Here is a 125,470-nt window from a genome sequence, read left to right on the forward strand (position 1 = left end):
GATAGGTAGATGGATGGATGGATGTCACCCATGTTTTAAAGAAACAATGGTTGGTAGTGAAATTACGTATTAAATATAAATCAGGCTCTAAAAACGTTATTCTAGATCTCCACTCTGACTCCTGATCCGGATGGTGGCCGTAAATCTGCCATCACATGTATCTCATGAGGCACAAGACAAACAAAGGACCTTGGTTTTCTGCTGCTGGTGTTTGTCCTTTCTCTTCTGCTGTCTGTCATTGTGGCGGTGCATCCTTCCTGGAGGGGACGGGGTCAGATTGTGTTCCAGGATCAGGACTGGTCTTCCTGGAGGTGGCTGTTTGGGAGGGGATCGTGACTCCTGACGAAGCCCAGACTCCCTCGTGGGCCGAGATAACTCTGAGGAAAAGGAGGGATCTGAGCTCTCTTTGATGAGGCTGTGAAAGCGTGACAACAAGTTTGAAGCAGCCGAACACCTGGACACATCTGTTAGCAGCATATGCACAAGCACTTTCTGAAACCAAGTTCACAGATTTCTTGTTGTCTTCCAAGAATTTAAGTAAAAATTCTGAGTAAAAAACTAAAAACATAATTTATTTTCATAGCTTTTCATGACTATTTGTGTATATTTCTTTAAAAATAACATTTAAAACCAGCTTTAGGTTTATTCTTTATTTTTCCTTTATTAGGCAAAGAAAATTGAAAAAAATAGATTTCTTTTAAACTTTGCATTTTGAAAACAAAGTCAAAATGTCCTGGCCAAAGTCAATCTTTGAGAAAAAAAGTCAATTAATATCTCTCCTTCTTTTTTATGTCAAAAATCCTTGGCCCTTATAATGTTCAGTAAAATTCATTTTTTAAGCAAGTCAAGTTTTCCTTCATACATCACAGATGCAAAAAAATGTCACCCAAGAGGAAAAAGACGCTTCAACCTCTGAGGAACATGATTGTCTGTACAAAGTGTGAATGCATTTGTTGTTTCTAGAAACATTTTTATTTTCTGTAATATTCCATTCTACAATTTTGAAACATGTGAGAAGAAGAGCGAGCCATAGGCAGAGAGTACCTCACGCTGTAATGTTAATGTTTGGTGTGCAGTTTGTGATAAACCAACAATTTGATTAGATGGAAAAAATGAATGTACTGTAGCGCTGTTTCATTTATGCTCCATTAAAGCCAGTTCCTGAAAGGCCTTTTCTCAATGGATAGATGGATAGATATCTATCTTCAAGTGGGAAGAAAAAGCCTGGCCTGCAGAGTTAAAATGTGGATGTTGGGACATGATTAGGCAGATGTTTAACTCTGCCGTTACCAGCCGGGAAACTCCTACCTCAGAGCCTGAGTGGAGGTCTCCTCTGCTCTCTCATTCCCACTCATTTCTCCCATGCTGGATTTTTCACTGGTCAAAGAGAGTACTTGTGGAGGAGTTGGAGCTTTGAGGGCGAAACAGAGGGTGCAGGTCAACGTCTAATCTCTATGAACAGAGGGCACTACCACCACACACTGACCCCCCACTCCCCCTCCTTTCACCTCATCTAACCCTTGCATTAACTCTGTGACAGGGTTAGAAAACACCCTCACACCATGGCAAAACACACATTCCTGAAATGAGAGGATGCAAAGAGAAGATCAGATAATTTTTTTGTTGATGGATAAAATAAGAAAATGGATTTAAATAGCAATGAATGCCTTGTGTTAAAACGACAAAAGTGCAGATCATTCTTTTGTTATACATCCTAACACCACCAGGAGGGGCTCACTGCTTTTTGTCTGCTATCTGGTTTTCTTCTGAAGTCTTAAATGATCTCTTTTGGGAACTGTATAACAAAAAAAACTAAATTACAGTAACTACAAAAGCTACTACAACTGTGGTAACGAACATTACCAGGGAAAAATATAGAAATAACGCTAGAGATGGGAGAACCAAATCATGTAGTTAAGTGTGTAGGAATACTCTGATACAAGTAAAAATAACTGCATTCAACATTTCACTCAAGTAAAAGTACAAAAGTCTTGGCATCAAAATATAATTAAAGTACCAAAATTAAAAGTACTCATTCTGCAGATTGGTCCATTTCAGAATAATATATATGATATGTTTTATAATTATTGATATATTAAAGTGTTCTGCAGCTAGTTTGAATGACTTTGTATACTGCAGGGTAGCTTGTGAATTTACTCCAGGTGGAACTAAAGTCTGATATAAGACTTAATTATATTTCACATCATTCATCCAAATCTGTAAAGTAACTAAAGGTATTCAATAAATGTAGTGGAGTAGAAGTGCAAATTAGCCAACAATTCAAAAGTGCAAAAGTCTCTCAAATGTTTAAGTACACTACATGAGTTAGAGATTTTTAGAGATTGTTTCTTGTTTTCTAAGCTTCATGTAGGGTTTTCCCCTGGTGCGCAGGTTTTCCCACGATCTGTTCAACACTCTAAAAAAATAGGGTATTCATCTTTAAGGAAAAGGATATAATCTTAACCGTCAAACCGTTCAAAGTGTAGCCGCATCTGCAGCTTGTCCTCATCTGTTGGCAAACCATCTCCAACATGGATGCAGGCAGGTATGTAGATGAGGCATTTTCTTCTGTTTCATAAAGGGTTTCCTCCAGATGCGCTGGTTTTCCCCCCAAAAAAACCCACCACCGTATTCATCTTTAATGAAACGTTGGGTTACGTATTGTAACCCTTGTTATATTAGCACAGGCGGAGCCCTCTACTGGACTCTATGGGTACTACCCTCTATGCAAGCATTCTCCCACTGAGACTTCTGTAGACGTAGCCGGCCTTGGGCGGGCCTACCTGAATGTGCGCGCATCACACCGTATAAAAGGAGGCCTCGCCTCCTGACTATCATCCTACACCTCAACTATCAAAACAACAGATAAAGCCAGAAATCTAGGTGTAGTCATGGACTCTGACCTGAGTTTCAACAGTTACATTAAAACAGTTACTAAATCAGCCTACTATCACCTAAAGAATATATCTAGGATTAAAAGACTAATGTCACAGCAGGATTTGGAAACACTTGTCCATGCTTTTATCTTCAGTAGACTCGACTACTGTAATGGTGTCTTCACAGGTCTCACTAAAAAATCTATTAGGAAGCTGCAGCTAATTCAGAACGCTGCTGCTCGAGTCCTCACTAACACTAAGAAAGTGGATCACATCACTCCTGTTCTGAAGTCTTTACACTGGCTTCCTGTGTGTCAAAAAATATATTTCAAAATACTGCTGCTGGTTTATAAAGCACTGAATGGTTTAGGCCCAAAATACATTTCTGACCTCCTGCTAAATTATGAACCATCCAGATCTTTCAGGTCTTCAGGGACTGGTCAGCTTTCTGTCCCCAGAGTCAGAACTAAACATGGTAAAGCAGCATTCAGTTATTATGCTCCAAATTTCTGGAACAAACTCCCAGAAAACCTGCAGGTCCGCTGCAACTCTGACTACTTTTAAATCCAGGCTGAAGACTTTTCTTTTTGTCGCTGCTTTTAATTGAACTATTCATATCTTAGACTGCACTGTAACTTTTATCCATGTATTTTTTCTTTTAATGTTTAGTTGAACAATTCATATCTTAGACTGCACTGTAACTTTTATCCATGTACTTTTTCTTTTAATGTTTAGTTGAACAATTCATATCTTAGACTGCACTGTAACTTTTATCCATGTATTTTTTCTTTTAATGTTTATTTTATTAGCTTTTCTTTTTAATGACTGATTTTAAATGCCATTTTCTTAATGTCTTTCATTTTTTGTAAAGCACTTTGAATTGCCTTGTGTTGAAAAGTGCTATATAAATAAACTTGCCTTGCCTTGCCTTGCCTTACCTCTCTTCAGCGAGCGGAATAGGACAGACAGTGCCCTGAGTAGAGGGCTCCGCCTGTGCTAATATAACAAGGGTTACAATACGTAACCCAACGTTATATCTCTCACAGGCTCCGCCCTCTACTGGACTCTATGGGTACAGTGGGTGACAGAGCACACCCTGCTGCGCTTACCTCGCAGAAAGTGTGCTCAAAAAACAGTGCCGGGGACCCCCCCCCCCCCCCCCGCCCACAGACGGATGGGGAGAGCCCCCTCGGCCCATGCCCCACACTCAAACACTGACCCCGTGCAGAGTGTTTGGACTAAAGTGTGGAGGGCTACCCCCTCCTCTCGGCAGGAGGAGAGCAGCCCAGCGCGCCCCTCGCCCATCCCGGGACCCTCAGAGGGCCCGAGAACAGCGAAGGCGCATTACGTCCGGGGAGGGGGTCAGATGCCAACTGACCCACAACCCCCACCCCCACCCCCCTACCAGTCCTGTGTTGCCCCCGCAAGCACAGACGAGGAGAAAGAGCCCGACATGTCCAAGAGATAAAACCTTATGAAGGGGCCTGGCGTCGACCAAGACGCCGCTGTGCATATATCCTCCACACTCGTTGAATAAGGCTGTCGACGCAGCCACAGCCCGTGTGGAGTGCGCAGGAACCCCCGTAGGGCAGGCTCTCCCTGCCTGTCCGTAGGCATGTGCAATGCACTCGCAGAGCCAGCCTGCCAGGCGTTTCTTGGACAGAGCTTTCCCGATCACACCGCCCCCCCACACGAACAGCTGTTCGGTGCGTCTCAGGGCAGCCGTGCGCTCCACATAACATGCTAGCGCACGCACCGGGCAGAGGAGGTGCAGTTTAGCTTCCCTGGCCCCACCATGGGGGGAAGACTAAAACCCCCTAACTGCATAGCCTCGACCTGAACGCACTCCTTAGGTTTTTGGGCACAAAGGAGGGGTTCGGTCTGAGTGTCGCGCCGCTCCGGTCACCCCCGAATCAGTAAACAGCTCGGGTTGCACCGACAGAGCAGTTAACTCGGACACCCTTTTGGCTGACGTTAAGGCAAGAAGCAAAGCTGTTTTCCACGACAATGCTTTCAGAGAGGAGAGCTCCAGAGGCTCAAACGGCCCCGAGGCCAGAGCCTCGAGCACTAGGGCAGGTCCCACTGCGGGGTGGAGGCGTGCACTACTGGGCGCAGCCACCTGACCCCCCTGTAAAAACCGCGACATCAGTGGTTGGACTAAAGGCTGACCTGCCACCAAATCCTTCATAGCAGGACGAGATGGCTGCTGTATACACTTTTATAGTAGAATGAGCTAGTCCTCTGTCCACCAGTAACTGTAAGAAGGAAAAAATAGAGCCTAACTCACAAGATAGGGGCTCTATTCTCTGCTCCTCACACCATCGCTGGAATCCTAGCCACCTTGGCCTGTAACAGGCTGTGGTGGATCCAGCTCTAGCTGCCTGGATAGACTGAATAACACTGTCAGACAATCCACCCTGTCTCAGCCTGTCCCTCTCAGGAGCCAAGCCTGGAGAGGACGGCCCAGAGTGGGTAACGCCCCGATTGCACCTGCCTCTTGAGACCTCGCCCCCCAGAACTGGGGAACCGCCCAGGGCTGGCCCACCTTAATCTGTGTCATCTCTGAGTACCATGCCACCACGGCGCCCTGACGCGGTCCGGAGCCACTAGGATGACTGACATACGTTCTCGCCTCACTCTCCCCAGGAGAGGGAGAATGAGAAGCAGCGGTGGAAAGGCGTATAGCAGCTTCCTTGGCCATGGCTCGTGTGCAAATGCGTCCACCCCAAGGGCGGGTCGTCGCCCAGGGCCATGGAGAACCACAGGGCACAGTGGTTGTTGCGCCAGCTGGCGAACAGATCCACTTCCGCTCTCCTGAACTGGGCCCAGATCTGCTTCACCACCTCCGGGTGAAGCGTCCATTCGCCTGGCAGGGGGCCGCCCCTCGACATGAGGTGGGCCCCCCCTGTTCTCCAGTCCCGGGATATGGAGGGCTCTCAGGGCTAACACCCCCTCTGAAGCCTCTCGGCTGTGGTCAACAAGGCGGCGGAGCGGACTCCGCTCTGCCTGTTGATATAAGCCACTGTGGTGCTGTTGTCGCTCCTGACCATTACATGTCTCCCTTGAATTAGGGGCATGAAATGCTGGAGGACTAACACTACCGGCCCGTAGCCTAGGAGGTTGCTGTGTCGAAACTCTGTTAGAGCCAGCAGAGCCCACCTATAGCCCTCTTCAGGCAGGTCCCTCCCCATCCTGTTCTGGATGCGTCCGTGAACACTGTGATGTAGGAGGTCACCCGTCCCAGTGGAGACCCCCTCCGGAGGTGATCCGGGGACCCCCAAAACCGGAGGTTGCCCTCCACTGAGGGGGGGGGATGGTCATCAGCTGCTGTTTGTGCCTCTTGGGATCCAAACGCAGGCTGGAGAACCACCTCTGCAGGCGGCGCATATGCAGTAACCCCAGCGGGACCACAATGTGAGTAGCCGCCATGAGACCCAGAGTCTGCATGACAGTTAAAGCTGTCACTGTCGCCCCCTGTCGCAGCCTGTGAACCGCCCGGAGAAAGGACGCACTTCTGCTCTCTGACAGGGTGGCGCGTAGCACGCCTGCATCGAGCACCACTCCCAACTACAACGCCTGTTGGTGAGGTATGGGGGTGCTCTTTTTTTCAATTGATCGCAAAGCCTAATTTGGTTAGGTGTGTGATCAATTGTGCTGTGCAAAACATTGCCTGTTCCCGGGACCCAGCCATGACTATGAGGTCGTCTAGTAAAATAAAACTCTCATGCCGTGGGCGCGCAGCGGTTGAAGCGCTGTGGCCACACATTTGCTGAATGTGCATGGGATAGGGAATAGCCGAACGGCAACCTGTTGTACTACCGTATGGCTATTCCCTGGAAGGCAAAACGCAGACACTTCTGTGCTCTGGAACAATTTCTACATGAAAGTACGCGTCTTTCAGGTCGATGGTGGTGAACCAATCGCCTGGCTGCACAAGGCCCCAGTAACTGTTCATAGTTAACATGCGGAATTTCCTGCAGGAAATGTGGCGATTCAGGCCGCGGGGAGATCTAGAATAGGTCTGAATTCCCCTGTCCTCCTGAGAACCAGGAAGTACATGGAATAGAAGACCCTTTTCTCTGTGCTGAGGGTGCACAACAGACACAGCCTGTTTCTGCACCAGGAGCCTGAATCTCTGCTGAGAGGAAACACAATTCCTCTGGGAGAACAGATTTTACCTCTCGCATGCCCATAAAAAGAGGTGAGTGTGGGACAGATGAGCTCTGCCTCACCTCAAAATGCATCACCTCACAGAAACTGTCTGGAAAGCGGGCACTAAGCGCATGCCTGTTACCATCTCACTGTAGGTCACCAATGTAATGTTTTGTAGATCCCTTTATTACATTTATCCTCGCCATCCATAGTCTCTAAATAACTTATTTCACGTATATGATATTTAGGCTCGCCGTACAACGGCAATGAAAAAAAGCACCAGGGGAGGCAGCCATAACCCTGCTGCCGCACTGAAGGGGGCGCAGTGAGCCCACCAGGTCCTTGTTGCTACTGTTATTCTACGCAGAGGCGGTATACCAGACGCAAACAACAAACTAGACTTTTGAAACTAGAGGAAGATAAGGAGGACTTTTACAAAAAAGTATAGAGATTGTTGTCCTTGTCCAGAAGGATAGCATGGACTTCATCTTCAAAGTCAAGGTAAGACCACATTGGTAATGACAATTGGATCTTACTAAGAAAGAACAATCCAATATTTTAGATTGTGGGTATCCTTTTGTTGAACGGTCTGTTTAAAATGAATCGAAACATCAGACCAAAAAGCTTTGAAAATAACAGAATATTTTGATTAAGGTCAGAATATAATATTTGTAAATCTGACTCTGAAAGAGTCCGTGCCTCACCAGCCATGAACCTCACCGCACGTCACTGTGTGCAGCCCATATATTGATTCCATCCGATAGCTGCTACAATACAAAACAACACTTCTCCCTCTCTCCACAATGACCAATAACAGTGAACGGATGGTCAAAGTAAGGTACAAATAAACAGAATCACACGAAGCCTGCAGTTGCCTGACTTATAAAGTGTGTTTATAAGCACCACTGCTTGTAGGCAGGCATGACAGTCGACCCATGTTCAGGGGAGGTGGGTTTAGTTTCCTGCACGCCTCGATGTAAGCGACGCCACCTCTTAGCTCCGAAGCTCTTGCCTCTAGACCGACCATTTTTTGGAGCTGGAAGTGAACCGGATTCCGGAGCTAAGAGGCGGCGCCGCTGCGGTGTGAACAGGAAAAACCGGTACTTTTCAGGCTCCAGCTCCGAACCGGAGCTGAAAACGCGTTGTGCCCCTTTCACACCAGCGCTTTTTCAGCTCCGGCTCGGAGCTGGAGCCTGAAAAGCGCCGGTTTTTCCTGTTCACACCGCGGCGGCGCCGGCTCTTAGCTCCGGAATCCGGTTCACTTCCAGCTCCAAAAAAATTTCGGTCTCGAGGCAAGAGCTTCGGAGCTAAGAGGTGGCGTCGCTTACGTCTCTCTTACGTCGAGGCGTGCAGGAAACTAAACCCACCTCCCCTGAACATGGGTCGACTGTCATGCCTGCCTACAAGCAGTAGTGCTTATAAACACACTTTATAAAGTCAGGCAACACTAACCAGGCTTCGTGTGATTCTGTTTATTTGTACCTTACTTTGACCATCCGTTCACTGTTATTGATCATTGTGGAGAGAGGCAGACGTTTTGTTTTGCATTATAGCAGCTATCGGATGGAATCAATACATGGGCTGCACAGGTTTTCGTGTCCGACTATCACAAGTAGAATCATAATAAAAATGTGCCTGTAGAAAACGGTTTATGCCACAATAGGATAGCAATAGCAAGTAGTCAGTTTAGCTTCGGTTGCTATGCTAACATCACCCATTTTATACCAGAGAAACTTTCATAACAGCGTTGTGATACCAAACAGCGTCAATTCAGACTGACACACATTCACTTAGGCTAAGGGGAACTGGGGATATGTATCAGCTGCTTGTGTGAGTCGGACAGTGAATACTTTAGAGCGGCCGCTGCAGTGTGAGCTAACCGGGAGCTAACGGAGGAGAATAAACTCCCGTGGAAGAGCAGCCAACACTGCAGCGGTCGGTAAATGCTGCAGAAACACATTAATAAACAATGAACCACGGCACTCTGGAGAAAAGCATAAGGTTGGAGAAGTCGTTATTCAATTTATTCTGGCTTCGTGTGATTAAAAGCAACACGATCATCGACCCGACGCAGTTCCCAGTTGTTGTTGTTGTTGTGAGCGCCGTAATGCCGTTGGGGAGCAAATCAGCGATGTAAACGGTGACGTCATGACGCAGCAGCGGCAGCACCAGCCGGGTGCTGGGCGGTGTGAACAGAGCGGGAGCAGAAAAGGGAAACCGCAGCTGAACCAGAAAAGCTCTAGCTCGGAGCTAGAAAGGGAAAAGTGCTGGTGTGAAAGCCGCATTGGTGTGAAAGGGGCAAAAGTGTGGTCCGCGAACCACTGGTGGCCCGTGAGCGCCCCCTAGTGGTCCGTGAGTATATTGGTAACATTTCACATTTGAAATTAATTAATCAATTTAAGTTTTCCGCACTCTCGCGGGAATATCTCCACAATGGAGCAAGCTTAAGTTTCACTTTCGATTGCATGATATAGCCCAGCGCAACACCTTCAACACATGTTGCCACTTGTTTGTACCATTTTCAGGCGATTTGTAATCTGTTCTAGAAAAACGATGTGATATTTGTGGAGTTAGGTGGTCCGCGAGTGTTTTTTTATTGGTTAAGTGGTCCTTGGTATGAAAAAGTTTGAGAAACACTGGCATAGAGGGTAGTATCCATAGAGTCCAGTAGAGGGCGGAGCCTGTGAGAGATATAACTGAAATATATATAATCTTAACTGTGAAATAGCCGCATCTCCAGGGTGCTTTTCCCACTTTAAGTTGTTATACAAAATGAAAATGGGGTATTAATCATCCCAAAATAATTGATGTTTTTTTCCTTCAAAACTATACGATTTAGAGCTCGAGTCCACCTGAAGTCCATAAAGGGACAGAGAATGATGGAAGTGGTGTCAGGGTTTACTCTTATTATCAACTCATTGTCGATCAATACAATAACATTAAGACAAAAAAACATCTATTTGTACCTAATATTTGTTGTAAGGGTTGAAAATATTCAACTCAGGCTATTCTACTGATTCAGTTTCACCTTAATTGAAAGTACAATGAACATTAGATTAGATTATTTTTATGTTTGCATTTATTTCACCCAATACATTTACACATGACTAAATTCAACTTTGAGAGCTCCCAATTGCTCCAATATGGCATCCATGTCAGAAGGTCTCCTTATAGACACATGCATTTTCAAGCATTAGGACTGTTAATGTATTATCTTTTCAATTTATACACGGCATCTATTGCACGTCTGTCCGTCCTGGGAGAGGAATCCTCCTCTGTTGCTCTCATCGAGGTTTCTTCCATTTTTCCCTTTAAACTGTGGGTTTTCTTTGGAAGTTTTTCCTTGTCCGATGTGAGGGTCCAAGGACAGAGGGTGGTGTATTCATATTCTGTACAAACTGTTAACTGAGACAAATGTAACATTTGTGATATTGGGCTATATAAATAAACATTGATTGATTGATTGATAAAATAATATTAATCAGTTTCACACACCATTTACAATCTCCATATATGTCTTAATATCAATATGCACCAATTCACCAAGTCTCCTGCTTACAGTGAGCACCTTAAAGTAACATTAAACTTACAGTATATATGTTTCAACAAAGAGAATTTATTTTCAGTCCATCCAGTTTACACACTTATTGGTATATAAAAACAAATCTCAAGAACCAATTCATGAACACTTGTATTGAGTCACAATACCAGATTATGTAGAAACAATTACAGTATGCCTGAATAGCAATACTTGCTCGAGAGAATTTGCATATTTAAAATGAGAGAATTTTATTTGAAAGATCAGTATAACTCATTTTGATTGCCATGTCTTGAACATCAGTGGTTTAATTCAAGATAAACACACATTTACATATTATTTCTGTGTGAAAGCAACAAGAAATATACAGTCATATACAGAACACTCATATATTGTATAGCCTATACTGTGAAAAGTCAATGTATAAAAGCATAAATATCTGTTTCAGTGATAACATATCGCTCTACCAGAACAAATAAATCAGTTGATGCAGGTTTAAGAAGTTGTGTGAAGTGTTTTATGTTAGGTCAGGGGGACTGAATATAGCAGGGAGGTTAAGCTGTCGTCTGAAATGGATGGTGGTCACTGAAGGGTCTTGTTTTGCTTACCAAGGGGTCCTCACCACTGGGTAGACCCGTTAACCCTTTTAAAATATGACACACATTATATTATAAGAGTTGTCTTTAGCATAGAATGTATGAAACAATGGATGACATAGTGCCTCTCTAAAAGTAAGGCCAACACATCTGACAGTAATGTAAACAGCGCTGTCAGCAGATGACGTGTATTAAAACATGCCTAAATAAATATACAATATAGAGATATATAATGGTTATTTTTCTTTTCACAACAGCTACCGTTGTGTTAACAGCAGTTTAGTAGCAGCTACATGGCTTGTGCTGTGTTCACACAATGAGCAACACAAGTCATTTTTAATGGTGTCAATCTGTTAAAACATTGTAATGCGTTAATCACAATTATAATCTGTGAATAATAGTTTGTACTGCTATGTCTGGGGAGAACACGTTAAAGGATGTAAACTGGTAAGATAAATCAGAGGGTAGATTTACTATGTTATAACATGATCTCTAAATTATTGGCTTGAAATCTGCCAATTTTCAGACACTTAGATAAAGCATTGACAAAGCCACTGTCATGCAGAGCCACTATGACCCCCCTCTGTTTAATGTGCGCTACAGTACCCAATGTAAATGAAGTGCCAGTGTATACCCAGAATTATTTGTTGTCCCGGGTTGGGAGGGTTCCTTTAACAATGGAATCGATACAATTCCACTTTTTTTTAACTAGTTATAGTTACCTGTAAAAAAAAAAGTAATCAGTAACCTAATCTGGGTATCAAAATAAGTAACTGTTTTCTTTCAGTTACTTTTGGATTACGTCAATACCAAATGCAATGCAAATAAATACAAAAGAAAAATAATAACAATAAGATGTGTAGTGTATTATGTAAGACAATGTGACCTAAGGAAAGAAGAAACCAAGATGTTTAGTACGTCCTCTTTTATTTATAGGAAAAGCGTCCTTTCATGAAGCATATTCAGGCAGTAGCCTACACAGAAACACATGAGCACATACTACAGTTAAGCTCACACACACTATTTTATGAACATATAAGTTCACCTACTGAATTGAAAACAGAAGAAAAGAACCAAAGAAAGTGAAAACCATGAAGCAGATTCAGGCAGTAGGCGTATAGTTTCATTATATCAGTATAAGCCTTCAGAACAGTATAGCTTACATAGAAGAACTGCTAGTAATCCCCATTGTTTTAATAAATGTAACAGTAATCTAATTACATCTTTTTTAATGTAACTGTAGGGGAATTACAGTTACCTTCTTGTTGTACCCTGATTATGTATTCCTCATCTGTTACTCCCCAAGCCTGAAGTTGTTGTATGGGCGTTGTCACAGCTATTGGGTCTATATCCTGACCTATACACACACAATCCAAGAAAGAGAATCCGGACCAACTCCAGCAGTGTTCTGGCCTCAGGTTTTGGTATATCGACTCATACAGAGTGGATAGCAGAGACATTTTGATTGAACAGTCGCCCAAAAGAGTGGAGGAGTTCCTCGAAGAGGCCAAGACACGGCTCAGAGAGGAAGGAAGAGTCGATTTGACACTGGAAAACCTGCTCTCAGATCTGAGGGCTTTAACTGTCAGAATGGAACAGAGTGAGTGAGATGTGTTTTCAGCTGGCTGCCATATAAATGTCAGGACGTTACTCTTCCTATTGAGTTGTTTCTTCCCCTTGCCTTGCAGAAAGCTGAAAGTTCCCCAGCAGATATCCCAGCATGCAACAAGACAACACACAGCAACAAAGGAGCTCTATTTGAAAACAATTGAACATTACAATGCCTGCCGTCATCCAACAAACATGCGTCTATTGTGTCAGGAGCCCCCGCAGCCGCTATGTAAACATCCCCTCTGCATCCAATCAGGACTATATTCAGACTGCAGCAGGAAGTGATTTCATTTCCAACATCCGCTGCAGCCTTCCTCTCTCAGGTGGGGAACGTTCCTCCCAGACGACCACCCCACCCCCCACCATGGGAGGGGGGTTGAGGGGGAACGGCCGTGGGGGCTGGTTGGACTTTGATTTGAATGGTACCTCATTAAGTTGTTATTCACAGTGCTTTTCCTCCAGGTTTATTCTTCATATCCTGAAAACATGACTTTGTATGACCTGTGACACAATCGTGAGCTAAAGCACGTTACAACAGGGACATTAGTCTTGGTTTCCCACTTTAATATTGAACATTTACACATTCAAATGTCTAAAAATGACTTAAACTGTCATGTATTTCGTTGAGTTGTGTACTTCCCAAACATTTACATTTTCAAACCTATAGAAATCCACATTTAAGTACAAATTGAACATACTTGTACTTTGAATATTTAGATGTTATGCTACTTTATACTTCTAACAAACAACAATTTGGAAAGAAATATTTGACTTCTCTATATTTATTTGACAAAATGAGTTATCTTGCAGGTTCATATATACAACATATGAAATAACTACTGAATTATGATGTTCTAATATGGATTAAAATACCTGGCAGTATACAACATTATTAAATTAGATCCTCCTTAAGTAGCTGCCAATCAATGTTAATTAATCACCAATTATATTTGCTTGATATAGTATATATTTTTCCAAATAGCCATTCTGCACAATTATAATTTTTTGTTTTGGTACTTAAGCTAATACTTTTATACATTTGTAAAAAAGTTAAAAACCAAAGACTCCTCTGGCTTTAGTTATCCGGCATTATTTATCATATATGTTGTAACCAAGGCCGCCCCTCCCTGCACGCAGATCACGCAGACTGCGTGGGGCCTCGCCTTGCTGAGGGGGCCTCATCTTGCGGACCATCTATGCGCAAATGCGGCGCAATTATGCGCTCCATAGTTTCAGTTTCCCCGCTGCGAGGCTCCAGCGCTAACAGTTCTAACGGTACGTCCACACGGTTCCGTCGTGTGCTTCAACAGAGACGCTTTCCATTCACTTTGAATGGGGTGACGTCAAGCTTTGCCAAACTGCATTGTGGTTCCCTCGCGTCGGTTTGCCTCCGTTGCTCACGCTGAAAGTTGAGAAAAGTTCAACTGTTCAAGCGTCGACGGAAGCGCCAGCCAATCAAATCATATGCCAGTACAAGCAAGCGCTAGCGAATCAAACCGCGTGCTTGTGTGTCCGGGGCGGGAGATGAATGTGATTGGTTGTTGGTCGCGCGCCAGACACGCCCAACGGCAAGCTTCAACGCGACGGAACCGTGAACGATACGAAACAGCTCCGGCGATCGACTAGTGCACCCCCCCCATCAACGTTCGCGACACATGTGTGACCCGGAGGGCCTCATGAAACACCCTTGCGTGGGGCCACAAGTTGGCCAGGGGCGGCCATGGTTGTAACAGTATGAATAACCTAAATGCCTCTTGGTGTTACAGACATTTGTGATTATTAAACTTGAACCAACATGCATAATATCCACTGTGGACCTGTCCCGTTTGCAAACACATTTACCTTCCCTGATTACAAGAGAAGTATGATGTTGAGCAGAGGAACCTGCAGGGAGCTGATAACCTGACCGAAAATAAAGAGCGACATGCTTGGCTGAGAGCCGTGAAACCTTATGAGAGCTATACGTTTCAACCTGGAGCAAAGCCAGAAAACATTATTAAATTGTAAGGTAAAACATACTCACTGGATACATGTGTAACACTCAGGGTCTGCTAATCAATCCAGTACGTTTGCTGTTTTAAGAAAATGCCTGAAAACATGACAAATTCCTCTTTAAATCAACGAGCTGTGACCGCAATAAAGAGAAACACTATGGAAATGCATTACAAGCATATAAAACATAATTGATAGCTGGTTTTATGGCTACATTGCAAAGGAGATGTAAAAAAATGTGTTTGATTTCTTCAGATGACTCTAGTCTGCGAGGCGCCGTGAGGTCACAAGAGCACATTTGACAAACCAAACAAAGACTGCAAAAAGGGTTTCAAGGTGGCAGCTGAGACAAAAAGGTTATTTTTATTAGGAGCAGTGAAAGGACAGGGACAGGCAAACACACCTGTGGGGACCCTCAAGGTTCAGTCTGTGTGTATAGTGTCCTTCTGCTCTAAAAGCTACACAAACACAGGGAGTGGGGTCACAGATCAAACAAGTGTTTCAAGGGGCAATTTAGGCAGAGACACAACTACGCTGTTAGTTGGCAAATTGGCACAATAATAAACAGAGATGACTTGCATTTTAAACTAAGAGTGTAGAATGTGCGATTATATTAAGTAATGTGAATAAATATGACGTGATCAGATTCTCTATTTGCCATCTGGAGTCCCTGCTGGGAGCGGGGCTTGGGAACAACCTGCCGCAGACAGAAAAGTGAGGGATGAAATGAGGGGAACCCAAAATAAATGAGAGGAGGAAGTGACAGCAGCTGGGGGGTTAGAAAACAAAAAACAAAGGGCTTGCTCCACCGGCTGTCTTTTATCAGCGACTGACAGAACAATCTAGGGATGGCATTGACAGAAATATCCTAAATGAAGTGAGTGCTGCAGGGATTAAGTATTGTTCAGGTCAATTTGGGAGTAATATGCCCCGCCCATGGCATTAAGCTAATGGAATATTGGGTTATTGCACAACATAAATAAAGCTAATGATACTTGAAGGTTGTTTACCAAGTAATCGTCACTTTTAAGTTGTTCACTTTTTTATTTGAGTGTTTTTTGTAGTTTATATATTAATATTTTCTTCGTTTTTATCCATGTATTGTATTTACTGAAATTATTTTTAATGAAATGTTACTAAAGCCTTAATTTTTTTACTCATTATGTGTACATTTATTTTTCTTTTAACTTTGAAAGCAAAAGGTTGTTTTTTCATAATCTAGATTTTATGCCATTTGATGTCTGAAAATGAAGTCACCCTCCCACTAAAAGCTGCAGAGTGACATGAGGGATTTGAAAGTCACACCAAAGTCTCAGCTCTGAGATCAGCGTTCATTTCTTCAAGTTTTCTGACAAAGATGGAGAGGGGTAGGTAGTTATAGCCAAATGCAGCCTTTACACCTCGCAACTCTGGGAATCATTTCCATTTACTCTCCCATATCGCTCTTTGACCCCCTCTTCACACACACACACACACAGATAATACATTCTGTTACAGAGAGGAGTCACACACACCGAGTGCTGATTGAACTGAGAAAGTGACAGAGATGCTGATAAGAGCTGATACCAAGGCTGGTGATCAGTGGTCACACACCATCTGTACAAGTGTGTGTGTGTGTGTGTGTGTGTGTGTGTGTGTGTGTGTGTGTGTGTGTGTGTGTGTGTGTGTGTGTGTGTGTGTGTGTGTGTGTGTGTGTGTGTGTGTGTGCTCCTGTTTAAACTCACCATCCCCCTACTGATATGATTTACTGCCACACACACACAGTGAAAAGTAAGAAAGTGGTGAACTAACCTGCAAAGGACATACTTGTACTTTATGTGAGTATTTCCTTGTATGCCACTCTACATCTCACAGTCAAATATTGTACTCTACATTTTTTCCTAACTTTACTTTTCAAATGTTCTACTCTTAGACACATTTTTTTTACTAAGACAAAAGAGGCAATACCATTATCTAATAATAAATGCCAACACAATCCTTATATTAGGGTAAAATGATTTGCTATAGATGTAGTTGGTTAATGTACTTTTTATAATGCTGTTTAATAATCTACATCAATACTTAACCTTTTAAGTTGATTATATTTTGTATTATTAACCTGAATCTGTAAAGTAACTTAAATCATCAAATAAATGTAGTTGATACAAAAAGAGAATCCTTTCATTTATGATGAATTGGAAATGGGGGACCCTGATGTAAACAAGACGAAAGCCTTTCTCTGGTCTGCATCCCCTTAACAATTGTATGTTTTGAGCTGTACTGTACTGTACCCAATATACAAGCTGTTAATAAACTTTTCAATCAATCAATCAATCCCTTTGGAGATGGAGTTAAGTCAAATATAAAAACTAAAAAGTACAACTAGGATTACCTTTAAATGTACTTAAGTTGAGGTTAATATATTAAGTGACTTCCCACCCTGTTAGTTTGATGAAGGTAATGATTTAGTGAGTTAGCCGACAGCTGAGCCTGAGCAGCAGCTTTGTGACGGCGACATCCAAAATCATGTCGTCGTCCCCCCCCCCTTTGTGCCGCCGTTAGCCTTTTCATCTGAGCGCCTGTTCATTTATCAAGCTGATAAAGCCCTGAGTACAGACTGACAGGCTCTCTCTCTCTGCCAAGACGGATGGGCCTGCAGAGAACTTGTTAAAGGGGGAACCTCACCGCACTCCTCTGGCCAGCAGCAGCATGAGGGGGAGGTCATCGTCCCACACATTAGCAGCCTTTAAATCTTAACCACCAGTCACAAAGCACAACATGCACTCATACCGTTTCTGAGAGGGGAGACTTATGTGACTCAACAGAGGGGGTTTCCCTGTAAGCAATGTCAGCACCTTTTGGAGGGTTTCTGTTTGGGAGATGTGTTTTTAGGTGTATACATTACATGCTGGGAAATGGTGCAGATGGTGCCAGTGACAAAGACCCAAGATGAAGATAGAAATACTAATATCTGCATCATCGTAGCAGGAAATCCGGTCATCGTCAGGCTTTGTTTTGTGTCCTTGAATGCAACCTCATCCAGAATCTAATTCATTTTTCTTGTTTTCAAAAATAAATTTGAGGCAGGGTGGACCAGCATGTCCATGCACCTCCTGTGGGGGAATATACACCAGAGTGATGTGCATGTCATCTCTATTTTACTACACATACACAATCCTATGCACAAAGGTTCCCCCTGCAGATATCACAACAGAAGGAGTCTATTTTACACCTTTTCACTGTTAGTAAAACAGCTACAGATCACAGGGCAGTGTTACTGCACAAACAGACCGCCCGTTCCGCCTATCTGCATAAAATGTGGAGAAAATCTTTTTGCACTCTCTTCTTCTGCAAAGTTTTCTGACTGGACAAACAGTGCAAGATACAACAATGTGCAAAATGGTGGCTGGAAACATGGTTATAGATTTCCCATCCCACTGCAGCACAGAGTGGTTTCGAAAAAGGGTTTAACAAGTATTTTACATTTAGTCGACATGTTGTTGATATGTCCTATACAGTCATTTTTGCAGTTGCAGAAGAGGAACTATTTGTTAAGAAGTGCGTCATGTTTCAAATGTGTGTCAAATAAATATCATCATGCTGCAGAGATGTCCTGGCTTTATAATAATAATAATAATAATAATAATAACAATTCATTGCATTTATTTTAGCGCTTTTACAAGTGCTCAAAGCACTTTACATTACATATTACATATTTCAGACATGTATCAATACTGTGGACTATCCCCACAGGAGCCATTTATGGTGAAGTGTCTTGCCCAAGGACACAACGGCATGGTGACTGCAGTGGCGGTCAAGGTGGGATTGAACTGCTCACTGCGCCACAGCGGCCCATTCATCTATTCAACAGACTTCAAAAAACATCTTGGTACAGATTCCTGCAAAACTCACACCATTATCAATATATACCTGACTAAGTGCAATTCATGTGAATGCCAAACCAATTTGATTCAGCAAATCAGATATAAACACATTAAAAAAACAACCTCTGGGCAAACAGAACAGTAATGAAACGCATCACTAGCCTTGTTGAAGGTGTGCCCTCTCTGAGTGCCATTCTAATATCCTTCTTAATGAAAGTTAATATAATGAAGTAAAAATCCGTCATAATAACAATTCTTTTTTGTAAATTGTTCAGCTCTATTTTGTCCCACACTAATCACTGCCCCCCCCCCCCCGTTCATCTCCTCATCTATCAGCTCCACTCAGATATTATTATAGCGTTAACACAGGGAAGCACCCGTCCACCGGAAGATCTGCTTCTGGAGATTGAGCCGGTAGCTAAATGGTGCTTCCTGTCTCCCACCCCTTATTCCACTTCTAATGTTGCCATGACATCAACATTAAATGTCTCACCCTCCTCAATTATTTTCTGTCCATTGAAACTGTAGATTAGAGCAGTACTTAATAACCTGCACTGAGAAAACAAGCATGTCATTCATGCGGTAGCAAATGTATTATACAGTCAACCAACTGTACAGTAGCTGGGTGGAAGGAATACAGATATGTTCCATTATGGTTTGCATATTTGACTAACAGAAGTCATTTGCACGGTGAACATTTGTCACATTGAAATGAATCGTGACAAAATAAACAGTTGAAGGGAGAGCGCAGACTAAACGTACGACAGCTCTGAGAGAAATACATTTAGCTTACTACTAATACTGCCTTTGCCCGCAAAAGTCCCTGCAGCAGAAAGCCGTATGAATGAAAGGTCAAAGGTCACAGCAGGTTTGCATTGAAATAAGCACAAAATACACCCTGACACATGTTACAGATGTATCGTCCACTTCTCACCACTAATACGTCTACATGTACGTCAAGGGATGGAGGAGAAATTCAAGTTTGGACCAAACAGGGCGGATAATCACAAGCAGGCTGCTGCGGGCTGAGTGAAGCTCGGACAGTGAGGATCAGAGGAGGGGGACAATGGGAGATGTTCTCACTCGATGCTGAATGGCGGGGCGGGACACTACAGGGAATAACATCCTTTTCTATCATGCAGCACAATTTAAAGTTTGGGCTTCTTTGCTTCTATCAGTGGTGGAAAAAAAACAACTTTGTCTATTGTTTGTCACTCTCTCTTCAAAATTCACCAAAACTGATATTAGGGTATATATATCATTCAATGTATTTTTACCCTACTCATCTGTGGTGTCATTTATTGAACTTTACAATCTTTAAAGGCTGTTTTCTAAAGTTTTGACTCATATTCTGAGCCAGAAATCTCCACTTCAATCAAACTTTCCAATTTCACTTGTTTCTATGGTGTTGATATATTATTCATCGCGTTTTTACATCATTTTGATCCTCAAAACAAATCCAAATAGATTTTTGTTGTGGCATTTTATTGCCCGTGTATTCTGATCGATGGAGTAATACTAAGAAATCTCAAACTCTCTCTATAAAAACATTGTTCAAAATGATCTTTATGCAGGTTATGAGTTGGGGTGTTTCGTTGTGTTACCCATTAGCAAACATTGTGATTGTGTCTCCTCTCAAACAAACTGCAGTGCATGGATTAAAGCTTGGAGCCACAAATCTGCCGCCTTTCTATGCGCTGGTCAGGGTGGGCCGGGCGGGGGGGGAGGGGGGAGGGGTGAGCGAGTCTGCAGGAGCGAGATAAATTCAGAGGGGAGTCGAGAGGAAGTGCTCTCACATCACTTCCTCTCTTTGTTTTCAAGGCTTGGAATGTAGATCCTGTCAAGAAGTGAAGGAATTCAAAACAAGTTCATTAACCTCTGCATGGGAGGGGGGGGGCAGTGAGGTGGGAAAGGACTCTGGGTGTGTGTGTGGAGGATATCACAGGAATGCACAGGTTAACCTCTCTGTGGCAAATAGATACATGTCATTTAGTCAACTATCAGATGAAACAGGTTTCAACAACTGTGCAGGGAGAAGAAGCCCTTACCTTCAATTGGACATTAAAATAGTTTTGTATTCAAATCATCACAAATGTTCCATATTGAAATCCTAGAGATACGTCTAATTTTCATTAAGGTAAAAATCTGTTTTTGGCTTATGTAGTTGCGTCGTATCCCCTATGTGCATGCAACAGCGTTGTGGTAATCTGTCAGAAGCTGTGATCAATTGACAAAGATTTAAGCAACAATTTTAGGATACATGTATTATTTCGGTTGCTTAACTTCATACAATTACCAAATTAAGCATTTGAGTCATTAGACTTCTGAATCTGAAGTTAAAAACATGCTGAAAGAAATGTGTGACACCCGAACACAGTCAGAAAAACTCACCTCCTGGCAAAAACCTCCTGAACCAATGACAAAGAAATACTCCTATTTGGGAACATATAACCAAATGAAGGCGATGGATGCTACTAAAAAAACTTAAATCTATAACAATTCATCTTTAAAGAGAGACATTTTATAAACTGGGCATATCTTTCCTGTAAAACCACAATCTTCAAAGTGACTCAAGTTATCAAATAAATGAAGTGAACCAAAGAGTAAAGAATTGGCCCCTGAGCTCCAGTGGAGTATAAGTATAAAGTAGCATGAAATGGAAACACTAGAGTGAAGTAGGGTTCGTCAAAATTCCAGCACTTAGTAAATGTAGCTAGTTTATTTCCACCACTTCAACCGTGTGTCCCGTGTGTCCCGTGGTCTGTGGCAGAATGAGAACCGTCACCACACCCTCCTCACATCCTGTCCTGGTGTCTCAGCACACCGACATAAACACTGACCCTTAAAAGGAAATCTGTGTGTCTGTGTATTTGTGTGTGGATGCTATGTCCGTGCAGTCCAATAAACTACTATCAACGTCATGTGTTTCATGTACAAGTCACACATTTGCTTAATTTGAACGCAAATGTGGCTCTACGGGTATGTTTCCACGGCCCACAACTGTTGGCTTTTCCAGTGTGTTGCCGTGGTGAAGACAGGATGTCAGTCATGCACAAACAATATGTCTACAGGCCTTTATTAGTAAGTGGGTGCATCTCCCCGGGGAGATCTTAACGGTGCCCAGTTCTCTGCACTCAGACAACCGGAAATCTACCATTTTTCTCCAGAAAGAACCCTCAGTCCCACTAATGACTCTCTAGGAAACTGCAGCAGAGGGATTTCAAGAGGAATACAGAAAACTCTGTCCAAGTCCAGACCATTTCTCACAAATGGGCTGCAAAAATGTCACGCCCCAATCAATAAATAGAGATATGTACTCATATGTTGCTTTCACTTACTGTACGGCGGCTAAATCACTGGTATCTTTTTATTTATAAAGCCATGTTAGGGAAACTTCCGTCTTACATCTGTTCCCTGATCTCACAGCGTACTGTAAATGGCTACTGCCTGAGATCTAAAGCTGTGGTTGTATTACATGTGCCAACTGCTAGGACTGTATTAGGAAATACAGCTTTTAGATGCGCAGCGCCGCTAGCATGGAACAGTCTACAAAAGGAATGGAAGCTAAGCAGTTTGATTCCATTTCATGTTTTTAAAGCTAGGATAGACGCTATACAATCAGAAAATATTGGTGTCTGTAAATGCTACTAGTATACAAACTGTAGTATCATATAATGTCCTTTGTTTTCTGTCATGTTTGTATTAATGTTTGGAACTAATTGAAGCAGGTCACCATTGTAAAAGAGGTCTATGATCTCAATGGGTTTTATCTGTATAAATAAAGGTTTTGAATTGAATTGAATTGAATAACAGCTGGCAGGAGATGTTAGCTTAGATTTTGCATTAATAAAAGGATATAAAATGCTATTGGATTTCATCAAGGCAAATATATCCTTTGGAAAGAGTTAAGTGTTTCCCTGTGCTTTGAGTCTTTGTGCTAAGCTAACTGACTGCTGGCAAAAGTTGACATGAGAGTGATATACATCCTTTAATCTAAGACCTACTCCACAGTCACAGGTATTTTTAAAACATCGCTTTTTCTGTGGGTGATCCAGCATTGAAAGATGAAGCTAACGCAATGCCAAAAACTGCAGCTCCTCAAGTGACGCATCCAAAACCCAATTCCCACAAAGACCTTTGTTACAATGGCTAACGTTACAGCAACAAATACACGTGTTAACAGCCTGGGAAGAAAAAACGCCTCTGATATCTATAGTCGATACGGGTGATTTTTTCTATATAACTTGCCTTTTAACTTATATTATGGTTTTACGTTATGCATAACTAAGGGAATGGTCACTTTGAGGGACAGCTAGGTGTCCTCACAGGTTGCTAACCACTTTGCGTCACACACTAACCAGTCTCTGCTTATTTTTGCATTTCCCTGAAGTTAGGGGGAGTTTGCATAACCAAGGAGTCAGCAGCCAGACAACAACATTGAGCTTCACAACGGCTCTTCAGAAACAAAACATCACAGACACATATTTTACACAGTCAATAGTTTTGGCCTTTAGTCCACACTCAAATGACATTTTTGGTAAGAGAAATCTGAGCTTTTGCCAAAGTTCCTTGGTGGTTAATATTTTCAGAAACTCCCTTATTATCAGTGTTGAAATGTAGTCAGGGAAAACTAAGATTTGGGGCTTGTAACATCAGAGTGTTCGATGATATCTCCATTGTGAGGCGCTACAAATAGCTCAACATTTGTTACGGTAGACTTGGCCATAATTGCAGGTAAAACATCTGCAGTTCCTGCCTTCATCCTTTTTACATATTAGCACATCATTGTGCAGTTACTCTCCCACGTCATTGAGAAACGACTCAAAGATGAACGCTGAATGATCGCACCCACATGACTACCACAAACAACACCAGTATGTGTTTCTGAAAAGCTGCCCACTGGTCTTGGTCGTGCTCCAAATGTGTTTTCATCTGGCAAGAAAACTAAAAGAGTATTCCGCAAAATATTAAGCTATTCCTTTATGACACAAATTGGACAGTAAAGAATAAAGGAGGTCTGCATGGTTGCTTTGAGTCTGCCAGCATTATATGCATCAGGTGTTTGTACCAACATCTTTTTAAAAGAACCCAGAGGAATACACATCACGTTGAACCTTGTTTTGCTGATGGCTTGTTTATCTTGCACGCACGTTCAGCCTGGGTCTTCCCTTGTTTTATGACCCTCTCTCGCTCTTCTTACTTTTTCACAATCTATATGAAGGTTTTCAACTTCTGGATACAGCCTGGAAGCATCTTATGTTTTACTTTATACATTATTTGTTATGCTTTAAAACTGTGATATCATGTGAGTTTTTAAATAGCGTGTTGGTTCAATAACATGCTCACTTCAACCAACTCGTATAGCTCTTTTCTGTAGCATAGAAATGTGATTGTTGGTATGCATTTCCCTAAAGCTCCAGTGTGTGTGGTTGATCTGTAGACAAAACCACTCACACTTTGTGGGCACATTCGGGCCCCGCTGCTAATGCGTTGACATGGTTGAGCGCACAGCTCCTACAGCCTGTGTGCAGCAGCTATAAATGCCACCAGAGAGAGGCCCATTCGTCAGGCTGGTTTATTGAGCATTTTACCGCAGTGCATGCTGAGCTCATCGAAGGTCAAGAGGTCAAGAGTTCTATGTTCATGCTTTCTCATTAGAATGATTGACACCATTATAGGGAAGAAGCAAAAACCTGAGGTATATTATGCCATCTGTGGAGATGCAGTATCTGCTGCCCCCTGTGTTACCCCTCCCTTCAACAGGCACACGTATAGAAAAGCTGAACAAATGTGTCACTTTAGATTTGCCCTGATTGGCTCTCCGTAGCTACACAAATTTACATTTACACTAAGTGGACGTCAAGGACAGTGAGCCTTTGGATCTCGTGTAAAACCGGAGACAGACAGGAGATCAAATAACTGTAATGTTGAGACTGTTGCACAAGGTTCCTGGGGTTCAGCTGCGGTTTGACATACATCTCCTCCAGAGTCTCCGTCTGATAGACCATAACTGCTGCGAGGCCATCTGTGCTTGGTTACGAGCTAGATACCTTTTTAATGAACCCATCATTAAGACTTTAGGAGAAAGTAACGGCACTGTGCTGCTGTTCCCTCTCTGTGGTGCACTCATGGTTCCTCTAAAACAGCCATTCAAACAATACTGTCCATTATTAAAGAGCTGCACTGCAACACTGCGCTCTCCATGCAAGCTGCGTTAGTCCACTAAGGAAAATAAAATCAATTTACAACGTCACTGAGAATCAAATGATTACCTGAGAGGAGGAGCAGCACCTGCATGGAAACTACACATTACATTATTACATTACATTGCATTTAGCTGACCCTTTTATCCAAAGCGACTTACAATAAGTACATTCGACCAGGAAGACACAACCTTGAAGAAAACAGAATCATATAAGTACATCAGGTTTCATAGAGCCAAACATTTCAAGTGCTGCTCAACTGGCTTTAGGTAAGTCAACTGGCTTTAGGTAAGAACCAGAACCAGAGAGGAAACAGAAACAGATCTGCTGCAGGGAAGATTGTTAAAGTGGAGAACAGGAAAAATACTCCTTTTTAACATTACACTTAAAATATCTATATAAATGCAATCATTTTTCAATGTACAATACTAAAAGTCACTGCAATGACAGAGCTAAAAAGCTAGACGTTTTGCACTTCTTTAAACATATTTGATCTGGAGAATAGATTTCTCTGGGACTGAGAATTGTTGGAAACATTTGTGATACTATCCACAACCCAACTAATTATTAGACATTTTAATGCAAAATACACAAAAACACACATATATATTTATATCTATATATCTTTAATTTGCAAGTCAAATATGTTTGAAATGATTATTTAGGCTTAATTTTATGATTTTTACCTTTTTATATTATATCATCATATTTGAGTATTTTTGCTGGATGTGCAGTTTAGTTGTCTTGAATGTGACACTTTCGTAAAAAGGCAAAAGCTAAATATGATTGAACCATGCTTGTGAAAAGCAGTCTGGTTGACAGGTTGGGGAGAAGACGAGTGTTACTTCTTGGCAGGAGGATGTAGATGTGTTGGGTGGTCCTGGTTGTAATGGACCGGTACTCTCCCAGAGGACCCCTGGAGCAGATGGCAGCCCAAACAGAATCCTTCCTGCCCTCTGCTCCCCCCTCAGGTCTCTCTTCTGATGTAGTGTCCCAGTACCCAACCCAGGACAGCCTGTCATCAGAGCTGCACCAGATTGGGATGCATCCACAATCGATAACATTGACTGGTTGGGCTTCTTAAGTTGCTGCAGGAAGAGAGGTACTTATGTTGGGCCTTTTGGTGAAAGCAGTGTTTCTGCAACAAAGACAGACATGTTTACAGGTCAGTTTACAAAGAACACGATGTTGAGGATGGAGGGACAAGGTCATATGAATCAGTGGTTAGAAAGGTCCTGTAAGAAAAGCCGTACAGTAAAGAGTATGATAAAGGGTCCAGGCATGCCAAACAGAATTCAAAGAACAATTTGCGAAGATGATTGTTTAGCGGTCGTCTGTTTACGTGGTAAACGGTGCAAAATGGTTGCGGTTAGGTTATGCCAACAAAACATATTGATTACGGTAAGAAAAAGGATCATGGTTTGGTTTAAAATACGTTTGTGCATGTTCCCTAAGCTACCAATCTAACATCATGTGATTCAGTTACCTAGCATTACGTGACATATCGTCAGAGGTAAACAAATAACTCAAGTTTTGGTATCATGCGGGACAACGAGAGCCGGTGGATGTCCTAAGGGTTGTTTGGCTGCCTTTTAATATACGTCTCTTGTTCAGAGCGGCTAATAATAGCTCAGATGGGTTAACATTGTGTTAGGAACCTTGACTCAATAGCTTGGAGGACTCAAATGCACGACCCAGAGACAAAAAGGTTTTGAAGAAAAAATAGTCTTTACTTGCAAAAAACAAAATCACTCTTTTAGAGGAATGAACAAACTGACAAACGTAAAGCGCTCTCGTGGAGGGTAAAAGGCAAAACACTGACTTTCATTAAACAATGGCTTAGATCTTACTTCTTGGAGCAATGAACAAGACGAACCGACAACTAACAAGGGGAGACAGGACAATATATACATGAGGTAAGTGGGCACAGGTGGAAACAATCAGGGGCGGGGCAGACACTGATGATGGCGGGAAAAGGAACCAGAGCAGGAAGTAAAGGGACCTGGAATGAGACAAGGTGAGTACAAAATAAAACATAAACTAAACTAACATGACAAAACTTAACATAATTGATGGGACACAACACATTGGAGTTCATTGAAAGGTGCCTTGTTTATCTGTGTCAGATGTGAAGGACATCCACTTAAACATCTTCAACTGGCACAACATTTTGCCTCAACAGTCATTATTCCAAAACGATGTAGCCTAAAGACTTATATAATCTCTAACTTTGTGTGACCAGCGGGTTGAACCCTTTTAAAATGTGAATCAGCACAGCATTTTCATTATGAAAGAGTTAATATGCATGAAACATCCTTTTGTGTCATGCCTTTCTAACCATTCTTGAAATGAGTTATTTTCTCATGGTAGTATCACTTCCCTGTTTAGTCTATGTCTGCAGAATAATTGTATAATAATACATAAAGAAGATTGAAGAATACTTCTCATGGAAACAACACACAAAACAGTACAGTATACCGCTGCTGACAAGCCATCATAAAATGTGCCAATCCCTGCATTTTATAGCTAAGAAATAGGATATTACTCTTAATACAACAGCAGTCCTTACTGTGACACCTCAGTGTGCAGGCAATACATATCGTGCAGTAACAGAACATTATATGATTATGGAACAGGCGGGATGAAATATTTCAGGATTAGTGTGGCACCGTGGTGAGTGTTCACATTTAACACAGCCTCAAAAGAAAGAAAGTCTTGGGAGACGTTGGACAAAAAGTCGACACGGCCACTGTTCCAAACAAAACCTCAGAGCAGGAGAATTTGATTACTATGGTAAATAAGCCAATCAGACTCACATGTGTTTCTAAACGCAGAGTTTGGTGGAATGTGTATAAACTCCCTAATCTCTACGCATGTGTTGATGACAGACTGACAAGGAGAGCTGGCAACAGGAGGATGGAAACACTGTATGAAGCAGAGGCCATTAAAGGGGACATTGCAACACTGATAAAAGGGATAGTTCCACAATCACACAAACAAACAAAATGTTCAATGATTCCTGGTTCCTGCTATAGGTAAAATGACTGTTTTTATGATTGAAGTCTGGAGGCATAGATAATGGCTTCATTCCCTCATGGAGCGCTGTCTACTGTGATAAAGCGGTGAAACGGTCTTAAAAAGGGTCCTTATTCTGCTTTTTGTTTTTTCTTTGGGGGGGGGGGGGTGTTATATAGGTTGTGCATGATTCGTCTGCAAAGGCTAAAATCCAAAAGTTCCCCCAGAGGGAGGTTCTCCGCCCCTGACTGAAACGCCTCCATTAGACTCCTTTGTTTATTTCCGTACCATAATGACATCACTACAACACTTGCGCTTCTATTGGCTACTGTAGCTCTCCAACACATTGTAAGTAACAGAGCCGGCCAGCTAACCAATCAGAGCCGACTGGGCTCTGGTTTCAGACAGAGGGTGAAAAGAGGTGCTGCAGCACAGGCAGTATGAGAAAAATAAAGAGCTTTTTGAACATTAAAGCATGGAGACATGTCACAGTAGTAGTGCACAAAAGGCCCTGTAAACATAAGTACATTGTTCAGCCTCAACTTTTGTCTTGGGCGTACCAACTGAAGTGCAGATAAGACACTGACTACACAACCTAACACAAACACAATTCAAACAAACTACCTCTTTAAATAACCCTAGGAAAAAACTAAAGGATATATTTTGGTTTGGTTGGGAATTCCACAGCATCAGTTTTAAAATATGTATTGTTTAACTACCTGTTGCCATTGAAGTGGCTCACAGGAAGTGCCAGCACAAGGTATTTTCATCTCCAGGAGAGCTTTAGATGATTCCAGGCCTGGCTTTGTGCGATGCTGAGGGTGACAGGGGAGTGATGTGTTGGTAGCAGGCCTTGGACGACAGGATGTCCTGTTTGGCGGCTCAGCAGGGGCATCCTGCAGAGCCAAGACACATGCTACACTGCTAGTCCTTGAGAATACGCAGAGTTGATCAAATCTGACACTATGCTAGTTTAGTATTTCAACTTAATATGAATATGAAACGAGAGAAATGTGGGAATGTTTCTGTATAGTCTGCCTCTTTTACAGTAAACCACAAACACAATCCCACAACAATAAACCCGGATTTCCTTTTCTGGGCGGCTACAAACACATGCTATAACTATATTAAAGTATCAGATCTAAAAGCTTCTGTTATGCAAAACATTGTTCATTCTGCTGACGTCCCCCCCCCCCACAACTATTTAGCGTGACGATTTACAAGAATAACTGGAAGTGTGAAAACATAAAACAATGCAGATGTTTCCTCTCACTGAGGGCGTCAGGATTTGAGGAGTACTACAGGGACGTGAAGCCATATGAAGCTATTTTATATTATTGTTTCCATTCTACACATTTTAGGACCTACTGCCACCGGAACAGACTAGAGTCTCTTATCAGCAAGACGTTATCTCTGTAAGCTGAAGTGACAAAACAAAGCTAATAACAATCTCAGACCTAAATGTACGCAGAAACGTATTAACTGACTGAAACAAACAACAAAAGCCTCCTTCATGGACACCGACTATTGTTCTTAGAGACATAAAAAAAAACATTACATTTGAATTACGTCCTTAAATCTTTCCCTTTCCAATGTATTGTAAAGGTTTGACCGTAACTGAACTTCTTTGCATTCGTACGATATTCACTTGGAATCTATATGATCAAATGCATGGCTTGGACTGAATACTTTGTTGGAGTTATTGTTGGGCACAGCTGCCATCTTGTCCATGCCCCATCCAGGGTCACCGCTACTGCCCTTTAGCAAAATCTGTCAGGCCCTCTTTGACGCAGATCCGTTTCCTGTCAAAGTGATATTTGTATTGTTCCAAGGGTGCAGCTTCCAGAATCTCATCCCCCAGCCTTTTCCTGTTTCCTCTAAAAGAGGAAGTTCTGCTACGCTTCAGTTTTTTTTTGTGAGTGATTTTCCCCCTCCCGCATCTTTTCTGGGACAAATCTGGAACACAGACTGCATAACTTTGCTTGTGTCGGCCAAGTCTTGATTTCAAAGAATGAAAAGAGTTCCTTAAAAAGAGATACCCTCCCACTTCGGTCTCTCTTACACAAGCTTACAAACACACACACACACTGATCTTGCATCCTATATTCTAATGCGCCCCCTCTGAGCGATCAGCCTTGATGTTGAGCGGTCACCTGCGACCCCAAAGTGAAATGTTCCCATGGTGCCTCAGCACGTAGCCTCTTTGTTATCGGAGTGAAAATACTTCTTTGTATGCAGGGAGGGTCAGATCACACATTCACCCTCCATAGGCACTCAAATGAACACATACTCTTCAGCAGCAAGTGTATAAAAAGATTGAGTCATTTCTCATCATACATTTAAGGAGAGGAGCAGTCTTAGCTCTTTTCCATTTGAGTAAAGTTCTGGTTCATGGCCTCCAAAGCCCAGCCACCAAACCACACACAGAACACTGTGTCTTCGTGCAAGGGCATGCACTTAACTGTGTAAGTATGTGGTTGGATTCTGCACATGCTTAGAATGACAAATGAGTCCTTGCTGATCTCAGTTAAGCTGGGATTCAAGGCAGAGGAGGAGCGGCCCCACTGTCTTTAATACATGATGTCAGATACTGTGTCACTACTTCAAGCTTTTTTAAGGTTCACATCAGTTACCCCATCAAATGCAGGCACAACCCCCTCCAAACAAACTCAAGCACCCTTAAGAGTGGAACATGTAAAACAAACAAAAAAAGGACTCAATTTGACAGTTCAAAATTATTTGTAGCAGTTTGTAAACTCCTTCAAGAAATCTAGCACACAGTGAGGGTCTGAGGGTCATAATGTTGTTAGAGCAAGCAAGTTATTTTAAACTTCTGAATCATGAAAATGTTCCAATTCTGCAGTCTTGCCTGGCCAACACATTTTGGTGATGTCAATACATTTGAAATGTGAGGTTCAAAGTGATTTTCGTTAACTTGGAAACAGCAGTTGAGAAACAATTTTAAAAAAGGTGCAATTAGCAGCTTTTTATGTTTGAAAGAACATCACCAAATGGACCTTATTGTAAGATTGTTTGCTTGATCCTAAAACTGATTTTGGAGATTGCAAAAAATGCATGATCATGTTTTTTGGAGAACTGTTCAGACCTCATTATGAAATAAAAACATGTATTATGTTCAGGATGAACGCATTTCAAAGCTTGAACATGAAGTGCTGTTGTTTTCAGCCTCAAACAGGGAGATATATTGCTTTTCACTGCTGTGTACCACATTTAACATCTTGGCCTGTTGTTCTGACATTGCTCTTAAAAGTGCAGCTGTATTCTCTTCAAACTGGTTTAAAGCCATAGCGTGGATGAGAGTGACCAAATGTAATAGAAACGCACCATTCCCCTCATAGAGCAAGACACACAGATGTAGGAAAGGAAAAGCATGGTCTACTTCTTATCATGCAACAGTTTGGCTTTAACAAGCTGCAATTTGACAGATTTGATCTCCAAAGCTAAACATGAGCCTATATGAGCTCCAGCTAACATATCTGAAGTGGTGTTAAATCAAGCTAGGTGGAAACTGCAAAATGACCCTCCAGTTTTTATGATTGTTTCTTGTTTGCTAAGGCAGCAGAAGGCCATGGGGTTAAGAGGCCCCCCTCAAGATGCCTGCACTACAATGGGGACAGAAAAATGCTTCAAAATCAGATTCGTGAAGCGGTTTGAGCAGGATGGAGAGTGTTTGTGCAGGAGAGGGCTTTTATCAGCGGCAAACACTCACAGGAAGTCCGGTTTGGGATTGTCCATCCAATTCCTGCGTTCCACAGGAAGTTCTGCATAAAAAGCAACTGAAAAACGCCCGAAGACATTTCAGTTCTGTCCGCTGGACTCACAGGGAGCACCGGGACTCAAACCGCAAAGAGTTTTATTTGAAACCCACCACCGAGCCCGAGCTTTAAAAGAACTGGCAGCATGGAAGAGTCCAAAGATCCAGGACGGCGGCTCGTGCCCGTGGCCGCCGCTCAGCCTGCGCGCGCAAACTCACCTGATGACCCTCGACTACGAGGGTAAGATTTCTTTATTTAACCATTTTAAAGGCCGTGTTCCGGAGGTTTATACCAGACTGTCAAAATACTCTTTTAAAAGTCATGCATTAGTGGTTAAGTTGCATCTCGTAAAGTTAGAGCAAATGTCATGCTACTGCTTGGTAGCATCATTTAAAAAAGAAAAGAAAAAAAAAGTTAGTACAATTATTACAATTATTAGTAGATTCATATTTTTGCCTGTAAATAAACTAGGAGCCTGACTACCAAAAAGTACAATATTTCACTCTAAAACGACGAATAAACTAACAGGCTACAATGGAAATAATGAAGTAGGCCTACCTCAAAGTTGCACTTAAGTATATAGAATGACTTTTTTCTACTGAATTGAACTTGTAATGTGGATTCAAGAGCAGGAAAACAAAGTGTCTTTATAGAACAGGTCACACTGCCACTGTACTGTAGGAATACTGATGTACTGTTATACTACAGAGTTGGTTCTATGTGTTTATTATGTAGGCGCTATTGCAGTGTGTTGCACTATCAAGAGAACCATAACATGTATTGCAGATCCTTTCACTTTTGCTAAAAATCATACACATTAATATTTTCATAATTCCTAAAATATTAGGTTCATGGCCCGTAATGAGTTCATAATGCAAGTAATGGCCATGTAATCTAATCTAGAGTGTACAAGACATACAATATATGTTCTCTTTTTGGATTCATATTTATTTGTTAATCAGTCTAATATTTACTAAATGTATTTAAAAATGAGCTTCAAAGGAATCTTAATATTCTTTAAGATATTTCTTTCTTCACACATATAGGAAGGAATAACATTTAAAAGTAATTGTAATTATTTAATATCATATATATTCCCCATTCTTTAGGTACAGAAACAGTGCAGAAATAGTGATACTATTTTTTACCTTCAATAATAATTGCCTGTTGTTTGGCACAATATACAGTTCTCATTTATTTTCAAAATCAAAATGTAATACAATTATTGGCAACAATGAAACAGATGAATCATACTTTCTTTTTCAGTCATGCAACAAGTCCATTTTTAATAAAATAAATAAATATAGGATACGTTGTTATTTTTGGAAAGTAGTTTATGAATGAAAAGACTAATGTAGCCCATAATAACCATAGTGCAGTGACGTCACTTAACGGGTCCCCGCATTGCATGCAGTGAGCAGCGGGACCCCCAGCTGGAGGAGGGGAGGAGGGGCTACCATCACCCCCCACACGCTGCCTGACAGACAGTCTGAGCTCCGGGACTAACCTGACGGTAGTTCCATCCCCGCTCCCGTAGCTCCGCAGCGGAATACACCGGGAGTAACTTTGTTAAGAAGCGCGTCTCCACTTCCTGCTGTGGACTGAGCTCTGTGAGGGGTTCTGTTAGGGAAGCTTCACGGTGGGTGATTATTTGTATCCATGCTACTGTGCTTTATATTGGCTAGTATTGTGTTGTCAGTGCAGGGTTTACTTTGCGTTTATTTCTTTATAGGTGGAGTCACGCGTTTAATGCGTGTCACTGCGCGCGCGTGTGTGCGTGTGCGCGCGCGTGATTGTGTGTGAGAGAGAGTTACAGAGATGGAGATCTGAGAGGATGTAGCACACACAGATCTGTACAGCTGTAAACAGCGCCCTCTCATGGCGAGTGTAGGGAATGTGTCTGCTCAGTTTCTCCTAAAGCGTCAGAACAGTGGGCAGTTATTTTTCGAAATACATTTACTCTAACACTGTACACAAGTAAAACTGTGAGGTCATTCTACTCCTTTTCTTCTCAGAGGGAACTATTGATCGTTTTACTCCACTACATTTATTTTGGGATTTCAGTTACTTTACAGATTCAGATTATGAGCACAACATATTATTACTGATGCTGTATGAACATAGTTAACTACGCAGCACTATATTTATATAGTTATTCAAATGACCTCCACCTTTAACAGCTGCAACATGATCATCCACATATTCTGCATAGTGACTTGGTTTAATTATGCAACATAATAATAATATATTTAATTTCTATAGCGCTTTTCTTGAACCCAAAGACGCTTTACATTTGGGAGGGAGGGTAGACAAACAAAACTAAAACAAAGCCAAAACAAAACAGAAAAGCAGTCAGGAGGAAGTTGGTTGAGAGGGGGTGTAACATGAAGTACACTTTAATGTTGGATCTTTTAGCTTTTATTACCTAACAATTTGAATGCATGATTTGAACTTGTATCATAGTATTTCTGCACTGTAGTGGTTTATTATTTTGTACTTAAGCAACAGATCAGAGCATTTCTTCCATCAATGCCATTTGAAGATAGCATGACACAGATGCAAACATGTACTAAGCCTTGATCTCACACAGGTCCATCTGGATTACAAGCATTTGTTCTGTATGAAATCAAATTCCAGTACTAGGAATATGTCATGTGTTTAATGTAAGACTTCCTTCCATCTCCACCACTTCATCTTTGCAGAGTGGTTTTCATTATCCCTTGTGTAGGAACATTGGTAACATACTGTATGCACCCCATAAAGCACAAAGCATTTAAAATATTTAATATCCTTCCATGATTTCACAATAAAAGCTAATCGTATCTCTTATACCCGTAACCCTGGAGCAGCTTTCTCATCGTCAACATAATACTGATGCTTTTATTGCCACACGTGCTCGTGTTGTCTTCAAAGTGGCCTCCTGAGAGTCCCCCCCGCTGCTCTGATTTGTGAATGAACGCAGCCTGGGATCACAGAGACATGCAAGCAGTCAACCAAAGCTTAACATCGCCCCCAGGACAACTGAGGGTCCTCCTGCCGGCTGCGGCCCCCGATAACCTGCCATCCCACCCGGCTGGCTTCAGTGCCCTGTTAGAGATTTCCCATGAGTTTTTCAAATCTGGCGTGTTAATGTGTGCCTGTAGGAGGGCGTTGGTTCTAGCTGTCTCTGGAAGCGTTCCCTTTCTTTAATCCTGTACAGTATGTAGCCAATTCATTTGAAAAAGGTGTGAAGGGATAAGTGAGCGTTTGTGTGAAGGGAGAGTTCTCTGTCCTTGTGTTGTAATCCAAGAATCCATGCAGATCAGAGAGTTTTACCCGCTCTATCCACAACAAATCCGGACTGTATCTACTATATGTGGGACCAAGTCATTGATTATTAAGTCCCCAAGTCCTAAACATTGATATTAGAGAAAAAAGTAACTGCAGTGTGCACTTTGTGTGGTTTTTAGGACTTGGGGTTTGACTTAGGTCTTGAGTGCAATGACTTGTGACTGTGACTGGCACACAATGACAATAATGGTCCCGCCTCGGCAAGGATCTATCGAGACATCTACAAGTTAGTTGGAGTCCAATAAGTCACAACAAAGCTTCCTGTGCTGTAGGGAGCGTTGGATAGTCGAAGGTCTATGCACATCAAAATGTACAGAGATGGCAAACGAGCCCTTAACTTCAAAATGATATATTTTTTCTTTAAACAGCTCTAAAGATGTCCAATTCGAAACAAGTGCATCTGGCATATTCGGCAGTTACATTAAATTAAGTTTCGCAATGTTACCAAACTTTACAGACCTAATCAAAAATGCAGTCAGGCAATCGTGGACAATTTAAGAACAAAACTTCTTAAAAAATGTATCTGGGTTGATGAAAGTAACTTATTTTTTAAATCCCGATAACATAATATGTGTTGAGTTGGTGTATGATTATCTCCATTTCCCTCTCTTTGCAGATAGCTGGAGTCGCCGTGGAGGAAAACGTACACAATCACAGTGAGGAGACTTTGGCTAGGACCCTCCTCCTCCCTTCCTCTCCCCTCCGCCTGGCACAGAGAAGAGTGTGAGAGACGGAGCGAGGGAACGTGGGAAAGAGGAAGACGATGTACCAAACGCTGCTCCTCTCCTCCTCCCTCTTCATCCTCCATGTGATGGGCACTCCACAGTACTACGCTCACCACGGGTAACAGCACTTAATACTCTTCCTGTGTTTATTATGGGCTGTCATCTGACCGGCGTGCCTGTTACAGAGCAGATCTCCACTTCAGACCTGTTTGTTTTAGCAACATTCTCACCCAACGCCAATATATACAGATTGGTGAAATGACATTTAAACGTTTTCAGAGCGAACTCTCTCAGGAGCAGAGCTATTAGACGCACGGCATTATGGGGGAGTCTCCAGGCTCATCTTGTCATTTTCACTTGATTTGCACAAAGACCAAAATAAACCAAAAGGTCAAGAGGAGCCAAAGAGGTCGAAGGTCAACTCTTTTCTCTGACACATTGAGTGAGTGATTACACGGGTCAGTCAGAAGCAATTAGGCGCCACGCCAACTTCTGGTGACAAACTGAGGAGTTTCACAGCTTTCTGAATCAGACAGAAACTTCTCATCTAAAACCAGCTCTTTGGAGCCTGAAGTCTCCCTTTCAAGTTTTACAAATATTTCATCTTTCCCTTTTTCTCAGGAGGAGGGCATGCGGGCGAGACCTCCATCACAGCGCTGCCATGGCAACAGAGTCGTACATCGCGGCGGTGCATAATCCCTACATCACCCTGTGTCAGGGGCATCGCCTCTGCAGCACCTACAAGTGAGACAACCTTTATTACAATCTGACATTTTCATCCTTTCCTGGGGAGAGTTTCACTTTGTCACTTATTTAGTTTGAATGTGTAGTCCTTTGTCAAATCACCTAATAAGTTATTCTCAAATGTAGTCATTCTGTTTCTTAGTTGATTGAGTCCGGGCATTTTTAGTCTTATCTTAAATTAAACAGCAAGTGTAGTTTTAGTCAATACAACTGTTGGCATTTTAAACATTTGTAGTCAGATAATTATATAAAACAGTAAATAAAATTAGCCCAAATAATAATTGATCATTTTTGAGTCTACTCATTACTCAAGAAAACTGTTGCACTGAGAAAAAGTCTATGATATTTCTTCTCTTATTTCAAAGAAAATAAAGAGCGATTATAGTCAAGTGTATATGTATTAAAGTACACTTTAGTCTAGTACTTCTTTGTGTGTTGATATAGTCAGTGATCTTTTCATTACATTGGAAACCAGTCAGTAGACAGGACCTGAGTCCAAACAGCGTTGTAATGAAGCCTTCTCAGGATGTATCTAATAGAGACGTAAACAATGCTTGACATGTTGAGGAAGAGGAAGGGTTAGACATGCAGTCATAAATAGATGCAGACTTTCTCCCACAAACACAAATACATGTTTTCCACAGAACTGGGTCATGGTGGCACATATTTGGGTGGAATCTAAATATCGAGTGCTTTGTGTAACTACGGGAAATGAACTGCCTGCCGGACCGCAGAGACCGCGGCCGTGTTTATTTTGGACTCCCTCCATTCCTACACACTCTCAATCTCTCTCTAGCTTTCTCCCCCTTACATACCCTACATTTGAATAATTTCTTTTTAACTCTTCTCTCATCATGAAAGCATTCTTTTAGTCATTCTTTTTGCAAATAATGTTGGCTTGTCTCAGACAGTTACAGGATTACTTATCTTAAAGTGATTCTCCCTACAAAATCAAAACCTCGAGTCTGTCAGACATGAGTAAGGGATAAAGAAAAGATGGAATACCGGATCTAATTTCCTAGATGTTTTGGGTTGGATTGCAAGGGAATATACTAGGTGGTGAATTGAGGGAAGAGCTAAAAAACACACAAAGTAAAAATGACAAGAGAAGATCAAACTTAAAAATGTAAAGCAGCGTGCGTGAGGTGCCTCTTGTTGGAGACATTTGCTCTAGAGATGTCTCTTGTCTCCTTCTATTGAATACAATAAACTAGATGGCACTCAACTCATGTTGCAAAAAGTGGCAAGAAATCCAGAACTGAAGAACTGGTTACTCAAGATAATCCGTACACAAAACTGAGCTAAAGGAAGAAGCATTGATCTACATTCACAAAAAGACAAGAAGCTCTTGATAAGGCCCAAGATGTAAACATTATTGTCAACCTTCGTTTACAAATGTTTTTTTGGGCGAGCCAGGGGCCATTTTGTTCCATTATATTGTGAACAATGAAGACACACCAAACCAAGGTTAAAAGGAAAATCTGTCTTGTTGATTTTAGGGGGAACTGTCCCTTTCTAAACAGTCTCTTGTTTATAACTTTGTACCTCAGAGTCTCAAGGATTTGACTCTGCATCTTGTCTCCTGCTTCCTCCCCCCTCCCTCCCTATCTCCTTTCTGACACACTCCTGGAAGTCAGTGGTCCGTGGTTTCAGTGTGCCACCAAATTCCCGCTCTCTCCTCAGCATTTTTTCAGTCTGACAGAGGATGGAAAAGGCCACCCACACGATGACCACAGCAGCATTATGAATATCCAGTAAATCCCTAACTGTGTTTTGTCTCCACAGGACGGTGTACTCGGTGGCGTACCGGCAGGTGAGCAGAGCAGCCCCTTCCTCAGGTTTCTACTCAGAGTGCTGCCCGGGCTGGAGGAGGTTTCACTCTCACGACTGCAACCAAGGTAACAGGGAGCGACGTGTGATTGGTTCATCTGTCAGTCTGTACCTGCATCACCTGCTGCATCTGTGGAGTGGAACAGCTTTTAACATGTTACAGGAAGCATGCATATTCACTATCTTGCCAAAATGTACTCACATGCTTGTACTCTAAATATGAAGCTACAGCTAAGTGGTGTTTAGCCTAGCTTAGCATACATTCTAGAAGCAGGGGGAAACAGCTGGCCTAATTCTGTTTAAAAGGTTAAAGAAAGAATACAAAAGTCTATTAAGATTACTTTTTGTGTTTTTAAAGGAACACTTCACTCCCAAAATGATCATTTACAGATTCAATCATTCTTAATTAACCCGGCTTACATAAGTCAATATCTTAAAAGAGTTGAGAGACCCACAAACTAAAAGAGATACTTAGGGGTGTATTATAACTTCAAGGGGGGGCTTCTGTACTTGCATGGTTATTATTTGTCCAGGTACAACGATGCAACCAGATGAAACTGCCTCTAGCCAAGAAATATTACAGCATGTAACTAAAGATAAATGTCTCCTGGCTGTGGCTTCATGTCTAGCATCTTCATATTCGATTTTCTCTCAGAAATGAAATAAGCCTATTTCCTCGAATCCTGAATCACTGTAAATGTATTTTGCAGCTGTGTGTGGAACCCCCTGTGAGAACGGAGGTACCTGCTTAAGACCCAACCAGTGTGCCTGTCCGCTCGGCTGGACGGGACACCAATGCCAAACAGGTACGTACGTACACACACACACACACACACACACACACACACACACACACATATACACACACACACACACACACACACACACACACACACACACACACACACACACACACACACACACACACACACACACACACACACACACACACACACACACACACACACACACACACACACACACACACACACACACACACACACACCTGGCCGACCACACAAGTCACCCATATCTCTGTGTTTCTTGTCAGATGTGGACGAGTGTAGCGAGCAGCATCCTTGCACTCAGGAGTGTGTGAACACAGCTGGCAGCTATCGGTGTGTGTGCAGAGACGGCTTCAGACTTACAGGAGATGGCCATTTCTGTCAAAGCCTTCCTCCCCCCCCTCCTCCACCTCCTCCTCCCACCACCCAGGCAACAGTGGGTGGTCACACCGATGCGGGTAAATGAGCATCACAGGAGTGTGTGCGTTCACTCACACATGGTGCCATTTTTTTTCACAGGAGCACAGAAGAAGAGAAACATAGCCAGCCTCGCGGTCCATTATTACTTTTGGTACGCGCTATGCCACTCTCAACTCGTACCGTGAGTAATAATGCACTGCGACTGGTGCCGACTGCAGACAGATGTCTTGTGGGGGGGCCCTGTGGGGGGCCCCGTGAGGCCACACCGGGACCACTTCTTTGATAATGACTCAGTTGTACTCCTAATAGTCCTGCGAGTACAGCACACATCTGACTCTAATAGAGCTCCCATGCTAATACAGACATATTTCCATCCCCACACACTACATTAGTTTTCTTAAAATGTTGCAATGTTGCCTTTAACCACGGTTTTAGTTTGTGTGTGCTTCCTGTTTCTTAGCAACCAAGTCTTTAAAAGTAGTAGTTGACCCCATGACATTCCTTTTCATTCCTGTTCTGTGTCAGCGTTATTGCTCCAATGCCTTTATTGGGAAGATTTATGCAACATGAAACCTTAAAGAAGACTTTCCTTTTCCCCGAAATCTCCCCAATCTTTATCCCCCTTTAGGGATTATTTACGAGTCACTAAACTGTAAATCCAAAGGGGAAACTGTCTCATGTGTTACAGGATGAAATGTTTCTCGTGTTAATGTGAGATAGGCAAACTTTCTTTGGCTTTGCTCCAAACTCCCTCCGATCTATCAGCGTTTCTGTTGAGAGAATTGTCACTCAAAGTGGGATTCCTCAGCTAACACGAGACTGTTAATCCCAGGACAAAAAATCCTGTGAGTATCGGCAGGTCAGCAAAATAAAAAGAGCTGGTGTTGAAAAGCCAAATATGACAGATCTTTATAGTCTTTGAAAGTGACGAATGGGTTATTTGTCTCAGTTTCACAGCTAATCTTCTGGGATGCAATAAGGCGAGGAAAGATGTTCTGGAGACTGCATCCCAATATATTTGTTCACGCAGGGATGTTTATGGAGATCACAAACATCAACACAGTTTGAAATGCTCAAAAAGTACTCCATAGCTCTGACTCTGCCAAGCCGCTGTGGAGGAGTGTTGGACTGCGATTGTGTCTCTCCATCTTCCTCCTTTCTCTTGGCCAACACTTCTATTCTCATTCCAGCTCCATCAGCCCTGTCTGCTGGGGGTCACCGCCGACTCCCCCCCTTTCCCTCCTCCTCCTCCTCACCCTGTTTCTGAACTCATTCCTGTCTCGGTAATGGACTACATCTGGGAGAGATTGAGCCGCTCGAGCTCCGTCTGCTAAAGCCCAGCTCAGAAAGCAGGGGGCCCCTAATGTTGCCTCCCGATCTGCATCCCACCTTCTCCAGGGACAGTCCCCTCGAGTCCAGCCGGGCAGACACTCTCCCAATGCATGTTCACACGGGGGATGATTGACCGCTCTTTCGGCTTGTGTATCGGCTTTTTTTCAGCCGTTCCCATGTCCGTGATTCCCTGCTGTGCCCTAAAATCTGTGGCCCTCAGCCTGGTTTCTAGGTCAGAGACGTTGCAGTGGTATATCATTCGAGGAGAGGGATTGATGGGGGCAGGATTCTCTGAGACACTTTTCTTAGATATAAACTTTTGGTACGAAAATTCAAACTCGGCTGTCAGCCTCCCCTGATGCAGAACTGCAACGATTTTCATGACTGATTCATCTGCCGATTAATCCTCAATCGTTTGGTCTCAAACATTTCTGAAAACAGGGTAAAATGTCCATACTAGTTTCTCAAAGTCCAATGTGGCTTTTAATGTCTTGTTCTGAGTCCAAAATGTCTATCCTAAGGCATTCAATAGTTTCTGACTGTGGGAAAGAGGTTTAAAAAGAAAAATTCCCCAAACTACTAACAATGCAACCTTCTTTTGACAATTATTGTGATTCCCCAAATTATCTTTTCACTGCTCCTCACTAACTGATGGCAGCTTTTTCTGATGTTCATGTTTGTCTGTTTTCAGGTGGAGGGATCAGCCAGATGGAGAATGTGACGGAGGAGGTACAGAGCCTGAGGGACAGAGTCGAGCTCCTCGAAAAGGTATAAAAAAACACACATGTTAAAACGCACATGAATAAAAGCCACCTACCCTGATACCTCCAGCCTCGCTCACCAGGAACACCTCTGCTCCGTGTATGATATAAAATCTGAGCTGTTATTTAATCACCTAAAAAAGATTCTTTAAAATGCCAGACTTACACAACGAGATTTTTTTTAGGGGTTTTAATAGAACCCTGCTTCTGTTTAGTGAAATAACTAAATGCAGATTAGCTGTTCTGGTATAATCACGCTGTAGGTCGAAATATTTTTTTGTTTACGAGGTGAGTAATAGCACTTTTCTGGGGCTGTTTTCTTTATCACCTCATTCCCTCTCCTCGGTGCAGAAGCTGCAGATGGTGTTGGCTCCGTTCAGCAGCTTCTTCCCGCCGTCGCTGGACGATGGCTGGTCCGAGAAAACCACGTTACTGTCCCACTCCTTCCAGCAGCTCGACCGCATCGACTCCCTCAGCGAGCAGATCGGCTTCCTGGAGGAGCGCATCGGAACATGTGAGTGACCACGATTGACCTTTCATCGCTCAGAGGTCAAGAGGAGGGAAAATCCAACGTTTAGTTTAAAGGGGCCCAATTATGCTTCTGCGGTTTTCCCTAGGACTCCCTCGTTTATTTCCGTAACATAGTGACATCACTATGTAACACTTGAGCTTCTGTTGGCTAGCGCTCCAACACATTGTACATGATAGGTTAATGGGCGGGACACCTCTAAGCGGTTGCCCAATCACAACAGAGCCGGCCAGCTAACCAATCAGATCAGACTTGGCTCTGGTTTCAGACAGAGGGTGAAAAGAGGTGCTTCCGCAGTATGAGGAAGATAATATCACAGTAGAGACACACAAATATGAGCCTGAAAATGAGCAGAATATGGCCCCTTCAACACCACTGTTGCTTTGAGTCCGAAAAAACGTTTTTTTTTTTTACTTACTAAAAAAGATTGTGTAAAAGCCAAGAAGTAACAATTTATTCATTATTTAATCAAATAAAATGTATTTATAGAAATTGAATAACATAATAAAATCTTGTGCCAGTAATACAATAACCGTTTTGGCTAAGAAAGTTAAGTGACATTCTCAAATCTAATTTTACCTTCAGGAGCTTTAATGGCCAATTCATTGTAGTAACTGTTTTCTTTTTCCTTGTAGGTTCTTGCCAGGAGAATTAGCCAAACATTTCCAGACATCTCCAATGAAGTTAATAATGACACAAACCTGCCAGAGAATGTACAAACAATGATGGCCGAGAGCAAGTTCGCAAGAGAGGTGACGGCATGAAGCAGAAACGCACAATAATCATCACCTGTGATTTTCACTATTCCCAACAGTTTCATTTACTTTTCTTGTTGAATCCCTGTAACATCTGAATGAAACCCACTGAGGGTCAAAGGTCAAATTGGCCACTTTGTTTCTGTTTGTTTTTGCATCAGTGCAGCTGTGTCCTCTGTCAGAAGTGGACATCTGTATTTATCTATTTAAATTATGATTAAGTTTAGTTATTTCTCTGCGTTCCAATAGACATTTCTACCTAGTTTTGTAACATTTTGTAATAAAAATTCTTAATCAAAAACGGTGCAGTGTGTGCTCACTGAGAGGATTACTGAACAATGTTTGCAAATACAAATACACTCCTGATATTAGATCCAACATGAATCTAACACAACAGAGGAGGTCTCCTGTTGGTCTCTCGTGTATACAGTACTTTATTCAGTGTGGCGGAAGTATTCAGGTGCTTGACTTTAGTAAAAGTATGTATACAACAATGTGATGGTACTTTATTACAAGTAACAGCCCAGTAATTCAGTAAATATAATGGTCAAAATATAGTTTAACTATCAGAAATACTTTTCCAAGTGTTTAAAAACTGAATTTGTTAAATTAAGGGATTATCTTTTGGTGTTTTCTGTTGTAATAAGCAGTGGTGGGAAGTAAATACATTTACTCAAGTACTGTACTTAAGCACCATTTTGAATTACTTGTACTTTACTTAAAGGTAGGGTAGGTAATTCACTTCAGAAACACTTTTTGTTATATTCCATGGAATGCTCTTGACATCCCGATAGCAATGAATACATTAAATGCTTTGACAATAAATATTTATTACAAACATTTCATCTGTGGAAGCCGTGGCGCTGTACAAAGCTAGTCCAGTTATCTGCCTCGGCCCGCGGCAGATAACTTGATGGCCTACCTGCCTGTCAGCCTTCCATCTCATGCACACATTTATCTCGTGCCCTCATTGGTCATGTGCGTGTTCGTGTGTGTTGGAGGAGGGGCTCTGTAAGGAAGTCTGAAGGAAGGGGCAGATTCTTTTCGGTTGTGTACTTTCAAATTCTAGCTTACGCGAGCTGGTTTCTCCATTCTTACCTACATTACCTTTAAGTATTTACAAAAAAACATTGTGATATCACTAAGAGACCAACATTTGGTCATTTTCAGACAGGTTTTTAAAATAAATGGATCAGGACAAAAAGAGAGAATCTTTTTTCATGAAACTTTCAGAGTCTCTTTACACCATTTATGTATAAAATACATTAAAAAGTGGATTTTGCATAATAGGTGACCTTTAAAGATAAAATAGCAGAAAATGAAAGTACTCAAGTACCTCTAAAATGTACTTAAGTGCAGCGAGAGTTAGGGTTGCAAAATTCGGGGAATTTTCAAAGATGGAAACTTTCCACGGGAATAAACTGGGAATAAACTGGGAATTTTCTAAATCGAAGGTTGGCTCTTCATAGGGAACTAAATATAGTTGGGGGAAGTATATTTTAGCATAATCTTGACTAAAACAAACAGATGCCATTCAAGTACACTTGAATATCCATGCCATAGCACACTGAAAAACTGGTTGGCATTCGGGCAAACCTAAGGCTCTTTGTGCCTGACACAGAGCCATCCTCAACCAGGCTGGACAGTGACACTGAAGAGGAAGAGTTGGATGTTGATGAAGCCCAGGAAATGACATGTTGAAATGTCATGTTTTTGTGTTTAATTTTGCATCGAATATTTCCAAAATTCCCCAGCTTAAATTCCCATTGAAACTTTCCGGAAATTTCCCGGAAACTTTCCGCCCCTTTCCAACCCTAGTGAGAGTACACCGACTATACTCTAAATCTGAGGAAGGTAAAGCATTTCAGTGCACCACTTAAGAAAAAAAGAATTGATTTTATTGATTCTTTTGCAAGGCATTCACGTTTACCCAGAATAAGTGAACGCAAGAACACTTTATAATGAATATTAACCACATATTATAATGGACGTCTATACCATCATGTGTGCATAATAACACACACATACATATAGTAAGGGACCACACACACACACACCTCTGCAGGATGTCAGCTGTTTCTCATATCCATCTAAAGCAACAACCAATTACACTTTGAATAGCTTTGGTGAAAATCAGAGAAAACTTGAAATTCCTTTTTTGTTTTTCCACCCAAACTCAGCATGAAAAGTGCTTTATTAAGGTTCAGAACACTTTGAATATATGTTATCTTACAGTATCTGTGTTCGTAAACAACTGCCCAACATTTCAACCAGCAGAGAAACTCACAAATTCAAGCTTATGACACAATGCTTAGAAATCACACATCTGTATTACAAAATAACAAATAAATGAACATGAAATAAATGGATAAAACACTCTGTTAGCTAATGTGTATGGTATAGTTCATATTTTGGAAGAAATCCATTTTGGTAGAGTACTTTATAACATTCAAACCACTTGCTGCAACGGTAAAAACAGCAGATAAAAGTCAATAAATATGTTTAAACTAAGAAAACAAATCAATTAGTATTAATAGGGGGGATATATACTATACTGGCTTGAAATGAAATGAAACCCTTAGTCATGTGTACTTAAAGCCGAGCACAGCAGGTATGTTGCTCTCACCTATGTACAGGCTTAGTAACAAAGGTTGATACATTTAGACTGCACACAATCTTACTGCAGAGATTCTCTTGTGAATGGATTTAACATTAAATGGTCAAATAATATCAAATAAATGTCATTAGATGTGACGCCCACTGCAGAGGATTAGGGCCATGTGAATTTTCTTTGGAGATCTGACCAAAAGTGGATTTTTTCTGAGAAAAAAAGTCAGAATTCTGAGACAAAAGCCAAGGTTCTGATAAGCTCAAAAAAGTCCGAATTCTGAGATAAAGCCAGGATTCCGACAAGCTAAAAAAGTCCGAATTTTTCATTTTTTTCTCAGAATTCTGAGATTTAAAATTGTTTTAATATTTTGAGTTCTGAGAAAAAAAAGACTGAGAACTCAAGTAAGACATTTTTTGTTGTTATCAGATCTCAAGAAATGTTTCACATTCACCATGTTGATACTTAGAAAATAGGTCAAACATTAAAATACAGTTATCAATTTTCCTGAATGCTGAAATACATTCTCAGATGGGGTTTGATGGCCAAATGATTCAGGAAACTGTGTAAAGGCAGTGAGCAAAGTCAAATGTAAGACCTGGATGTAAACTAAAACAGTTTAGTCGGTTCTATGCGGTAGCGGTCATTGTCATTACATAATATAAACATCATTTGAGCATACATACATTGAGCCCAACAATCCACAGGGTGCAACAAGTAAAAACAAACTTAAGGCCAACATTTCAACAGCTTTTAAAATAATCTACTATTCTTCTACGAGGTTCAGTAATAACTGAATCGGAACATCACACCTAAACCAAGGTTATCACCTTCATATGGATGAAATCAAAACAAATATGGGGACAAACCTTAAAAGGAATACTTTACCTACAAAATGACCATTTCCATGTAAAGGACCCCGTGTAACCTTTAATTATAGAAGAAAACACAGGTTGGACTCGCAGAGCGCATGTGAGAAACTGTATTTCAAATTGTAAGCTTTAAAAAAAGAAGCACGTGTTTGGGAAGTATTGAAAATAAAAATGGATTTTGTTTAGCGTGTATGAAGGTGAAAAAACCCAACGTTTTCTTTAAGAATTTGAAGTGAGTCATTCGTCATTTTGTGGCTAAAGTTGAATCCATTCTGTGATGTGGAACTACGTATGCCAGGTTTATTAGTAATTAGTGAATCTTCAAGTTAGAACAAATAAAATCAGACAAAGTAAAAAAAGAAGCTTGAGATCTAAAATCATTTCACGATTCTTCACAAGTTTGACCCTTTCCCTCCAACAAGAGCTACCTTGCATCATTGGAAGTCATATCATTGGAAAGTGAAATCAGTCCGGAGGACCGATTATTCAGTCATGTTAAGATAACAATGGTTTAACTTTGGAAACTTTCCAATAACACTTGTCATGGCACAGCCGGCAGCTTGCACTTTGGAGCAGTAATGCTATACATCGTTGGACATTGCACAATTTGAAATCCCCTTTTTGACACATCTTAAAATAGGTTCACTTGTGAGTTCCTTTCCGAGCAGCAAAAGTCACTTCTAAAAAAAATTTAAAATAGAAAAAAAGACAAAGCAAGATTATCCCATTTAGAAATAAATAAAAATAGCAAAAATACAGCGAGACAAAAAACACTTGTTGCTCGACGCTGCACCTGGTTATTTCTAATCTTTTGGAGAGAAAATGCACAATGACACACCCACAATGCACAACATTGAAACTGATCAGTCCACTAGAGTCCAGTAACTCAGTACAGATGGGTGCTATTGTTACACACTCTATCTTGAATTCCCGGCTTCCTGACATCATGAAGTATGTCCTGGAGTTTATCGGTCAGTGAATTTAACAGCCAATGTGGATTATAGAGTTGAATTCATAGCGACAGAACTTAAGAAGTGTGCAGCCGCCCGGCGTTGACCTCTCACCTGGGCACACTCCACCAGGGCAGGAGACCCCGCTCCTTATGTCTTTAGGCAAGAGACTGGAATGCAGATAACAGGGGGGGGACGACGACACACACACACACTAAAAGGAGATGAAGTCCTTTTGAATTAGTGTGTGAAAGAGGGTAACTCAAATAAATGCAATGTGAGAAGAACAAGTGGGTTTCACTGAACATAAAGAGGCCAAGGATTATCTGCTGAACAGAAGAAGGTAAGTGGAGAAAAAAGGCCAAAAAATTCAAAGTACAAAATGGTGATAAAATAAGACGTTAAAATAATTAAAGCCAGAGAGAAAGCACGGATGGAGGTGGACAGAGCCATCCAAAAGGCATGCACGAAGAACAACATACATCTGTACTGTCGCCCAGCCGTCCGTCACTCCACTCGCGGTGCAGCGCGGCTGCTGATTCGCTGAGGGTCGGGACCCACTGTGCTGAGTTCAGGCCGTCCACCAGACAAGAGGAGATTTCACAACTGTGTCATCTCCTGGCCAGGTGAAGGGACGACCTGGGGGGGAGAGGGGGGAAAGTCTGGGGGGAGGGATGGGCTTTAGAGGGGACAGAGGAGGAGGAAGTGTGGTAAATGTTCAGTGCTTGCACGGCCCGTTGCTATGGGGTACGGAGTTAGAGATGCTGAGGAAGGAGGAGTTCATCAGGTCGAAGGATTTGTCGATGAGGGAGGGGATGTCGTCTGACGTCAGCCCCTTCGTCTCGATCTTTGGGAGGATCTTGATTCTGATGGTGCCTGCAGGACAGAACACTGTCAGGAGTCACATCAAGGAGCTGAGAGGGCATCTCAACTGATGCTATCATCACAATAGGATAAGCCTCGTTTCAGGACTTGTTTTCTACTATCAGTGTGTGTCTTGATAAAGAATGCTAAAGTCAGCGTGAGGTCCATATGTCCAGCGCCACTTTTTGGCTGAAAGAGACTATCAAAGCTGTCTCTCAGTCTTCAGACGAAGGCTCCTGATTCACGTATCCTGTCTCTTATACTGTTGTAAAACAATAATCTATAACTTCAATCACCAGCAGTTCTGTGTTTCTATTGTTCTGTATTCCAATGTCCAGAGTGCTGGTTAACAGATCCACGACAGGACTGCTGACACACTGCATGTTGTATGGTATACAGAGAGACAGGTATCCAATACCCTGTTGTTAAATACAGTACGACTGTATACCCCATTGTATTACAATGAGTACTTTAAGAACGGTGTATTAATGAGATGAAACATGTGGGCATTGTTGTACTCCTATATGCATGCTGCATCTTTCATAGTGACAAAGACTTGGCTGCGTCGTTGGGTTTTGTAGGATTTCTATTTGGGAATATTGGGAATGAGAGGGGAGCTGGAGACGCCATAGCAAAGATACAAAGCTGGTTAAACATCAGCAAAGTATTCCTTTTAGAGTTCCTCCAGTCTTAGTTGGATATTTAAGCAATAGGTCACGACAGGCCGTGGTATATGGTCATTATACGCTTCGCGTCGGGCCGATCCACGCCCCTTAGCTGTGATACAATGACCATATACCACGGCCTCTCGTGACCTATTGCTTTTATAAAACGGTTACAAAGTATGGCAATATGAAAGAAAAATACACACTCCAATTTAAATGTGAAAAGTAACTACAATTCTACCCGTGATATACGCTTATTATATCATGGCTAAGAACCAATCAGATTGCTTGATTTGACTTATCCGTTTTATAATTAACTGTATAAACGCAGTATGATACAATAACTTTTTTTCACATCCTTATTGACAAAATAATTTCATATTCAATAATAGTAATAATAATAATAATACATTTATTTTGGGGGGTGCCTTTCATAACACCCAAGGACACCTTACAGGGCATAGGGGCAATATAGGGAACAATTAAAACAGTGGATTTAGTGAAGGGTCAGCCGGGGTAAGACAAGAATGTATTGTCATCTATTATTCCAATACTTTAACAGATGTTTTAGGTTTTGCCGTGGTATCCTTTCAGTATCGATGTTGAGGTATTCATGAATTGAAGTCATTATTTTGGTATTTGTGACCAGACTTCTTGCAACAGAAAAAATGATGTTAAAATAAAGATTACCCGAATTGAACTGCTTTTGTTTCCGTAGGTAGAAACTGCTGTAGGAGGAGAAAACAATGGGTATGATGGGGACCTGAAAAACAAGAGAAGAAAAGGGATTACACAGACTATACAAATATTATCATCACCTTTTTTGTAGTTATGTTAAATATCTAAAGTAATGTGACTCCTAATCTTTCCCTTCTCCTGAGCCTTCAGCCACTGGAGGAGAATCAAACAGACAGAAGTGCATGAGCTCCATCACGTTCTCTCTCCCTCTCTCAGCACGACACTAGCAGTCTCCGTCTCCTCCACTAATAGAGGCCGAGTTGCTCTCCCGAGGCCCCGAGTGGCCCCTTCCCGGGACTGGCAGAGCCGAACGTGGCTCCCCCTGGGGGCTGTCCTGCTTCCACTCAATCTGGCCGGCTGGGTAGAAATGGAAAAGGCTGCGCGGTAACTCGGCAGAAGCAAACACGCAGAGATAGAAATAGTCTCAGAGCCAACAGGAAGAAACCAAAACACACTCGGTGCGTTCTCCAGACCTCAAATTAAGTTATTCCGCTACCTCTCTCCAACACAAACACACAACAGATCCAGCTCGAGTATCGAAACATGGAAAAACTATTTTTAGGCGGAATAGTTTGAGGATTCATTCATAGTGCAGCTTCTTTTTGTCTATTCCATCTGTTTATAGTCAGTATTTCTGCAAAGTTGCAACATTTCCAATAACCCCAGATCCTTATGAAGTCAAAATATCTTAATAATAGATTATGTTATAATTTCCAAAATTCACAACATGTTTTTTATAATTAAACTATTCTGCTTAAATCCTATTTGTTGGCATTATGGAACTTTATTAACAGGGCAGCAATACATATAACACCAGCATAACAAACATAAATAAATACCAAACTAACTAATTTAATCCAATAAATCACATTATTCACAAATAACTTTATTTAAGGACATTTACATTATTTGTATATGCTGTTAATGACATACTGTTATACTACTGATAATACGGCTCACACTGTGTAAACTTTTTTATATTTGTCAAATGTATTTGCTTGTATTATACTGTACATTTTACTGTACTTAACTTCTGGTTAGATGCTACCTACATTTTGTTGTCTCTGTACTTGTAGTCTGTGCAAATAATGTAAATCTAATCTGATTGACATTATTTACAAGGTGATGTAAACGTGTCATCACATATGACGACAGACATTTGAAGCTCCATGTGTAAACCTGAATTAAGGCTCTGAATGTAAAGGACAGACATTTGGTCCAGCCCTCACTGTTTGTGTAACATAAGCACATGTGAGCCGCGCTGCAGAGCCAATAGAGGCCCTACATACATTGTTAATGTGTTTGCTAATAAGGAGCAGCAGGGGTTTGTTTTTCTAGCCTCTCAGCCTCACTGCATGCACATCTGAATCAAACCGATATTAATCTTTAGCAGCAAGTAACAAGAAGAAATTGGCTCACACAACACACACCACAAGGTTTACGCCTGAGGCACACCTAGTCGCGGTTCCTGGCCAGATGTCATTCAACAATGTTTTTTTAAATTCTTTCCACCTGTCGGACCTGCAGAGTGAGCGCTACGAAACGTGGACTCAAGGACAGAGACCTCCCACCTGCATGCAGGAAGAGAGCAGCTCATAAAAACACCCTGCAGTCATTATATGTCGTCTTTTCTAACTTCAATCATTAGGTGAGAGGAGTCGGGGGCAGATTACGTCACTGCACAGCTGAGAAAAAATTCACAAAAGACAGAAAAAGTAAGGAAGGGCTCAGACAGACAAAACAAGTCTGACCATTTCAACGCATTCCTTGTTTCATTCGATATTGGATATGGTTAAATCAAAATGTGCCGTGCGCCACATAAGGTTGCTAGCTCCCCCATGTGTCTAGAATCAGCACATTGCTCTGTCTTTTAGGAAACAAAACTTGGCAGAAGTGCCCTTGAACACAGCTAGGCGCTTTTTGCTAGCAGGGTTAAGTAAACTAACAGGAAGTCATGACACAGGAAATGGGTACTATAGCTGACACTTTTTTTGTCACTCAGGGGGTGGATTCACAAAAGTGGATTGCGGTTGCTGATGGCATAATGATTGTCGTTCATTTGCGCAACTGTTATCTGCTCAAGGTCTGATGCTAAAATATATGACTACTGATAGTACGTTTTGCAGCTGAGTGCAATTTTTCTTTTTTTGCATTTGATTTTAATTATATATGTGGCAAAGTATAGTGGACATTAGGGCTGTGCGATTATGGCAAAAATCATAATCACGATTATTTGGGTCAATAATTGATATCACGATTATTTTGACGATTATTCATTGACCATTTATTGAACTTTAAAACAAATAATATTTTACCAATAAACAAGATCAACAAATATGTTGGAGCGCACTTCCAAAACCATACTAAACATATATTATTAATATGATAAATAAAAATAAATTAGACCAAAATAAATGAAATCAAACATGTTGCAAACTGTCACAACCTACTGAAAACTCCTTAACATATAGCCAACATGTTGGTAAAACATATTCATTATTCCACTCAGTTAAACGTTGAAGGCTGGCCAACCGTCATGGTCCAGAGGTAACAGGAAATAAATGTTGAACTACAATTTAAGACCAAATAAAAATGTTTAGGCCACCATGGCAAATGCTGGCAGGGCTGCTCATGTCATCTCTTAAAGATGTTTTGCAAGAAACACCAGCCTGTTGACATGGTCTAGTTTCAGAGATGAGCGCAGGCAGGGGACGATATTGCCACCTGTACTGAAGACCCTCAGCCACGCCCCGACACATGGGGTGACGCCGGCCAATCACAAAGCTTTGATGCGTTCAAGTGCATTATTCTGGCACAGGAAGATTATGTTACAGGACATTAACGATAAAACAGAATATTGTTGTTCTATTTTTAGACACATCTCGCGATCGACTGGTTGGGCACCCCTGGGCTAGACCATAGGTCCGTTGTGGTCGCAAAGTAGTCAGCTGAAGCCACATCTCTCTCAACTTCCCCACGGCATTTGTCATATAGTGCAGGCAGCGCAGACCTGCTGAAATAATACCGAGACGGCATCGCGTAACGCTTGTCCAACGTGTTGACAAGTTGCTTAAAGCCCTGGTTGCTAACAGTGCTAACTGGGCACATATCTTTAGCGATGTGAAATGTAATGGAAAAATACTTGCAAATAGTGGAAATAGTTGTACCCTTCTTTTTAACGAGTTGCTGCTCTTGTTCTGACATCTTCGCTCGCGCTGAACCCTCACAACACATGTCACTCCCACGTGGCCGAGTGGGCTTTTAGGGAGGGGCGAAAGCGCACCCAGCTAAATAATCATATTTTGTCAATTATGCTGTTTTCATAATCGTCGCAAGCCATAATCGTAATCGCGATTAAAATACGATTAATTGCACAGCCCTAGTGGACATTTTTATTATATCCTTATATGCTTAAACCAAATGCCTGATTGCAAATTTAGTGGTAGATTTATTCACTCAATAGGAGCGGCTGGGGTGACTGTAAAGGAGAAGTTTTTGTATCACTTCAGAGTAAAGATAACGGTGATGACAGTCATCCATTTCCCACATCAGTCAAAAACAGTTTTCTTTTATCATCTGTCTGCCCAATACATTTACTGGGCAGAGATCTGATTCTCTGGTTCGGCTTAGACCTCATTTTTCCACAAATGAGGGTCTCAAAGTCCGGCAGCCATCTCCTACGATGGTTAAAAACTGGCATTTGATGATAAAGAACTGGTGAATGTGTATCAATGGCTGCTGACATATTCTGATTCTCAGGCGTTGTTGCGTTTGACTGATCAACGTGTTTTTCCACCTGCTGTGTTCATGGAGGCTTCTCATTTGCATTGTACTGCTAACGTTGTTGATGATCCGTGTAAATACTATGAGGAGAGTTTTCTGTTAGAATGTGTGAATGATGAGCTCATGTTTAAAACTATGTATTGGAGTTTGCTGCGCAGCGCTGGTTCTGTTGCACTCACACCCACACAACACAAACTGTGTCAAATCCCAGGGGCGGTCCCACACATTTCACTAGCCAGGGGCCCCACTGATAAAGGGATTTGGGTCCAATCGTTAAAGATTGGGAGTCAGTCACTGATTGGGCACCTACACACACAGAATATGTCATGTACTCTATGTCACGTGACGTGTATAAGATGAAAATGTGCACGAACGTAGCCGTTCTGCGCACATTGCTGTTGGTTGAGGATGATGAGGTTGGTGATGCCATTTTTTTTCCCGCCTTTAGGGTAATTCTCATATCTCTGAGCTTCCTGCCGCGCTTTCAGATGTGCCGTACTCACTCTGGGCAGCTCACAGATATGACGTAGGGTTAATCCGCTCTACGCACTCCAGTGTTTCCTGTCAAAAAGATCAGAGACAAACCTCCTGACGAGTGGAGATTTGTCCAGGATTTACGAGCTGTAAATGCAGCTGTGCATGCACGCTCGTCCCAAATCCTTATCTGATTCTTTCCCAAGTTCCAGCCTCTGCAACATTTTTTACTGTCATAGATCTCTAAAAATGCATTTTTCAGTGTTCCTGTACACAAAGACAGTCAATTTTGGTTCGCATTTGAATATAATGGTAAACCTTACACATTCACACGTTTGTGTCAAGGCTACTGTGAATCTCCTACTGTGTACAACCAAGCATTGTGTACAAGGTTGTACAAGGTTGGCCTGTCTCCAGAACAGTGTGGAGCTGATACCATTTCCTTGTTAAAACACCTCGCAGCCGAGGGCCACAAGGCCAGTTTGTCAAAACTCCAATATGTACAAAGAACAGTTACATTTTTGGGTCATGTCATTTCAGGGGAGGGGAAAACGCTTTCAGATAAGCGTATTGCATCATTGGCTGCTCTGCCAAAACCTGTCACTAAGCGACAGATGATGTAATTCTTGCGAATGTGTTCATAACACACGGCTGTTGTTATGCTTGCTGTGATGTTACATTAGTCCGTTTTCTGCTTGTAATTATGCCGTTACAAGCTTCAAAGTTGTATGTATCATCTGAATTTGCCGAAACAAGTTTAATATTCTGAAAGCCAATACTTTGTTTATTCGAAAACAGATGAAAACAAACTGTCTTTTATACAAAATGGAAGTATTATACAAGTAAAACTACATGTTGCTTTAATCCCATGTAATTGTAGAATGAACACAGTCTTCCTTTGAAGATGTATAAGTCAGGTGTCTTGAGTAGTCAAAATTACCTACAAATCATTGTACACATTTGTAAATATTATTTTCCACTTGTTACCATTGTGAGTCTATTTTATGCAGCTCTGTGTGATTTTGTAGCTAAAATTCAGACTAATACGCTACCAGAGGTGGAATAAGTACTCAGATCTTGTACTTGAGTAAAAGTAGAAGTACCAGAGTGTTACAGTAAAAGTCCTGCATTCAAAATGTTCCTCAAGTAAAAGTAGAAAAGTATTCTCATCAAAATATAGTTACAGTAAAAGTAGTCATTGTGCAGATTGGTCCATTTCAGAATAATATATATGATATGTTTTATAATGATTGATCATGAAAGTGTTCTCAAAGCTGGTGAAGGTGCAGCTAGTTTGAATGACTCTGTATACTGCAGGGTAGCTTGTGGATTTACTCCAGGTGGAACTAAAGTCTGATTTAACACTTGATTAGATTTCACATCATTCATCCACATCTGTGAAGTAACTAAAGGTATTAAATACATGTAGTGAAGGAAAAGTACACCATGTACCTCTGACTTATGTTCACTGCCAACCTAAAAGTACCTCAAAAAATAGTAATCAATGATGTATTGAAAAGTTATTTGGCTGATTGTTTTATATCGGCTCAGCCAGGTTATATGGGATGCCCAGTCTACGTACACTCTAAAAACAAATGCCTTGGCTCAACAAAGAAAATCAAGGCAATCGGTTGCATCGATGGTTTTTGAGTTAAGACAACTTCTAATGAAATTGTGTTAAAGCAACAAAGTTATTTGAGTTAGGGGAAAAGGCTTTTCCTCTACAATCAGAGGTGTTTTTACCACTTACTTAATAATTGGTAGCATAAACACAAGTTTTTAAGTTGATTGCTCCAAAAGTTCCAACTTGTTTTACCGTATGATTTAAATGTAATCTTAAGTTGTATGTACTTAATTACCATCATTGTGAACACATGTTTTTAAGTTGACAACCATTTATAAATTAAGTTGCTCCAAATATATTGTATTCAATAGTTTTTTTCTCTTAGCTTTTTCATGTTGTTGCCTTTAAAGAAAGAAACTAATTGATTCCACAACAAATATATTAGGCAATTCACTTTTTATTTTTGAACTGCAGTTGTTTATTTCAATTCATGATGTTTCAAATCAGGAGAGACTTCATTTAGTTTGAACATTGATTGACACATACAGTATGATAAGGTGCATGAACACCTGAAATCACAGCTGACTGCAGGAGAGAGGAGAACCGTTTTATAGTTTGGCTGCAGCACGTTGATTGGAACCATGCATTTAATTAAGTGGAGGTGAAAGGTCGCCCGAATTCATTTTTAGACGTACAGATCAGTCATTTTGAAATATTAAACTTAGTTTTCTTTTCTTTAATTTTTCATCCTCGTGTAGAAGGCTATCACGAAACACACATTTGGTTGTTTATAGCATAAAGAACATCTGATTTAATGTGAGGTAGGGAAATAATAATTTGAGTATGTGAATATAAATATGTAATTTACAACAGCTGTAAGATGCTTGAAAAGCTTGAAAATGCACCTTGAAAATGCTTGAAAAGTGCTTGAATTTGACTTTGGAAAAGGTGTAAGAACCCTCTTATGCCTTTGCCTGAAGACGGTGACGAACACGACTGTGTTGCCGAACTTCTCTGTGTGCACACCTAGACCGGACTTAAAAGACGTTCCTCTGACCAACGCTGACCTCATTTTGTATGTTGATGGGTCTGCCTTTCGCGACCAAGGGGGCACTAATCGGGTGGATTTTTCTGTTGTTTCAGATTCTGCTGTACTCCGTTCCGGACCACTTCCATGTCACCTCTCAGCACAAGCAGCAGAGCTCATCGCACTAACTGAAGCCTGCACGTTTGCAGAAGGCAAAACCGTGACTATTTACACTGACTCACGCTATGCTTTTGGGGTAGTACACGATTTTGGGGCTATTTGGAAGTGTAGACAATTTCTGAAATCTGATGGCAAACCAGTACTTAACCATGTACTGGTTGCAGGCTTACTAGACGCCATTCTGCTCCCATCTGAGGTTGCAGTCTGTAAATGTGCCGCACACGCAAGCAGTACAGACCCAGTTTCCCTAGGAAATGCGTCTGCTGACTCAGCCGCAAAGGCAGCTGCTCTGATTCCTCTCGCACCTCACGCACGCACACTCATTTGTTAAAATCCCTGTCTCCTCCTTCACTGACAAAATGTCATCACTGACTTCCATGCAGCAGCTAGCTACACCAGTTGAGAAGGCTCAGTGGAAGGCTGTTTTTGACCCAACCTCCAACATCTGGGTTGGTCCAAATTCCAATCCATGTCTCCCAAGACATTTCTTCCCTCATTTTGCTAAGTTGACACATGGGTTGGATCATGTGTCAAAAGGAGATCCTGTGTTCTTGGTTGCATTTGCACCAAGAACACAGTCGGCAAAACAATTGCGGCGAGGAGAAAACGAAATATACAATTTTCAGAAAGCAAGCTACGAGGAGAGGTGCAGAGGCATTCCTCAAGACATCAGGAAATAGTTTCAACGTCACAGATGAAAAACCTCTTTTTTTTGTCAGTGTTTTCCTATAGACACATCAATTACTGTAAGGTAATAATCCTTTTTATTTAAGGATCATTTTTCAAGCAAGAGAGTTTTCCTGGGCAAGGAAATTCAAAACAAAATTGCAAGAGGACCATCACTTGAATTAAAAGAATATTTGCAGAAGAAAGTCTGGGCCTAACCCTTCTTATAAATATGCCTCAGGTACCACCAACTCTCTGAAGAATGAAGATAGAGGCCATGCAGTCCCTTTGTGAATGTGGCCCTGAGTAAACATACACAACACCATTTCAGGAGACAAGAGGAAAAGGGCTCACTTGTGCCTGCACTGCCAGGTGGAAAGCTCCTTTTTTGAAGGGCAGCAGGTTGCCTGTCTGGTTTCTCGTTCCCTCTGGAAACACCCACAGACGAATCTGTAGAGGGAAAAGCACAAAAGTGTCAATTCAATCATAACAATGACAAATTATTTGCAGAAGGAAAATCTAAGAAAACGACACATAAATAACGGTCGAATTAATTTTACATAAAAGCATCTCCTTTTTTTTTTGGGATGTAAAGGCTTACTTTAACTCAGATAAACAGATCTCCCTTTAACACTGATTTCAGGGTGTTCTGGTGTGACATCATCCACATTACCTTGTCGTCCAACATGGTTTTGGAAGCGTCAATCATCACATTCTTGGCATCGTTTGGCTTCTTGCGGTTGATGAAGACGATGCCTCCCAGCCAGCAGATGAGACCCACGGTGCCGGCGTAGATCAACTCCTTCTTGGCGATCATGGTGCAGCGGTCCGGCAAGATCTCCATCAGACCTGAGGAACAGAGCATAACAGAGGAAACAGTCAGAGGAAATGCATGTATAAAGGGCATTTTTTTCCAACAAATAACTAATGTCAAGTACTTCATAACTTTAGTTAATTATCTCCAAGTCATATCTGAAAAACTGCATCCTAAATGAATGAGTAAGCTTAGTTTTATAGCATAGGAGTTCGAAATAGGAGCAAAGGCAAATCATTTAGGTGTTTAAGCAACATATTTACAACGAGGGGCATGTACGTACTTTAAAAAGATGGTCTAATAAAAATCTAACGCCACCATAAATGACATTAATTTAGCGACAATTCAAGTATTTGCAAGATGATGTAAATTAGTCATATTTCAAAGGTTGAAGACATCATAAAATATGAAGATTTGAAAATATATTTGAAAACCTCAATAGAAGCTACTAAAGAAAAAATGACTAAAGCCATAACTATTTGTATAAATGCTTAGAAATGTAAACAAATTACTAGACTTAATTAAAAGGTCCCATGTCATGGCCATTTCTACCGATCATAATTCCATTGTTGAGGTCTACTAGAATAGATTTACATTGTTCAATGTTCCAAAATCACATTGGTTTCTCATACAGCATCTCTGTATAGTATGTGTATTCACTCTGTCCTAAACGGCTTGATGGAGCTCCTGCCCCCACCCCCCCTCCCTGTGAGCTCACTGTGCTCTGATTGGTCAGCTCGCCCACTCTGTTCTGATGAGTCAATCACCGTTACAGCGGAACATCAGTGATTATGTGTTACAATGGCGTTAGTAACCAGAAAATGACACCAGTAATGAGAATGCTGCGTGGGGTCTGGGTGCCGTGTTGGCGGGACGTTGCAGGGCTCGCTGGTCCGCCCTGTGGGGCTCGAGGAGCGGACAGTGTAAGGTGGATTACTGGGTTGCGGTCGAATAGTCCAAAAATCAGCTCCTATCGTCTATTCCTTGACCTCTGTGTGAAACGTCACGGGGTTAAGGAATAGTGGATAGGAGAATTCAAAAGGACTTAGGGGAAGAGACAGCGGTGCTTTGAGAATCCGACTGCACTTTCACAATCAATCAATCAATCAATCAATGTTTATTTATATAGCCCAATATCACAAATGTTACAACAATCCGACGTATTTATGATGCGCCAGCGGACGTCATGAATGTGCGTCTGCTGCTGTGGGGGAACTACAGTTTTCTATAGCGGACTACAACATGGATGTACAATAAGAACAACGGACTACTGTAAACTCATCTAGAGACTCTGCACCGTGCTCTGATGCTGTTGTTTTATGAACGTGGACAACAGAGAAACATATTCTTCATGAATGAGGTTGGAATTGAAATAAAAAAGGAAGTGAAACTTATGCTCGTTACCCTCTCCCTCCGGTCCACAAATGATCCCAATACGTATTATTGTATGAAAATTATGAAATGCCCCACCAGAGAGGGGAATATATTGGATCACTGTTACACCACCATCAAGGGAGCCTATCACGCCATCCCCCGCGCTGCATTGGGCCACTCTGACCACACCATGGTTCACCTGATTCTTGCATACAGGCAAAAACTCAAGCTGTGTAAGCCTGTAGTGAAGTCATTCAGACAGTGGAGCAGTAAAGCTATGGAGGAACTTCAGGCGTGTTTGGACTGTACTGACTGGGATATGTTTAGGACTGCAACGCAAAGTCTGGATGAATGTGCAGAGGCTGTGACGTCATACATCAGCTTCTGCAAAGACAGAAGCAACTATATTTGTCTGTTGATGTTGGAAATGGATCTGATGTGACGCAAGTCAAATTTCAGACTTGATCTGACAAATAAAGTAATATCGTATCGTATCATACCAACACGCACCATCATCATACAATCAATGTTTATTTATATAGCCCAATATCACAAATGTTACATTTGTCTCAGTGGACTTCACAGTTTGCACAGAATATCAGTAGTATAATAATAGTAGTAGTAGAGCCAGTGTAAGGCAGCCAGAACAGGAGTAATGTGGTCCCTTTTCCTAACTCTGGTTAGTACACGAGCTGCAGCATTTTGAATCAGCTGAAGCGACTTGACTGACTTCTTGGTACACCCTGATAATAAGGAGTTATAATAATCCAGCCTTGAAGTAACAAATGCATGGACTAGTTTCTCTGCATCGTTTTGAGGCAAGATATGCCAGATTTTTGCAATGTTACTGTTAACATACAGGTAAATGTGTTACCAATTCGTGTTATTTGTTGTGCATGACCGGAAGCCAATAGCGTAACAGGTTAAAGGTCATGATGGGTATAAATAAAGCCACGCCTCCAATGGGAGAGCCCGTTGAATGAAATGCCACTGTCTCTGATGTTTCGTTATTCCTCCGCTTATTTGGATGCTAAACAGCAATGAAGTTATGCTTACTCGGCAAACAGTTACATAGATGGAAGTAGGCGGTCCTTGAAATTGATTTTATGTGGGGGTTAAAGGATAAATCCTGATAAAATATAACACCAGATTCCTTACAGTCTCACTGGAGACCAAATTAATGCCATCCATAGTTAGTATATCTTTAGATAATTTGTTTCGTAGATTCTTCGGGCCAAGTACAATAACTTCAGTTTTGGTCGTGTTTAACATCAAAAAGTTTAAGGTTATCCACGTTTTTAAGTCCTTGAGGCAGTCTTGAATTTTATTTAGATGATTAATTTCATCAGGCTTGATTGATAAATATAGTTGAGTATCATCCGCATAACAATGAAAATGTACAGAATGATTCCTTATAATATTGCCTAACGGAAGCATATATAATGTGAACAAAATAGGTCCGAGCACTGAGCCCTGTGGCACTCCATGGCTAACTTTGGTTTGCGTGGAAGATTCATCGTTGACACGTACAAACTGAGAGCGTTCAGATAGATAGGACCTAAACCAGCCTAAAGCAGTTCCCTGTATGCCAACTAAGTGCTCTAGTCTTTGCAATAAGATATCATGGTCGATAGTATCAAATGCAGCACTGAGATCGAGCAAAACAAGAATAGAGACAAGTCCCTTGTCTGAGGCTATTAGAATGTCATTTGTGACTTTAACCAGAGCTGTCTCTGTGCTATGATGTGTTCTAAAGCCAGACTGAAAATCTTCAAATAAATCATTGTTTTTTAAGTAATCACACAACTGTTTTGCGACTGCTTTCTCAATAATTTTTGAGAGGAATGGAAGATTAGAAATAGGTCTATAGTTGGCCAAAACCTCTGGATCGAGGTTGTGCTTTTTAAGAAGCGGTTTTATCACTGCTACTTTGAATGATTGTGGAACATAGCCTGATAATAAAGACATATTCATAATATTTAATAAAGAAGTGCTAATTAATGGAAAAACTTCCTTCAACAGCTTAGTTGGAATTGGGTCTAAGATACACGTTGATGGTTTAGAAGAGAGAATCATTGAATTTAATTGTTCAAGGTTTATGGCTGAAAAGCATTCTAGTTTACTATCTAGTGTAATATTAGAACTTACGTTTCCGGGAGCTGTTGATAACACTATACTGGTCAAAGGCAAGAGGTCATTAATTTTGTTTCTAAGAGTAACAATTTTATCGTTAAAAAAGCACATAAAATCATTGCTACTGAGTGCTATGGGAATAGAAGGCTCAATCGAGCTGTGGCTTTCTGTCAGCCTGGCTACAGTGCTGAAAATAAATCTTGCATTATTCTTATTCTCATTTATTAATGAAGAGTAGTAAGCTGCTCTCGCTTTACGCAGTGCTTTCTTATATTCATTGAGAGTAATATGCCAAATTAAACGAGATTCAAGTTTAGTGGAACGCCATATCCTTTCAAGTTGTCTCGACTTTTGCGGGTTTCGGCATTATGCCATGGAGCTAATCTATGTTGTTTTATTTTCTTCTTTTTCAAAGGAGCAACAGAGTCTAATTTTATTCGCAGCGCATCTGTAGCACTATCAACAACATGATCAATTTGGGGTGGTGTACATTTTGTATAAGTTTCCTCCCTTACATGCAATCAAGTTAAGTATTGGTGGAATCTCTTCCTTAAATTTGGCTATAGCACTAACAGATAGGTTTCTGCTGCAGGAGGTTTTGACTAATGCTTTGTAGTCTAGTAACAGTACTTCAAAAGTTACTAAGAAATGGTCGGATAAAGCAGGATTATGCGGTTCGAGTAATAGTTGCTCAATTTCAATACCATAAGTCAGAACAAGGTCGAGAGTGTGATTATAGCAGTGGGTTGGTTTATTTACACTCCGACAGAAACCAACAGAATCTAATATAGAGTTAAATGCAACAGTAAGGCTATTTTTATCATCGTCAACATGAATATTAAAATCACCTACGATAATTACGTTATCTGTTTTAAGTGATACCAAAGTTGATAAAAACTCAGAGAATTCTGAGAATAATTCTGAATAAGGACCTGGTGCACGGTACACTGTAACAAATAATATTCGCTGCAAAGTTTTCCAGGTTGGATGCGTAAGACTAAAAATGAGACTTTCAAAGGAGGTATAATTTAATTTTGGTTTAGTATTGATAAGTAAACTTGAGTCAAAGATTGCTGCAACTCCACCTCCTCGGCCTGTGCCTCGTGCAATATGAGTATTCAGTGCATGACATTAAGGATTTTGGGAGATGGCCCTGTGGGCCGTCTAAGCTAATTTACAGATGGCCCTGAGCCCAATGGAGATTGCCCTGAAAAATGCACGCGGACGAAATGACGCACAAAGGGTTAGGGGGGCCTCCCCCTAGAACATTTAGATTGTTGCAGGTCTTAGATGCTGTCTGGTTCTCTAGACTGAATTACAAGATGAACCACCACAATATTATATTGTACCATTTCAATTTTCTTCTTCATTTCACTTGTTTGTTTGTTCTTGTTTGTGTTTGCATGCCCTGCATAGCTATAAGAAATACTTAAGTTGTTGGTCAAGACACTTTCCATCTGATGAAGGCCTTCCCAGAAAGTAGAAAACATTACATTCAGTTATAACTGCCAAAACAAACATTATTTACACTAGTATGGCCCCTGTTAAAAATGTTTGTAATGTTATCTACTGTAAGTTGGTCCAACGAATGCCTCCTCATCCGGAAGCTGACCGAGCAGACCCTAGCAGCAGTCGAGAGGAGCCGAGCGAATCCGCGAAGCACACAAAATGGTGACGTCAGTGTTCCCGTTAGCTGGCAAATCTAAATCTCTTCGGTCAAAATAATTTCCCTTTAGCGCAATACCGCTTCAGTTGCGCCACTTATGTGACAGACAAGAATAGTCAATTCTAACACTTAATGTGGAGAAAGAGATGTCCTGTATGGGTTGATTGTGCGTTGATCTGTTGGTAATGCCTCGGGGTTCCGGTGGGCATGTAAACAAATGCATAATGCTGCGCTATACTTTGTGGCCTCACCCAGTTGCATAGTGACACTTATTGTTTAGGTGTCTTTTAATTAGCAGGTAGTCCTATCATTAGCTAGAACTAGCTGGATCTGATCGATATGGACATAAACGCGAGTGAAGTGTAATCTGACGGGAGAGAGAGATCAGCTGCTGCTGACGAGTCGACACGCAGCTCTGCATGATCACATGCAGCGGTGAGCGGACAAAACACACACTTCAGGTTAGAATATCACATGTAGCTATTTTAATTACCTCTCAAACTACCTAAACTAGTTTTAGATATGTTTAGTTTTACTGTCGGGTCACTCATTACTGGATCCGCGAGCTGCATGATACTGGCATAATAGATTGCCCGATCGGGCAACCAGCAGGTGAGGCTTCATTGCCCGAGCTAAATACTAGATGGCCCCGGGCCATCGGGCAGTCCTTAATGTCGAGCCCTGGTATTGATATGGCTGGGTGGAGTGGCCTCATTTATGCCGACATATTCTTCATGTCTCAACCAAGTTTCAGTGAGACAGCATATATCAATATTATAATCTGATATTAAATCATTTACCAATATTGCTTTAGATGCTAGAGATCTTATGTTTAAGAGACCACATTTAATCTTCCTGTTTTGTTGCACTGTAGTAGTTGTTACATTTGCACCAGGGTGAGTTTCAACAAAAACAATCCTTGGTTCACACCAAAACTGAAACAGCTAAGATTGCAAAGGAGGAGGCGTTTAGGAGTGGCGATAAGGCACGTTTTAGAGAGTTGAAGTATGTCTTTGGCAAGGCGGTGAGAGATGCTAAACGACAATACTCTGAGAAACTCCAACATCAGCTCTTAGCAAACGACTCTGCTTCTGTTTGGCGTGGTATTTATTCTATAAACAAATACGGCTGCCTGCTGGTAAGGACAGTTATTGCCACTCGTCGACTGAAGTCTTTGCGGTGGCGGCGTAGGCGGGCGGCGTAGCCGACGCGGGCGACGTAGCGGACGTAAAAGTCGGGACGCCTTCGGTACGCGTTCTTTGGTCTCAGGTTGGTGTGTAGCGAGCGGCCTTTACACAGATCACAAACTACATGCCAAAAGCCTCCCTCTCCATGAACGACCGACGCCTTGCAAACGATCTGAATCAGTTCTACTGCAGATTTGAAGACAAAGAGTTCAGTCCTGACACCATCCCCCATGACACCTCTCAACAGCTTCAGGTGCTGCTCACACGGGAACGTTTGCGTTTATGCACAGTATGCGTTTTCAAAAAAGTCTTCCGTTCACACGCATTCGATTCATTTAACGTGTCCGTTCACACGACACCGCTGGAAACGCTGTAGTACATATGCCAGGCCTGTAAGTGGCGCTGCTGCCGCCACAAAATACACCAAAAGCAGCGAAGAAGACCCCGGAGCATGGTTGCCCTTCTGTTTATTCTCCGCAGTGGACGGCGTGTGCTCCTGCTGTAAAGATGAAAATCACCCACCTCTCCGCCTCTTCCAAGGGACGAGGGAACCGTGCGGCAGAGTTTCCGTTAACATTTTTTCCGCCGGTCAACATGTCCGTTAAAAGTCTCGGTTCCCAAGAAAACAAGGATCACAGGATTAAATGACTACAGACCCGTCGCCCTGACCTCTGTGGTTATGAAGTCCTTTGAGCGCCTTGTCCTGTACTACCTGAAATCCATCACAGACCCCCTCCTGGACCCCCTGCAGTTCACCTACAGAGCCAACAGGTCTGTGGACGACACTGTCAACATGGCCCTTCACTTCCTCCTCCAGCACCTGGACACACCAGGAAACTACTACGCCAGGATCCTGTTTGTGGACTTCAGCTCCGCCTTCAACACCATCATCCCGGCTGTGCTGCAGGACAAGCTCTCCCAGCTGCACGTGCCCGACTCCACCTGCAGGTGGATCACAGACTTCCTGTCTGACAGGAAGCAGCACGTGAGGCTGGGAACACGTCTCATACACCCGGACCATCAGCACCGGTTCCCCTCAAGGCTGCGTTCTTTCCCCTCTGCTCTTCTCCCTGTACACCAACAGCTGCACCTCCAGTCACCAGTCTGCCAAGCTCCTGAAGTTCAGATGACACCACCCTCATCGGACTCATCTCTGGTGGGGACGAGTCTGCCTACAGGTGGGAGATAGACCAGCTGGTGACCTGGTGTGGGGAAAACCACCTGGAGCTCAACGCCCTAAAAACAGTGGAGATGGTTGTGGACTTCAGGACGAACGCAGCCCCACCTGCCCCCATCACTCTGTGTGACTCCCCAGTAACTGCTGTGGAGTCTTTCTGCTTCCTGGGCACCATCATCGCCCAGGACCTCAAATGGGAGCAGAACATCTGCTCCCTCATCAAAAAAGCCCAGCAGAGGATGTTCTTCCTGAGGCAGCTGAAGAAATTCAACCTGCCAAAGACGATGATGGTGAACTTCTACACCTCCATCATGGAGTCCATCCTCACCTCCATCACCATCTGGTACGCCGCAGCCACAGCCAAGGATAAGGGCAGGCTGCAGCGGGTCATCCGCTCTGCAGAGAGGGTGATCGGCTGCAATCTGCCATCCCTCCACGACCTGCACGCCTCCAGGACCTTGAGGCGGGCAGGGAAGATAGTGGCCGACCCCTCCCACCCTGGACACAAACTGTTCACCTCCCTCCCCTCTGGCAGGAGACTGCGCTCCACCCGGACCAAAACCTCTCGCCACCTGAACAGTTTCTTCCCCTCCGCTACCGGCCTCTTAAACAAGGCCCGGCCCCCCCCCACTGACACTTTACCTCTGCCACATCATAGTCTATATGTATTACATTAATGCACACAATGTTCATACTCCTTTCTACACATATTCTTATTATTTCACATTTCATAGTTTATATTCTAAAATTCATTCATAGAATTCTATTTCCATGTAAATTACTGCTTTATTTAATTTGTATTGCTATTTAACTGTAGTTTATTACGGTGTAAAAGATTTTGTGTTTTATATTAGATTTCTTGTTTTTTTATATTTTATGTATGCACCATGACATCAAGTCAAATTCTTAGTATGTGTGAACCTACCTGGCAATAAACCTGTTTCTGATTCTGAAGATCTTAAAATAAATACAAATGTATTTATTATAAACGTTAGTCCTTAACATCTATCACTGTGTATATCACCATTCAAATATCTTTTCAAAGTTTAACAAACCCCACACAGCTCAGTAAAGACTGTGAAATGTTGACTTTATTTGATCAGGGAGTCCACCCTGGCAGAGGGTGTGCCTATTGTTCTATAGCTGTGTGCCAATTGGTCCATTTGGATTTAGTGACGCCAATAGGCCCCGGAAGAAGAAAATGGAAAAAGAGAAATTTTCAAAGAGGCGTTCTGGGGCAGCATAGACACGTCTTTTCTGTGTTAGAGTTTTACTCACTACAGGGTGTACTTTGATTTATGATATATGATGGGACCTTTAATTGGGAGTTATCTCCTTGAAAAGGACTTACATTATAAAGCCAGACAAGCAGAGTGGCCGTCAGCAGATAAGAATAATGAAAGATATCACACACAATATTAGAGAAAATCAAAGGATGGTACACAGCAAGTATATGAGTTGAAGCTTGAGGGGAGAAGACAGAGCAGACAGAACCAAAATTAACTCAGAAAGGGAGCTTGAATCGGAGCTGCGGAGGTGAGGGATCTCAGGTCCTCGCGGTGTTATCACATTGCTGGAGGAGAATCAGCTAATAATGGCTGGGTGTAGCTGCTCCCATGGCAACCAAGACGCCAAGCAGACTCCTGCAGAGTCTCCTCAGCACTAATTAAATGCCTTGTTCTCCCCTGCTGTCACCTCCTTGGCCTCCAGCCTTCCCTCCTCACTCAGCGGCACAGAAACACTCTCCCAGGAACTGGTGGAGAGAAACTATTCCTCTGCTCAGCACAGCCAGAGTCCTCGCAGATTCAGGATAAAGAGGAATGAGGCAGTGCTCATTGAGTCATAGACAAATAATGAGACTAACCCCGAAGATCAGCTGTGAATGTCTGTTGTCATATTTCATAACGTCATCACCATAAAAAAAATGGGCCGGATAGTTGGTTGTTATATTTATGTAATTCATGGTGCTGTTTAATTGCTGCTAGAATGCCCCAGTAATGAAGCTGCATGAATCCCTTTATGTGCAGAGAATAGGAATCACTTGAACATGTGTATTGTTGAAAAGGCTAAATGACAACAAATATATAATTTTTAAGATAAAGAATTATTAGGAATTGTGTATACATCTGTCTTTATTTTGACTTGACTTGATATGTAGTTGTTGGAAATCTGGAATCTGTATAAAGTATAACACGTATATTGTAGGTGTAGCCTAAGCTTATCTTTCTCTATGCAGAAATACCAGGTTTACACAGAATAAATAGATGAATGTGTGTGTTTGTAAAGGTGTTGTAATTCCTGTAGTTGCACGGCACTCGGCTGAATTCATTCTCCTTTTTGTCTAACACCCTTTGTCAGCACAAAGCTGGTATCATTTTACATTTGTCCCAGTTTCTGCAGGACTGTTGTTAACCTACTCTGCAGCCTGCCTGAGCACCAACATCAGGACATGTGTAGGAAAGAGGAGTTTGGATGGGGCTTTATTATTCTATTCAAAAAGGGTATGCACCAGATTGTTTAGGTATTTAGTCGATGAGGCATGGAAGCACAGATGATGTCTACAGTAGTCTTTATTTGGTTCCCGAACGAGATTGTGACTAACGGCAAATGTAAACAGGATCTGTCCACGCAGCTGTCAGAGACAATCCGGCTCTAGGTGATCACAAACACTGTCATGAATTCATGTGTGAAAGGTTACATCAGATCTGTGTGAAGCTATGAAGAGGATATTTAGTTTGTATCTTCGACAAAGAGTAGGCTTCACTTGACGATAAAGACAAATGCTTCAGGTTCCACATTATTTATGGTTCCATCGCCCTTTTTCAAATGTTGCTTTTATTTTACACCAACTTCATAACCTCAACCAAGCCTAATAATGCAATATTTGAAGTTATTTTGTGCAGTTTTGTTATGCAGAAATGGAATCTGTGCACAGAAATAGCTGGATGAGTGCACATATACACGCTTGAGATGATGAGGGGTTTGTGCTTGAGCCCATTCACCCTACAGTGAAACACATGCAGGTCATCAGCCAGTTGTTCATTGTCTGCAGTGTGAGGGGATGGCTTCCTGTGTGACTCGGCAGTGAGCTCATCCAGGTCAGCAGTGCACTCAAAGCAGGCAGTATTTCATGACGGAAGATTCCCAATAGTTAAATCTGATTTTATTTTTTTTAGAAGCGGAGGACGTGAGACCAAATGAAGAAAAACTCAAATGAGTGCAGAGGAAAAGCTGCCATCTGCACAACCATCTTGCGTCATGATGAACCAACACAAACATTTCAAAATAGATGAGACGGGCTGCATTTCTAAAACTTTCAGCACCGTTTCCTTCTAAAAAAAAGAACTATGACTGTTCTGAAATTGTACAGGAAAACCATTAATATGACAAGTTCCAATGTTGAAGCTACCTTAATTTATGTTTGGAAAGTGTTTCAGTTTCAAGGTTTGCTTATACTGGTTTGACAATGCAGGAATCATAGCTCTTTTTATACCATCTTAACTGCAAGAAAACTATAAGGAATAACTTAAAGTCAGCCATTAGCATCCGTTTTTGTTTTAATTCATATCTGAAAATCTATGGACTGGATGCTTTGCAAGTTTTCTGCAAGCTGTAGAGCAGCAGAAACTAAACTGTTGTTTTGAGAATGAAATACATATCCATCTTCATACATAAATGAAGCACAGCACCCACCCAAAACATCCAGGGAGCTCTGGTGGTTGGAGATGATGACGTAGGGACCCTCGGTCTGCAGATGTTCCCAGCCGCTCACATCAAACCGGAGACCCAGGAAATACTTGACATGACGAACCAAGGAGCGGATAAGCCTGGGGGGGGGGAAAGAGGTCATTACAGTCCAGAATAAGTATAGGTTACTGCATGTGCAGCATGGGCTACATATTATTAACCCAGGACCAATGTTGGAGGAAACAGTAGGCTGTAGAAAGCCTGTTAAATAATAAGGTATTAAGAGAAAAATAATCCCACTTCAAATATTTAAATATTAACCTAAATCCGACAATCAGGACTGTCTTAAAAATACAGGATATCTGCTTAATTAACTATGTGCCACACCCCCATCAGCTTTGTTTGTTTCTTGGTTGGTTAAATCATCGCCTGCAGTAAGAACAACGCTCCAATAAGCTTTAAAGAAAATATCTTCCCATCTGCCCCTGAAATAAAACAAAACACACAATTAAAGTTACTCTAGTGATGTTTCTGATTTGATCAATTCTTTCATTTGTCTGGAACCAAGAATGTTTTTATAGCAGTGGCGTTTTTGCTAGAAGAAAAACAAATCTATATTATCTAATGTCTATATATAGTCTATATTGTGAATAAATCAACTAATCAATGTCTATTTGTAACTCCTACCAACATAATGAAACATATTGAAGCTGCATTTAGCCATTATTTGACTGGACTTCTCTCTATGTGATTTGGTACAATGAGTGACACTTACACATCACAGACAGGCATTTGATCGAATGTAAATATCAAGATCCATTATGAAGCTTTAAGAACAGTGTGCAGGTTAACTATTCCTTAGCCCAATGACATTGGAAACACAGATTTTCACACTGACTTTTCCTGTTTTTACACCTTCCGGTCAGGGTTTATCTTACATTACATTACATTACATTTAGCTGACGCTTTTATCCAAAGCGACTTACAATAAGTACATTCGACCAGGAAGACACAACCTTGAAGAAAACAGAATCATATAAGTACATCAGGTTTCATAGAGCCAAACATTTCAAGTGCTACACAACTGGCTTTAGATAAGCCAGTCCTTTATTAGTATATAAGTGCTTTGTTAATAAATCTATCGCACGAAGTGGAGTCGAAAGAGATGAGTTTTCAGTTTGCGTCTTCAGGAACAAACCACACTTGAACTGTGTAGTGACAAAGAAGATAACAACTCTGTAAAGACATATGCAAGGCCTCTGCTCCCACTTGGAAAAAAGGTCAATGCCTTTCGAAACAACAATGTTCAATGTGACCTGGGTTGCAACCAGAGGTTTTCAAGCTTTTACTTCTAACCACTGATAGGAATTCTCATCAAGCACTCGCATCCATTACATCTTCAGACAAAATCAAAAGGGCTGTTATTTTCAAATGAATCTAAAATCTCTTGTCGTTGTGTTATGATTAAAGGAAAGCCTTGGCATTTTATGTCCAGGCCAACTCCACATTACCAGTCATTGAGCACTCTATTTCTTAGCCTTTATTTGAAAATCACCCTCTTGTCACCAAGGTAGCAGTGGAATAAAATTGTACAAAACTGCTGTAAAATTACTGTTACACTTAGTGTTTCATCTTAAAGGTCTCCTATTATGCAATTTTTAAAATATATTAAAAACATGTCTATCAAGTGTTTTGCTCAAAATACCAGACAGATCCTGCATTTTAGACATTCCTCATATATCCCTCTATTGCAGCCCTGTTAGAGAACTGCAGGTTCGGGGTCCTTAGCTTGAAAAGGAGAGGAGGGGGAGCTTGTGCCTGCTCACAATTCTACGAGACACAGCTAAATGCTGCCGTGATGAAACGCCATATCATGTTCCAAACCACATCAAGGATTATTTCTGAAACAGTATGGAGCTCAAATGCTTTTTCTCTTGCGGGTTTACCACAAGGTGAGTTCCTTTTTTATTTCCTGCTTTTTTTACACATACTCTCTCCAGGACAGATTAGCTCCGAGTGTTAGCGATGCTTGCTAATAATAAAACACGTCGGGCATCGTTTCTGATAGCAACGTTTCTGATAGTGCCGTGGGTCCACATTTCCGATGTTACGTCATATCGGACGCAAATCTGGATCAGCTCCGTTGTTCCCCCGTTTTTAGAGATTTGGGTACGGAGGAAAAGAGAGGGTTTTTACTGACACTTTGTGAGTTCCCTGACACACAGGGGACACATATGTATACAAGACCACACACACACACACACACACACACACACACACACACACACACACACACACACACACACACACACACACAACACACACACACACACACACACACACACACACACACACACACACCACACACACACACACACACACACACACACACACCACACACACACACACACACACACACACACACACACACACACACACACACCACACACACACACACACACACACCACACACACACACACACACACACACACACACACACACACACACACACACACACACACACACACACACACACACACACACACACACACACACAGGCTCCGATGTGTATGGGCTCAGAACAGTCTCATAATACACACATGCACACAGAAGGATTCACACTTGTGTTTTTCAATGCACACACAAATGTGTTCCGTTTCATATACATGTAAATAAAATCCAAATACAGAAAAAAGTTTTACATATGTATTTTTGATCCTCACATATTTGTTTTCCGTTTAAATCCTCTGCACCTGCAAACACAAACCGCTTTCTGTGCACGGATCGCTGTGCATTTGTGTGGCTTTTTTGAGACTCCCCTGACGCTCACCCGATTCGTACTTGTAATTTTTTCTATCTATAGCCAATCAGATGTCTCCTTCATTCTAAGCCAATCACATGAGCGCGCCCCACGAGGGTAGATTTCTTGCGTTCATGACGTAGCGCTTCATGTACGCATTTTGCGCAGTCCGGAGCTGACAGGTCCATGGACCCTGCCTGCAGGCGCTAATCTCAGGACACTTCTACTCTCAGTACAGCGCCACTTTCCGAACAGGAAATGCACGCAAATACAAGCCTTTATATTATTAAGGTACAGCGCCACTTTCCGAACCATTGATGAATGCTTGTGTACACAAAAACAGAAGGCAACACCGTTTTAAATGTGTGTTTCCTGTATGGCGAATACAGCTGCTTTATTTATGTCTGTATGAAGTTGAAGGGGGATAATGACCGCCGGTCATTATCGGCCGATATTCACTCTTAATAGTTTGATCAGTGCTCTCTATAAAGGCCGATCAGGAGAGCTGGATCTGATCGATATGGACATAAACGCGGACGCGAGAGAGAGATCAGATCAGCTGCTGAGTCTGACGGAGACACGCAGCTCTGCATGATCATCTGAAGCTCCGCCCTCTGTTTAGCGAGCTGACCGGACAGCGCAAAATGCGTATATGAAGCGTCATGAACGCAATAAATCATATCCTCGTGGGGGCGCGCTCATGTGATTGGCTTAGAATGGAGGAGACATCTGATTGGCTATAGATTAAAAAAAATTACAAGTACAAATCGGCGGAGTCTCAAAAATCGGCCGAGTCTCAAAAACCCACACACGAATGCACAGCGATCCGTGGAAAACAAATATGTGAGGATCAAAAATACATATGTAAAACTTTTTTCTGTATTTGGATTTTATTTACATGCATATGAAACGGAACACATTTGTGTGTGCATTGAAAAACACAAGTGTGAATCCTTCTGTGTGCATGTGTGTATTATGAGACTGTTCTGAGCCCATAGAGGTGTGGTTAAACTACCCGTCTCGATGTGGACGATGCTCGTTGCCAAAAGTGCAATAAGTGTTTAGCATGTAAGGGCGGTAACACGAGCAATTTGTCTAAACATTTAGCAAAAGCGCACCACACTCAGACGGAGGAATGTACCGGGTTCGACTGTCTTTCTAGTAGCTCTGTAGCCCCATCCACGAATAACATTTCCACGTCAGGTGTTATGTATGCTAGCAGCAACACACAGAGTTAACTCAATGATACAAACATGGGTTAATGATTAGAGGAAACTGAGTTACTTATTTTGTTAAAGTTTCAGCTATTCTGTTTACAGTTCTGTCATCAGATTATTTAATACGATTTGTTAAAACATTGTTGTTTCTTTTGATGTGAAATATTATGTATTTAATTTAAATAAAAAGCAATGTTAATTTTGTTCACAATTTGTTTAGTTAGTTTACCTTATTTTTCCTCTCCAAAAGAACTGATAAAAGTACCGTTAAAAGACCGGACCGATAAGCGGTATCGATACAAGTAGTAGTACCGTTAAAACCTTAACGATGCCCATCCCTAAATATGAGGCACTTAAGGTAGCTTTGGAGTTCATCTTAGCCCATAGCATTTAGGAAGATACAAATACAAAGTTTGATTTTTTTATGTTAGATATGCCATCTTTGCAATTGTAAATTGTCAATTATAACATGATCATACAGGCAAAACTCTGTCTAATTCGGGTGATGCTTTTCAGAGGAAAGAATGTTCCTATTCAAAATTGAACCACACATTTTTGGAAAACAAATGAGCTGTTTTGCATGTGCACCAAACCAAAACAGACTTCGGTTACACCATTAATTCGACCTTCCCTCTGAGGGAAAATAGAAGAGTAACTCACCATCTTAGGTCTCATCTTCTTCAAAAAATACCTCATGTCCGTTCCTCATCAGTGAATCACATCCCTCCTCTCAAACTCCCTCATGTTGTTGATGTAATAAGCTCTAGTTTTAAAAATGCCTTCTACCAATTTTCTTGTAATTTACGGTCTACAATCTTAGACTTAGCCTTTATCTTTGTTAACTTGGAACGCACGCTTTACAACCTTGAAATAATGATGGCAATAATGTAATAATAACTTATAATAAAAAATAGTGGGCTCCATGTTTATTGACAGTTTACAACAGCAATGTGTAAAAACTAATCAACCTTTTTCAATATGCTTTCGCAAATTAAAGAAAATTAAAGGATTAATTAAAGGCTCTTGCTGTGCTAATTTTCTTTGGTTATGCTCCCGATAATTATGGGATTAAAAAAAGCAAAGCCACTTATAAAAGTCTTTGTTTCCCCCTCATGCCAGAGCTGGTTATTAAAATAGACCAAAGAGAACATTTTCCTGGACATAAAGACTTTTTTTAGATACTGTACAGCTGAATGGCTGTGGAGCTATGGATCAGGGTATCAGGGATTTGCAGTTATCTGATACTGTGGTCACTGATCTATGAGTCAAAGCTCACAATGTCAATCAAAGATACAAGAAGCTCCTGAATGCATCACCTGGGCTCGTTACCTTGTGACTCTCCATTGACACTTAAGCTTACCTTGCACATTAAGTATAACATTGACTAGTAAACTATAGTAAAATAACTTGACCTTTGACAGGAATACAGTCTCTAGAGTTATCTTTCAACACAATACATTCAGTCTAGTGCAACAGCCACTGGTTATGCAACGACTCAGCCATGGTTGCAGCAATTGGAGGATTGCTCAAGGGGAATGAAATGGCCTTGGTTCGGTTGGATTATTTTTATTGTCAATCCACTAAACTTTACCTTTGGTTTATTTCATTATTAGTCCCTAAATAATTCCCTTTTTCCTTCAGAGCATAACACCATTGATGCTGATTTATTCCCAGCATTAATTCAATACATCCTGACTGCTCAGGGTTAAAAGGTCAGCCTGTTATCCCTGAAAATACTGTACCGACAGAGATACCGGTGTCGAGGCTAATTCAGGTGCTAAAGGTCCGAGAACTGTTCAGGAAAGTGACATGGTCACATGATCACAAAGACACAGTTAGAGTAATTCATTCAGAAAGATAGGGACATGAAAATGAGTGGTTTACCATGTAGGCTTTAAAGGTCAGTTATCCAACAGCCAGAGTGACAACGTTACTGGTCATACTGACAGCAACACTGGTGGCTTCCCATTGATGATAATACTCCACTCACAATATGGAAACTGAGCCTCTGCCCTTTCATCTGTTGTAATAAGATCCTACCTGATCATTCATATGTAAGCTATAGCAAATATATCAAACAATAAAGCAATCAAAACCATCGTTGTAAGTCTTTCTATTTCTCTAACAATCACCAACTCTAAAAGAGAGACTGAATAAAAAAGTAACCACTGTCAAATTCTGCTTTGAACTGTTAACTAACCCTTAATGCTGACACAACAGAAAAAATATAGATAGGCAGACTCGTCTACTGGCAAAGGGAAATCAGTCTATTGGCTTTTTTTGCGAGTTGTTTAAAAAAACCTCTAAATAAGTACTAATTTAAGTGGGAAACGGGTATAAGTGACAGGTAAAACTTAGCGTCTGTAGCACAAACAGTACCAAGAAACCAAGAAGAGTGTTTCAGGGAATGCATGCACAACATTCACATTCAGCGTCTATGGATGCCTTTCACAAATTGCACATCCAGAGGCCTGTTCTGGCCAACCATTGTTTACTGTGTTACATTCAAGTCCCCAAAGTCAGCTGTGACGCAAGTCGTGAACCCCAGAATTCAAGTCTTTGTGCACCAATCGGACAAGAAATGTCTGTGAAAAAACGACTCCGTCCTGGATGAATGAAAGCACTCTTTATGCTATGGCTGGCTGGTGTAAAATGTGCAAAAAAAACTCTTTTTACTCACTGGGCAAGGTCTGATCCTGCTTTGTCACAGTCAACAGGTTCTGATAACCTTTGAGCTGGCAGAGTGGCTCAATGGTGCTACATGACACCACCACCATAGCTAACATGACTGTGAAACGGTTATTCCTAGAGTAGAGAGCGTGGCAGTGAGGTCTGCTGTTAAAACTGACAGAGCCAAGACCAAGTGAGGAAGCATTGTGCACCATAACTATCCCGTAAACAAACTCTAATCAGGGGGAAATGTGCTATCTGGCACGTAAGGAGGCGTGTGGCGCAGTGGATAGAGCCTTGGTGTTGGGATCAGGGGGTCACAGGTTCAAACCCCACTGCAGTCAGCATGTCGTTGTGTCCCTGAGACACTTCACCCCAAATTGCTCCTGTGGGGATTGTCCACAGTATTGAGTATGCAAGTCGCTTTGGATAAAAGCGTCTAACATGTAAAAAATAAAAATAAATGTCTCTTCAAGGTAATTACTGGAATGCAGTCACTTGAGTTCAGCAATCTGTCCTCACTATCTAGGTAGGTTTAACCACAACATCAGAAATAACCCTGCAACAAAGTAGACACTGAAGGCACACTACATCTATCCTGACAGGTCAGTGTGCGTGTCGGGTAGAAAATAACAAATTCAACCAGTAGTCAAGGGGTCATCCATACCAACTTCTGGATGTATGGAAGTTCATTAAATGAATATAATAAGTAAATATATGTAATGTTGGGTTCACTACTTATTTCTGCTGCAAACAATAGGTCAACATTCAGGCTATTGCAGGTTTAAAATCCAAGAATATAATAGTCACGGGAGCACCAAATGTGGATTAATCCGCAGAGAAAAAAGCCCCGAACACATGCAATGCTTCCTGCTACGTTAGTACTGTTTGGTGAAAAACTGTGTGCTGATGTGAGTTATTTAATCTTCTAATTTAGTCACAAGACATATGTTAAGTGTCTTGTGTGCTATATTAAGGGAAAGTAGAACTGGGACACATAAGGATGACCCCATGACCACTGCCACTAACTATAGCCTCAAGAAAACACCTCATTAATATACTTTCAAGAAAACACCTCATTAATATACTTTCAAGAAAAACACAACATTACAATCTTCATAACACTAAGATTTGTTGCAGGGCTATAGAGTTGGATTGTATATTTAAAGCGCATGTGTGTTTTTTTAACAGGCACACTGAAATCAGTTGAATTTTCAAAATTCCTGAACAGATGTAGCCTCGAAATGTCCACCACAAGTTAAAGAAAAAGGAGCTCTGATACCAGAACTAGCCAAACAATGACAGCCTTGTGATATTCATTAGGCAGACTAGTGTGCTCACCCCCGTCTAACTTGTTATGGCAAGATATTTGACTGGAGGGAAGATAAGTTAACATTCTTACTGCAAATGCAATTACCGTTATCTGAGGCTGGGATTGTTTCACTCACAAAAAACAAGCCGAGACTTGGCTCGCTGTGAGGTTAAATGTTAGCATTCGTGTGTCCAGCTAACGTTAACACGTTCCTTATACCAAGGTGTTAAGGGCGCTAATGTTAGCATATGTATGATTAAAAATGTATATATATATTTTTTTTTTCATATTTCAGACATAATGGTAGACTACAAGCTCCCTTGTGTTACACAGTCGTTATTTTAACATACACTATGCGTCAGTAAGACATTTAAGGTGGCTTGCAAGCATCTTATAAAGTGCTGCTAGCCAGCCAGCTAGCACGCAAGCTAACATCGGCTAGCTGTCAGACAAGCGACATTTATTATGCAAACAAACTCACCTCATGTTTTCAACGTCTCTGCCCCCGCTTTTAAGGAAACACATGGGAATTGCAAGCAGCGCCAACACCATCATCCAGGCGACGTAAAAGAACTTTTTGAAATAAAATACAAACGTGCTGCTGGTCAACATCAGGAGTGGAAACAGCAGCAGCAGCGGCGGTGCCATCCATAGCACATCCATAGCGATGAAAGTCCTGCTGCCAGCTAGAATACACACACGCGGTTTTTGGGATGAAGACGCCGCTTAAAACACTGGCCGGGGCTACGATGCGAGCAGAGAGGGAAGCACCGCGACCCTGAAAACCATTACACAGTCAAAAGTAGTCCTTTAAGGGCACCCTGGCAATGGCTGTGCTCTTCTCTGCCCAAAAAGAACATGTACCGCTGCTCAATGCTCATCTGTTGCCTAATGGCATCAGAGGTGGAGTCAAATCGTCATCAGTTGTGATTTTTTTTTTTTTACCATTTCCGGTTTGCTGGACAACTATTTCAGATGTCACAAGCTACCAGATGTGGTAGAAGTACTCAGATATTTATGAAAGTAAAAGTAGTAATACCATAATACCAGAGTGTAGAAAAGTGAAATTCTTGCACTAAAATCTGCAAAAATAATAGCGTCAATATGCACTAACATTTTCTAAAACTATAACCAACATGCCGATTGGCCAATTAAAGAATAATATTGCCTACATGGTTTATTTATAATTGTTGATGCATACAGTACACCACTTTAATTTTGCAGCTAATAAATGTGTATGATGTGGAGCTAATTTGTAATTAATTAACTTATAGATGGGTTGCACAACATTTAATAATACTCCATCATTTATTAGAATAGCTGGGTCATTCTACAGAAAAGGTGGAATCTGGGTGATACAAATCTGCTGAAATATATTCCTTCTAAAAACATCTAAAACCTGTTAAATAGCAATAACTAACTCTTAACTTGATGAATCCACAACAAGTAGAGCTTAAAGTATTTTTATTTTTTTAATTATTTGTATACTTTATACAAAGCTTATTTGTATAGGAATGTCACTGGTGTTACGTGTTACCTGGGGGGTATACTACGAAGCAGGATTTTCGCTTAGCCGGCTAACTTCAGGGAAAACTCCGGCTTTCCAGTCCTACGACGCTGGTTCTCTTTTTAGCGGGCTAGATCTCCATGTTACTTATGCTGTGCGGTTAACCTGCCCCGGAGCCTGGGGGGTATAGGCCTACTACGAAGCAGGATTTTCGTTTATAGACATTTTTATTGATTGGGATAAACCCCTTGAGATGCACCATCTCGTTTTCAAGGGGGTCCCGACAATAGCAACAACTCAGACATACATAAACAAAAAGACAAAATGCAAAACATGACACACAAGACAAACCACATACAGTCTGTTAAGTAAAATTCAAGCGAAGCAATGCATACAATCATTACAATTTGAGACAGTCAAGCAAATCAGTTTCATCAATATCAGTTTCATTAATAACAAGTGCAGACCAGTTGAAAGTGAGATGATAATGCATGTTTAAACATACCCAATGATGCAAAAGATCTAATAGCAGCAGGTAAAGTAATCCAGTCAGTTGGGGCTTTGAACATGAACGCTCTTCTGCCAATCAATTTTTTTGCAGAGGGGACAGAGAAATAAATCTGAACAGAATGTCTAACTTGATGATTTGGTGAGTAGGGTACAAAATACTGCTTTAAATACGGGGGATAGTTAAGATAAATGCATTTAAATATCAGCTGAAGCCAATGCGTGTGTCTTCTTACGTTTAGCAAGATAACTTCTGGGATTTCCGGTACTACGAAGCTGGTTCACTTTTTAGCGGGCTAGATCTCTATGGTGACTTATCCTGGAACCTAGTCTGTGCTCCGATGCAGGATAGGTTCCAAGATAAGAGATCAACTCAGCGAAAGCACCACGCCTGCTGACCAATCAGAGCTCAGTGTGCGGAGGAAATACAGTTTAAACTGCCGTTGCAGGAAAGACGGCCGGCCAAAATCACCGACTGTGTGAATGTGAAAATGAATAGAACATCACATTCACCTCCCATCTTCAGAGCAATCTGACTATTATAACATTAGCGTTAAGAAAGCTTACTTAAATATCTGCCACAACATAAGTAACCGGATCAAAGTAACATTAAGTACAGTCCGCGGCAGGGACGTGCACAGACATTTGGAGGGGCTATTGCTCTAAACTGGAAAAAGGGCCTCCCCCCGAAAAAAAACATAAGACCAAAACTATTATTACATTATCTAATTTGAACAGTAATTCACATCAACATCTCATAACAAAATAAGCTAAGGCAACTACTTGCATTTGGTGACTTGATTTTGTAAATGAAAACGAGGGAAATGTTTTGTTTTGCGGTCCATATCTCATTAAAATATCTAATGTTAGTAAAGAAAAAATGGGGACAATTCAATGTAGTTTGACCATTGTAACTGCTGTGCAGACATACTGATACAATTGGGCTTCTATAATTACCTTAAATAAACTCACTAATTAATGGAACCAGTTCAATACGCATTATTCTTATTCTTATCATTCTTTATGAGCGCAGTAAATTACTTATTTATTCAGTGTTCCATAACTTAATTACAGAGATGGTCAAATTAAAGTAGAGACATGGCAGAAATCCTACAATGAAGCAGGACATTGAAGTGTCCTCCTGTGAGACGGCGATCAAGAAAAGAGAGCGAGTGGCGCATTGAGGGAGTTTACCATGGATGTTTAATAGGAGTTTACGGAGCAGATGAAAAGACACAGAAAGACAGAAGCACAATAAGTATAGGTGTTGTTTTGTAAATAACCGACGGTGTCAAGAGGAAGTAAATAATAGAACATAAATAATAAAAACGTTGGCCAACCTGGTTTAAAACACTTTTGTGGTCATGTGGAATGAGTTCACACTGAAACGAGTTATTCATTAAAAATGTCGCGGGCAATTACATAGGCTAAGAAGAAGGAGAAGAAGAAGTAAAATAAGTAGAAGAAGAATGAAGCTGGTGTGTTTCCCGCAGCGAGACACTACAATACTAATTGTGGGCTTATCATGTTGATTCGACCACAACAGAAAGAAAAAGAAAAACCTCTTGCTCTCTCCAGAGGGGCACGTCAGCCAAAAAGGGAAAACGGGCCGTTGCCCGGGCAACAATAGCCCGTACCTGTGCACGTCCCTGGTCCGCGGCACTGTGAGTGCAGACGTCGATGTGTCCCATTATCATTCATACCACATCACATCATTAATGTATCATTATATATTTCCTTATCTGAGTCAGCTGAGCCGTATCTGGCCGTGCAACACTCACAGTGTCACATACTGTATGCATAAGTATTATTTCAAGCAACACATTAAGTTGACGAAACACTCGAGACAAATGTAATTAAAGTCAGATCCACTCGTGTCTTGGACGGGGCATTATCATAAACCTGTTAATGTAAGCATTCAAACACTTTTTCTTTTACCAGCTGTATTCACCTTGCAGGTGCAGCTATGGCTTTTATCCTGGATAAATTGTTTAAGTCATGGATGTTTAAAGTTGAACTTCTTCATATTTGACTAATATTATAGTTGACTTTTCATTCAGGAAGTATGACGCTGCGCCAGGGGCGGACTGGGGGGAAAAAGTGGCCCGGGGATTAATTGACAGACAGGCCCACTTAATGCGCGGATGTATCGGCCGGCCAGCGACGAAAGTATGTTACTTAACAAAAAACCCTATGCATTTTATGTTATTTTGGACCATTATTCATATAGTCATCACATTACCTGAGCCCTTGAGTTGCCTAAGCAAAATAGTTACAGCATATATTTAGTGATTTTAATGTTAACAGATCATTGATGCAATAACATTTGGACCCAATTTGCCTGACTTGACGCATGGAATAAAACATGGGCGTAGGAAGCATCCTCAATGTGGGTGAGACAATTTGACAGGGGGTGTGGGCAGGTGGTGGACCTCACCTCCTCTAGGGGGGTCCGGGGGCATGCTCCCCCGGGAAGATTTGTTTTTAAAATGTTGAAGTTAAATGCATCAATCTGGTGCATTTTGAGAGCAAAATTAGGGACTAAATCTATGGATACATCTCTCAACACCAATATGAAACAGAACTGTAAACAGATTTACTTTTTCTTTCAACATTTATTTGAACAGCAAGTGGAGGCAAAAGTGACTGCACCCAGAAAAATAAACCTGCTCGCTAACTAGCCTAAACTCAGTAACAGAATGTGGGTTCTGAATGAACGTTCTTCTCCACAGCCGTGCGACCTCTGAGTCAGACGTCACTTCCCCCTTTTCTATCCTACGGGTGCAGCCACTCCCCCTGAACCCCGTTTTCCCCCCCCCTCCCCTATGCAAGCCTCTCCCTCTGAACCCAGGGCTCGCTACAATACTGTATACACATACACAACAACAAAAAACACTAGAGGGCAGGGCAACATACTTATAAACAATAAGCCCTGTCAATACTTCCCTCTCTACCCTTTTGGGTCTATAAGTGAGCTCATCCATGTGTTGCTTTTAAAAGGAGGAGGCTGGGTTGAAGTGGTTGATTTTGACATTGGGAGCAAGGTTGTAGAAGTCAGTCCCCTCTGGAAAAAATAGGGTGGCCTATGGGTGAGAGACAAAACATATATGCATGTTATGTACACATTATCGAAGAGATACTGACATCCACCTGAAGCCTTCATTAGAACAAATGTCATGTTTTTAATGTTGTTTAATAGTCTGCAATAATCACTAATTTATTAGTGTCAAGATTGGGAAGTCACATAGTAATAAATGTAAATGTATTATTACCTCACTGAATTAGTAGTTTCTGCAGCAGCTCACTTTTCTCTGCAACACCATCTATAATTTGGTCACTATCCAGCATCTTCAAAACATCTGGTTGAGTAGCCATGAGCATAAAGGACTCCAGGTTCTGTTGAGAGAGCGAGCTCCTGAGCCTGTTTTTGATGAATTTTAGTGTTGAAAAGCTTCGCTCGCATGCTACCTGTGTGACAGACAGGGTAAGCAGGAACCTGTATGCAAGGCCAATGATGTGGTATGCATCTGTCAGGAGGTTGTACTGCTTAAGGATACGGTAGCAACACAATGGGCAGTCCTTGCAAGATGAGCACTTTTTATATACCATCTCCGCTTCATCTTCAGCATCCTCTGGCCCAGCCTCTGTTGTCTTGGTTGTGTATTCCTCAAATACAGATGTCTTCAACCTATTCCACTGTCCTGCCAGACTGATGAGCTCACTCTGTAATTTGGCCACTGTTGCTCTGTCATCAAATGGCAGCAAGCACTTGCTTAATTCTTGGAGTGCTGCCTCTGGGAAACCACCGGCATAAGATGTTACCTGGCTGAATCTTTTTGGGTCCAGAAGTGCCAAATCAGCATACAAAGTGCCATTTTTGAGGAAGCGCTGGTGCATGCTTCCTGTGACTGTGTCCATGATTTGATTATGGACATCAATCTTGTATGATGTTTCAGCATCAGTCACAGCCTCATCCTTGGACATCTCTCCAGGCATGGTTTTCTTCTTTCTACCCCGTTTCTGTGGCAGAGCGGCCTCAACCTCCAGCTCAGTCTCCTCACTCTGCTCCTCTGTTTGATTGTTGGCCCACTGGACGAATGTGGCGGCCGCCGTCTTGACTTTCTCGAAGTCTCTGGTCATATCTTTCAGCTGTGTTTCTGCAGCCACAATCATCCGATGAGCTGTCAGGATGTCCATTCCACTTTTCTGAAGGTATTTTGAGACTGGTGAGGTGACCTGGAAAATTCTCAGGAAGATCTGAGCTGTAAGTATTGTTTCATACCTCAGAAGCTGGGTGATGTATCCACGTGCATTGACCCGTGCAGTGGCGTTGATGGTCTGTCCATGTTGAATGGCGGAGAGGGTATGAAGGACATCAACATACAGGGCATTATCTGGCTTTCCAAAAGAGCCAAATACCTTAGTCACAGCAACGTCTTTGGACCACCAGCGTGTCTCTCCAATCGGGGCGAGACGTCTGTGTCTTGGGTCTTTGCTCTCCTTCTCCCAGATGTTCATCCTCTGGTAGGACACTCTGATGAAGACAGCGATGTTGTTCAACAGGGAAAAAAGAGACCCACTTGCCAATACACATTGTGTTGTGTCTGCCAGGACGAGGTTCAGGACGTGTGCGTAGCACCATACATGGACATGGGGGGGGGACATTTTGGCGAGCAGTGCAGAGAAGCCTTTATATTGGCCTTGCATATTGGAGGCCCCATCGGTGGAATTTCCAATACACTGCCTCACATCCAGTTTCATGGTCTCCAGTACTTCATTCACAACAAGTTGTGCAAAGTACTGCCCAGTGGATGCCTCACATTTAATCACAGCAACAAGTCGCTCATGAACAATGTCTGTCACATATCGTATGACAACAGAGCACTGATCTTGGGCTGTGATGTCCTGTGTGGTGTCAATCTGGATAGAATACATGCCAGATTCCCGGACTTCAGTGGCGATGGTGGCCTTCATTAGGCGTTGGATGGTGGTGATGATGTAGTTGATGGTTGTTTTGGATAGGAGAGTGACAAGGGAACCTCTACCTTGTCTTAAACCAGACTGGTGTATTTGCTTGCTCTTTTCTATACAGAGAGTGAGGTGTTCCTTGAGACACACATCATATTTTCCCAGCAAAACAATCATCTCTAAAAAGTTACCATGATCAATGGTGTCATCATCTAGTGTATATAATGCCTCCGCCTGCGTGCCCCTGTAGCTCAAACCCCTTTGACCAATGAGTTTCAACACATCTATGATGCGCTCCAACACTTGACGCTTCCTGCGGACTTCCTCTCTGTGACGTGACATCTGAGGTCCCATGAGAAGGTCCTGAATTGTGTTTTTTGAGAATCTGAGGAAATATGCCTCAGCGCAACCTCTGTGAGCATGGCTCTGCTCATGCTCCTCGACTCTCTGATGTATGTGTGTGAAGTTGGTCATGCCAGTGATGAAGGAGTTGCTATCTCTAGGATTAGCAAAAGCCATACAAAGGGAGCAGAAGAGTACTTCTCTGGCTTCACTGTATGATAGCCATTTCCTGTTTGTGCCGTCTTTGCAAAAAAAAGCCCTCTGCACTACAGCCTTGTCTGCCTTCTGCTGGGGGTGAAAACGGAAGAATAGGTCTAATGTGCCTGACATCGGCCTGGTGAAATAATCAACTGGGGTGGCACTGACATCCTGGCCTTGACTAACTCTGTCAGTGTCAGCAGCAGGATCATCTTCAGCCTACATAAATGATTAGTATTGATTAGTATGTTACGTTATTATGTTACCACCATGTTATTATTATGTATGTAAACCAAGTAAAGTCTTAAAGACAGTAACAGGCTAATTTCCACCAGACAGTAACTTTAGTTGCAGGTTGACAAATAATGGACCCTTTATTATTTTTAGTATTAATAAGGTAACCTAACGTCTAAGCTAATCAAACAAAAGACAGTATAAGCAATCATAGTAGTCTCATTGATTCACCAGCCCAAGTCAAGTGGCTATAATGTTCAAATAGATTACCGTTGTCAATGAGTGAAGCAAATCTACCAGCAGCTTGCATATTTCACCAGAATTTGGTCAGTGAATGGTGTTAATTTGACCCTGTCCCTGTGAACACACAATGTACTGTAGGCAATAGGCTAGCTAGCTAATGCATTAGCTGTCCCTGTGAACACACAATGTACTATAGGCAATAGCCTAGCTAGCTAGAAATAGGCTAGCTAGCTAATATTACCTCATCTGCTACATTAAAAAGCAAGCTAGCATTAGCCAAATGAGGATTTTCACTTTCAGCATCAATCATAACATTAACTTACCATCATATCACTGCTGGTACTGGGCTCTAGATGCCGCTGTGCTGTGTCAGTTTCATTGCTGGACTCACTGCCACTGGGAATGGCCGCTGTGTCGGCTAACGTTACATCAGCTTCTCCGGTGGTGGTTGTACTACAACTAGAACCAGCTGCAGGACCAAACGAAAAGTCTGTAATTTTTTTTGATTTTGCTGAACCTTCCTCAAGTGCTTTCATTTTTTTATCCCTAAGTTTTTGTGCACCTCCTTTACGCTTTGGAGCTTGTTTATCCATCAGTAACTCACTCCTGATCTTTCACTGCGCAGTGACAGCTGCTACGGGCCTGATGGGGAGTGGCCGGCCCGGAACACTTACAAATGTGGGCACTTACAAATGTGGGCCGGTAGGATTTAGTTAAGCAAAAAAAAAAAGGGAGTGGCCGGTATACTTACAAATGTGGGCCGGTAGGATTTAGGCAAAAAAAAAAAAAAAAAAAATACATTATTGTTTTGGCCCTCCGGCCCACGCACAGCACCGGCCCACCGGGGAAACTCCCGGTATTCCCGATGGCCAGTCCGCCCCTGCGCTGCGCTGTCAGTGCGCTTCTCCATGTTTGCAGGGCTGGACTGGCCATCTGGCATACCGGGCATTTTCCCGGTGGGCCGACGTGCCTTTTGGGCCGACACGTCATTTTTTTTTTTTTCTGAAGTCCCAGCCCATAAGACGGGTAGATTGGCCCTCTGTTTAAATGTTTTTAGTAATTGACACTGGGCCGGCCCAATCAAATCTTTAATCACCTCCCCCTTTGGGCCGCTCGGTTTGCATCATTAAATCACGCCCCCAGGAGGTGAGCCGGCCGTTGAAGCCAAACTGTCTTTTTTTTCGAGAAAAAAAAAAGTTCGAGTTACAAATGGCGAAGGCGAAGGCCAAGCGAAAAGGGGGAGCAGAAAAATTGCGGGCAAGAAAAAAAGCAGGCCCTTCGTGCTGATGCTGCCGCTTGTGTCAAAAATAACCGACATGTTTAGTACAGGTGCAGGTCCATCTTCTTCTAACCCGTGGCCGATATTGGTGGTGAGGAAGATGATTCATTTAATTTCAAACCTTGATGCGAGGGAGAGAGATCAGCGCGAGTGGGGAGAGGGAGGAGAACTCGCAGTAAGCAGAAGCTAAGAAAATGAGGAAAAGATTATTATTAAGGTTATGATACTCTGTAGTTCTGGAACCCATTAATATTCCTTTGATGAAGCACTAATAAGACAAATATTATAAGAGAAACATTCGTTAGCCTACAAGCTAGTAAGCTGGCTTTTTTAGGTTTTCCCTGGCAAGTTAAAATATAGCTTAGTGGGACTCTGATACGTTGTCTCATTGAAAGTTAACCAACATTCATGAACAATTACTGTCAGCTGGCAGCTTGTTTAGTTTATTTACTTATTTGGTTATAAGGGCAACAGTGGTCTTTTGGGACCTGAACCATTTTTTATTGTCAGCTTTTTGTGGTAGTTTTGATTGACAATATATAGAATGAATAATATAGAAATAGATAAAAAATTGAGGCACACATGTAGTTTTGACCATTAACTGTGGTATTGTTATGTCAATGCCTATTTGTATGGACCTCTATCAGGGAATCCATTCATTCTGTATCATTATGTTGAGCCAGGTAGCATCCCCAGAGGAGGAGAGTGTCAGCGAGAGTGAGGAGAGCAAAGAGCAGGAGGACATAGATTACTTTGCCCGCCCCGAGCCATCTATGTTACAGATGTTTTTAGAACAGCACCCACAACAACATACCAGAAATCCAGTTGTGTAGAAGGTATTCACCTGTAAAGATGGCACCAGCAGAAAGTGGCTTACATATTGCAAGGGACGTCATATGTTGTTTTGTTTTGTATGTCTGGCATTTGGGAAGAGGACTGACACTGACACATTTATAACTGGAATGTCAGATTGGAGGCACGCACACCAGCGTACAGAGGAGCACGAAAAGAGCATTACACATTCAACCTGTGCTGAAGCTTTTTTCTTACGGTGCTCTAAAGCAGACATCGAAAGCATGTTTGCTGGCAGTCAGATGTCTGCTCATAGGGAACAAGTCCGAACGAGATGTCAGGTTTTGGAGCGTGTGGATGTGGTGAAAGTGCAGGCAGGTGGAGAATGAGGGAGCATATTACATGTTACTTGTTTGACGCTTTTATCCAAAGCGACTAACAGTACATACTCAATACTGTGGACAATCCCCACAGGAGCAATTTGGGGTGAAGTGTCTTGCCCAGGGACACAACGACATGCTGACTGCAGTGGGGTTTGAACCTGTGACCCCCTGATCCAAACACCAAGGCTCTATCCACTGCACCACACGCCTCCATATATGCATATATGCTAGCTGACAACACCGTGGACCACGGTAACTTTTTGGAGCTCATCCTTTTATTAGGAAAGTATGATGTCTGCTTAAAAGAGCATCTGGATGATTGCGTAGAGAAGAGCAAGAAATTGCACCAATCCAGTGGAACAAAAGGTAGAGGGTCTTTCATCACCCTACTCTCCAAAACTACTGTTAACTCCATAATAGAAACTGTTGGTAGTCTAATCAAAGAAAGTATCTCCAGTGATGTCCAGAAGGCCGGAATGTTTTCTGTTCAGCTGGACACAACACAAGACATAACTTCTCAGGATCAGTGTTCAGTAATCTTAAAATATGTCAATGAGACTGTGCAAGAGAGGCTTGTGGCTTTAGTGAAGTGCCATGCATCCACCGGACAATACTTTGTGAACTTGCTCTCAGAGGTCTTAGAGCATCTGAAACTGGACAAGGGCATATGTATAGGTAATGCAACAGATGGAGCATCCAATATGCAAGGCCGGTACAAAGGATTTTCTGCACTGATGACCTCCCAGTCACCCACTCATGTCCATGTGTGATGCTCATGTTCTTAATCTTGTCCTGGCTGAAACCTCCCAAACTGTCATCGAATGTGGAACACTTTTCAACCTAACCAATGACATAGCAGTGTTTATCAGGGAGTCATATCAGAGGGTCAATCTGTGGGAGAAACAAGCCCAAGAAAAGATGCCGTCGACTCATCCTGTAGACTCATCTGGTCCTATCTCTATTGTGTTGTCATAGAAAGTGGAGGCAGGGCACTATAGCCCCCCCCCACCTAAATTCACTAGAAGTCATCATTTAAGGGGTTATTTTTAAAACTTTTTTTAAGTTGTTGGCATACCCCCCCAGACATTACATTACATTTAGCTGAGGCTTTTATCCAAAGCGACTTACAATAAGTGTGTTCCACCAGGAAGACACAACCTTGAAGAAAACAGAATCATATAAGTACAGGTTTCATAGAGCCAAACATTTCAAGTGCTACTCAACTGGCTTTAGATAAGCCAGTCCTTTCTTAGTATATAAGTGCTTTGTTAGTAATTCTATCTCTCGAGGTGGAGTCGAAAGAGATGAGTTTTCAGTCTGGAAGATGTGTAAGCTTTCTGCTGTCCTGATTTCAATGGGGAGCTCATTCCACCATTTTGGAGCCAGGATAGCAAACCCACGTGTTTTTGCTGATGGGAACTTGGGTTGGCCTACCTGCCTGTCAGCCTTCCATTTGTGCACAAACTTATCTCGTGCCCTCATTGGTCATGTTCGTGTGTGTTGGAGGAGGGGCTCTGTAAGGAAGTATGAAGTTGGTGCATCATGGAATGTGGCTCATTAAAAAATAAGTACAGCTATTATCTCCCTCTTGTATAACTGGTTCGGCCCCACCTGCAGCAGGTAAACCAGGGTTGCCAACTCTCACGCATCTGGCGTGTGACACACGCTTTCACTCTCAATCTCACGCTCTCACGCTGCCCAAACTATTCTCACACCAAAAACAAGATGAACCGGTGATCGTTTTTGGTTGGTTATTTACAATGTTGAATTGACAGCTGCTCAAGCTGTTGATCCGCTCCCTCCCCGCCTCCACCACCATCAGACCCCCCTATTAGTGCTCGGTCACTGTTCGCTTTGTGAGAGGGTTTGAAGGTCTAATTTCTAATGATTGATAGTTACACATACTTGTGGTATGTATTAGTTTAGTTTGCCCCTGGTACGTAAAAAGGATAATAATAGCGTTTTTTTAAATTATACTGAGTTATTCTTCTTGTCAGGAACCGCTACTATTCGTTTGTTTTATGGATTTGGGCCGGTCTGGGTCTAAATGCCAGGGCCGATTTGCTGTCCCAGTCCAGCCCTGCATGTTTGTGATTGGTCGAATGCTCCAGATACCACCCCTTTTATGTGAACGTGCACCTAACTAGATAGGACACGGCTGGCTTGAGCGAACAAGTTGATAGCCAGCGTTGTAGGACAGTTTAGCGAGAGCGGCTTTGTTTTGGATTAAGTCAACCGGATAACTCAAAACATATCCAGGATAGGTTGAACTAGATTCGTAGTATACCCCCCTGGTTAGGTTGCAGGCTAAGAGATCAACTCAGTGAAAGCACCACCTGCTGACCAATCAGAGCTCAGTGTGCAGAGTTTAAAGCGATCAAGTCATATTACAGGAGAAAGGAAATACAGAAAAACTGCCGTTGCAGGCAAAAATCACCGACTGTGTGAACGTGAAAATGAATAGAATATCACCTCCCATCTTCAGAGCAATCTGACTATTAGGCCTAACATTAGCGTTAAGAAAGCTTACTTAAATATCTGCCACAACATAAGTAACCGGATCAGAGTAACATTAAGTAGGCCTACAGTCCACGGCATATCACATCATAATGTATCATATATTTCCTTATCTGAGTCAGCTGAGCCGTATCTGGCCATGCAACACTCACAGTGTCACATAGCCTGTATGCAGAAGTATTATTTTAAGCAACACATTAAGTTGACGAAACACTCGAGACAAATGTAATTAAAGTCAGATCGTGTCTTAGACGGGGTGTTGCAGTATAACTTGAGTCATGACAACTGGCGACATTCTATTATTTTCGTCATAGGAATCCGGGGCGTGTACATTGAGGACCCATTGTTGACTTACCATGTCGATCGCCTCGTTTGTCGTTTACGTTCATCTTTTACTATATCTGCCTTCCTAAGATCACTTTGATGCACATTCAGTACTCGTATTTGAGGTTGTGGGTGAGAGGTGGATATCGTGACGCTTACAGGGAGGTATCGAACATTACAAAGTAGGTGACTGTGTGGATGCCTGTTCAAAATATTGCAAACTTGAATAAATCATTTAAATTATATATTTGTGTCCGACTTTCATTTGTACATCGTTCTTAATGTGATGTATAGTAGCTTTGATAGCTGTCCATACTTTCAGACAGCCTAAAAGTAAAACACAAGTTGTTTATTCACAGCCCGAACGCTCATCGAGAGACCAGATGTAGCCTATGCGGCTTTGATCCTGGATAAAGTGTTTAAGTCATGGATGTTTAAAGTTTAACTTCTTCATATGTCTAATATTATAGTTCACTTTTCATTCAGGAAGTATGACGCTGCGCTGTCAGTAGCCTATGCTTCTCCATGTTTGTGATTGGTCGAATGCTCCAGAAACCACCCCTTTCATGTGAACGCGCACCTAACTAGATAGGACACGGCTGGCTTGAGCGATCCACTTGATAACCCGCGTCGTAGGACCGTTTAGCGAGAGCGCGTATGTTTTGGATTAGGCCAACCGGCTAACTCAAACATATCCAGGTTAGGTTGAACCAGCTTCGTAGTACAGGCCTCAGGAAGAAGAGTAACACCACCAGTGACGGTGACAATTTGGAGAAAACACTACCATTTTAACAAAATGGCTGCAATGTGTCAGACTGGCTTCAGTCAATATCAAAATCGTTTAACTCTTCAATACAATACATTTTCCCATTCAAATGTTCACCCCTAGGGCTATGCAATGAGTAACACTAATGACAGACTTGAAAGACGCACGTAAAATTTGAAGATAAAATGACACCTTTAACAAACAAAGTAAGAAGTATCTGACTTTCCTTATGTCTTTGTCCACTGCACTGCCTCAAATGATCTCTTGTTACAGGAGGCACTTCAGAGACAGTACATTATTTCAAAAATAAAAGCGTTTTGTGTAGCAGTAACACCAATGACGTAATTTTGGGCGACTGACATTTATTTGATATTATTAATAATAATTTGCGTTTTTTCTTACCATTTCAGTGTTATATTTAATGTATGTAATGTTATGTAAATATAAATTAGATTAATTTATTGAAAAAAAAATCTTTTAAATTAAAACTATGGGCTCCACTTCCATGTATGATCAAAGTGAACTTGGCATTTTAAATAAATTGCAATTTACGTATAAAACCATTTTTTATTTATTTTTTATTTCGTACCATTGCAAAGACAATCTCTATTTATTCAACTAATGAATGTGAGTATTAGGTCAACGTCATGTATTTTGGTGTCTTCAAAAGTGACAGCACTTTCACCTTTTCTGTAGAATGACCAGTGTTGTGCTAGTTACTGAAAACCAGTAACTAGTTACCATTACTAGTTACTTACACCCAAAAGTAATGCGTTACTGTGAAAGGTAACGTTTTCGTTACTTGAAAAAAGGGCTCCCATTAATGCCCTTATAGCCTTCCTTTCAGTACTGTTATTGCATTGGAGAATAATACAATATGTTGATCAACTTCACATGCATTATATGCAATCTGGATTGCATCGATATTAGCTGGCTTTCCATTTTTGTATATTCTTTCTCCAGGTAGTTGGAAAAAGTTTTCCGTCCCATATGCCGTGTGCCGCCCGGACATGCTATCATGCTAACTAGCTCCCTGAAAGCGGATGACTCCACTGTAGCAATAGCCTGCATGTGTTCTACAACATACCGTGCAATGGCTTTATCGACTTTTCCCTGGATAACAGTCCTTTGGTTAAAATCCAGCCGCTGTTGCTTAGGTGGAGGTGGAGTGGCGTCGGCTGAGTCTCTGTGGTCTTAGCTTCGTCCCAGCATGTTGTTTTTGCAGATGTTTTAAGAGATTTGAATTACTGGTTTGGGCAGTAGATAGGATCTTTGACCCGCCAAGACACAACTTACATTTAACTAAAACGTTCTTTTCTTTGTGCTCGACAAAAGTGAAATAGTGAGAATATCTCCAAGTGGAGAAACTAGACTTGAGCTCCGCCGCCGCCATGATAGTCTTGTTAGTAAACAACACAAACACGCCCACAGCCCGTCTCCGCATGTGACACAGGAAGTATCAAAGTACATTTACTCAAGTACTGTACTTAAGTACAGTTCTCATCTCTGTTCGCCTGGCTGTTGACTATATAAAAAAACTAACGCAGTAACGAAGTAACGCACCATGTAGTAACGGTAACTGAGTTACTGCATTTAAAAAGTAATGCGTTAGAGTACCAGTTACTGCCAAAAATAACGGCGTTACAGTAACGCGTTACTTGTAACGCGTTAGTCCCAACACTGAGAATGACCCAGCTAGGCTCTTAAACTGTCATTTAAAGGCTGTGAAGGAAAAAGTGCAATATGTTCAATCCGTGTATCTACCGTCCAATTGTTTTTCTTTATTAAACACGTAAACGGAAGAGCGTTTGAGAGGTCTTTTTGCTTTTTGCTTTTTACCTTACTAAATGGTCTCATGGTCATTGGAGCGAGGGGCGGGGCGAAACTCACAGAAGTCATTTCAAAACAAAAGCGGTGATAATATTATAACAAAGGGAAACAAGGTGAATTTAGCGATCACAACAACACATCCTCACTCCCAGGTCGGCCTATGTTGACGTTATGTCAAGTCCCCTGTCGGCTTTTTCCAACGCAAGGGGGGGGCCTTAGCGTCCATTTTCAATGCAAGGGGGGGGCCCTTAGCGTCCATTTTCAGCTTTCCGGGATGTCCATATGCTTCTATGGACGCTCATGGAAGCACGGCATTCGTTTGTGTCGGCTGCCCTTAAAGGCAATGTGAGCGTCCATTCTCATTGGATAACGGAGAATTGTACACCCGGAAGTAAGTATTCCCCTTACTGTCGATTGATTTTACAGTGATATCTGCACTACTCATCGACTAAAAAACACCAGATTATCCTTGTTAATTACACAACATTGATTGGTTTAAATTGTGTGAAATGCTTTTGTATTTTTCCCCTTCGATTCGGAGAAACAAATGTTTTTTCGGAGTAAAGGATGGCAGAAGACACTACACTACCCAGAATCCCCAGCTATCGTTTGGACTACACCATGTGCTCTGTTTGACAAACCCCGTGATAGTCCTCAAGCTCTGTGATTGGAGAGTGTGCTCCGAGGGTTACGCCGAGCCTCGAACAGCACTTGAAATGGGATGGAATCACGGCACTGTCCACAACTGGATTTCAACGGGTCCACCGCGTCCCCCCCTCCCCCACCCTGTCCCCAGAACTACAAATGCTGGCTATTCTGTTTCGCAACATGTTCTCTATGGCACGTCTCTACTGGGAGTTGTAGTTTTAAAAGACGTTTTCGTATTTCCCATAATAAGAAGTTGCCAGTATTAAACTGTGTACATCCCTGGAGGTTTAGGGGATAGGAAACATTCACATTTAAAACATATAATTAATAAATGGGTGGAAATAGCTTGTGCCCATAATGGGCAGCATTAATATATATATACACACATGCCAGCTAAGGTCAGAAGAGCTTTATTTAACAGCTGGTCTTATGTTTGTGACCCCTGTTGTTAATTGATAACATTACATTACATTACATTAATTGATAAGCCTGAAACATGCACTTGTTAAGGTTCAGAGGCACATTTTGCAAATATGGCAGTAGCCATCGATCAGCTTAAGATAAGATATACTTTATTGATCTCAAGTTGGAACATTTGCGTTACATCAGCATGTGTAACAGTTAAATATGCAGTGGTGTTTATTTGTAAATCATTTAGTATAATCACACAAATTCTGTGTTTTATATTCAACAATTCTGTGTTCTTTATTTATTGATTGTTCAATACCTGACAAGGTCGGAGATGAAATATCTACATACATCTTATAAGAGTATAATACATTATGTATAATATCAGTATCAGTAGTGTATAATTTCTTCAACATAGTTAACATTGCTGGAGGTACGCACAAATATTGATAGATGTCTTGTAATGCACTATTGAGGAACCTGCGACCCAAGTTTTTCATTCAATGCAGAACTACACCATAGTTGTGTAGGCCTATATGATATGTCAATAAACCTTAGAAAATCTTGAAATCTTGAAAGGGATGTGCAAAATAGTCATTATATACAGTCTTTAATGAACTATTAGTAGAGAATAACGAGTAATTAATATACTTTATAGGGATCCTATTAATATCTAATAATAAAAATAATGAAATTCAATAACATGCTTTAACCACTAGGTGTCCCTTTATATCAGCTGTGCACCTTTATGGTGTAAATACAGCCTATCTACCAATTGGATCAAATATAAAAGTCAGCCGAATTAGTGTTGATACTGCAAGGAGACGTATTGTGGGGAAATAAATGTAAGATGTTGTTTAATGGCTGATGTAAGAGAATATTTTCATCTGATCTGTTTATAGAGTCTTTTATGGTTCCTTAGAGTCTGTGATACTGCAAACATCTGCTTGTAGTCAGTCAGAGACTTCTCTGCAGGTTGAGGTCACAGGTCAAACGCTCCGATATCCGTGGGGGGGTTTGAGATCTGGCAGGATCTCTTTGAGACAAGCAGATCATTGTCTTGCATCGGTTATTGATTATACGCGGGCTTTCTGAAAGCCCGCCTCTCCTCGTGTTGGTTAGATGTTTTGTGTCTTTTGGTTGAGAGATCGCTGGTGGAGCACTGGGCATGTGTGAAACTTAGATGATCTCCCCGGCCGTATGTAATTAATGTACTGTGATCAATAAACTCTTCAGTGCTTTTGGCTAACAACGGTTCCAGACTCCTTCATTCTACCTCAACATTGCAACAACAGAAGTTTACCTTCACATTTTGGCGTCTACGTATAGGATGCCGAGATTTCTTCAGAAGGCTGGTAAGTGCTTTTTTTCAAATCTATTTGAACAACTGCCTTACCAGACTCTGTGATTGACGGTATCAAAATTATCTGTGAAACTGCGCGAGTGCAATTTTTTTTTTGGTCTCTCCACTATGTACATCTGAAGGCTTAATTATAACCTGAGGAATCGGTGTCAAAAGGAGATTTCTATCTTGGCCGGTTCTTCCTGTGAATGCTGCTGGGGCAAGTGCCAACAAAAGCAAGCACAGCTCATGTATAAACAATAAGAATATTTGGGGCTAATAAATAACCTCGGAACATCGACTTTTAACGATTTCCGCTGTGTGTGGTTTCTAGAATTAAATTACTGGACAATCACACACTGCAAATATTCGGAGAGACCTTAAGGAAAGCATCAGCAAGGTGGAACCTCTGTTTTAAAAAAAAAAAAGCAATGTGAGGATTTGTAATTGAAACAAATTGCCGAATTCTGGAGATTTCAACGGGTTTAAATCAGACCAATCCGTTTTCGGGTGTCTGCTCAGGCTGCACGAGGGAGGGCGAATTCCCCTTCCCCCCTGTGGTGAGCGGCACACGAGTAATGTTTAAGAACACAGACTTGTATTTTCTGTTAATCACACCATAAGCTCAAGAACTAAATTGAGCTATTAAATGGGAAGGGTCGTGGCAGAATATTACGTTCACACTGTGTTTAATAAACTAACGGATTATTGAATTGGCTGTTGTTTAAAAAAAAAAGAAAAAAAAAAAAAAGCACTGAATTAATTAAAACAATCGCTGCTCTCGGTCGGTTGAGCAGTTTTACCACTACATTTGCATAGTGGTTTTGATTGAGAATAAGGTCGTTTATTGCTCATCAATAGATTGAATATGACTGAGAAGAGCCCATATTAAACAGATATTTCAGTGCTCCCGTTGACGTTTTCCGTAATTCTCGGACTAAATTAAACTGGATGATTTTTTTGGCCAGGGCACTGATTTTGTTGCGAGTACATGTTTGTTTGTCTAATTCAGTGGTTCTCAAACTTTTTCTGTCAGGCCCCCCCTTTGGAGAAAAAAAAAAGTAGGGCCCCCCCAACACAAGTCAGGCTCAGTGGCGGCGCCAGAGATTTGTTTTGGAGGTGCTGTGGGGTAGCTTGACGTTTCATAGAGGGTGCTCAAACATTTAGGGTTTCCCATTAATGGACCGGGCGCTACAGTATTTTCAGGAATTTTCTACTGCAACAATCCACACGCATATACACAGTGTGACAGTTACAATTAAGGCTCGATAATCAGCTCACGGCATATAGGTGTAAGCAGGGGTAAAGTTCTATTTTTATAGGTGGTGTGTGGACCCCCGGGAAGATTTATTTTTAAATATTGCAGTTGAAAGCATCAATATGGTGCACTTTGAGAGCAAAATGAAGAGATCTATGGATACCTCTCTCAACACCCATATGAAACAGAACTGTAAGCAGATTTACTTTTTCTTTATGGATATTTTACAAATCACCCTTTTAAACTTTATTCTTGTTTTACTGCCATATAGTATTTCATACCTGTTTTTCATGTATTCTCTTATTTTTTTATAACTATAATGATCATATAAACGTGTGCCTCGGAAATAATTGTTTACATTAATCGTGACCAAAACGTTTGAGACCCACTGAGATAACTTAGACTAAAGTTAACTATCTAAACACTGAGAGAGTCCTTTAGTTCACTGAGTCTCTCAGTCTGACAGGAGAGCTCTCCTCCACTTTGTTGTTGAAAAAACTCCTTATATCCGTTAGCGTAGCTCGCTAGCACCAGAAGCTAACAACAACGATCTCCGGTACCGGTGCGCTCTCTCTCGCACACACAAAATGGCTCGTTTCACACACACACACAGAGCCAAGCTTTAATGAAACACAGAGACCCAGACGTAATAGTACTGCATCATATTATTTTCGAATAAATCATTTTTCAATTTATGATTTTTTTTTTTTAATCGTTTTTTTTTTTTTTAAATGTAATAACCATTTTTCCTCCTGGTCTCTCGCGCCCCCCCTGGCATGCCTCTGCGCCCCCCAGGGGGGGCGCGCCCCCCACTTTGAGAACCACTGGTCTAATTGCAGTGTTTGTTTTTATTGTACTAACCGTTAAACATGGGTAATACTGCCTCCACAAACGATTCAGTTGGTAAGAGGACAACCATTTCACGCACAAAGACACTTAAAAAAAACCCGATTGCAGAAAACCACTACACGCATTTGTTTTCTCCAAACATGCCGTCTGGAATTGTCGGAAGAACTTTGGATTGGTCTAAAGTTATGCCGTTTACATCGTTACTTTGCGAACACTCACAACAGATTAATCAGAAAGGATTGATTCGATTTGATTGGCCTCTGACAGGTAGTTTTGATATGGCCGTGTTGTGGCAAGCATTTAAACTGGTGGAAGATAATTCAAATTGTTCATGGGATCAAGGATACATGACAGAATGTGTGAAAGCCTGGATGACTTTGGCAGAAAAGCGGGGTTATGAAGAAAGGAAAAATGCAAAATCTGTTGGCAGCGAGCGAGGCTCCATTGAGCTCAAGGCGCTGATTGATAAAGTTTCTCAATGTGCAAAAAGTTTTCATTTGCTTAGCCTAGAGGCTGCTTTTGATGTGAGATCAGAAAACATGTCCAGATTCAGGGAAAGACACGGTGAGAATGTTCCAGACATTGCAAAATCCATAATTTATGATTGGATTAAAAGACAAGGTAAAACTCCAACCCCATCTCAGCTCATTTGTATTTTGACAGACGCAGGGCTGTTGGACGGAGAGCAGGCTGTATCTCTCTGTACGAAAATAATTCCCGCGACAGAACTCTCAAATCCCGTTGTGAGAAACTCCGATGATGATCTGTTAATAACAGCTGCAGCTATCATGAATGAAAATAAGTTGAGATATCAGACAGAACAATATAGAGAATTAGAATCGGCACACGCCGAGCAGAGTGCAGCAGCGGGGGAGGGGAATGTTTCACATGGCAGTCCGCGATTGACCCCCACTCCTCGCACTCAGCCACTCCTTTTACGAGATTACCCAGGTTCGCCGTACGGCAGCAGTTTTCCAAATAATGTCCAGCGTAAAATGTACACGACAAAGCAAACATCTCAGGATAATAATTCTGAAGAAAGTGTGACCGCCCCGAAAATTCTGATAGGAGATGTTCCAGTTTGCAAACCCTGGACACCCGCTGAGGTCATTGATGTCACTAACCACGCTCCCAGTCCCACTAAAAGTCCAGATGAGTATCTGTCATGGTTGACTAATATTGGTTCAGTTTATAACTGTTTGGTTCATGATGTTAAACAGCTGATAATCTTAACATACAAGGCAGATTGGCCCACGTGCAGAGACGAGTTTAAATTTCCTGAGTGTACAGCCGCAGGGGACTGGCCCACGACACAGACGCGAGACATGTGGATACAAAACGTCGCCGCATTGGCTATCAAAGCATGCGCTAAAACTCACACAGATTTCTCACAAGTGACGGCATGTGTACAAGACCCAGCGGAAAATGTCCCAGAATTTATCCAGCGTTTCATGACAGTGTGGGATAATAATGCGGGAATTAAAAGAGACGGTAATGATTTGTTTGCCATACAGACCTTGTTACATAATTTAATCCCAGAAACGGCTCAGGCCTACATGATGTCGACTCCCGAATGGCAAATTAAATCTTGGAAAGCGACTATCGCCACAATGCGTGCGTTGCATAGGAGCCAAATATTTCTTACTCCCAGAATTTCACAACTGCTTCAACAATTGCCTCAAAACACCCAGGCTTATCAAACGCAGGGACAAAACCACACACAGCAGTATCAAAATCAGGGGAGATCACAGGATTATCATAATAAGAGCAGACAGCAGCAGAACAAAAATCCCAAAAAGTTGATGCCATGTCATGTTTGCGGAGAAACCGATCACTGGGCAGGACAATGTGGTAAGCGGTGGGGGGTCCAGCAGCACACACAGCCCCCCCCTCCCCCAGCCCCCCTTCTCCCAGCCCGCACTTCCCCCCAACCTTCCCCAGCAGTCCGGACATCTGGCATTAATGCAGTCTCCACGTTATGACGGACAGAACCAGGGGCAGAACGCTCAACAAAGTGGATTTAATAAAAGATAGTGGTGCCAAGAAGATATAGGGTCAGAATCACAGTCTGTACCCATTCAAGCAACAACAATTCGCCTTTCCAATAACCCGCGTGAAGATCCAATTATGCCCGTTGATTTTAGTGGTACGGCTGTAGATATTTTGATTGACAGCGGAGCCACCTTGTCTGCCGTGCGTACTAAGGAGAAAGTGTGTGAAGCAACCAATAAATTTGTCACAACCATCGGTGTTGCCGGAATTTCTATGTCCGAACCCATTTCAGAGAACACTAATGTTTCAATTAATGGATCAAACGTGGAACACTCTTTCATTATTTCAGATGGAAGTCCTATTAATTTAATGGGCAGGGACTTACTATGTAAATTACAGGCAACAATACATTGCACTTCAGACGGATTGTTTTTGACAATTCCTGACAGTAAGGTCTATCAGGCAGTCCAATTCATTCAATCATCGCGAGACAACCTGTATTGTTGGTCATTTCCAGATTTCAATATGATTTCTGTTTTCTCCACAACAGAGATTCAGAAGATTGCTAGCATTTCTCCGGTTTGTGCGTCTTTAATGTCTCTTATGCGACCTGTGTTGAATTGTCATTGCACAGCAGCCTTTAATCCGTCAGATGACTACGCGCAATCAGTAAGAGGTTTTTGCAACAAATCAGATCGATTGACAAGTGAACAATATTTGTTCATTTCCCGACAAGGATGTGTTTTACCCATCAGACTCACAACACCCCGGCAGGTTCTCCATGTTGAAGAAAGCCTCCCCTACGTCACAGTGGCTGTTACGCCAGGCAGTAACCCAAAAGAGGTGGGGGCCATGGCAGCCCGCTGCCAGGCCCAGCTAGAAGCCTCGCTTTTTCCACACACACACACACACACGCCTAACGTAATTAACTTTGGAGGGGAGCATTTCCTGCTGCGTCTCGCGGAGCCAATTGCTCTTCCACAATGCACTTTCCTTCATTTACAACCAAACCCCCCCACAGAGTATGGCCCCCCCTCAGATTTTTCAGAAGTACCGGCTGCATTATGGGCAAAACACAAGAACCATGTTGGTTTTGTTGCCTCAGCGCCTCCACATCGAGTAACACTTAAAGCCAATGCCAGATTGCCAGCTATCAGACAGTACAATTTGCCCCATAGAGCCATTTTGGGGATTGAAGGAGTCATCCAATCTTTGCTTGATCAGGGTGTGTTAATTTACACAACTAGTCCCTGTAATACTCCAATTCTACCCATACCTAAACACAATCGCCCTGATGAGTGGCGCTTTGTCCAAGATTTGCAAGCTATTAATGCTATTGTCATTCCGACAGCTCCAATTGTGCCGGACACCAATTCGATTTTAGCTTCTCTGCCCCCGGACTCTAAGTACTACACAGTGATTGATTTATGTTCAGCATTTTTCTCTGTTCCTCTGCATCCAGACAGCCAGTATCTGTTTGCATTTACTTTTAAAGGTAAACAAATCACATACACGCGCCTCCCACAGGGGTTTGTTGAGTCGCCTACTGTGTACGCAGCAGCTGTGAGGAGAGATCTGGACACTTTGGTCCTGACAGGAGGTAGTACCTTGCTTCAGTACGCAGATGACCTGTTGTTAGCTTCTCCCAATAAAGACGCCTGTCGCATCGACTCCATTCTGCTCATGAAAAGACTTTCTGAATGCGGACACAGAGCATCCCTGGCCAAGTTGCAATACTGCCAGACTGAGGTCACGTATTTGGGTCACATTCTGAGGGATGGACACCGTCTCCTCTCGCCAGCAAGGATTTGTCTGTTGAACAAAGTACCACCACCTCGCACAAAGAAGGACATGCTTTCCTTCTTGGGCATGGCAAATTATTGCAGACACTGGATTTTTGAGTATGCTGCGATGGATTCTGTCCTGCGTGCTGCCACTCTGCAGGCTGCCCCTAACATTGTTCAATGGTCTGAGGACATGCACACTGCCTTTCAGGACTTAAAGCAGGCCCTCACATCTGCTCCTGCCCTGGGGCTCCCTGACTACCATCAGCCGTTTCACCTGCACGTCCATGAGAGAGGGGGCTTTGCAACGGGCATCTTGGTGCAGAAGCATGGCTCTAATTTCCGGCCTGTTGCATACTACTCATCTCGACTCTCCCCTGTGGTGCTTGGTATGCCTTCATGCCTGCGGGCTGTGGCCGCAGTGGCGATAGTGGTAAAACAATCCTCTCCCATTGTACTGGCCAGTGACTGTGTAGTACATGTCCCACATGCAGTTTTGCATATTCTGAACACCTCTGCTACTCAGCATATGACGGCAGCAAGGCGATCTGGTTATGAAGCAGTAATTCTTTCAAGTCCACACATCACTCTTAAACGTTCCCCCCCCCTAAACCCAGCTACACTGGTGCCAATTCCAGATTTTGAAATAACACATGACTGCGTCACAACGATTGACATGTCTTCCTCCCCCAGAGCTGATATGTTGCAAACCCCTATCCCTAATTCAGATATGATTCTGTACACAGACGGGTCTGCGAGGAGGGCGTCTGACACAGTACACTTAGCAGGCTACGCTGTTGTGAATGACTGGGAAGTTTTAGAAAGCCGAGCCTTGCCAAATGGCACGTCAGCTCAGGCTGCAGAGTTGTATGCTCTGCTCAGGGCGTGTATTTTGGCTGAAGGTAGAGTTGCAACCATTTTCACAGACTCCAGGTATGCATTTGGTGTGTGCCATGATTTTGGTGTCTTGTGGAAAATGCGCGGTTTCTTAACATCGGCTGGTAAGCCTATTCAACATCATGCGTTAGTAGCGGAGCTATTAGACGCTATCCTGCTCCCTGCACAGCTAGCAGTAGTTAAATGTGCTGCTCACACAAATTCTAATGATCCTATTTCGCGTGGAAATGCGTTAGCCGACACCGCGGCTAAACAAGCAGCAGTTTCCTCCTCTTCTATGGTGCTCCAATGCCCCTCGACACAACCCGCAGAAACCATTTGTTTGCCTTCCTTTAATGATGTCGCGGACATGCAAGCCCGCGCTGATGTTAGGGAGAAAGATTTATGGCTAAGACGAGGTTGTACACTTGACGCTGAGTCCAGCTTGTGGCTCCACCCAGACGGCCGGATGGTCTGTCCCCGTTCATTCCTCCATGTTTTGGCACATGTTGCACATGGCAAATCACATGTAGGAAAAGGAGGGATGAATGGGATTATAAAGTCACAATGGTTTGCTCCAGGCATTACACTAGCTACACAGACCCTTGTAGATAGATGCATGATATGCCAGCAGACAAGAAGAAGAAAAGGTCCAGTTCAGCATGAACATTTACCGCCCCCCTCGGGGCCCTTTGTAAATATGCAAATTGACTTTTCGCACATGCCACCATGCCAAGGATTCAAATATCTTTTGGTAATAGTGTGCCAGTTCTCCAAATGGGTAGAGGCCTACCCTACCAGAAAAGAAGACGCCAGAACAGTTGTAAAGTGTCTTCTCAAAGATGTTGTCCCTAGATTTGGTGTTCCAGCAGGGATTAACAGTGACAGAGGTCCAGCATTCATTTCTAAGATAACCCAGAGTCTAGCTACAGTGTTAGGGTTCAAATGGCAATTGCATGTTCCCTATCATCCACAGAGCTCAGGCCAGGTTGAGAGAATGAACTTGACTATAAAGGAAAAACTCACTAAAACAATGTTGACCACAGGACTAAAATGGGTAGACGCGCTGCCGCTAGTTCTGTGCTCAATCAGAAACTCACCAAATGCAACGACAGGGCTTAGCCCACACGAAGTATTGATGGGAAGGCCAATGTTCACAGGATCTAGTCCTCCAGTAATGCCCCACAGACTCACTCTTTTGTGGACAGAGGATTACATGACTAACTATGTCAAATATCTAACTGACATGTTGAGAAAGTTTCACAGGCAGGTGGCTGACAGGCTCCCCCAGCCTGGTGAGGAGCCCACCCACCCTTTTCAGATTGGTGATAATGTACTAATCAAATCGCTTGAAAAAGATTCTTTGTCTCCCAGGTGGAAAGGTCCTTTCCAGGTATTAATAGTGACCAGAACAGCCCTGAGAGTACAAGGTAGAGCGGAGTGGATTCACGCTTCAAGATGTCGTCTCTCTCCTCTACCGGATGCTGGCGTGTGAAGGCAGTCACCATCATCATCATTCTGGGTTTACTGTACCTGGCCAAGAACGCCCTGCTAGATGAAGCTGTGACAATCCCAACGACAGGTGGCGAGGGCTCTCGCCCCTCTGAGGGAGAAAATAAGGTGCTCTTATCTAAGAGCGCAGACGACTTGACCACTCAGGGTCCAGACCCTGAGGGCAAAACAACACCAACGGGCAAAGAAGTGCCTAGCGACAAGGACAGGTTGTATCCAAACACCACACAGACACTCAGTATGGTGCAAGAGACAAAAAGAGAGAGAAAAGGAGGGAGAATAAGGAGGATTGTCTCCCTCCCTGATCATAAGTCAGAGACTATTGCCGTTAACTGCCCAAGTTCAATATGTGACTCATCTAACTGTATTATTGTGTTTCCTGTGTTCTCAGTTTACTCAACATGGGAGTTATATCCAGAAAACCAGTACTCTTGGTTCAGGGTCGCACCAGAGGGGGTAAGGATGGTTCTTAACCCCATCGAAGAAATGCCCCCAGAACTGTGGTGTAGCACGATAGAACAGTTCGAGGCACTGATAAGGAAGGAGGTAAAATGTACAGTGCGGAAGCCAGATTACCGCATTCCCAATCTAGGTGATACTGCATGCACAGTTACTGGACCAAATAGCAAAACAAATGTTCCATCTACTCCACTTAAACAATCAGGAGGCGAGGTAGATTCTTCAAAAAAGGCCTTAATTACTCCTTATAAACAAACTAAAACTAATTCTGCAGTAAGTTTAATGTTAGACTATGCACATGAACGTAATGTTAGCAACTGTTGGTTGTGCCAAAATATGCCAGAATCAATGCATTCTCCCATGTTTAGCCCAATTCCTTTCACAAAAGCTGATTACGGTTTAGTAAACTGGAATGACATAGCATCTAGAATTAGCGATGAGGCTGGGGATTGTTACACTCCTTCCTACCCAATAGACTCTGAAAAACCTTTACAGTACAAGGGCTTAGTCTCTCTCATTGTTGATACAGTAAATACAGATTACCTGCCTGACGGTTTCAAACGTTTGATGTTTTTAAAATTAATATATATGAAGAAATACGTTAACCTAGCTTTTGAATATAGATTCCAGTTAGCTCTAGCTCAGACTAATTGTTCAGCTAACTTTACAAGTCCAACATGTACAATGCAACCACACACACCCGCTTTGTTAGTGGAAGCGTTGGTAACAGTGGTGCCCTGGTTCGGCTCTAGGACAGTGGACTCCGTTGAGGTTAAAATACATGACTGTACGCAGCCAATACCCTTAGGCAAGCCCCCTACACGTGACTGCTCAGTATATGTTCCCCCAATTGTTGTACATGAATGGAAGAATGTGTCCATCTGTTTCCAGAATGCAGTAGGATCTCACACCTCTCCTGATGTGGGACACAGCGACTGTAATGCCATAGTGAGAGTACATATAGCCAGAATTCCCCTCCCACAGAGAGTTTACTTAGTTTGTGGGGACCGGGCCTATGGATGTGTGCCATATGATGTTTTTTATGGTACCTGTTATCTAGCCTACCTAATCCCTTTAATCCGTAAAGTAGAGGCTACTGAGATTGCAGCAATACTTCCCTCTCTACACAGGAACAGCAGGTCAATTACACAAGGACAACAGATAGCTAGCCTATTCTTGCCTTGGTACGGTATTTATGTTACTCAGCAGGAAATTGTCGCATTGTCTAAAGTGGTAGAATATCATTTAAATGTATCCAACACAGCGATGTTAGCTGAACACAAAGAATTGCAGGAAGTTAGGACAGTAGCACTACAGAATCGTATGGCGCTTGACCTCCTCTTAGCGGCCCAAGGAGGAACATGCAAGGTGATAGGAAGTGAGTGCTGTTCTTTCATATCTGATGCCACACCTGAAGTTATGGACATGGCTCATGATACTGCCAGGGGAATAAAAGAATTGCATGAAACTCATGGGTTTAAATTTGGGGAATTAAGTGGAACTTTTGGATCTTGGGGAGCGGGGCTGGTTAAATTTGTTGTTACTGTTTCAGTGTTTATCTTGGTTGTGCTAATCTGTTTGATCACTGTGGTTAAATTAGCCATACGAAGGGTTGCCAAGACCGCCCTCCAGGCCCCACAAAGGCTAGTTGGACATTCGACTGTACAGGACACAATATTAATGTACAATGCCGAGCTTCCGGACCCCTGGGTCTCCATCGTGATCTCCGACCCGTGGGTACCTCCATTCAGCGATTGAGATGTTGTTTAAAGTTGATATTCTGAATAAAGAACAGATGTTTTGATAATTGATTAGAGTTGATACACTGGATTAAAGGACAAATGTCTGATTTTTCCTTTGCAGGTTGTGATACAAATAAAATGTCTGATTTTCCTTTTCAGATTTTGAACAAGTGTATTTGAATGAAATAAATGTATTACTAAGTGCCTTACTCTTGAATAAAGCGTAATGAAGTAAACGTAAAGTAATGTTAAAGATTGAGGACACTGTAACTTTACAGTTTACAGATTGATCGATTCATCACTGTGAATTTATACCTTAAACTAGGGACCTTAGCTGGATCTCTCATGATTCTGATTTTATACCTCATTTGATTTCTTATAATCCTAAATTCTAATTGTGTTTTTTAATAAGTAATTGCCTTAAAGTAAATCTTTAAGATGTAAGCTGATTTAGAATCTGTGTTTGATGAATGAGATTAACTGAGTGATAAATGATAAAAGATCTTATTTTTGAAACATATATTTTGCTATAATATTTTGTACCCCATGTGTTTATTATTGTACCTTTTGACAAAAATGCCAAGCACTGAAGAGAGATGATTTTTATTATGATTGACTGTGTTCAATCATGGTGATTGAAGTGTTTTTCAATCTTGTTCTATTTTTAATGTAATGAATGTATCTGAGCCCACCCAACTCTGAGGACGCCTATTGATTTTAAGTATTGACTGAAATATTCTTAGACTAATGTTAATTGGTTATCAATAGATTGATAAAAAGAGTGAATCTGTAAGAGAATATTTTCATCTGATCTGTTTATAGAGTCTTTTATGGTTCCTTAGAGTCTGTGATACTGCAAACATCTGCTTGTAGTCAGTCAGAGACTTCTCTGTAGGTTGAGGTCACAGGTCAAACGCTCCGATATCCGTGGGGGGGTTTGAGATCTGGCAGGATCTCTTTGAGACAAGCAGATCATTGTCTTGCATCGGTTATTGATTATACGCGGGCTTTCTGGAAGCCCGCCTCTCCTCGTGTTGGTTAGATGTTTTGTGTCTTTTGGTTCAGAGATCGCTGGTGGAGCACTGGGCATGTGTGAAACTTAGATGATCTCCCCGGCCGTATGTAATTAATGTACTGTGATCAATAAACTCTTCAGTGCTTTTGGCTAACAACGGTTCCAGACTCCTTCATTCTACCTCAACATTGCAACAACAGAAGTTTACCTTCACAGCTGATATATTTATGATCCACGTCACGTTTTCAGTTCCTCATGTTTGTCTAGAAGTCTTCTCATCAGGGCTCTATAAATACAGAACTACGGCAGATATGTAATATTTAATGCAGCCGAACCGTGTATTACAATGCCGCTATGTGATGACTTCCAAAGAGAAAAGCAAGCACACTCGGAATAAAGTATTATTGTATTTTTTTTAAATGTTTTCGGTCTGTTTCCGTTATTTGTTAATGACGATGTGCTGTGAGATGTGAGACTGGAATTGCACAGGGGAAAATAACGTAGGCTATCTTTAGATGCGGATTTTGTTAAACTAATATGTTTGCGCTGTGGACCAACACTATACATTGACGTGGAAGGAGGTAGCAATAAAGATAACACCATTAAACAGTTACACAACATAACAGAAATAATATCGATAGCAGCGTCCCTAGCAACCACCTTGGTAACAATGAAAACGTTATGGACGCAATTTCCTGAAGTAATCTTCGTAATAACTAGCAAACTAAAGATCATGTACATCCACTGCACACATAATCTGAAATAACAACTCATATTTCTCGCATCAAATGACATCAAAACGCATTTTAATGGCCAAACTAACTTTAAAATAGGCATTTTCCATCGAGAATAAAACGAAGTTCGGCCATGTTTTTTTTTTCTGCAGGGAGAAATTTGAAGATCACGTGACGTCAAACAGAGCACATGGTGTAGTCCAAACGATAGCTGGGGATTCTGGGTAGTGTAGTGTCTTCTGCCATCCTTTACTCCGAAAAAATATTTGTTTCTCCGAATCGAAGGGGAAAAATACAAAAGCATTGCAAACAATTTAAACCAATCAATGTTGTGTAATTAACAAGGATAATCTGGTGTTTTTTAGTCAATGAGTAGTGCAGATATCACTGTAAAATCAATCGACAGTAAGGGGAATACTTACTTCCGGGTGTACAATTCTCCGTTATCCAATGAGAATGGACGCTCACATTGCCTTTAAGGGCAGCCGACACAAACGAATGCCGTGCTTCCATGAGCGTCCATAGAAGCATATGGACATCCCGGAAAGCTGAAAATGGACGCTAAGGGCCCCCCCTTGCGTTGAAAATGGACGCTAAGGCCCCCCCCTTGCGTTGGAAAAAGCCGACAGGGGACTTGACATAACGTCAACATAGGCCGACCTGGGAGTGAGGATGTGTTGATCACAACGAAAACGGCCAATACACATATTGAGCCCAGAAAATGGATGTTATTAAGGGCTGTAAATATGGGAGTGGCTATATACAGGACCGTCCTGTACACAACGCCAAATGACTATATACAGGACCGTCCTGTACACAACCCTCTGAAATGGCTATATACAGGACGGTCCTGCAAAGAAGCCCTGAAATGGCTATATACAGGACGGTCCTGTATATAAGGTCTCTGAAATGGCTATATACAGGACGGTCCTGTATATAAGGTCTCTGAAATGGCTATATACAGGACCGTCCTGTATACAAGCTCCGAAATGGCTATATACAGGACCGTCCTGTAAACAGCTCTCTGAAATGGCTATATACAGGACGGTCCTGTATATAGCCATTTGGCGTTGTGTACAGGACCGTCCTGTACACAATTCCCTGAAATGGCTAATGGCCCTGAAATCACGCGAGATTTCATGTTGGCGCCAACGAGCTCGGAGGCCCGCGCGCCAGAATTCAACATGGATGAAAACGAGATGGATGACTTGAAGGAGGGGGAAGAATTCGATTCCTTCGAAGATTTTGAAAAGCGCTTCAAATTATGGTGTGCCAATAGTAGCATAAGCTGGGTTGTGAGCAGCAGCAAAACAGTTGCGGCCATAAATAAAACGCTATCTGCAAAAGTCAAGCCGATACCAGATCGGTTCAAGTTCCGTAATATTACATATATTTGTAAACATGGCGGGGATATCCGAACGACTGGACGTGGACTTCGTCCACACCAAAGGTAAATATACAGTTATAATTTAGTAATTAACTTGAGTTAAGTTAAGTGCTTGTTTTCGAGAATAACTTTAAGCGTACATTTGAAAACCAGGTGCGGTCCATAGCATAATTTTCCCTCCAAAACCAACCCCAGTCATCGCGCCATCAACCCCCCAAAACCATGGACCTAAGCTGATGCTTCAATATCAGTGTCTTATTTCGAATAATTGTCTGCACGACACGCATAGTATAGATCCTACAGTCTTCTACGCAGACTACAATGAACCATGCAGACAGTATATGCTTTAATTAACTAGTAGATGATTCTGGATGTGTTGCGCTCATAGATCTAAGAGTATATTAATATTGAAATTTGACCCATCCACCCCTAGTGACCAGTTTCGTAGCATATTTGTCAACGCAGACTGCAAGCACCTACTTCTCCTTAAGTTTCCACAGGCCACTTGGCTGCTTTTCGTAGGAATTTAAAACTGAAAAAAATCAAAGTTCATTTTCTATTTCGACACAGCCCCCTCACTTCCACATGCTTCGGGAGCAAGGTACACAAGGTGTGAATGTGGGTGGGTGCAAGACGTCTCTCTCTCTCCCCCCCCCCCCCCAATTGCTACTAATTTAACATTTCAGAATTTCTTCTGACCTATTTACTCGATTACTTATCCTCTAGGATACCTATTCACAATTCATAAAACATTTTTATGGTAGGAATAACATAATTTTGTTGGGGGAGGGGATTCTTAATTAATGTTAAAATGGCAACATTTCTAATTACATCATCTAGTCAGTACTATTACTAACAACATAAATTAATAATATGTAATTTCTTCTGTCACAAATTCCGTGCGCATGTGTATGAGGATGTCAAATTTCCTACTGTAAAGCAAAGTGGCCCGTGGAACCTTAAGCTGGATGTAGTTTTATAACACCACTGACTGATAATGATTGTCCAGTTTAATTTAATTGTCCCCAAATTAGGAAAGCTCCACTTCAATAATAAGCATCTATAATGGTGTTGTCACAGCCTGTCAGCCTTAAGACTGTTGTTTTCTATCACTATCAGTGTGCATATCACCTATCTAAGATGATTAGGTGAACAATGCCCTTGGGGCTTGGGCATTGTAAATAAGATTAGCTAATTTATAGCACCCCCTAAGGCAGTGTAAACAAGTTTAACTTTTTTGCAGCTCTGAAAATGGGCCCTGCCCTAAAGTTTTATCAGGATTTCTGGCATGTCTGGGAAAGACATCAATGACAAAAAATCAAATCTATGTTTACAGTACTTTCCAATTGAAAAACAACTTTACTTTTGAGATTTCAAGTAAGAACAGGGTTGCCAGCGTCAGGGATTTTTTTTTCAAGGTCAGGGGGATTGCAAATTTCAGGGGAAAATAATCTGTAAGGCTATGGCAGTCTTCTGATTTTGTAATGTTACTTTAAAGAGCTTAGAATGTTCACTATATATCATAAGGAAATCAGAAAGCTGAAAGGGATTTGCAAGTTATGTAATTTGATTATGGAAATTTGTAAAATGGAAGGAAAATGCGGTTGAAGGAGGCCGTTCATTTTTGTTCCTTTTATCGTAATTTTTTTTCATTTGTCAGGGAAAATTGTCTTGCTTAGTCAGGGAAAATGTCATTTTGTCAGGGAACTTTATTTAACCAAAGTGCTGGCAACCCAGAAGAAAATCAACTATGCTTGTTATCTGTTTTGCCAGGTTTTTCTAGATTGTATTGACTTTAAAATTAAACCATGAAAATATAACTGTACAATTATATCTTAATAAAAATCAAAATCACAAAATAATTTGTTTTTCATACATACCTGCCCTAATTACCCCTTGCTCAACGTAGTTGGGGGAAGGGGATATAGAATTCGGTCGGTCCGTTTTGCGTTTCAGTGGATATATCAGATTCTTATGAACAGAATTTCCTGAAACTATGCACATATATTGCCTTTGGGTAGAGGAGGAAGCAGATCAATTTTTAGGTTCATAGGTCAAGGTCACTGGCCATTTTTCTGGTTAAGTTTTGCGTTTAAGTTGATATATCAGCTTCTTATGAACAGAATTTGCTAAAACTATACACATATATTGCCTTTAGGTAGAGGAAGAAGCAGATCAATTTTGAGGTTCAGAGGTCAAAGGTCAAGGTCACTGGCAGCCATTTTGTTTTCAAAGTTTTGCATTTCAGTTGAAATGTCAGCTTCTTGTGAACAGAATTTGATGATAATTTACACATGATTGACTTGGTGAGAGGAAGAACCGGATTTGAGATTCGAAGGTCAAGATCACTGGCAGCCATTTTGTTTTTTAAAGTTTTTCATTTTAGTTGATATATTACCTTCTGATGAACAGAATTTCATGGAATTTTATACATAGATTGGTTTTAAAGACAGGAAGAAGCAGCTACATTTTGACAGATTGGCTGAGAGATATTATAAAGATAGAATTGTCTTCTTGTATTTCACATCTCTGCGACAAATCTATATGCGAGGGGATTGCCCTTGTTTTTTTGGAGCCGTAGCACTAAACAGGTATTGTTAATTTTGGCCTGTATAATGATCTGCAGTTGTAATTAACATTTATATATATAATTAATGTGGCACTGGGTGTGTGGCAGGGTCAATGAGTGCAAGAAATGAAAATTTGTCAGAATGCATAAAATAACCTGTGTATTTATTGTAAGCAATTTCTAGATCAGTATAGGGAATAAATGGTGACTCAAATGCTTAATTCAATGACTTCAATCAGATGCATTTCAAAAAGGAAGTATCAGATGGGGGGGGAGGGGGTCAAATTTTAAACTTCATCGAATATAGTCCAGGGGTCAAAATGTTTGAAAAAACTTACCTGTCTCGGGTGACGGGTGGAATATTTATTTACCTGTCTCCATCTGACCACAACCTGTGCATATTTATTTATGTCTTGATATATATGATGTATTGTCATAATTATGACATTTCAAAATGTTTCAAAGATAACAAGATAATATATCAAATATAATATACATAGTAATGACCTATTGCTTTGCTTTAATTAGCTATAGTGTAGCAGCAATAGTATTTAACAGAAAACTCTGATAATTTTTTTACCTGTCACATGGGACAGGTAAAACATTATTCTTCCTGTCCCTCGAAAAAAATCGCCTGTCAGGGACAGGTAGACAGGTGATATTTCTAGCCCTGTAGTCGTGTTGTATATCAAATTGAAGGGTATCTTGAGGAACCAAGGGGGTGCTTCGAATTTGCTGTGCAAATTCATATGTCTAGTTAACATATACAAATAAAATACATGGCAAGGGTTATTGAGTGCAAAAAACTGGATATATTAAGCAGCATATCCTATGGCACTGTTTTTTGTTGTCTTTTTCAGCTCCTTCAAGCAGGGCTGTCCAGGAAGAGTGTTTCTGTCTGTTGATAGAGAGAAAGAGAAGCTGGTCATTGTGACAGTAAACTTGTCACACAATCATGAGATAAGCAGGTTGGTTGCATAATACCACATTTTTGTGCTCTTCAAAAAAAAAGTTCTTTATATATTAGGGTTTTAATTGTCTTTTGTTATTAATTAGGCCTAATAAAAAAAATGGTGTCGAAATGTGTGAAAAAACAAACATGTCTCAGGTGACAGGTGGGGAATATTTATGTACCTGTCTCCACCAGAAAGCAACCCATACATATTTATTTATGTATTGATTTAATATGTGTGCGATATTGTCATGATTATGACCTTCCAAAATGTTTCGGAATTTAGCCTGGGGGCGGGGCTAGGGGTGAGGTTTTTTGTCACAAAATAGCTGAATTTTTTTAATTATGAGCTTGAAATTTTGATCACTGACTTGGGCCCTTATACATACATGTATAGAGGGGGGCCCAAAATTAAATATTTTCAAACATAGTTGTGTAATATATCAAATAGGAGGTAACGAAAGGGGGGGGGGGGGTCAAAAAGGATTTTTTTTTCAACACAGTCATGTACTATATGAAAAGGGGAATACATGGCAAGTATTTAAATTATAATCTAGCCCCCTTGGGGAGGGGTCCCAAAATTAAGTTTTTTCATACACAGTCATGTAGTATATTAAATAGGAGGTTATGAAAGGGGGAATACATTGCAAGTATTTAAATTATAATCTGGGGAAGGGGAGGGGCCTCAAAGTTATGTTTTTTCAAACACAGTCATACAATATATCAAATAGGAGGTATTGAAAAGGGGAATGCATTGCAAGTATTTAAATTATAATCTATTGCTCTGGGGAGGGCTAAGGGCTTGGGGGGATAAATTGAAGATAATGGTAAATAGAATACATAAAATGCAATTGCAGTTTGCTTTCACTCATGAGGAGGGGTGAATGCATGGCACGGGGATATGCGATGGTGGCAGAGATGTTCACAAGTCTTTTTTTGCAAGTCCAAGTCAAGTCTCAAGTCTTTGGTCACGAGTCCAAGTCAAGTCTCAAGTCTTTGTGGGGTGAGACTTGATCAAGTCTCAAGTCTTTGGTCACGAGTCCAAGTCAAGTCTCAAGTCTCTAAAAAATAAAAGTCTCATGTCTCTTCTGGTTGTAATAAGCCTTCTATTGTCTGCTGCTATCCAGTCTGTTAAGAATACTGCACAGCTATATCTAAGAAATTCAAAGCATTTACTGTATTATTATCACTCCTATATCTATTAGCATACAGTATCAGTACTGATTAGTTGTTTGTTATATGATCACTTTAAACAGGCTATTGCAATGCAATATGAGGAAAAACATCACAGTTTAGCTAAATGCAAACAACTTATAAGCAAAACACTTCAGAATCAGAAATCAGTATCACAAATACTTTATTAATCCCCCGCAGGGAAACTGTGTTAAAAGTACTTAAAAGTTAACATTTGTTCTGTGCCATTTGCAACTAAAAAACTATTGCTGCAATATTATCTGAAATATACTGAACTGGTGATATTAAAACATGACTTGTTCCAAAAGAGATATCTACCATTAACACCATTTACCAGCCAAATGCTGGTAAATCATGCAAGTGGCTGGTACTGTATGTTGCACGCACCAGCCAAAAATAACAATGGCAATCTATTGAGTGGCTGGTAAAATGTCAACATTCACTAGGCTAGCCATTTGGCCAGTGGGCAAAACTGTTCAAATGTGACCTCTGCAACCGTATTGTTTAATTACACTGGGTCTCTTATGACATATTTTAAGTCTACTATAAATAAACATATTCCTCTATCCTCTCACTCAAACCCAGTGTAATGGTAACCTGATAAACCTGTAACATTAACGTTACGTGGTCAACAATAAACCTGTAACCTGCCTATAAACCGACAGATGTATTTATGTTTGTAACTATGTATTTTTCTACGTTTAACGTTAGCCAGTAGATGGTGGCAGCGGAACGTAATGATTAACGTTACCGACCTTTTTTATGTCATTTCAAGAGTTGGATGTCAACGCCACTCAACGCAAACAAGTGTGACAAGCAAACATTCACTCATCTTTTCAAATATTCAGTTACAAAGCTAGTAGCAAGCTAAGTTAACATTACATAGCTGATGCTGAGCTAAACATGTTTGCTAACCGTCCATATGCGTTAATGTGACTGACCTCTCCGGGTGAGTTTTCAAGTGCCTGATGAAATTTGACGTTGTTGCACCAGCATCCTTGATTTTAATATTGCAGACTTTGCAGTGTGCGCTCCTTTTGTTGGTGCCGCCGGCGTTTTGTTCGAAGTTTTTATAGTTGAACCTAATTACAAGCGGGACAGCTGCAGGTGTGCCGCTGGTCGCCATGGTGTTACCATGATGTTAATGTTAATGTTAAAGGTGGGGTAGGTAAGTTTGAGAAACCGGCTCGAGATACACTTTTTGTTATATTCCATGGAATGCTCTTAACATCCCGATAGCCGGCCCGGCTAAAATAACTGGATGGCCTACCTGCCTGTCAGCCTCCCATCGGGGCACAAACTTATCTCGTGCCCTCATTGGTCATGTGCGCGTTCGTGTGTGTTGGAGGAGGGGCTCTGTGAGGAAGTGGCAGATTTTCTCCGGTTGTGTATTTTCAAATTCTAGCGATCTCGAGCCGGTTTCTCAAACTTACCTACCCCACCTTTAATACGCCAAAAATAGAAAACACAATGATTGTTCACGAGTCCCAAAACACGAGTCCAAGTCGAGTCCGAAGTCTTTTGAGCAGGAGTCCAAGTCAAGTCTGTAGTCTCTGTGTGTGCGACTTAAGTGCGACTCGAGTCCGAGTCACAGACTCGAGTCCCCATCTCTGGATGGTGGTGCCATCGCCTGCGCAGAGCTCTAGTTTTGACAAAGTGAAAAATCCTGACAAACTTTCTAAACCAGGCAATAAAATAAATGTATGTGTCTAATCATGCTGATGTTTGCATTAATTATTGTGTCTTTATGAAAATCTGTACCAGTGTATGTCAGGTGATTGATTGGTTATAATAAACTTTTTCAGGGAGATTTTCAGACAGTATCCTGGCTCAAGGCATTTGGCAAAAGACGATGTAGATAAGGTGGAAACAATGCTGCAACTGGGTGTGAAAGTCAAATATCTACGGGACCACATTCAGTCCACTGGCTCAAAGTTTATTACTAACAAGGACATCCATAACATAAGGCAGGGCATGAAGAAACGTCTATATGGAGCGAAGTCTGAGGAAGAGATCTTACTGGATGAACTTCAAGAATTAGGTGCGTTTCAAATTCAAAATCAACTGAATCAGGGGAGGGGGGAGGGACTTGGGGACGGAGCCCAATTTTTTTTCAAACATAGCGTAATATATCTAATAGAACTGGTAATAAAAAGGGGAATAGATTGCAAGTTTTTAGATTGTAATCTAGTGCCCCCCTAAACCCTTTTTTCAAACACGGCCATGGAATCAGTGCTTGAATTGGAATGAAAAAGGTGCCAGTACTCTAAAATCAGCAACTTTTTCAAGTCAATTTTATATATACAGCCCACAAACAAGAATTTGGCTACTATAATGCTGGTGGGTTTGTCTCTTTACTACTGTATATTTTAGAAAGGTTCACTGTACTTAACATTTTTTATGATAGGCAGCGGATATGGCTAAAGCTCAGTAAGGTCAATATTAACTGAAAATATAGCAATCAAAGTCTAGATCTTCAGCAGAAGACACATGAAGCAGAGACCTTTCAGGTGAGAGCCCCTCTGGTGGTGTTCAACATTAATGACAAGGAAACAAAGCTCTGGTCAGAAGCATTTTTTATAAAAAGCTTTAACAAAATTAAGTATTTCTGTACATTTTGAATGCAATCTAACTTTCCAACTCAGAAAACGAAAAACGAAAAAGTGCCAAAAGTCTTCTCACATGGCTGAGCTGCTTTGCAATATACTTCACCACTGAAGAATACAAATATGTATAAAGTAAACTATGATGCAATCTAACTTTCCAACTCAGAAAAATGATAAAGAGCATGAACAAAGAACATGTAAAAACAAATGCAAAATTTGCACAATCTAAAATGAGAAACTGTAACTGCAAGTAACAAAGTCTGAGCCATGGTAAAGAGTTACATTGAACACCAAGCTGATCAGATAACTCCCTGGTTGGTCTGAAGTCCTTCTATCTCCAGGATCTGTACAAATCGGCACATTATGCCAAAAGTCTTCTCACTGGGTGAGCTGCTTTGCAATATACTTCACATTGTTAGAAAAGGCTCCAGAAGGCCTTGGGGACATCAGTATCAGGGGCTGGAGCTGGACAGGCTCTTTCATCAGCACTTCTCCTTCCCTTTGCCAGCCAGGACCTCACATACTGTTCCGGATTGAACTGTCCTAGTGATGGTCCATTACATTTAATGAAAACCAGGCTGGACAGTCGGCTGACAGAGAGAGCATTCCTTTTTGCAGTAAGGATATCGTTCATGCAGCTGAATGCCCGCTCACACTCACTAGTGGAGACAGCGATGGTTCGGACTGCTTTCAGTAGAGGCTCCATGGCAGCAGGTGTACGGGATGCCCTGGTTTCCTTGTATTCGCGAAAGCCCTGAACAGTCTCTCTTCTGTCCACTTTCAGCACTTCGCACAAACGTAGCACCTCTACGTCCCCATACTGTACGTCTAACTCCTCTTCAGGCCAACTTCCAGGATGGATAACTTTCATGTCCTGGATTAGCTGATTGTCCCGGGCCTCCCGGCCATGTAATGGGATTTCTCTTGTGCTGACATGAGAGGAGGTTGTGGAAGTCATTCTGTGTCTCAGATTCTCTACCATACTGCGGAAAAACTGACCTGCATGAATCTGTACAAGCCTGCCATTCTCACGCAGGGCAACACCCTTGAAGGACTTCTCAGCTAGAGCTGTATGAACTGTAGTCATGTGTGGGCCAGGCATGGTGACCATGGATTCAAAAACTCGTATTTCTCGAGTTAAGAGCCTATCTGCTGTAGGCAGTGTCATCTCTCTTTTTTGGAGTTGCCGAGAGAGGTCGCTGAGCTCTGTGAGCGCATCGTACATCAGTCCCAGATTGCTGACAAACGTTGCAGATGTGAGCACATCATCCAGGCCCTTGTACTTTGCTCTGTCTCTGGAATCCCTGCTCGTGTCGTTTGCAGCATTTGTGAAGTGATCATGAAGCACTCGGTAGTTTTCCCAGACTGCTCTGACGCTCCTTTAACTTGAAGCCACCCAGCGGATGGACAAAACACGCCCTATCACCAGGAGACGCTGTCCGACTGCTTGCGCACACTGCGCTAACTGCCTCTGATTTTTGGGGGAGGCATGGAACAAGGAATAGAGTTTGTCAAAAAAGATCTGGAAATGATTGAGCCCTGAGACCTCCTTGACCACATCCCCAACTGCCAGCTCTAGACGATGATTGGAGCAGTGCCACACAAACAGGCTTGGGAATTTACTACACAACTGGGTAGCAACGCCTGTTCTCTTCCCTAGCATGACTGAAGCCCCATCACATGCAAAAGAAACGAAACACTGACCTAAAAAGTCCTTGTTAAAATCTCTTCCAAGACACTCCATGAACGCCTTTGTGATGTCATCAGCCGTTGTTCCATCCAACTCGATCAGCTCCCAAAAAAACGTTTCGGGCTCAGCATCAGCTAATGCTGAGCGTAGACACACAACAAGCACCGTTTTACCACTAATAGTGGTAGATTCATCGACCAAAACACAGAGTTTTCTTTGCTTTTCTGTAATGTCTTTTGCCATTTTTTTCTTCAGCTCATGAGCTATGTGGTCGATGATTTCGCCACAGGTTTTATTGGAGTGCAAAACCCTGCCCACGTTCAGCCCATTCAGTTTCTGTACATTCAAATCAATTGGCATGTCTGTGAATGGCCGGCTATGTTTGCCAATTTTATATGCCGTTCGAAAAACTCTGATAGTGGTGTCTAATTCAGATTTATGCATAGACTGCACTTGATGTTGAATAGTTTCACGTGAAGCAGATGTAAGGATGTCAGCAGCTTTTACATGGGCTTGTGATTCTTTATGTTCTTTGATTTTTTTTTCTCAGGCTAGCTTGTTGTTTGCCCTTGTCAACACCGAAATGAGACACTGCACACTCACCCCATTCAGTTGACAGTTTCAGTCCTTGTCCAGTGTGTATTCCCAAAGATTTGACATCTCTGCATATCCGACATCCTAGCTTCTTATCTTTAAGAAGGAGCCATGCATTGGTCTTGCAAAAATATTGCACCTGGTCCGTTGTCCAGCAGTCAGGTGCATCGCTTTGCCCGGTGTTGGTGGTGGCAGTTGCGCCAGCAGCAGCTAACGTTAGAGGCTCTGGAGGAGGCGGCGGAGCTAGTGCTAATGCTAATGCACTAGAACTTGGAGCAGGAGGATCAACCAAAGAAAGCTCCCCATCAGACACAATTTCCAACACAGGCACAGCATTCTCTGTATTTGAAGTTTCTTCCGGCGACAACCGCTGTCTTTTTGCACTTTTATTAATCCACGCTAACATTTTAGAAATGCTAATTTGTGACGTGACTTGCTTTCCTTCTCTCGGGGGCGTGCCTGCTCTGTTCTATCACTCTACATAGCCACCCACTGGGTGGGAGTTGCACTGCATAAACACAACACACGTGCATCTAGGTATGTAAATTGTAAAGCATTAAAACATGGTTTTACTAACAGTTTTCAGTATGTTGTTACTTCGGCATTATTATTATTATTATTATTATTATTATTATTATTATTTTGAAACGTGTATTACTATTAAATCACGGTCAAATAGGTTAATTTTGACATAGTCGTTTCCACCACAGTATTTACATGGAGAAGATAAGCCCCGCCCCCTCTCCAGCACGTTCTGTTTGAATGACAGGAGTAAACAGCTGACAGCCGCTGTGAAACTCCAGCGGTTAGAGCGATGAGAATGTCCGTTCGGCACCTCATGACGCATCTACTGAGTACCGGGCGGCTGTATATATATATATGGATGTATAATAAGAACGGCGGGAGAGTGTTGAGTACTGGCACGGTGCATGAGTACCGGAGTACCGCCAGCATGCCGGTACTGAGCAAGAAGTGCCGGTACTCCATGGGTCAGAACCAGAAGTGCCGGTACTGCGTACCGGTGAGTACCGGCCCAATTCCAGCACTGCATGGAATATATCAGACAGCTTAACATATAACACTATCAATACTACTTAACCACACTGGAAAAGCGGGGGACTACAATTCAATGAATTTCTTGTTTTGTTTTCCATTCTTTTTAATTGGTCTCCTTAAATGTTGATGTCATGGTTATGGAGCAGTATAATTGAAGTTACAATGTTTTGGTCTTTCAGGTGCTCGTGACCCAGGTGCATTCATTTCTGTACAGACCAGTGAAGAAGGAACGTTGGAATATCTCCTCATTGTCACATCAGAAATGAGAGAGGTGTTTCAAAGATTTCCAGAAATACTTATGATTGATTCCACCTATGGAACAAACACATTAAAGGGATAGTGGAAATGGAACCTCAAATAGTTTCGTTTTAACTTATATACAAGCATAATTACGTACCAAAACAATCACACCTGATTAAAAAAATATAATAATTGCCTTACGCATGTTAGAAGCACTTTATTGCAGCTTCCCCGAAGTTTTTTAGAAACGAAATGTTCGACTCAGCCAAACCGGAAGTGACGAAAACTCAGGAAGACGATACGATAACAAACTATGGCGTCTATGCAGAATGAACGTGGAAGGGCAAATATACCAGACAAAGAAGAAGGATTGTACGAGGTATCCAGTGATGATAGCGAGTCAGAAACATCCTCTCGGCTTTCCTACGAAAATGTCGTTTTAGGAACTGAATCTGAATCCGGTTCAGTAAGCGACGATGGTGACAATATTGAGCCAGACGATGGACCATTACGTCCTTATTTGTTCGAGCCCGAGCCCGAGGTGATGGTTCACGGCATGAGCAATGGCGAGGATGACCAGGACCAGGCGCCAGATGATGCACCCCTACGCACAAATAATCTTGACTGGTAGGTCCCTAAGCATAGCTCACGCATCTTAAGATCACCTGTAGCCTTTACAAATATTAATCATTGTTAACCAGTTAAGCCCGAAGGTCCGCCCAGTGGACCCCTCCCACAGTTTTTTTTCTCTCACATGTCTCAGGGCTTCTTAACATTTATGAAACTATTAATGTTTCATACCCTTTTAAAGGTAAGAAACTCCGCTAACTGACAATAAGAACAATTGTTAGCTAGAAAAAACACAAGAGTAATACCAAGCCTTTGAATTAGCATTGAGCGAAACAATGCTAACTAATGCTAACGCTTTTTTACACACAACACACGGTGGAAATGCCCTTATTACTATCTTAACTGCACAAACAAGATATACGATTTAAAGCTGAGACTCCACACATGTAATGTCATCACTGTAAGACCTCGAATTCCTGGAGCTATCAGCCAGAAAAGAGAAAGTAAACAACATCCGGTTCCAAAAATATTACAATAATGACGTCTTACCTTTTTTGATTTGTGATCAAAAGTTGTGTTCAACGGAATAAAAACGCATCTCAAGGTTAATCCAATGTCGTTGTGTCACGTAGATTTTTTTACTGATAATCAATCATCATATTTATGGCAATATACTTGGTATAAAGTATTGCCGTCTTACAGTCTTATAGTATTACCTATAGTGAACATTTCTGAACAAATTTCACCCACTGACGACGAATGGCTGGGTTTCTTGGAAACGCATGAGTCGATACGCCATTCTCTGCATTTGCTGTCGCACTACAGCCATACAAAACACATCTATTCACCATAATAAAGGTCGGCTATTCACATGCAAATGCTATTGAATGTCCGCCATTGTTTGTGCCCGTCTTCCTCTGCTCTCGTCATCATCCGAAGATTCCCGACGATTCCCGAAGTATTTTGTTTCATTGAGAGGGCGCAGTAAAATTGAAAATAAAATGAAACTAGGCGCATGAAATTTTAAAAAATTGTTTATTATGCTTATTTTTAATACAAATACATAAGTTAAACCCAAAATTAGCGGATTTCCACTATCCCTTTAAGGATGCCCCTCTTTTCACTTTTAGTGGAAGATGGAAATGGTGTTGGACAAACAGTTGGCTATGCTTTTATCGGAAATGAGAAGAAATTCACAATGGCTTCACTTATGTCTGAATTTTCAAGGATTCACAATATCCAGCTTGTTAAGGTGGTGATTCTAGACAAAGACATGAGCGAGATCGGGGCAGTGCAAGATGTCATGCCCCATGCAACTATACAGTTGTGCAAGTTCCATGTTTTGCAGGCTGTCCGACGTCATGTTTCCAAGTTGTCTATTGACACAGAAAGCAAAGAAGTTATTAATAAGGCATTCAGGTCCGTTGTTTATGTAAAGACACAAGCTTCCTTTAAAAGGGCAGTTGGGCACCTTACAGCAGTGTCAACTGATGACTTCATCAAGTACTATCATAAAAACTGGGGCACTTGCAAGAAATTATGGGCGTATTATCTGACCATGAAACACATTAATCTAGGCAACACAACAAATAATAGAATGGAATCACACAACCAGAAAATAAAAGATGTCTTGGACAGACAGATGACACTGTCAACCTGTGTGAGGAGACTCCTAATATTCCACGACAACAAAATTGCAGAAATGAAACACAAAGAATTCAACCAGGCGTACAAAACGCAGTATGTTCTCGGTGACAGCTGTCCCACTAAAGACTTAATCGTGAAAACCGTGACCCCGTACTCAGCTGGCATAATTATCAACGAGTTAGATGCTGCCAAACTGAAAACGAGTCGTTATGCCAGAGATGGCTGCCACTGCCCCATGAAAGAGACAATGGAACTGCCATGTAGACACACATTTGCCAAAAGACTTGTAGATGGCCAGGACCTGTTTTCATGTGATGATGTTAGTGATAGATGGCTGTTAACCTGTCAGCTGCAGTTAACTGGGGTCCAGAAAAGAAAGCGAATTATGGAAACCAACGAAGAGTCTCCTGTCCTTAATGAGGAGCCAAGTCAACATTTGGTTCAGATATCTAAGAGGACAAAGCCATCTGCAAAGACTAAAACAGAAAAATACAAAGAAATGATGTTTGTCTGTCAGTCTATTGCTGACCTTTCATCTACACATGGTACCAGAGAGTTCAATGAGAAGTATGACACACTCGTGACATTATACAAATTGTGGCTTGAGAACAAGAAAGTTCTTATTGTTCCATCTGAAGAAACTGAGAATAACTCACTGTCCCCTGAAGATGGAGAATCTCTGGCTAAGGATTCACATCATGCACATATGGATGAAACATCTGGTGTGGGCCTGTCCTTGGAAATTTCAGAGTCATTTGGTGATGCCATGTTGACACCCAAAAAGGTTCGAGGCCTAAAACCAGCTAAGGACATGACTCCTATGCCATCTCCAGCCCAGTGGATAGATGAAACATCTGGTGTGGGCTTTTCCTTTGATGATGACTTGCTCACACCAAGAAAGGAACTTACAGAACCAGCTGAGGATACAACTCCAGTGCCGTCACCAGCCCAGACTTTTTCATCCCCATCTACTCCAATTTTACTATCACACATCAGTATACCACGGGCATCCCCGGTTTTTAAACGGAGGTCTAGACTTTTTGAAGACAAGCATGAAGTTGCCAGAGAAACATCTGAGGACATCCAGGTTGAGTTCCATGAACAGTCTGAAGCTGATGTCGCCAAAACGTCTGCCGGGGAACAAGAAGATAAGCAGGAAGATGGAAGAAATAAAGCAGATAAAAAGACTTCAAACATTGTTACAGGTGGTGCTGAGAACACAGTTAATGCATTAAAACAACTGAAATCTCTAAAATTGCCGCTGTCTGTCCCTGTTAAAGGAAATGTCAGAGAAAAAAGAAACAAAACCAAAGTGAAGAAAGGTGAAAATGTATTTATGTCCAGAGAAAGAAAAATGCAGAAAAAGCAAACAAACAAGAGGGACACAAGGACCAATGTATATAATACTCATAACTTTGAAAAAGTCTTGAAGTCACCTACTTCCATGCTTACTGACATTCATATTGCTGCTGCCCTTCGAATGCTGAAGGATCAGTTCCCACAAATGAAAGGACTTCAAGATCCTGTCCTGGGAACAAAGCTTCATTTTGAGATTGCTCATGGTAGTTTTGTTCAAGTGCTGCATGATGGATCGCTGCACTGGGTGACAGTCGGAAATCTTTTCAGCAGAGACAACACAGTTGAACTCTACGATTCATTGTACTCATCTGTCCCCATGTCCATTAAGATGCAGATTGCCTCCATCATCATGACCAATGAAAGGAGCATGCATGTTACAATTCAGAAGTTCCAAAGGCAGCAAGGTGGTGTTGACTGTGGTCTGTTTGCAATAGCAGCAGCCACTGATCTGTGCAATGGGCGAGATCCCAGTACAAGCAACTATAAACAAACTGAGATGAGGTCGCACCTCCTGCAAGCTCTAAAAGATGCGGTCTTGCTTCCTTTCCCATCTGAGTCTGTCACTGTCAAAAGCAAAATAGTGAAAGCTGTTCAGGTCCCATTGTGGTGCAGCTGCCGCCTGCCAGACAATGGAGAAGAAAAAATGGCCGAGTGTGGTGGGTGTGATGACTATTACCATAAGACCTGTGCTTCCATCCCCAGGGAGGTATTCCAGAACAACCAAAAGGCTAAAGAATGGCGTTGTCGGGATTGTGTTGATACTTCCCAGTAAACTGTACATAAAATGGAAGGGGTGAATAACAGTGCATGCCCAAAATAACCAACATTAAGTGTGACTGAAAAAACTTCAGATACATCATGGCCAAATGAGTTCATGTCGCACTGTGATGTTTCTGGTAGTGAAGAAGAAAATGACTGTGTGATAAAAAGTGTTTATAACATTCTTCTGGTAGATATGCATGTATGAAAATACATGATGTTGACCTGTCAAGTAAAGAAATATTGTGAAGAGTCATGGTGATTTCATCCTCAATTAGTCAACGCCACTAGTCATTGTCATATAAACTTTACTGTCTTAACAAATGTATTAATGAGAATTGAATAATTATTATTCAAATAGGGTTGTTTCAATGTGTATCCATCCAGGATATTGGTGATTTTCATATATAATGTGGACTGAGATATGAATTAATGAAGTAATTTTCATCATTAGTCGGTCATGACTACTAGTCATTTTGTTAGGGAGGGAGTTATGGATATTTACTCTCTTATCTGGCAATCTCTTGTTACAAGCATGGCAAGGAATTGAATATGTATTATTCAGATGAATTGTTTCAGTGTTTATCCGTCCAGCATACTCATGTAAGTTAAAGTACAAGATTGACTATTTATTATTCTAATGGGTTTGTTTCAATGTTTATCAGTCCCACATATTTGATATTCAAAGTATAATATTGACTTGACAAGATAAATTCCGTCCCATCTAGTTGTAAAGTTTTACACAGAAATGATTATTTATTATTCAAATAGGCTTGTTCAGTGTAACTGTTCAGCATATACGTAATGTGGGGGTCACAAGTTGTTAATCATTATGTAAGTTTATGGTGATTGGATGTGATATGAATTAGTCTAATTTTATATGAGGTTTTATGATGCTTATGTACTGTCCTGTCTAGCAATGACATTATAGAGTTGAATATTTATTAATCAGATTTGAGTTTTGTTAGACTACTAGTGTTATCCGTCCAAAGATAATCATTTAAAATATATTTTATGGTGATAACCCTATAACAGATTGGATCTGGGCCTTTACTGAACCTAAAATAAATATTCCA

At 41.6% G+C, this 125,470-nt stretch overlaps 2 protein-coding genes across 3 annotated transcripts; one reads left to right on the top strand and one right to left on the bottom strand.

Annotated features, from left to right (window-relative positions):
- The first annotated feature begins 31,649 nt into the window (after window positions 1–31,649).
- egfl7 (EGF-like-domain, multiple 7) lies at window positions 31,650–43,134 on the top strand. Of its 2 annotated transcripts, none has more exons than XM_034238902.1 (9): window positions 31,650–31,862; window positions 35,569–35,795; window positions 36,299–36,421; window positions 38,207–38,319; window positions 38,962–39,057; window positions 39,303–39,494; window positions 41,480–41,556; window positions 41,901–42,063; window positions 42,714–43,134. In XM_034238902.1, the coding sequence occupies exons 2-9, from the start codon at window positions 35,716–35,718 to the stop codon at window positions 42,731–42,733; spliced, it is 864 nt and encodes a 287-aa protein (XP_034094793.1). In that variant the 5' UTR covers window positions 31,650–31,862; window positions 35,569–35,715; the 3' UTR covers window positions 42,734–43,134. The 2 variants fall into 2 exon arrangements, with proteins under 2 accessions (XP_034094793.1, XP_034094794.1); XM_034238903.1 differs by lacking the exon at window positions 31,650–31,862 and adding an exon at window positions 33,027–33,261.
- A 1,575-nt stretch (window positions 43,135–44,709) lies between these two features.
- On the bottom strand, window positions 44,710–78,172 carry agpat2 (1-acylglycerol-3-phosphate O-acyltransferase 2 (lysophosphatidic acid acyltransferase, beta)). The gene is made up of 6 exons (XM_034238895.1): window positions 77,744–78,172; window positions 69,269–69,402; window positions 57,898–58,073; window positions 57,579–57,674; window positions 49,483–49,555; window positions 44,710–48,139 (listed from the first exon to the last, which is right to left on the bottom strand). Exons 1-6 carry the CDS (start codon window positions 77,923–77,925, stop codon window positions 47,982–47,984), a joined length of 819 nt encoding a protein of 272 aa, XP_034094786.1. The 5' UTR covers window positions 77,926–78,172; the 3' UTR covers window positions 44,710–47,981.
- Window positions 78,173–125,470: the final 47,298 nt, after the last annotated feature.

This window comes from Gymnodraco acuticeps, unplaced genomic scaffold (assembly GCF_902827175.1).
Source record: "Gymnodraco acuticeps unplaced genomic scaffold, fGymAcu1.1, whole genome shotgun sequence".
Classification (NCBI taxonomy): domain Eukaryota; kingdom Metazoa; phylum Chordata; class Actinopteri; order Perciformes; family Bathydraconidae; genus Gymnodraco; species Gymnodraco acuticeps.

Excerpts from the sequence above, each read along its gene's own strand:
- agpat2 (XM_034238895.1), bottom strand. The coding sequence starts at position 77,925 with ATGGATGTGCTATGGATGGCACCGCCGCTGCTGCTGCTGTTTCCACTC. Across the intron at positions 57,675-57,897 it reads AAACCATGTTGGACGACAAG|ATTCGTCTGTGGGTGTTTCC; the intron begins GTAATGTGGATG and ends TTCCCTCTACAG. Across the intron at positions 49,556-57,578 it reads ACCTGGCAGTGCAGGCACAA|GTCCCCATCATACCCATTGT; the intron begins GTGAGCCCTTTT and ends CTTGTTTTTCAG.
- egfl7 (XM_034238902.1), top strand. The coding sequence starts at position 35,716 with ATGTACCAAACGCTGCTCCTCTCCTCCTCCCTCTTCATCCTCCATGTG. Across the intron at positions 35,796-36,298 it reads CAGTACTACGCTCACCACGG|GAGGAGGGCATGCGGGCGAG; the intron begins GTAACAGCACTT and ends CCTTTTTCTCAG. Across the intron at positions 39,495-41,479 it reads GGGTGGTCACACCGATGCGG|GTGGAGGGATCAGCCAGATG; the intron begins GTAAATGAGCAT and ends GTCTGTTTTCAG.